At 36.8% G+C, this 144,179-nt stretch overlaps 4 protein-coding genes across 4 annotated transcripts; 1 reads left to right on the forward strand and 3 right to left on the reverse strand.

Annotated features, from left to right (window-relative positions):
- Nucleotides 1–37,563: 37,563 nt before the first annotated feature.
- On the reverse strand, nt 37,564–38,217 carry LOC128862005 (uncharacterized). The gene is made up of 2 exons (XM_054100380.1): nt 38,083–38,217; nt 37,564–38,028 (listed from the first exon to the last, which is right to left on the reverse strand). The coding sequence occupies exons 1-2, from the start codon at nt 38,215–38,217 to the stop codon at nt 37,564–37,566; spliced, it is 600 nt and encodes a 199-aa protein (XP_053956355.1).
- Nucleotides 38,218–39,121: 904 nt separating this feature from the next.
- On the reverse strand, nt 39,122–40,305 carry LOC128862568 (uncharacterized). The gene is made up of 3 exons (XM_054101275.1): nt 40,110–40,305; nt 39,589–39,735; nt 39,122–39,335 (listed from the first exon to the last, which is right to left on the reverse strand). The coding sequence occupies exons 2-3, from the start codon at nt 39,733–39,735 to the stop codon at nt 39,168–39,170; spliced, it is 315 nt and encodes a 104-aa protein (XP_053957250.1). The 5' UTR covers nt 40,110–40,305; the 3' UTR covers nt 39,122–39,167.
- A 4,150-nt stretch (nt 40,306–44,455) lies between these two features.
- On the reverse strand, nt 44,456–101,939 carry LOC128861216 (cubilin homolog). The gene is made up of 22 exons (XM_054099174.1): nt 101,309–101,939; nt 94,412–94,515; nt 93,972–94,353; nt 88,965–89,201; nt 88,156–88,911; nt 87,768–88,091; nt 87,533–87,698; nt 87,224–87,465; nt 86,790–87,151; nt 86,588–86,721; nt 84,727–84,916; nt 76,941–78,456; nt 75,921–76,082; nt 75,386–75,860; nt 57,548–57,699; nt 55,698–57,484; nt 49,040–51,437; nt 48,799–48,972; nt 48,408–48,558; nt 48,173–48,348; nt 47,831–48,119; nt 44,456–44,806 (listed from the first exon to the last, which is right to left on the reverse strand). The coding sequence occupies exons 1-22, from the start codon at nt 101,882–101,884 to the stop codon at nt 44,592–44,594; spliced, it is 10,968 nt and encodes a 3,655-aa protein (XP_053955149.1). The 5' UTR covers nt 101,885–101,939; the 3' UTR covers nt 44,456–44,591.
- LOC128861217 (uncharacterized) lies at nt 61,066–62,575 on the forward strand. The gene is made up of 2 exons (XM_054099175.1): nt 61,066–62,355; nt 62,420–62,575. The coding sequence occupies exon 1, from the start codon at nt 61,247–61,249 to the stop codon at nt 62,213–62,215; it is 969 nt and encodes a 322-aa protein (XP_053955150.1). The 5' UTR covers nt 61,066–61,246; the 3' UTR covers nt 62,216–62,355; nt 62,420–62,575.
- Nucleotides 101,940–144,179: the final 42,240 nt, after the last annotated feature.

The raw sequence follows: 144,179 nt of genomic DNA on the forward strand, positions 1-144,179 counted from the left end.
GGCGACTTATTTGACTGTTGACTTGTTTTTAAGTGCATTTCATTTATCATAAAATTTGTTATAATTTATTGAAAATCGGTCTAGAGACCGATCGCAGCTCAACCTACAGCTCCAATTATGAATCTACACCATAGTTAAGGAAGTGTTCTGTTTCATACACAAGAGCAGAAGAAGTATATATTACAAAAGGACACATAGCTATATACATACAATTATATGTATATATGCATTTATATGAACATATAAATATGTGTACATATACACAGGGTGATCCATATAGTGGTTTCTTTTAAAAGTTGAGGAAAAATTTCAAAAATCATATACATATAATATATTGGCTTATTTGAAAGAGCAAGCATTTCCACTATATGAACCCCCTGTATATGGTATTACCTCTTTATGGCAATAGTATAAAAAAGGGAACTTGTACACAAAAGCTATCATATACTGACTTCAATTTCTTGTCCGGGACGATTAAAGGAAAACAGTAAGCTGAGGATGCACCTTTATTTCTTTTTTTCTACTTCTCTGCCGCTGCTGGATCTCGCAAAGAAACCCTTTACATGCGCAGCCTTCTGAAATTTGATAAGCGGATTAGTCAGGTAGAAGAGCCGCAGCCGCTGTGTGTGGTTTTCTTAGGTGCGCGCGCAAATGCTCAGCTTGGCTTGGGATGCACATGCACTTACACACAAATGCGCACATGCATATCTTTATTTTATTCTACATACATACCGATTTGTATACTGGAATATGCATACACACTCGAATCAAAATGATTCATGCTGAGCAAAAATGTAAAGAATTGATTGTGTGAGTCACCATAGCCTGCTTTTTTCGGACAGGCTGCGAAATATTTCACCAAAGTAACCGACATGCACTAATTCATATCTGTATGTTGTATCAATTGATGTTCGTGAACAGATAACTGTGTTACGCATGCATGCTGACGTAAGAATGCATGTTCAAAGTACATTCCTATCCCTGCAGGAGAAACCTGAACTCATGAAATAAATTTCTGCTTCAAAACTAGTCGGATTTCACAAATTGCGAACGACTTTGCACATTATGAAGGTTACGAGTAACCGCACGTAAAGTTTTAAAAATTGATCCACTTTTGGATAAATTTGTGTATCTCTATAACGACATTTATTGCTCCACAGCTCATTGAGATCCGACTTAAATACAATGTACTGAGGTCGGTCACGCCCGCTTTTTGTATGTTATGATTAATGTTTCGTCCGTAATATTAGAGGACAAGTTATAACTCTAATTTCCTTTGCTAACCCAACTCATGGCGGGAGAGCGTGTGCAAAAGGAGTGGTATGAGATATCACCAGATTTCATTAACAAACTTAAAAATGCCAGATCGTTGTTATGGTAGGGAAATATTTCTTATTTGGACATGAGTATGTAACTATTGAAATTTTTATTTTAAATACTTAGTTTCTAATTTTGCCTTGACTAGACTGGGTATTTTTCAGAGATTTTAATTGGTTCTATTATTGAATTATTCTGGCAAAGAATCTCTCCGAGCCGTTTGATACCAAACGACCTTTCAAGCAAGGTGACTTATTTCGAGGTTGTAAAATACTTCCTTTATCTAGAAACCAGCATTAACACCGATACCAATGTCAGCCTTGAAGTACAAAGACGAACCTCTCTTGCCAACAAGTGCTACTTTGGACTAAGTAGGTAATTTAATAGTAAAATCCTCTCTCGACGAACAAGACTAATACTTTATAAGGCTGTCTCTTGGAGTGTTTGAAAACACCGTCACGTTGGTGACAGCTTTACGATGACATAGACATAGCGCAGCGAATAAAGATCCAGCGGCTACGTTGGCTGGGTCATGCCGACCGAATGGAAACAAACGCTCCTGCTCTGAAAGTATTCGATGCGATACCAGCTGGTGGTAGCAGCTTTGCATTGGAAAGATCATGTGGTGAGGGGCTCGACTTCACTTGGTGTTTCCAACTAGTGGAAAAAATTTGGTAAGCGATTATTGCCCCGACCAAGAAGAAGACATTTTTAATTTTGGCCAATTAATTTGATATTTGAAATCCAAAAAGATGTTCGTGCTGTTTTTATATACTATATATGTATATAAAAAGTGAAAAATTCCCTAATAAATATTTGATGACATCTTCATTCGCGAGGGTACGACGCTGGCAGAGGGGTCTTCAACTTAATTTTCAAAATATTCAATTCGGTACTAAACAATTGCTGTAAAATAGCTACAATATTTATATTATATAAGAAATAAATGGTGGATCTATTTTTTTCAGTCTAGTTTTTGAATTCCTAGTGAAAACACAGAAGGCAGTGCACAAATTTTCAATCAAATTCTTTTTAATATTCCAAAAATAATTTGAAATATAATTGTTAAATGCGTGTTTTTTCATACATATATGTATGTAGTACATATAAAAGTGATTTCTGACCAAAATATCTGCGCATGTTTGTAAAGTCGTAAGTATGGGTCTGGGGCCCCAAATCTCGGGGATAATAGATTTTCTCTATTATACACTACTTCTTTCCATATGTACATATGTTAAGCAAATTAATTCGCTTTCACAACAATACGACAGCAGCTTAGTTGTCCTGGTGAAAAATCGTGAATATGCGAACAAATTTATTGATGCTCGCTTACTTTCTGGTCTGTGTTCAATCACTGCTAACTATCATGATAATCTCAACTGCATTAAGGGCACTGTATATGCCCCTTTCCTCAACAATGTCCCGGAAAATGAAATCATTGATGGCTTAAAAGAATATGGCGTAACAAATGTTTATAAATTTCAACGCTTTATCGAAAGAGTCTCTAAACAGACAGGAGTTATTTTAATTTATTTCGACAACTACTTTCTACCGGACAACGTTGACATTGCAAAAATATGTCAGCTTGCGAAAAATGTATTCTCCCTCCTCATACACCGGCTACATGCACCTCCACCTACTGTAATTTGTGCAGGCGATCATGCTGCTTATTCCACCTTGTGCCAGAAATATCAGTAAGCGAAAGAAATCATGAAAATAAAAATTCAACGAAGCGAACAAATTATACAAAATCCGGAACCCTCTCTCCTTGACTCCACACACATTTGCCAACATCACGAAAGCAAATAGTTCAACCGACAAAAGCATAAGCCAATTATCAAAAGTAACCGATGAAACAATAATAAATTTATCTACAGCAACATCGCCAATCGCCAAATCAGCAGACACAAAAAACAGTTTTTCATCCACCTACTACAATCAACCACAACAAACTGACACAGTAGAACCATCATACTAATTTAGCCAAGTCAAATATTTTACACATATCAACAACATACATATACAAAACATATATCATATACTTATCTTTTAATATAATATTAATATTTATTATTAATTATTATGCTTAAAATTGTTAAGTGGAATATTAGAGCATTTATAAATAATTATAATGATATAGACTTAATTATCCGGGACATTCCTCCCGATATAATATGTCTGCAAGAAACTAAGATTCCTATAAATTTAAAAAATCATATAGTTCCTAAGTCTTTCATCGCTTACTTTACTAACTCTCTACATAACAATAGTTCCAAAGAAGGGGCAGCCATTCTTGTTAATCGTAACATTCCTCACAAGTTTATAACCCAATCCAACACGATCTAATCAATTGCAATTCAAATTAACATACCATCCCATATTACACTCATCAGCACCTACATCCCGCCAGCACAAAACTTTGTAGAAGCTGATATTTTTTCCATACTTCCTCGTTCACATGGACCCTCGATAATTCTGGGGGAAGATCTACGCTCTTACTGGTATCTCCTCACCACCCTTAAAACTTATTCAACTACCAAACTGCTCCCTCACAGCGGTATTAGACAAAGCCAACGCTTTTGGTAATACTTGGTCTAAGTATTCAGAAAACTCAGCTTCCCAACTGACTATACTAACAGAAAAATTTCAATACTATCTTGTCAGTACCAACCATTAAATGTATCAAAGGATACAACTTTTTTGGAAAGCAAATTATCTTACGACGAACTTGAGTCGGCTCTTCAGCATACCAAAGGGAAAATGCTTGGTAGGGATCTTATATCCGACCCTATGTTACGGAATCTTCCAAAATCTGCTAAGAACGCATTACTATCCTTATATAATAAAATACTTAATGATGGCATCTATCCCCATTCCTGGTTATCCGCTTCTGCTCTTCCGATTCCGAAACCAAATAAGCTCCCAGAACTTATTAAGGCCGGCGGGCCAATTAAAAGGTCAAAAAAATCGATTTTTTTTTTTCCTGAGATCAAGAGCTTAGATATTCAAGAACATGAGACACAAATTTTCAGAGTTAAATTCCAAGTATTTGCAGAGCTACAGAACCGAGCGTAGTGCGGCGTCGGCAAAAAAACTAAACGAGCTATCCATTTCATTCAAAATGCGTTATCTTCAGTATTGTTTTCTCTTCTATGTGAACTAAAAAAAACATCCAAAAACTTTTTTTAAGCGACTTTTTTACCCAGTTGAAGAGTTGTTTTTTTCCTTGAAAAACCACTTTTTTTCTACCTTCCCCAAAAATTCGAATTTTACGTGTTTCTCCCAATTTTCGTAGTTCACATCGAAGATAATTACATCAAAATTAATAATCTTTTTTTTTTTGTTTTCAGATGAAAATTGCAAGTTGTATTTTGTACAGAAGTTGGATACTTCAGTGGCAAGGCGCTCTGGGAATCTATTGATAACTCGGCTTACAATATTTTGTTGGAGATTGTACAAATTTTTTTTTTTTAGTTCAAATATATATTAAACTATCCCCAAAACTTCATTTGGCTAATTGTTTTTTTTCTCATCCTACAACGCTTCGCGAAAACTACTGAATTTAGGACATCTAATTGGCCCGCCGGCCTTAATAGCTATAGACCGAGTTCTCTCCTTTCATGTCTTGCAAAAGTACTTGAAAAAATGCAAACACAATGTCTAATGTGGTTTATCTCTAAAACTACCCTTGTTAGCCATAACCTAGTAGCCGTCAAAAGAAAACATGGCGTTCTTGACTGTCTGCTCCCTTTTCAATATTTTATTATATATATATAACTGGCGCGTACACCCTTTTTTGGTGTTTGGCCGAGCTCCTCCTATTTGTGGTGTGTGTCTTGATGTTGTTCCACAAATGGAGGGACCTACAGTTTCCAGCGGACTCCGAACGGTGGATAGTTTTTTATGATGTCTTCTGTCGACAATACTATGCCTTGTTCTCAGCTGAGCCCACTTGCTATTAAAAAATCGATTTTTGCTATATTGACGGAGATAAACTCAATCTCACCACTCCGCGACGGCAACTTACTCGTCCTAACCAGCAACGCTCGAACTGCAGATAAGTTCCTAAAACCCAAATATTTTCCTAACCTATGTCCCATTAATGTTAAATTACATGAGACATTGGATTTAGTGAAAGGTGTAATCTACTCGCCTTGCCTAAAGCACGTTGTGGAAGACGAAATAATCGGAGAAATGAAGGATCAACATGTTAGAGTACCTACAAAATTTGCTCGCCAAATTGAGGCTAAAACCATTTATACTGGACAAATTGTTCTAGCCTTTGATCTTTTTCAGCTTCCTGACTCCGTGGAAGTCGTATGGTATATTATATCCCAAGCCCAATGCGTTACAGAAACTGCCAAAGGTTAGGACATACCCAAAAGAGGTGCAATAATAATTCGACGTGTAATAATTGCAACTATCCACTTGACAATCGCGCTGAATAGCACCCATCTTCGGACAGGAACTGCACCAAATATTTCCAGGCCACGGAAATCCTCAAGATAAAAGCCCTAGAGAAATGCAGTATTGATTGGCCTCGCAATATTCTTTCTTTTGTTTTAGTTTCAGAACGAGTTAAGAAATGACTTCATTCACAAATAATAAATAAAAATAGTTAAGTAAGTTCTAAGAATATTCATGCAGGGCTGAACAAATCCAAAGATATTTTAAGAATACCAAAAGATAAACATTATTAATTAATCTAGAAAACCCATGTTTCTCACATGGTCAATTGTATGTTGCCTGTTTCCGAGTTGGAAAACCATCAGATTTGTTTGTATATTCACCAAGTAATCAAACAAAAAACATTGTATATCATAAAGCACTACAATAAAAATAAAACAGATTTTTGTTAATAATTATGATTCATTATATGAATTACTGTAAATACTTACATACGTTTTATTTCATTATTCTTTATTATATCGGTTATTAACCCTATGTTAATAATAATAATAATAAACTAGTAATAGGACTATGAATAAGTTCGTTACGGTTTTACAACAGATGGCGTAACTTGATTATTATTCCATCGATCCACATTTCCAAACATTCATTGGAGAGCTACTGTCGTAAGGCACAAACGTCAGTATAAGTTTTTTATTTGAAGCGTAAACAACAATATTTTTACCACACTTGAAAATGTCGAATTTTGTGCCAAATAATGTGTTTTTGCGGGGAATTCTTCTTCATTATTTTAATATGAAGAAAAAAGCAGCCGAAAGTCATCGTATCTTGGTGGAAGTTTATGGTGAGCATGCTCTATCTGAGCGAACGTGCCAGAAGTGGTTTGCACGCTTTAAAAGTGGTGATTTTGGCTTGGAAGACGAAGAACGCGAGGGTGCGCCGCCAAAGTTCATGGATACCGAATTGGAGGAATTGCTCGATCAAGATCCGGCTCAAACGCAAGAAGAGGTTGCAAAAACTTTGGGAGTTGATCAATCAACCATTTCCAAACGTTTAAAAGCCATGGGAATGATCCGAAAGGTAGGCCATTGGGTGCCGTATGAATTGAAGCCAAGAGACGTTGAACGCCGTTTTATGGCATGCGAACAACTGCTTCAACGGCACAAAAGAAAGGGTTTTTTGCATCGAATTGTGACTGGCGATGAAAAGTGGGTCCATTACGACAATCCAAAACGTCGGGCAACGTATGGATACCCTGGCCATGCTTCAACATCGACGTCGGCGCAGAATATTCATGGCCTGAAGGTTATGCTGTGTATCTGGTGGGACCAGCTGGGTGTTGTGTATTATGAGCTACTGAAACCGAATGAAACGATTACGGGGGATGTCTACCGACGACAATTGATGCGTTTGAGCCGAGCACTGCGAGAAAAACGGCCGCAATACGCCGATAGACACGACAAAGTTATTTTGCAACATGACAATGCTCGGCCACATGTTGCACAAGTGGTCAAAACATACTTAGAAACGCTCAAATGGGATGTCCTACCCCACCCGCCGTATAGTCCAGACCTTGCGCCATCCGATTACTATCTCTTCCGATCGATGCAACATGGCCTGGCTGACCAGCACTTCCGTAATTACGATGAAGTCAAAAAATGGATCGATTCGTGGATTGCGGCAAAACCGACCGAATTTTTCACAAAGGGAATCCGTGAATTGCCAGAAAGATGGGAAAAAGTAGTAGTAAGCGATGGACAATATTTTGAATATTAAATTTGTAACCATTTTACGTCAATAAAGTTTCAAATTTCGAAAAAAACCGCACGAACTTATTCATAGTCCTATTATGTATATTAACTCCCGAAAATCGGGTGGGCTTTTTTCCCACGGAAAGTAAACAGCATATGTGACACTTTTATATATTAAAAGTTATGATGATTAAAAAAGTGTATATTTTTATTCGTATGTAATATGCAAGAACTTATGCATATAACATTTTTAAAATTTTTTTCAGTTAAATCAGTATTTTTTTTTTAAATTATATTTTATATATATATTATTTATATAATTTTTTTATATTATATTATAAACTACATTCAACGTCAAGTTTTCGTTATTGCCCATTTGAACTCGTATATTTTCCCAGGATCTAACACGGCTTAACGCAACATAAAGTTGGCCGTGAGCAAAGCAATCCTCCTTTAAATGAAGCCCAACCCTTGATAATATTTGCCCCTGGGCCTTATTTATTGTTATGGCGAAGGCTATTCTAATGGGAAATTGATGGCGCTTCAACGTAAAAGGAAGTGTGGTCTCGCTCGGCTGCAAATTTATACGAGGCAATAGAAATCGCCTTCCCTGAGCCTCTCCGCATAACACTTCCGCGTGCAAACAATTCGGATGCATTTGTTTTATGATAAGTCGTGTGCCATTCACCAACACAATTATACAATTTTTTTTTTTGCCATTCGTCAAATTTCTTGGATTTGCAAAAGTAAATATTGTTTTTTACAGATCTTTACGTTTTAAAAATTTTTAAGAAGAATGGTAAAAAAAAATTTCAAAGTTCTTATTCATATATGATTTGATAATGGCTGCATACATAAAAATATACATGTACACACATAGAATACAATACAAAGAAAAAAACAAAACACTTAAAAATGTATATCTGTGTCAAAAAGTTCGTTGATTTGATGGGTAATAGTGTTCTTTTAAATGGCGTTGAGCATCGTCTATTACTATAAAATTTGTCTGAGAATAGCCCAAATACAGTTTACCTTTGAAATAGTATCAAATAATTACTAACTAATTTGTCTCTCTCTCCTCATTTTTTAAAACTATTTAAAATTTTGAATTTTGCAAAATGGATCAAACGCACACAAAATTTTTAAATACATACATACGTTTATACCTATATTGTACAATAGTTCAATTGTCCCATATATGTATGTATGAACGAAAACAAAAGTGGATGATTCTACCAATCATATCCAATACGTGACGTTTCAAACATTTATCACTTACCTGTACTTACCTGCTCTATTCTTCCACTTGAAGTAGGAACTCTTCTACGAACTCTTCTTGGTCGTCCTCTAGACATATTTTAAAATTAAATATGGATGTACTTTTTTCTTAAAATAAATTCTATTTTGCGTCTGTCCAAAACTCTTTCTAATTTGCACTGTTACCGTTGTTTTAAGTGAATTGACAAATTTCAAGTCAATTGTCAATTCATACCAATTATTGCCATCACAACAAAATTTTGAAAAAAATTCGCAGCACCCGTTGGGACTATGTTCATGAATACATATTTATTAGTAAAGAGAACAAAACAAACAAATTATTGAGAATCCAAATGTATACAATGTTGTGCTCATTAGAAAGAGAGCTAAACAAAGCAAACGAACGTACTCATATATATGCGTATATTTATGTGTCATCCCGCTTTGCATAGACATCGCTGTTATCAATATGAAAATTTTCATAACTTTACACGCAAATATTTCATGAACAAATTAACCAATTTTAATTTTTATAATTTTCCGGAAATATGCTCATCAAAACCTTTCTTTTCATATATATTTCATATCTGTACATATTGTAGTTTAGTCAGAATAAGCGCCATGTTTTAAAATAATACTATAGATAGATGTTTTAAAATAATACTATAGATAGATAATTAATTATCTCTATGTTTTGTCATTGAAGCACCCACTTTATAAATACTATATTACCTTTAGGTCCCCACTATCCTTTTAGATTATTTTTCAATCAGGTTTAAACCTTAAGCTCCCCTCTTAGTTTGAAGCCCTCTGGCAAACATCCCAGTCGGGATTTTTAGTGGGTCCCCAAAGGGTGGCAAAAATTCGTGGAAGCGAAGATACTTAGGTCACCCGAGCTGACACTTTTCTTTAATTCTAGTGAACAGAACCGTCACCATGATGATAGGGAGGTGTGTGAGGGTCAGCAGAGTAAAAACGTCTTAAGGTCGAAGTATAAACTGCCACATTCAAAAGCTATTCGACAGAACGAAGTCTGTCGGGTCCGCTAGTTATTAATACAAATTAACCCTAACGAAAAACATAATTTCACCAATCTAACCGCATTACCCACTTCTAGTAGCGACTCTAACGCTGCTCCTACTATTGCTGCTGAAAATTGTTCCTCCCCACAACAAAGCTCAACTTTAATAAATAAATAATACTATCTTAAAGAAACCATCTGTACTAGAAAAGATCTCTCAACAGATAGTTGCTTTGAAGAATTATAAATATTTCAACATTTCTCTCTTCTACAAAGGCAACGTTATAAAATACTGAGAATTTTCCTTTTTTTCATGAACATAAATATTTTACAATGGAATATAAAAGGTTTTTATAACAATTTCTCCGAACTGCAAGTGCTATTTAGCAATTCAACCTAAGCCTTATTTCTATCCAAGAAACCCATTGCTGCCACAATGCTATCCCAGCACTCCTAAACATTTAATCCTCCTAGTTCGTAAATGCTTCATCAAACATCAGGACTAAACAAGGTGTTGGTTTATTAGTAAACAAGCACATTCCAAATAAAAAGATCGACATAAACTCTAACATTGAAGTGGTTATGATTGAAATTGAAATGAGCATCAAATTCACTGTGGTATTGGGCTACATTCTCCCCTGTCAAACATTTACGACCAGAGAGTTAACCGATATTTTCCGATCAGTAAACATACCACTTACAGTAGGTACTTGACGATTTCAATGGGTAGAATAATTTATGGGGCTCCAACTCCAATAACCACCGGGGGCTCATTATCGAAAATGCAATACGACTGTCAAACTTGTGCATTCTGAATGATGGCAGTACGACTCAATTTTCCACCCACTTTTTTCCCATGTTGATATTCGCCTTTGAACACTCGCTGTTTGTTATTGCAAATTACGTTATATACACATAGTAGAAAAAGTCTGCGTTCACCTATGCAAATATTCTTTCCATTAGAAAAAGTTCAAAACAATAAATATTTCAGAAATTTTTTTTAATGAGTTTTATTAAGTTCACTTAAACGTAACAAAATCAAATTTAAAATGAGATCACATAAAATTAAAAAGGCCATTCAAACTAAACGGAAAAAGTTTGCGTTCACTTCAATAATAATAAAATAAAAGGCTTAAGATCATAGAAATGTTTTAAAATTAATAGCTAGTTGGATATCCTCGGCTTTTTATGACTTCTAGGAGGCGTCTTTTCATTGATCCAACTAGGTTGGCTGTTATTTCTGGACTTATGGGTACCCATTCCTCTTTAAGCGCGTTCTTAAGCATTTCCTTGCTAGTTATTGTACGCTCTCGTATTTTTTTTTTCTAGAACGTCCCATAAGTGCTCAATGGGGTTAAGGTCAGGTGATTGTGGGGGTGTGCGAAGTTGTTTTGGAACATTATACAACAACCACAACCTAACAATCTCTGCTGTGTGTTTCGGGTCGTTGTCCTGTTGGAAAACAAATCTTTCACCGAGTCCCAGTTTGATTGCACTTTCTCACAAATTCGTTTTTAAAATATCGAGATAATCATGTCTGTTCATTATCGACTCAAAAAACTGCATATTTCCAACGCCCGAACTAGCCATACACCCCCATATCATGGCACCTCCCCCCCCCATGCTTTACCGTAGGTACCAGATTTTGCTTTCCAAGTGCCGTTCCGTTTTTCCTCCAAATAATTTTAAGACTTTTTATCCCGAAAATGCAAAACTTGCCCTCATCTGAAAAAATCACACTATTCCAAAACTCAGGTGGCTTGTTTACGTATTCCTTGGCGAAAGCCATCCGCTTAAGTCGATTTACTCGCGATATGAAGGGTTTTTTCGGGCCACTCTGCCGTGAAATCCGATTCTTTTTCGAATTTTTCTTACTGTATCTGGATGTACTTTCTTTTGGTATTTTACTTCTATGTCTTTTGAAATTCGGCTTGCTGTTAGTCGTGGATTAGAATTCACAAGAATAGTTATGTTGCATTCTTCTCTTTCCGTCGGTTTTTTTGGACGCCCAGAACGAGGCTTAGACTCCAAACAATTCGTTTGCTTGAAGTTGTTTATCACTCTTTGGACCGAGGAGTATTGCCTCCCAGCAATTTTCGCGATTTCCCGATAGCTCATACTATTTTGCCACAAGCTTACAATGATTTTCCTTTCACCAATATCTATTTCTTTTCGCCTTTGGTCCATAGTAACAAAAAATGTATTTCTAATATCAATTTTTCCCTCTTTAGATTTGTTCTTAACCGCGTCAACTACATGAGTGATTTAAAATTTAATTTAACGTAATTGCCATGCAAATAATCGTCACTATTCGAAATGAACGCACACTTTTTCTGCTTAGCCTATTTAAGTAACTGTACTACAATCCCGTTATCTGAACACGACGCAGCTCAAACTCCAAAAAATTTTGTTCATAACCTCTATGAATAATTTTCTTTGAAATAAGTGAAAAGAAATAACTGAGAGTTTTAAGATAAACACGTTAAATTATTTTAATACTTTATAACAGTGGGTGAACGCAGACTTTTTCTACCATGTGTATATATATATAATTGGAGCGTACATCCTTTTTTGGGTGTTTGGCCGAGCTCCTCCTCCCACTTGTGATGTACGTCTTGATGTTGTTCAACAAATGGAGGAACCTACAGTGTCAAGCCGACTCCGAACGGCAGATATTTTCATGAGGAACTTTTTCATGGCAGAAATACACTTGGAGGTTTGCCATTGCCTGCCGAGGGGCGACCGCTATTAGAAAAATGTTTTTCTTAATTTTGGTGTTTCATCGAGATTCGAACTAACGTTCTCTCTGTGGATTCCGAATGGTAATCACGCACCAACCCATTCGGCTACGGCGGCCGCCTATTTCAAATTACGTTATTGTTGGTAAATTGGAAGACATTCACGATGCTATGCCGAAATATTCAAGAGTCTTTGCATAAAAAAGTAAGCACACAAACAGTTCGTAATTGCCTGTAGCCAGCTGGTTATAATAGTAAGTGGCACACAGCCAGCACTACATTAAAAAAATTAACAGTAAGAATAGGTTGGAGTTCACCAATCGCTATATAAATGAGCCAAATTCTTTTTAGGAAAACGTCATATTCAGTAATGAGTCTAAATTTTATGTTTCCGGATCAGATGGCCCTCTAAATGTTAGGCGAAAAGAAAATACAGAACTGACTGAAAAAATCTTATTTCTACCGTTAAGCATGGAGGAGGAAATGCAATGGTTTGGGGGTGCATAGTTGCAACTGGAGTAGGAATATTGATGATAAAATGGACAAACATCTGTATTTCAACATTTTGAAGAATAATTTGCATGATCGTGCCGTTAAACTTGGACTGAATGCTAAAGGGCTCTTGTTTCAACAAGACAATGACCCAAAACGCTCATCTTATCTGCAAGAATAGCTTATTTACCACTGTAAACAACTTAAAACTCCACCTCAATCACCGGATCTGAACCCAATTGAGCATGTCTGGGAACTCTTATAAAGGACAATCAGAAAGCTCAAAATAACAGCAAAGGCGTCATCAAGCACAGCTTTAAGTGTTGAATGGGAGAAAATTGCAACTAATGGAACCAAGGTATTGGTAAAAAGTATGCATCGATATTTGGAAGAAGTTATTAAAGCTAAAGGCGGCCCAACAAAGTACTGAATACTATTTTTTTCTATTATTTTTTTAATAATACAGTAGACTCGGGGTTGAGAGAACTAATTCGTGCAAGGGCTATTCCCCTCAACCCAGACTTTCCCTTCAATTGAGATTGAAATTATACATGTACAGAAGTGGGCGGATTATAAATATTTTATTAATACTGTTGTATGTAAGGAAGAGGCACATAGTTTGTGCAGTGAGTGTATTTATTTAATATAATAAAAATATATTATTTAAAGAAGTCCAATATAGTACTTCGTTTTTTCTTAGCTTCCAGCGATTTTTTCACTGCAATATCCCTGATATTGTTAAGAAAAATGATGTGTTCGAGCGAGTTGTTTATTTATTTAGCCATGCTCATCCTCATCCTCATCAGATGCCTCAACAGGTTGATTAACATCATCGATAATGCCCTCAGTACTATTAGCGCAATTGTCATCTATTCCTGTCCATATTCTTAGTTCGTTGACACTTAGGTTTGACTGAAATAAAAAAATTATGGCATGTTAAGTGCACGTGTGACTGTAATGATTGTGTTTTTTACCAGTGGAAATGCAGTTTCAGTTTGATTGAGTAATTCTTCAAATTCGGAATGTTGTTGTGCAACTATCTGCTGTCTTAAAACACTGAGAGGCACATCATCCTCGATACACTCATCATTGTCTATCGGATATTTATAGTCAAGTAATGGACACCAGCATGTTTTAATAACGTCGGCATCGACTTGGGTCAAAAGGCAAATGGCATCTTTCAAAGTAATTTTTTTTTTAAAGTCGGCTATTTCGTCTTTACCAATAGCTGATTTTAATAAATTTGTTCTATAGTGCAACTTGGTTAACCTTATTACATTCTGGTCCATTGGCTGGAGAAGGGGTGTTACATTTGGTGGCATATATAAAACGAAAATTGAACCACATTCTGTTTTTAATAACTCTTGTTTTGGATGGCACGGTGCATTATCTAAGATTAAAACAGCTTTGACTGGTAGACCCTCGTGTATTAGGAATGTGGTAACCTAAAAAACAAAAAAAAATTATTTACATAGTTCAATTTATTATTTACCTATGTTATGATTTAATAATTTAATTTACCTCTGGTACAAAGGAATTGTGGAACCATTCTTCGAAAATATCCGCAGTCATCCATGCTCTTTTTGAGCATTTGTAGTTCAACGGAAGCTGAAAATTTCTGAATGATCGTGGTTTTTTGGCTTGACCTATTACTAATGGCTTTAATTTGTGTTTGCCAGTTGCATTAGTGCACACTAAAACTGTGACTCGCGCCTTTTCACTTTTTCTTTCGCACGCATTTTTTTCATTTGAGCTAACGTATGTTTTGTCTGGCAGTAATTTCCAAAATAATCCAGTTTCGTCAGCATTGTAAACCTGGTTTTCATCCAACTGTAAATCATTTTTTAGTCGCCAAAATTTTGCCTTGAATGCTGGCACTGCTTCTTGATCAGAAGACAGTTTTTCACCGCAAATTTTCAATAATCTAATTCCAAATCTAGCCTTGAATCCATTTAGCCAGCCCGAACTTTCGTTAAAGCCACTTCCATTTCCATACATTTTTGCATGCAGTTCTTTAGCTTTTTCTTTAATAAGGTTTCCAGATATTGGAATATATCGACTTCTTTGAGTGATGAACCATTTCTATAGCTTAGTTTTCATATTAGCAAACTCACCCTTCTTCAGAGACTTCCGTTTAATGCTGCACGCTGTCTATGCTTTTAAAATCCTTCTTTGCCATTTTTTATACGTGATTTGGTCGATTTGGTAACACCATATTGATAAGCCAATGATTTTAATGTAAAGCCTTTATCGAGCTTTTGTATAATTTCAGATTTTATTTTGAGGGGTAAAAACCTTTTCGCTTTCATAGTTAACTAGCAAAAGTAAATGTATCTTTTTATCACTATCTTATTTCGCACAATTGCTTCAACGCACTGAACCGAACTAAATAGCTTTACACTGGACAATGTACACAATATACGTATGTATATGTATATGTATATACCAATCATATACGCATTCTAACATAACTGTAAAATAACTGAAATTGCATAAAAATTTTGAGGTTCCTTCTACTCGGTACTTATTAGATTGAAGGTTCCCTCTCAGAGTACTCAATGAAAGAATTTGTGTGGTCCTCTCAACCGAGTAGTTCCCTCAATCCGGGGTTCCCGCGACCGCGAGTCTACTGTACATACTTTTATATGGCTTTGTACGAATGTTAGGTGTATCTGTTTATAAACAGTGAGTATACGAACAAATTTGCGTGACCAAGGTATATGCATTCTTTATTAAGCGATTAGAAGTTTTTCGTTATCCGCTGAGGAGTGCTAATAGAAACAACGCATATTCCGTTTAATGTTTTATTTCTACAGTGAGCAGTGAACCCAGGATCAGCCGAACTGTAGTCACACCCGAGCTCACGCGGCTACAGCAAGCGACTAAAAATAGATATGTTTGAAAAAATATTGATGAATATTGAATATACTGTGATAAGTTAGTGTTCCTGCAACAGCTACGACAAGTTGCTTTAAAGTAGCTATCCTAATGAATGAACATAAAACGCATACATTATTGGCTGCTCATAATGCCACCAACATAAGCAAAATGAACATTGGAAACGAGCAAACACCAGCTTTTCAATGGCGGAATTAAATAAACATTAACATTGTTAACTTATTACCATTTAAAAATCTTTGCAACTAAAATTATATGCTAGCATGCCATTCATATGTACTTGCTTGTGTATACGTGTACGAGTAGTGCAGAAGTACGTTCTTATGCATTCGGTTTTAGGGAGTGACTGCAATTAGTACAGTAATTAGAATGACCTACGGCGTTGTGGAAGTTGTCTGATGATAGCGTTTTAATAGACATAGAGGCTTATTGGCTGTGTGTATCACTCTTCAAGTGGTGGGAATATATTTATTAATTTGCTTCCTCTCACACACCCTCTATTCTAAAAAACCCTAGGTATTATGAATAAAACATCTATGTCGCCATCTTTTGGAACATTTTTGGTTGTAAATAACTTTGTTATACTTTTTAAAGTGCAGGTTGAACTTTTGTGTTAAGCTTGGTAATCTGTCATCGCAACGCTGGTCGTTCACGAAGTGGATATTTTCGAAAAAACAGGTATTCGTGAGCTCAACTCAAGGTTTGAGCCACACAAGCTGATATACGATGATAACTCACCATCGGTCAATAGTTTGGAGTGAATTTCGGAAAAAAGACAAATTATTTCATCATCATCAATTATATCATCTGCCGTTTTCACTCTGGTATCCTGTGACTAATGCGCGAAACTGCAATTTGCAGTGAAAGGAAGCGTTGCGTTTACACCAACCAAACCGCTGTGCATACGTAAACAACATTTTTAAGAAAGAAGTAGATGGCTCGTTTGTCTACTTGGAAAACGTGTAAATGTATGAATCGAAGTAGGCGGCGAATATATCGGTTAATAAAAAATATTTTTTATAAGTACATTGCTCGATGCTATTTGTAAAAAGTTTTTATTTGCATTATTTATAAAATTGCATGGAAATATGTTACCAAACATATTTGATATACGGAGCTTTTCCGGTAGCGCTCGCTCCGTTAACTGACCTGATATCCACCGCATTCGTATTAAAAAAAATGTGTATGTAAACTAATATGCAAATTATTTTAAGAACTAACATGTCTTTTTAGCTATCTAAAAAGATATGATATTCTAAGAATAATGTATTTGAATAGACTCTACAGGTGGTCCAACATAAAGAAACATCGATTCCAAACACTACCTGTACGGTACCTGACATAATTTAAACAAACGGAAAATGCCGAGCGAGCATGTTTCCTTCTATGTATGTGTGCATGACACAAGGTTTTTAATCATTATTTTTAACACACTTTTATTAGGTCGGGTTGTATGTATGTATGTATGTATGTATGTATGCATGTATGTATGTATGTATGTATGTATGTATGTAACGGAATCTTTGAGCTTAATTTTCACTGGCTTCTAAACATCTGATCGACTTGAAATTTTGCACACCTATCAAGGACCGATGACAATGCAATAATTTGATAAAAGTTTTCCATTATCCTTATTGGGATTGCCAGGATTAATATTTTCTGTTTTTACCTGTGGGCAAAAAGTAAGGTGAATTTGGTTGTAAAATGAAAAAAATCTTTTTTTATTCTTGTAAATCAGTTTCTCAGGCTCCCTCCAAGAAGTAAGTTCTTCATCCCGATTACTTCTTTATCACGGCCGATAACTGCATAGCTTTAGACTCACAGTCGATAAGAAAGGAATTAAGGTACTTGACCACCTTGGAAAGCTAAAAAGTACAACATATTCAATAATTTTTTTTTCATGTTCTGTATAATATATTAAAATAAATTTTTTTTTTAATTTTTATTTAGAGCTTATATAATACAAAAAAAAATTGATTTATTAAAATTTCTTTTTTTAACATATATCCAGGAGGCGCCAAAGTCGAGGCCTGAAGAAAATCATGTCTTGCGGCGGACAGTTAATCTTAGAAATGGTAATTCTAAAACAAAAGAGAGAAACAAAATTTTCAAAAGGAAGGTTCCTTGCGTGAGAATTTACCACAAACTGACAAAAAAAAAAAATAATAAAAAAATGGCGGATGTTTGAAAAAAAGTTAAGAAAACACCCCTGTTTTTCACAATGTTATGCTTAAAAAGCAATACTTTATTAACTTTTTTTTTGCAAAATGTGGTAAATTGGCATACAAAACATCTTAACAAATAAAACAAGACCAAAATCATTAAAATCGGCTAAGCAGTTTCGGAGATAAAGTGTCCGCCATTCGAAAAAAAGTAATTTCTGGAAAAACGCGTTTAAAGTTAAAACTTGCTATTTTCTTTCCGCTGAGTCAGCAAGTAATGAGTGCAGGATGCGCCTGCACATTTTCACTGATTTCACTTTGTTAGAATTCGAATTTAAAAAAACAGTTTCAGGTGATGATTTTTAAAAGTATAAGGATTGAAAAAATGTAAAAAAAAAAAATTTAATTTTTTGAAACTTATAAGGTGGTCAAGTACCTTAAATATAACACGAATATATCGAATCATTTATTCACTGACTGCAATGATAAAAATAATTTTCATTCATAATAAACAAAAAATAGTTTAAAGAAACTAAAAAACACGCTTTTTTGCTAATCGAACTAAAAAGTAGAAAATAAAAAATAGTTTAAAAAAACTAAAAAACACGCTTTTATTGCTAATCGAACTAAAAAGTAGAAAATAAATTTTAATGACAAAGAGACCTATAATGAAGTAATAGCAAATCGAACGATCAGTCATAGTCAACTACCTCAGAATAGAATTATGCATTTGGGATGCATTTTGCTTCACTTTCATAACCCTCTGTACATAGGTAGTTGCCAATAGAATGATTGTAATATTTACTATATCAAGCATCCCACGCTTTTAACTCTAATTTGAATTACTCTATTTGTATCTTAATTTTTGTTATAATTCTATTCTGAGGTAGTTGACTATGACTGATCGTTCGATTTGCTATTACTTCATTATAGGTCTCTTTGCCATTAAAATTTATTTTCTACTTTTTAGTTCGATTAGCAATAAAAGCGTGTTTTTTAGTTTTTTTAAACTATTTTTTATTTTCTTTAGTCTGCTTATACGAATCGCCCATGGTACATGTGCTATACCATGCCTGACTTGTGTGACTGGGCTCGTCAACTGGATTTTGATCTGTGCTGGTGAACATGGCAACGTATACCAATCAGGAATACGCCGACGTCCTAATGGTAACGATTAAGTTTTAGACATCATGTCTTATAACCAAATTACCTAAATAACAATGCCATTAAGTATCTAGGACGACTTTCCAGGTAATTGTGCATAAAGGATTACCCTCGTAGCAGAGTCAGAGACTGTGAATGACATATTGGCCAATAGTCCGATGTACGTTGCGTTAGAAGCATTTATTAAACTGTACAAAACAATCAAAAAGATTACACGGCGGCCGTCAATTAAATGATAAACTCGAGCTTCTAAACCTGTTAAGGTTGCACAAATGTAAGTAAAGGGCGTTTTTAAAACCTTAAGGACTATAAGCACAGCAACGTAGAATTTGCCGATGGTCAAAACCATTCTATTGTAATGCAGCACCAGAATCTAGCTCAAAAATGTTCCGAAATAACCTAACTGATGCCTGATCAGAAAACGTGACACCAAATCGTTCGAGTTGAAATTGATGGAGGCAAGGTTTCGGTGTATTAGATGTGCGAATGATCTTCGCAACCATGTCTTGTTGCGACCTGAATTGGCACACCCTTCTGTGCAGCAAAATATATGCATCTAAGTGAATTAAAGCATCTCGACAGCGGCGAAAATGTGCAATCTCAACACAGCCAGTAGGAAACTGCACCGTACAATTACAATTCAAGAAGCGCGAGCAATAAAGAAAAACCAAGACAGCTGAGCTTCTCAAGTATGCTCTCCTCGATATTTTGCTCAATTCATAAGAGAGGCGATACTATAATTTGCGCCAATTATAGCAGAATAAGTCTTCTGAACATTCCATATAAGTCCATCAGACCATCGTCAATGAACTTACTGAGCATATCAGAGTGGCTTCTTACCTCAAAAATCAAACGTCAGCCAGATACTTTATAAGTAGAGTTTCTTTATAGAATTTCTTTATAAATAAAGCTTGCAATATTTAAAAAATTAACTAAAATCATAAATATATTTTCAAATCTAATGAAAAATGTGAAGAGTGTAAAATACTAGGAAGGACACAGAAAGCATTCTATGCCTTAAATAATAAGCTATTTGAAATTTGTTAGCCAACTCTTTTAACTTATTACATTTTATACAATTTCCCCACTGCACCTCAATTATAAAAATATGTGGAAGGTTTGTATCATCTTCAAACTTAAAGATGAACCCATCTAAGACAGTAGCTTATATCATAAACATTTCTAACACGAAGAGGTCTTGCACCAGAACCACAAAGGCGCCTTCGTAATTTGAAAAGCAACCTGGAATGAGCTCAAGCATGCACCATTTAATTTTCCAGAACTCCCCTTTTTGTGTATTTCATTCTAAAGAAGAATATAATTTTTAAAACTGGCATCATAAAGTAAAGTAGATAATGACATGAAGGCATCTCTATGTACAATGTTTGATGTTATATTGCTTTTAATAGCAAAATATTTACATATATATGTTTTCGAAAGATCCCACTCGAGATAAGCAAGTGTGTGCAGTTAAGAAAGGTAGTTCCATATTGTCCAAGCGAAAAGTAACCCTTTCTTAAGTCAACGTCCATCACTGAGATTGCTTGCCTCAACTTAAAGAGAATAGGCAAGTCATTAGGTATCACAGAATACAGGGAATGTGTGCTAGTTGTCCTGGGTTCTTTTATTAAGAACCTTACGCCGTTACGCATATTAGGTGGACTTAAATTTCTTAGAAGTAGGACTTAGGGAATTTTAAATCTCTTTTGTATATATTATTGTTGATCGATCGATACAATTTTTTATGTTTTACTTTTCCAGTAAATTTTTCCAAATTATATAATTTATTTCGATTACTGTCTCGTTTCTTAATGATATTAGCTCCTGAACAAATCCAGTGATGATTTCTTTGTAGAAGAGTTTCTATATTGGTCAAAACATTTCGGATCAACTTGGGGACTTTCGCTCTACATTGTTCTTTGGCTTTACACAGCAATAGTAAGACCAATTCTAACATACGGCGTACTGGTGTGGTGGTCGGCTTTCGATAGGGGGTACATCAAAAATACCATGGATCTAGTACAAAAAATTGCGGAGCGTTTAGAACTACACCTACAGAGCAACCTATCAACCTATCGAGATGTTCGGTAAGAAAGTAGCTACCAAATCAGCTCATTCAGAACGAGTCATAAGTTCCATTCGATCATATTACAGAAATTTCCCTGTATTCCTTGTACTCGTACGACAGACTTTTGAAATATTAGGGAAATTGATATTACATTTCCTTTGAAAGAAGACTGGGATAACAACCTTATTCAAAATAAAAATTAGATAACAAAGTAGGTGGAGGAGTCTACTTCAGATAACATATAGGCTGAAAAGTTCTGGGCCTGAGAAAGAAAACATGTTTTTTTTGTTTTGAAAATCAGCTTTATTCGTCAACGTAATTTCCATCAAGAAAAACGCAATGATTCCAGCGCCGCTCTAACATTTCCATACCACTTTTGTAAAGCGACTTACCTTTTGCCTCAAAATAGGGCTCAGTTTCAGCGATAAGCTCTTCTTTCGAGCGAAATTTCTTACCGGCGATCATTTTTTAGGACCGCTAATTGCCAGTAGCTGCTGGAAGCCAAATCTGGCGAATACGGTGGATGTGGGAGCAATTCGAAGTTCAATTCATTTAGTTTTGCCATTGCTTTGAATCATCAACACATTCGTGTTTTTGGTCAAAAGGGGGCAAACGCGGGTCCCATTTTTAACAGAGCTTTCTCTTAGTAAAATGCTAAAAATGTTAAACAATTCTTATGAAAAAATTTTAAAATTTTTTGTTTGAAATTTGTACAGCCGCAACAAATGAAATGTAAAACTGAAATTAGCTACTTGAAGCCGGCAAAGACCTAGGGTAATAGTGTTTAAAAGGCCCATTAAAGTTAATAGAATACTTTCATCGATATTGAGGAATAAAACAAATTACAAAGAAGATGAAAACCCTATTCAAAAAAAGTCACAACTCATCGTAACTTCTGACACATCGCAGGCGCCACCGCCAGGTACTCTTAGTTGTCGCTTAAGTGGCAGATTGAATTTTATTGTTTAATGCAGCTGCATTCTAAGGCAAAGGCATACACATATAACACGTATGTACATACAATACATAAATTCATATGAAATGTCGAATGAACGATGGCTTTGGCAAATGCATCTTTGTGGATGCAAGTGGCGCTTTCTCTTCATAGGAATTTAATCTCAAGATAAGGTACAGGAAAGAATACTCATAACTTTCTTTATGACATGGTGATCTCGATGACCTGAACCATTTCTTTTCACAGCAGCATTTCTTCTGCATAGAGTTCAAAACTCTCGAGGTTATAAAAGTTAATCGTCATTCTTTGCAGAATCCTCTACTTTTATTTAAGGAGGTCTTATCGAAACACTCTTTATATATTTCTTGGATGTTAGTTTAGTATAGTCTCTAATCCTGGAAGAGATGTTCTATGGTGTTGGACATTAGCCTTATGTGTAAAAGTTTTTGATAAATTGAAGCATTTGTTCGGTCTTCATACTAAATATTTGGACTGACTACAGACCTTGAGTGAATATGGCGGGGTGGGGGCACCAAAACTTTTTCTGTGTTGGATGTGCAGTAAGGCTCCACATGAGCTTGTAGTATGTATGTTTAGGCGGGTCAGTTCGTTCTTCAAAACTATAACCGACTTCGTTGTGGCGACTAAAGAATTCTACACCGAATCTTAAAGGGTGTAAGCACCAATTATTTGTATATTTGTATACATATATATTATAATGTGTGACAAAAAAATATTATAACAAAAAAAACGTCAACTGGGCCCCGAAATTTCCATCAAATTTCCGATTTTAAAATCAAACGCATTTTTGGATGGAGAATTTGCCACATAATAATTGCTGTGAATAGCAACTCAGCTATCTTATCCGTCGTTTTCACTTATTACTATTTCACAGCTGCAAGAAAGGTGTACAAGAAATTGCACTGCTAATTCATTTAAATTTTTTTAGTTACCGATCAGTGTTGATCCATTGAGTAAACATGACTTCTTCAACGTTATTTTCCGTCAATATATTTTGCACTTCATTAATGATCGGGGCCACTCCAGGACATTTTTACATTCCCCAAAATAACAAACTGACGTTGAATTTTTGCACACAGAAGGCTTTATGTAATCGCCCATAGATTCTTTAAAGGCGATCTTACGTTTGCAAAGTTCTTGCTTTATTCCATATATTTTTAGAGCCACATTTTGAAGCAGTTTGCAAACACATACATTGTGCGTCCCGTTTTGGTCTGCAAGAATACATTGACGGCGCCTGAGGTATCGAAATTTTGATAAACCAATCTGAATGTCAGCATACTCTATTTTAAAGTGTTCATATAAATTCACCAAATTGTAAAGTAACAATCTCTTCTGCGGTTTCAATATCTTTCCATTTTCATAAACGGTTACACAATCTTTCATTCCAGGTAACAATCTGCTGGAATAGTCAGATAAATAGAAAGCTTTAACTTTTTCAATAGTTGAGTTCGGAACACGTTTTCCGCGCTTTTATCAGGCACAGACCCAAACCCCCTTTTCTTTTTCAATTGTTTGGCTTTTAATGACGTTTTTTTTCGAAATACTAAATGTTTCACGGATTTGTTTTCATAAACGGTTACACAATCTTTCATTCCAGGTAACAATCTGCTGGAATAGTCTGATAAATAGAAAGCTTTAACTTTTTCAATAGTTGAGTTCGGAATACGTTTTCCGCGCTTTTATCAGGCACAGACCCAAACCCCCTTTTCTTTTTCAATTGTTTGGCTTTTAATGACATTCTTTTCGAAATACTAAATGTTTCACGGATTTGTTTCGATGTTACCTCATCTGGTACCGTTGTTAAAATTTGAATTTTATCATTTGAATTTTTTTTCTCACATAAAGCAGACTTTATATTCTCCACAAATGCTGAATTCAAAATTTTCTTTCCTTGTTGAACATTTACTCTCGCTGTATCTTAATTTTTTTCGTTGATTAGTTCTGCTATTATCTCTTTGACATTCATATCACTTAATTTTGAAAAACGTCGTTTTTTATTGGCGGTTCACCGAATTCCTGAAAAAAATTGTTCACCTTTTCTAATTTCAGGTCATTCTGAATTTCCTGGTTTTCAGAATTAGCTTCACTATCCGAACATTCTTTTGCATCAGAAGAAACTTCAGACTCGTCGTTTTCTGCTCCTTGGTCAGCACTAGAAAAAATTAATCAAAATTTTCTATCACAAATTTTGAGAACTTATTGACTTATTTGCTTAAATAATATATTAACTATTCGATACACAATATATATAGATATACATAAATATCGTATATACGCTGCACTTTCAGTAACACTTTCATCTCTATATATGTACATATCTTCATACGACATGATTTGCAACCGTATTTACCGATATATTGTTTGAATTTTACATCTCAATGAGCGGTTATTTGGAATAAATTATGACGTACGCAATTATGACCTTTTTCCCCCAACGGATTGCAACACTCATAAGGCCGAACCATTTTGATAACAATGCAAAATAATATTTTTTTAACCTCAAAGCATAGACAACATACAGGAATCACAGCACACTGACACTAGAAGTTGCAACGACTGTACGACTCTGCAAAACCATGGTCATACAAGTTTGAACGCGTTCGTTTTCCGAGACCGAGCGCTAGTCCGTTCGATCCTGTGCGTAGTGCATCGACTGACAAAAAATTCGATATCTTCAGAACGGATTGGATGAACAAAGTTTTTTTTACAGATTATTAAAGGTGAGCATTTTGCGCTTAATCTGATTGTAATATTGACCATTTACAGCGCGAAGAACGCAAAAAGAATTGCGATTGTTTATAAAAAAATTGTTGTTAAAAATTATTGTTTCAACAAATCCACAGTGTATGAACATTAAATCGATAGAGTAAACATTTTTCGGTAACCGAAATAAATTTCATCAAATTATCAATTGTAGTTTCTGAGATATTGATTTTACAAGAATATCATGCGAAAAAATTCAATTGTTGATAACATAAACAAAAAGCGAAATAAAAAGAAACTATTCACAGCACTTATTATGTGACAAATTCTCTACCCAAAAATGCGCTTGATTTTAAAATCGGAAATTTGATGGAAATTTCGGGGCCCAGTTGACGTGGTTTGACTCATTAATATACTTTTTCTTAGGCTTAGTCAAGAGGAAAATCTTATCGCTCCGAATTTGGATTGGCCCTCAAGATCTGGGCTAAGGATCGACGATCCAATATCATCCGGTGTCTTGCTAAAGTTAAAATGTTAATAAAACTTAATATGAATTGGTATATATAATATCTTAAATAAAAATATTATTTTTTCATTTTGAATAGAGAGAAAAATAACTATTTTTTTCAGCAGTGTATATCACTACATATTATAAAACAAAGTCGCTTTTATTGTCCCTATGTCCCCGTATACGCTTAAATCTTTAAAACTACGCAACGGATTTTGATGCGGTTTTTTTTAAAGATAGATTGATTGAAGAGGAAGGTTTATATCTATATAATGTGAAGAAATATATAAAGGGGGCGTGGCAATCGGTCAAAATGTGGCAAAAAACATAATTTTTTTGTTTTCACGGCCATAAATCATAAACGAATCAACCAATTAAAATGAAACTTTCTTAGAGTTTAACTTTGAAATATTTACTTTCGTTCTGCATCAAAAAAAAATTGATATATTTGTTATTTAACCAAAATTGTTTAAACAAAAGCAGCTCTTTTTCCAAAAAAAGCTGTTTGTGTATTTGTTCGCTATCAACCGAATGAAGCAACAGGCGTTAAGCGATAATCTCACCACACCTCATTAATGTTGAATTACATCGTATGGTGACGTATGTATGTATGTATTTACGAATCGCTCGCATTATTTCATTTCGGACGTATGTACATATGTATCTATGTATGTACTGAATTCCATGTAATTATATGCACATACAATTTTACAGCGAAATAAAACGCTATTTTCACGTTCTATATTAGTAAATCGCACATACAGTATGCAAAGTTCGTATTAGTACACCCTCTTACAAATGAAAATACCACGTATATTTTCAAATTTACTTTAAAGCAATTGATTTCAATCGTAGTGCGGTATTGTAAAATTCTTAAAAAAATAGAACAATAACAAAAACTCCGAAACATTTGCATAGAATTGAAAAAAATAGCTTTAGTAGCAGTGTAGCTATTTCTACTGCAGGCAAAATTCGTATTAGTACACTTAGTATGCGTTGAATTTGTAAACAATTTGTTGGTATTTACCTTTATTTTCGAAACGATTCAATGTTTAACCTTGGGCAGTTGCGTTTTAGTAGCCAATTGTTCAAGTTCACGGAGTTAGCTTGCAATGTCGCCAAAGTCAAACGAAACTAGGAGATTAATAATAAATATGAACAAAAACGGAAAGTCTTTACGCGAAATTGCGAGAACATTGCAGAAAAGTGTGTCTACAATACAAAACTTAGTCAAAATTTTTAGAGACAGTGGAAGGATTGACAAAAAGCTTCGAAATGTGAACAGGGCAAAGCTTGGGCAGAGGCACAATACTTATTTGAAACGCCTTATGAGAAAAGACCCCACCGTCAGTGGAGTTTCACTAGCTGCAGAACTAGAAAAATACTTTTCTATCAAAGTTACACCTCAAACAGTGCGCAATTATGTAAAAAAATTGGGATTTAGAAGCAGAACTGCGGTTAGAAAACCGTATGTAAGCTCAGTCAATAGAAGAAAGCGTGTTATATTCGCCAGGCAATATTTAAACAAAAATATGCGGTTTTGGAAAAGGGTAATTTTTTCAGACGAGTGTAAATTTAATATAAAAATGTCCGATGGACGCATAAAAATTTGGAGAGAGTGTAATACTGGCCTTCAAAAACGAAATCTGCAGCCTTCTTTCAAGCACGGTGGTGGTTCTCTGATGGTATGGGGATGTTTCGGGGCAAACGGAGTAGGAAAGTTGCACTTTATTGATGGAATTATGAATGCGAGGCAATATATTGATATTTTAAAAAAGAATCCACGCAAAGGTGCCAAAAAATTGGGTTGCAACAAAAAATCTATATTCCAACAAGATAACGACCCTAAGCACACGGCGTTGGATACAAGGTTATGGATGCTTTATAACTGTCCAAATTATCTCAAAACACCACCACAAAGCCCGGATATTAATCCCATAGAAAATGTATGGTCGATTTTCAAAAAGCAGCTGGAACATCATCAAATAAGGAACCGAGAACATTTAAAAAAAGTCCTCAAATCAGAGTGGAAGAAGATTTCTCCAAATCTCACAAAAAAATTGGTGGAATCTATGCCGAAGAGATTGTCTGCTGTTCTAAGGCAACAAGGGTATCCTACAAAATATTAATTTTCTGAACTATTTTTTATTTACTCTTTAAATCATTAAAAATACATGTGTACTAATACGAATTTTGCTTCTGTGAAAAGTGTTCATTTTTTTCTTTCTTATTTTTTTTTTTGCATTTCAATACACTTTGTGAGCGGTTTTTTATTTATTAGGGGGTGTACTAATACGAATTTTGCATACTGTAATTAAAATACAGTTTTTGAATAGTTTTTATTGATTCGGAGCGCGTTTAGTTTGCTATCAATTCCATACAATAACATTTTTTGTCATTTACTTTTTACGACAACTAATAGCTTATTTTCGAAGCGATTTCAACAAATAGGTACAACATTAATCCTTATCCAATTAAATACCTTAAATACATTGTTGTTTTCATATAGATCTATGTATATGGCTCTTTACAGCATATAATTAAAAACAATATTTTTCAAGATATTACAACAGTAGTTAGTAATTGAGATCTACCGGAAAAATTGCGTTAGCTGTTGCGTCATCCGGCATTGCCGCTACTCCTTTGGAAGGAAGCCGAACCGCACACTCTACATTCAAGCCCCCGCTGAAAATCGCAACCGATGATGATAATAGCGTCTGTAGTGTTTCTAGACAGAGCAATACAGGAAAATTGATGCGTGACTGCTCATTAATAGTCTGGGACGAAGCTATCATGTCAAACAAGACGTCTGTGGAAGCATTGGATAGGACAACACGCGATTTGCACAACAAAAATTCACCTATGGGTGGATGTACAATTCTGTTCTCAGGAGATTTCCGTCAAATCCTACCAGTTGTGACTCGAGGAACACGTGCTGACGAAATAAATGCTTCGCTAAAAAGATCCCACCTTTAGTCGTATGTCAATAAATTAGATCTTAAAACTAATATGAGGGTTTCGTCATCTTCACGTGAGAACAGGCTATTTCCAGAGATCCTGCTAAAAGTTGGCAATGGAGAATTAACACAAAGTGAGGGAAGGATTAACCTAGAAAACCTTTGTGTTTTGATAGACAACATCCAAGAGTTAGTCAACAATGTCTATCCTGACATTGATAACATAAGTTATAAGACAATATCTTGGTTTACAGAAAGAGCTATTCTGTCACCAACTAACGAACAAGTAGATAAAGTAAATAACTTGATTATTTCAAAGATTGATGCGCCGACGAAAATATACTACTCGGTCGATACTGTTCTCGATTTGGAAGAAGCTGTTCAATTTCCTACAGAATTTCTAAATTCTTTGAACCCGTCTGGACTCCCTCCTCACAAAATGGAGCTGAAAATAGGTTGTCCTGTTATTTTATTAAGAAACCTAAGTCCACCTAAACTTTGCAATGGCACGCGTTTGCTGGTAAAATCACTGAAAACTTTCATAATAGAGTGCACAATACTCACAGGATGTGGTACCGGAGAAGATGTATTGATTCCCCGAATCCCTCTGATACCATCGGATCTACCACTCCAATTTAAACGCTTACAATTTCCGGTAAGGACATCTTTTGCAATGACCATTAATAAATCTCAGGGTCAAACCTTCAACGTTGCAGGCTTAGATTTGAGTGTTGACTGTTTTTCACATGGCCAACTGTATGTCGCTCTTTCAAGAGTAACCTCTAGAGAAAACATGTTTGTATTGTCTAATGACAAGAAGGCTATGAACGTTGTATATAAAGACATTCTGTAATATAGTAATTGTTGTAAAAATAAAATAAATACATATGTAAAAATGCAAAAAGTGAATATGCAAAAATGTAGGGTATGAATTTAGATATCCCAAAGATAGCAGGAAATCTTCATGCTATAAAGAAAGGGAAATTGTTTTACTCCAAATTTAACGCGTGCGGGCCACGGGCAGTAATGAATAAGCCAAAACTACTGGATCGATTTTAATCATTTTTTCAGTGAGTGACATAGGTATATATTTTATACCCGTGCGAAGCAGGGCGGGTTGCTAGTAGTTATAATATAAGAATAAGCTGACTTTAACCCTGTTAATAACACAGGCCTGCGAAATTTAACTTTTTTCAGTTTCTAGAATGGCTGTACTTGTTTCTTGTAGTTTTTTGTGCGCTGAAAACGAATCTGACCTTCAAAATGCTCCATCACGTCAGGATTTTTGGTAAATGAAGCCTAAAAGGTCAAAAAATTGCCATTTTAGCCATTTTTGATAATTTTTTTTGGGATAGAAAATTTTTTTTTTTCAATTTTCGACGAAAAGGTTGCGTAGTACAACTCTTTAGCTTTAAAACCCATTTTTTAAAATTATTGTACGATTTTAAAAAAAAAAGTTATGACATTTTGAAATTAACAGTTTCAGTTACGTATACCTATAACGTCAGATTCGTTTTCAGCGCATAAAAAACTACAAGAAACAAGTACAGCCATTCTAGAAACTCACCCTCGCAGGACTGTGTAATTAAAAACAAGGAGGCTTGAAATCCTTTTTAGAAGTATGCTTGCTTTTTTGCTCAGAATAGTCAGTAGAATACTTCAGTTTCCGAAAAAAAAGTAGACAAAGACTCAATCCGCCCTAATGTACATATTTATGTATGAATGTATGTAAGGGTTTTCCAATAACAGGTGTTATTTTAAATAGCCCGCTATTTCGGTAGATGTCACTTTTGAAGCTTTCATTTTTTGATATTTGACAAGCAGAAACTACGCTATTTAATAAAAATAGAACGATACACGCTTAAACAACGCATTGAAATTATTAAAATTCACTATAAAAATGGTGAAAATTTGGCAGAGCCGGTTCGTAAAACTCGAACATTTTTGGTCATCGTGAAGCTCCTTGTCGGACCGCAATACAGAAATTGGGGAAAAAATTCGAGCTGTTGGGACAAGTTAGTGATGTTAAGAATAAAACCCGTGCACGTCGCTCAATAACAGCCGAAAATATTGCTGTTGTAGTCGAAAGTGTTGAAGAAAACCCAGGTTTGTCCATTCCTCGTCGTTCTTTGGAATTAGGCATTCCACAAACGTCATTACACCGTATTTTGCATAAAGATTTGGGTATTAAGGCTAATAAAGTCCAGTTAACACAAAAACTCAAGCATCAACAACGTCGTGTCTTTGCTGATTGGGTCGTTGAAATGCATGAAAATTATCCAGAATTCCATCGAACAATCTTCTTCAGTGATGAGGACCATTTCCACCTCGGTGGCTTCGTCAACAAGCAAAATTGTCGGATCTAGGGCTCAGAAAATCCAAGAGTTATTGTTGAAAAGCCTCTCTATCCTCAACGTGTGACTGTTTGGTGCGGTTTATGGTCCGGCGGAGTCATTGCACCTTACTTTTTCGAAAATGAAGCTGGAGCAACAGTTACGGTGAATGGATGATTAACGATTTTTTATGACCGGAATTGGATGACATTAATCTGGACAACGTTTATTTTCAACAAGCATGCGAAACCATTGATATTTTACGGGAATAACACCTCTTATTGGAAAATCCTTTATATATTCCATTTGTTTCTCGTATTCGTATCTTAATATATCTACCACTTAATTGACACCTAAGCGATGTTTAATTGGTAGGCCTATTTGCATAGAAGAGAAGAAAATGAAGCAATCCTATTACAATAATAATAAATTCCAATTTATAGAATTTAACAATATTCCACTTTTGTTCCTTTATCAATCAAAATCTTGCAATATATTGGGTACGGGAATCTATTTCCACCCTTTCTTAGCCAAAGTTACGAATTATTTAAACAATTAAATAATACTTCATGTGAAGTATGTGCCATTGGAAGCTACAACTTTACTCCATCTTTCCGTCAGCATACGGATTCCTCTGACGAAAAATTCGAGTTCTTTTGACTTGATCCATTCATTAAGCCAGTTTGCGATGCTCTTGTAAGAAGTGAACCACTCTCCAATAAGGGCTGACTGCATTGATCGGAACAGATGGTAATCCTAAGGTGCAATGTCTGGGGAATACGGTGTGTGGGACAATATTTCCCAATTTAATCCTTTTAAATATTTCTGGACCAATTTAGCAAAATATTGGCAATACAAAAACACTTATAATTATTATTATGAGGGAATTTAGAACTGCGAACTGAAAGATCTATTTTTTTAGCTCAACTTCCTCAATAAATTTTAATATTTATTCTATTTTATTGGGTTTTTTTTCTCTGGTGAAATATGTTTCCATTAGAGTATAATCCCAGATTAGTAAAATGATGATTTAATCTAAAATGCCTTGCTAGAATTACTGTAACGATTTTAAAACTATTCTTATTTAATTCCATAAAATCATTGATTTTGATTGTGAAAAACTTGTTAGATCGTCTTAGCATGAGCTTCTATGAATGGTTTTAATGAATATCGTATATTATGCACTACGAATTTTTGCCCTAAGATCAGACAGTTAATAATGGATACTATTTGGGCTTTATGAGACGGTTGCGTGAAGCAATTCACCAAAAAAGAAAGGGGTTGTGGGAAAAGAACTCGTAGATTTTGCATCATGATAAAGGCACCATCGCATAGTGTTGTCATTATCCGTGAATTTTTGATCAAGAACGAAACGAATACCACCCACTAGCCATCGAATTCACCTGATATGGTTCCCTGCAATTTTTTTCTGTTTGATTGAGTCAAAACCGTTTGACCACTACCAGGAACGCATTTTAACAGCCGAAAGAAAGTCATGAAAAAATCGAGAACGGCTTTGATGGCGATTCGAAAATAGTGTTTCAGAAATGTTTCGAGAGCTGGACTAAAGGCTGGTATACTCGTAAGTGCGTTGCAGTTGATATGAGTACGTTGAGGGCGATAATATCACTTTTGCGGAATAAACTTATATATTGAATATTTAAAATTGAACACTGGACAAAAACAGAAGTGGTTTTCGCGGCCAAAATACAAACACCGATATAGGCGAAGCTAATATAATACAAAATTTTATTGCACTAGTTTTGAAATATCTTTTAAATTTATGTTTCTTAAAAATGGTTTGGTTTTACCAAAAAATATTTATATACAGGGTGAAGTGTTACCTATTCAAAACACCATATCTGTTTTGTGTAGAACTAGTTTTTAACACACTTTTATTAGGGCGGGTTGTATGTATGTATGTATGTATGTATGTAACGGAATCTTTGAGCTTAATTTTCACTGGCTTCTAAAAATCTGATCGACTTGAAATTTTGCACACCTAATAAGGACCGATGACAATGCAATAATTTGATAAAAATTTTCCATTATCCTTATTGGGATTGCCAGGATTAATATTTTCTTTTTTTACCTGTGGGCAAAAAGTAAGGTGAATTTGGTTGTAAAATGAAAAATCGTCATTTATTCTTATAAATCAATTTCATCCCCTTCAAAATAATGCCCTCTCGATGAAATACACTTATGCCAACGAGTTTTCCAAATAGTCCATTTCCGGTAGTGGTCTCTTGAGTTTTGGGAATAGCCAGAAGTCACACGGAGCCAAATCAGGCGAATGCGGTGGTTGCGGAACGATATGCGTGGAATTTTTGGCGAAATAGTCACGAAGAACGAGTGCAGTGTGAGACATGTGAGATAAATTTTCCATTATCCTTATTAGGATTGCCAGGATTAATATTTTATTTTTTTAACACACTTTTATTAGCTCGGGTTGTATGTATGAATGACTGTAACGGAATTTTTGAGCTTAATTTTCACTGGCTTCTAAAAATCTGATCGACTCGGAACACACAACATAGATGACTAGATGGGAAACTCTTTTTCTCGTGAGAGCGCTGAAAAATGTGCATTTTTTATAACATTTGCCAATATTGCCATACCGGTAGAAACATGAATTGGGTATTTTTTTAAACAAAAATTGGGAATTTTTAGTTTCCACACCACCATTGAGGTTAGTATTTAGTGTGCGGTTGTGTAATAGTATATTACTCGTAAACACCTACATATACTAAAAATAAAAAATAGTTAAAAAAAAAACTAAAAAACACGCTTTTATTGCTAATCGAACTAAAAAGTAGAAAATAAAATATAGTTTAAAAAAACTAAAAAACACGCTTTTATTGCTAATCGAACTAAAAGGTAGAAAATAAATTTTAATGACAAAGGGACCTATAATGAAGTAATAGCAAATCGAAGGATCAGTCATAGTCAACTACCTCAGAACAGAATTATAACAAAAATTAAGATACAAATAGAGTAATTCAAATTAGAGTTAAAAGCGTGGGATGCATTTTGCTTCACTTTCATAACCCTCTGTACATAGGTAGTTGCCAATAGAATGATTGTAATATTTACTAAATCAAGCATCCCACGCTTTTAACTCTAATTTGAATTACTCTATTTGTATCTTAATTTTTGTTATAATTCTGTTCTGAGGTAGTTGACTATGACTGATCCTTCGATTTGCTATTACTTCATTATAGGTCCCTTTGTCATTAAAATTTATTTTCTACCTTTTAGTTCGATTAGCAATAAAAGCGTGTTTTTTAGTTTTTTTAAGCTATATTTTATTATTGATTTCAAAGACAAAATTGTTGCGGTTTTCTTTGGTCCACCTCCATAGCGTTTTGCAATGCTACCAGTGTCATTGTTGACGTTTTATAGTGCGATACACAAACATTTTATTCACTTTGAGGTGACTGAGCTCACGAACAATGGCTGGTTGTGATTTTTCAGCCAAATATAACGCAATCACACTATTACGTTTGAATTCCATGACAGAAAAAAAATTCAACAAAACTGAAACGCAAATGCTTTTGATGGCTTATAAACAATATATTGAACTGTCATTAGAACAATTTTGACGTTGATGTCATGAGCTGTTTTACAGATACAAGCAGTGTGAAGTTGGTAACACTTCATATCGTTCACCTTGTACATACCCTCAAAGGCTAGAAGAGGCTCTAGCTGGTGAGCATGCGGATGAGTGGAAAACCGCAGTTGATAGTGAAATGAACTCTCATTATTTGAATAAAACGTGGTGTTTGAGTGAACTGCCATCTGGTAAGAAAGCCATCAAGTCCAGGTGGGTTTTTAAAACTAAAACAGACGCAAATGGCGCAGTAATACGACGGAAAGCTAGGCTGGTGATCAAAGGGTGTAATCAAACATAAGGTATTGACTACGAGGATACGTTTGCTCCTGTAGTTCGATACACTTCCTTGCGTTTTCGTTTGGCGGTAGCAGCAAAACATGACCTACTTATCCATCAGATGGATGCAGTCACAGCATTTCTCAATGCTGAGATTGACGACGAGATTTACATGGTACAACCTAGTAGATTTGAAGATGGTTCTGGCCGTGTTTGTAAGTTACTGAAATCTTTGTATGGACTTAAGCAGTCAAGCCGACTGTGGAATGAAAAGTTCAACAACGCTTTGCTAAAGTTGGGTCTTACACGTAGCAATGTAGACCAGTGTGTGTATTTCAAAGTACATAACGGCAAGATGCTGTTTGTTGCCGTATATGTCGACGACGTTTTATTGTTTTCAAACGACGAGTGCAGCATGAATATGCTAAAAAAGCAACTTTCATCAGAATTTAGTATGAAGGATCTTGGTGAAGTATCCTTAGTGTTGGGTATGCGTGTCACCAGAGACATTAATGCGGGCACCATCGCGGTCGACCAGTCGCAGTATATCACAGATATGTTGAATCGGTTTGGAATGTTAAATAGCAATCAAGTTGCAACACCAATCGATTTGAATCAGCGTTTGAGCGCCACAATGTGCCCTACTGAGCAGCGTGAGATGAGTAAAATTCCGTATATGCAAGCTGTTGGGTGCTCATTATTTGCAGCACAAGTAACGCGGTCTGACATCAGTTTCGCTGTGAACGTTCTAAGTCGTTTTTCAACAAATCCAGGAAAAGCACACTGGGTTGCAGCAAAGCGCGTGATGCGTTACTTGAAGGGTACCGTAAACAGCGGTCTTGTATTTAGCAGAAAAGCAAGCAATCTTACTGGGTATTGCGACGCAGATTGGGCTAGTGACCTCGATGAAAGGCGATCGACGACGGGCTATATATTCATGTTTCAAGGAGGTCCGATCTCTTGGTGGACTCGACGACAGCGAACTGTTGCTCTGTCATCAACTGAGGCAGAATTTATGGCCATGACATCAGCAATCCAAGAAGCAACGTGGCTAATGCGATTACTACAAGAGCTGATACCAAATATGGCGAATGGGATGGTTCTTTACTGCGACAATAAAAGTGCCATACAAGTGGCTATGAACAATTCATATTCACCTCGCACAAAACACGTTGATATAAAGGGTAAATTTATTCGACAGCACTTAGACAGCGGTAAAATTAAATTAATTTACATACCAACTAACGACATGCTGGCGGACATCCTAACCAAAGGTATATCTAAGGTGAATCATATCAATATTTGCAAGTCACTTTGTCTTATTAAAAAGTAAATAAAATTTGTTTGGTATGCTTTAATTTGAATTGACATATAATGTAATTAACGATAAATTTTTTAAATAATCTAAAAAAAAGGTGTCGTTCAGGAAAAGTATTGAAGTGAAAAATAGAACGACCCTTTACACCCTTAAATGCAACCCTGCTCATACAATGTATCTATAACTTTGATGAATAAACATGTCTTCCCTTCCGGTTTTGAATTTCTACCAAATGTGTTGTGTTTTATTCACTGCGTACAAATTTTCTAGTTTTTCAACAGTTTTCGTATAACATAATTGCTTAGAAAATTTTGCAAAGTTTTCCGGTCCATGACGATAGGTTCATTACAAATTGAAGCTGTGCAATCGAAGAAATTGCGGTGAATTGCCCGTGTTTTGAGTTAGCCATTACCAGCCTAATCAGATCGTAGTCTGGCAGATCCATTAGTTCTTTTAAATTCCCATTTTCTAAAATCCTCGTAATCGTTTAGATTGACGCCGAAATTGTGACTAACCCCAGTTTGGCTTGCGTATCTGCAGGTCAAACGCAGTTGCACCTTTTTGAAATGGCAAAGTTGCCACTTTTTAATGCCCTCCTCATATTTCTCCACTCTCCGAGAATCCTTTGGCAATCTTCGATAGTTTTGAATCCGTACCACCTTATATCGTCTTCTGAACAGGATCACTTTGGCTTTGGAAGAATCAGGTCAGAAGTCACATCCTCCTGTTCATCTTACCAAGTTTTTAAATAAAAATTCCTTTCATATTCCCTGGCGAAGCCTCGAACATAGGGCTGAATTGCTTAAACACTGTGTTTGTTTTCTGCAATGCAAAGGGTGCTGGCACATAGATATGCCCAGTAAGTACTACAAACAATATGTTGGCAGCAGAACAAAGGGAAAGTCATGGCAAACATTCTAGCATTTCACACTTGACTGAGTACTCACGGACATTTTATTATAATACCCATTACCCTGCAAGGATAATCCAAGCTTAGGGAATTGGTTTTAATGGCGCTGTGCGCTGTGTATTTGCATGTATATGTGTGTATGTATGTTATGTTTAGAGGACATGAACTTATCAGGCATGTTCTGAAAATCGCGCGATTTCAATTCGGATCCGAAATGGCAATTCGTACGATTTTGTTTTGGGTGTTCTGTAATTCGTCCGATTTCATTTAAATTCGAATTTAAGTTCGAAACAGCCGAAACAGCGAAAGGAAGTGAAGATAATAAATGTTTGTTGCGCACTACATAACATATGTAGGAGTAATTAAATAGATGACATTGAAACAGAAAGCGTATTAGAAAACAATCCAATTGATGAGGAAATTGCTGAAAATGAGGAAACCAGTAGTTTATATAGTGTTGGCAGAAATATAAGAGACTCTATTGCTAGAAATTTAATATTATGAAACATAAAATTTATTCATATTAAAAGTAAGTATATACATAACAGTTCAATAAGATTCTTTTATATTTATTTTTTAGTCTCTATCTCAAGCATTTTAATTTTAATTTTAACTGTTTCATGTTGCAACTGCTTCATTTTGAGGTAATGTCTTTGCTTTTGCTCTATACTTTGAGTCTTCAAGCGATTCATTTTGTCAGCAATTCATTTTGTTTCTCAACAGCACGACAAAGTCGTCGAATCTCTTCCCTGTCATCTTCCTGCGATTTTGCAATCTTGTGTTGGTTTTCGCAAATGTTATCTAAAGTGGTGGATATTTTCTCCATACAAGTAGATTCCGTTGCCAAACACGTCTGAAGGCTGTCCTGCGTTGACACTCGTGGCCTTTTTGCAGCTCTCGGGGTAGCCACCGCTTCCCTACTTGTTTGGGGACGTTCTTCCTCAGATTCGATAGCGCTATTATTTACTTCTGTCCCAAAGCTTCTAGAATGGTGTATGCCCTCAGCGGCTGCAAAAATTCCACAAGTTCTTGCAACGCATTCTTCGTTGCTCGTCAGTACACGCTTATTAAAGGGTCCACCTCCTGTTGCCCTCGATTCTAGATTGTTATGGGCATCCTTTTTCCGAATGCACCCCTTCCAGTCAGACCATATCTTGAAAAAAGACAACTCAAAAACATTTATTTTAATATTTGACTAAATACTTACTTTTTTCCATCCATTAACATCTTTTATGGGCGGCCCTTCTGCATTTAGCAGCGTCGTTAGCTCTTTCCACTTTTCCTCAACAGCAACTCTGTCGCCCTTCGAAAAATTCTTCGCCAAATCTGGATGAGATTCCATAAACTTGACTAAAATTAGCTCTTGCTTGGAGTTCTTGTGTTTTCCCCTAAAAGTTTTTGAATATGTTTTAAATATTTTAAATAAACACTTTTATTTACATAAATATATGCAGTTATTTTGAGTAAATACTCACATTTTGATAAATTTATTTCAACAAACAGTTCATAAGAATGCCACAAACCGCTAACGTTTAAGTTGCCGAAAATTTAACTGGAAAATTTTAACGATTTCGATTTCCAGAACAGGGTGACAAAACGATTTGCTGATGTTCGAAAAAAAAACGAAAACGGAACGATTTACAGGACATGTCAAACGATTTAAAAACGGAAAATGCGAAAATATTGCCCGAAAACGATTTGCAGAACATGCCTATTAGTAGAAGATCCGGCCATAGAATGACCTTCACCCATCACGTTACGGGATGAAACATATTTTTTTATAACATTTAATATGTCACAAAATATATTTCGCAAAGGTTGCCTAGAAATTCCTGTGTAATGTATAATTAATTAATAATTAAAAAATTAATTTTTTTTAAACTTTGCACCTATTCCGTTACGTATTAAAATGTATACTAGTCGTAAGTATGTAACTTGTGTAACATGCAGCCACCGGGTTGCCTTATTTTTTCTTGTGCAGGTATAAGGTTGCCAGGTGTATACAGGTAAGTCGCAGTAGTAATTTGCACCCATCAAGTTACGCAATGAAATTTATGTCAAATTAAAGTTAATTTTATTTCAAATTTTATGGTATAGGGTTGACTGCGGAAAACTTGTGCAAAGTTCCGGTTGTTATTATTTATGATTTCATTTGTAATAAAATCACACAATGAGTCAAAAGCCAAATTCCTATATGTTTGGCAATTTGAATCGGTACTTCTGTGGTAGACCGTTTTTCTTTCAGCTGATATGCTGCGTAACAAGGCTGATGATAAGCAACAGTTTGCTTGTTTAGTTTTGACAAGATATCGGAATCATCAAGACTCTCTGCCATATCCTTGATTTTTTGTACTGCTTCTCAATTTTTAGCGAATCTGAGCGAAAGTATTTGCGTTCATAATCACAAAACAGACAAGTGGCCCTGCTAGTAGATGAGCCTGATGTTGAGGTTGATGGCTCCTGAAATAATAAAAATTATTTTTAAATAAATATTGAATGAAAAATATTGTTTTGAATATAAAAATAGTTAGGTCAAATCAGTAACAACAAGTGACATATACATAACATATATTATAAATAAAAAATAAATAAAAAGAAACTTATTCTACCATCCTCCAGTAATCAAGTTATTTTTACCACGTAAAATCACCGAAAAATATACATGTTAAAAATTTTTTTTGTAGTTACTATAAATATCAGAACATTTTATTACCTCGTCAAAATCTGTAGAAATATCAATAATAGCATCAGCATTACTCTCTTCATCTTCTGTGACTGCTGTGCGAGATGATTCTTGTGGCGATGGACTAGAATTCATACAATTTGGAGCTGCACCAGCAACAGAAGTACCGACACGCATCTGAAAAATAAATTTTATGATAACATATTTTATAAATAACTTTTATATATTATTTTAATAATGTAGCTTAACAAAAAAAACTTTCATAAATAGTGATACGAATGAACGTATAAATAAAAAAAAAAAAACTTGTGTATGCGGATTTTTGAGATTTATTTTTTCAAGCCATATTAAAAAGCAAATATATGAAGAAAAATCGTTAAACCATAAGCGCTAATTATTCCAGAATTTTCTTTACATTCTATTTCATTGCATAAAAATTTAAAATATTTATATAATATACAAAATCCACATGCTGTATTGCCATTACTCCAATAGAAACGTATAGAAAATTTCTTTACTATGATAAATAAAAGAATAATATTTATACTTACTGTATTCTCTGCAGCAAATTGATTAAATTCATCTTTATATTTATTACTTAATGCAGTTACTTTTTTATAGCACGTGGTGTGGTAACCAACAAAATCTAGGGACGCGTTGATTATATCAATGTCTTTGTATTTAAAGCTTTTTATTTTACGAAAAGCTAATTTTAATGAACAGTTTTTCAAACTGTCATCGTTAAAATCTAACACAGTGTCGGCTGAGTCCCCTAAATCACACAAAAAGCACTTTTTTCCATTTTTTTAACAATATATTGTCACAAAGCGATAACGATATGTAGTAGTACCACGTTTTTTTTCAAAAGTAAATAAATTGTGAGGTTAATTGCACTGCTTAGCATATACTATAGCTCGTCGCTATCTTTCTCAAATTCACGTAAAAAGAGCATGTGCACTCGTTCTAATTCGAAACACGCGAATTTATCGCATACACAGTCACACAAAAATTTAGATTTTTAAAAGTCGACAACCGGAACTTTGCACAAGTTTTCCGCAGTCAACCCTATACCATAAAATTTGAAATAAAATTAACTTTAATTTGACATAAATTTCATTGCGTAACTCGATGGGTGCAAATTACTACTGCGACTTACCTGTAAACACCTGGCAATCTTATACCTGCACAAGAAAAAATAAGGCAACCCGGTGGCTGCATGTTACACAAGTTACATACTTACGACTAGTATACATTTTAATACGTAACGGAATAGGTGCAAAGTTTAAAAAAAATTAATTAATTTTTTAATTATTAATTAATTATACATTACACAGGAATTTCTAGGCAACCTTTGCGAAATATATTTTGTGACATATTAAATGTTATAAAAAAATATGTTTCATCCCGTAATTAATTAATTATACATTACACAGGAATTTCTAGGCAACCTTTGCGAAATATATTTTGTGACATATTAAATGTTATAAAAAAATATGTTTCATCCCGTAATTAATTAATTATACATTACACAGGAATTTCTAGGCAACCTTTGCGAAATATATTTTGTGACATATTAAATGTTATAAAAAAATATGTTTCATCCCGTAACGTGATGGGTGAAGGTCATTCTATGGCCGGATCTTAGACTATATATTCATTTTATTTCACACAGTACTGTAGTCTCCATATTTGCAAGATTAATTATAGTCCAAACAAGTGCAGAGTAAACAGTATAATAAATTTAATAAAAATTTTAATTATGTGCGTGATGGCACATCTTAATTTCATCGGCAATGCTCCTTGACACATTGACATAGTTGCTTTAAATTATATATGTGTATATAGTTATAATTGGCACGTACACTCCTTTGGTTGTGTGGCCGAGCTCCTTCTCCTATTTGTGGTGTGCGTCTTGATGTTGTTCCACAAATGAAGGGACCTACAGTTTCAAGCCGAGTCCGAACGGCAGATATTTGTTATGAGGAGCTTTTTCATGACAGAAATACACTCAAAGGCTTGCCATTGCCTGCCAAGTGGCTACCGCTATTAGAAAAATGTTTTTCTTAATTTCGGTGTTTCACCGAGATTCGAACCAACGTTCTCTCTTTGAATTCCGAATGATAGTCACGCACCAACCCATTCGGCTACGGCGGGTGCCGTTTTCTATTAATTACAACATATACATCTCATTTGCTTTAGGCTGCTACAAACCATAAACGAGTTGTAACACCTTCGCGCTTATGGGTTCAAACAGGTAATGTTATGTAGATATTACTGCAAATACTTTAGGTCCAGAACGCTGTCAAACATATTCAATCATGGATGATACTGCAGAAATTTATTTAATTCCTATTCTTTATTGAATGGATATTCTTAAATTTAAACAAATAAAATTATCTTTGTAACATCATAAAACCTCACAACACAATGAAAATGACACCAAAAAGTCAATTTACAAGCCTTAAAAACCAAATGTAAAAGTGTAAAAAAAGTAAAAAATGCTATTTTTTAATACTTAATACTTTATGTGTATATATGGCTTTAGAATATCATCGACAACTCCTAAAAGAGGACGCGCTACAGCCGAGTAACTCAACCAAAAATTTCTTTTGCCGCTTGCCGCTCCTCTTGGGTCATAGGAATCCTCTTTGCGCAAAGCATAGAACGATTGCATCTGTTATATAAGGTTTTCAAATAAGAGGTGTTATTTTTATATTCAAAGAAAAAAGCTATTTTTTAATATAAATGATCGGATGTTTATTTCATTATAAAGAGGAAGGTATGCCGTTAATTGTGAAAAATAACATCAGCAAATGACCACCGCGACCATGCTTACAGGACAATATCCTTTTAATGAAATTTTCCATAACCGAATTGCAAAGTGGCTGCCCTATGTCCTCGAAAGCCTCGCGAATTCCATCTGTGAAGTCTTGAATCGACCCTGGGCTGTTGGCGTAGATTTTCTATTTCACGTGGTCCCAAAGAAAAGAGTGGCAAGGTGTTAAATCACAAGATCTCGGTAGCCAATTGTGATCACCTCTTCGAGAGATAACACGATCGGGAAACTTTTCCTGTAGCGCCGTCTTCTTGAAAATAAACGTTGTCCAGATCAATACAATCCAATTCCGGCCATAAAAAATCGTTAATCATCTCTCGATAGCGCAATCCATTCACCTGTCACACCTGTTATTGGAAAACTCTTTACTATGAATGCTACGACTAGCAGGCGACTGGCTTATAGAAATTCCAGATTGCTAATCTGCGGCTCATAACATAACGATAACATAAAGTTGCAAAAAATTGCAGTGCAGCTAGAACTTAGTAATATAAAGGCAGAATTTAGAATTGAATAAGCTTCAAAGTTACGAAATTTACCTGTTTTCAGTCAAAATCGCTGTTATTCTGGAACCTCGAAGGTGACTATCAAGGAGTACAGGAATAGTTTTTGAAACTCCTCTGCAGCCAAATGGAAAGGATTGCCCACATCCTCGAGCAAACGTCGACCCACTGTTTGAGGACTTACTACATCCTCACGACGCGATAAGTCATAAACCTAATACTCGATAGACATATTCGCTTTGTTTTAATAAATTCTTGTTAATGTATTTTCAGAGTCTTAACCACAAAAAATTTTGTTGTCGTTTAGTTTGCAATAATCGACGTGTTAACCAAAACAGCCGATTTTGTCTTATCGAGCTTCGTTATGAAATGGGTTACCGAATAGCAAAATCGTGAAATTGTGGTTAAGGAAAGATAACGAATATCGTTAAAATGTGTTAATAAATCGCTCTACAGCAGATCTATAAGCTCAAAAATTCAATTGGGATTATAGGCTGTCATTTACTTTTAGTTTTGTTAAATATGTAGCTACTATCATACTTCTCGAAACGCGACACTGTGCAGCTTTAGTAGAAGTCATTTGAAAGGAAGTAGAGGGCTGAGATAAACTAAAATGGCAGAAATATTTAGTGGCGTATATCTATCTGTCTATGTACGAATATTTAACTAACCCAAAGTTCAAATGAGTTCAGAATTTCCGAGTTTGGTTATCATACGGTTTCAATGTTTGGATAAAGTCTCAGCACAATGATTCAGAAATCTAAAAAAACCTATTGAAAGTATATTGCACTATAAAAATGGGTCCTTCGCACTACAGAATTTGCCTAATTTTTAGAAAATAAAGACATTTCTTTTTATTCGTATTAATAGTATTCATGAAAACATCACCTCACTTCATTTGCATGTTTCTTTAAAATCAAATAAAATGTAACATATTTTTTTTTATGACCTGATAAAAGTTCCCTGACGATATAGAGGCCGATTTTTGAGACTAGATACTAGGGACTGCTTACTGCATACCGGCGTTAAGGTGATCACTCACGTACATCATCATCATCATTGGAACTACAGTCTTGTGCATACCAATGCTTTCACTCACATATGTACATATAGTAAATGTACATAAATATCCCGAAATATTAGACAAAAATCGCAACAAGCGAAATAAAATATATATGCGGATGATACGAAATTTGTTTGCCGTCTTTTATTTTTCTAATTTGGGAAGGGGTTATTTGTGGCTCAGTTGGCGGAGATAAAAGTTCTTGTTGGTTGATTTGCCCGCCATCCAACCATCACAAAACTCAGAGTATGGTTTTCTATTGTTCAAAATATATAGACGAGCAACGCTTTTGTTCAAATCATACAATGCATTGCTCTTTTCAGCTTGCTATTAACAAACCAGTTGGAAAGTGACCCCGGAAACATGGTGTGCTCGAATCAAGTAAATTACATAAAAACGTAGAAACATGTTTGGCTTACATTTGCTTGATGTACAGAAGGAAGATGCGAATTTATGATCGTGTGGAGACAAACAATTTCGCGAAGTTGTATCACAGTGCATCTAAATATTATTCATATATATTTTGTTGTTCTTGCATATATTTTTTATAAAGTTTATTTGAATTAAATATTTCATAAATATCTCTAAGAATATGTTCTTATCTCACAATATTTTTCCACCAATGTCTTTATCAGTAGAATTGTTGAAACTTTAATCTCCAACCATTTCCATTAAAGTTAGGCGATTTTTTGGAAACAATAGCAACTCTGCTGGTTTTCGAGATGAATTCATCAATGGATTGGTCTGCGCAAACATTTTTTGTTACTTTCTCTTCTCCAGACGGCGAGATTTCTATGATGCTCACGTAGTCTAAGTCACAATTCACCTTCGAACCCATATCAAAAGCTAAAAAATAAAATATGGTCAATTTTTGTAAGAAAAGAAGAATTTCTAAATGCTATAACTTCAAACAGATATTAGTATGATTTTAACTAGTTTCTAGCTATGATTTATGTACCTCAAACATATTTATTTCTAACTCTTTTGTTTTAAGACCCATATTCGTTTTTAATTCACATATACTTAGGATGAATGTTCAATTTTTTCTGGTTTAGCCAAATAATAACGTATTTTCCAACGATTTTAAATACACTGAGCCAATTAAAAAAATTTCAAACCTCTGCCCTGCGTAATTTTTATAATAGAAAACCCAGGAAGTGTCCTACCTTTTTTACGCATTTTTTTCGATATTTCAAAGTTTACGGTAGCAAGCATTAATATAAGAAGTTACCGGTATTTTCGCAATGACATTTTCAAGAGTGTTGTGCAACGATCGATCATCGAAAAGCTTTGATAATTTTTTATGATAATTTTTCCCTGACGGTGCATTTTATCGTATAAAATAATGTAATTGGCTATAAAACAGCATACCAAATATTTTCTAGAAATTCTAAGGAAATATTGAAATTTTAAGAAACTTTGTGGTGGTTTTTTTAATTTGTGTACATAATTACAAATTTGTGTTTATATGTTACATAATCACCAAAATTTTTATGAAATATCAATGGACGTTAAAAAAACAAAATAGTCAAAACTGGCAAAAATGTCGAGTTACTAGTTTAATAATGTTACTTATTGACAAGCACTTTTCTATAATTTTTGAATTTGTTTTAAGTTTAAAATTGGATGAAGGAATATGTATATTTTTATTATATTTACATTATGTCAATATGTATATGCATATTATTTGAAAGGTCTCACTGCTTTTGATTTATATTTATGGCCATCGTAAGCATATCTGGGAAACATAACTCGAGAACGTAGATTTAACTGGTAAATAGTAACCCTACTTCTGATTTGGCTCTAGTTCTCGAGTTATTACCGCTTGAAAATCTCATCCGAAAACACCTATTTTTTGTATTTCAATCCTCTATGAAAATTTAATGCCCAAACTGATTTTATAAAATTATACAATAATGACGGGAAGCAAGTTAAAATTAATGCCTTTATTAAAAAAACAACGACTGTGGCTTACGATTTTTGAAGCAGTAAACTCATTTTCGTAAGTCACTGTATTCGTAATTTGAAACATAAATTTTAATACATAAAGATTTACTCCTAGTCTTTCAAACACTTTTTCCCGATTAGGTCTCAAGTCCTGATGATAAAGCTAAAGTAAATTTGAAAGAAGTTCTGAATTTTTATAATGATGGCTTAGAATGAGTTTTTGAGGAAATTCAGATGGAATTGAATATTGGTAAAAATAAAAATATTAAAATAATTTGCAACATGAAGTCTGGAGAAACGGTAGCAACACAAAAATACACTGCCGAGTATATGCAATTTATTAACAATTCTAGCAACTCTAGACCACTGATTACAAAATACTTTATATGTGAGTAAGAAAATGGGGATGGGGAAGAAAATTACAATTTAAAAGACTTGTTGTGCATACTCGGCATTAAATAAAATAACTTTATTTGCAATTTGTGGGACTAGAAGGAGAAAATTGAGGTTAGACTAAGTTAACTATTGAAATATAACCTTGAAATATTGAGCAAAAACTGCTCCAAAATTATTTAAAGTCATTTTAAAAAAGACTGCCCAAGCTATAAAGGTCATCGCCAGCACTGAATGTCGGGGCAAGCGCTCTGTGATAAATTTATTTAATTTGTATACTCTGCCCTATAACTTTAACGAATTTACTGTCATATAGTAAAATGCGTCTATATGCCTAAGATGCTCCCATTCAATCTGGTCACTGAACTTTGAACAACTTTAACAATTCTACCCCGATCTGTGTCTTCAATTATAAATGTCGATTCAGTACAATTTTAATCCTCTACCGATAAAAATGGAAATAGTGATCCAAATGGCACCTTTCGGATTGACGAAGCTAACCCGAAATTCCGGGAAGAAATTCTAATGGCCGACGAGGTTAATTTTACCCTCTTGGGCCACAGATAATCCTTAAATCATTCATTGAAGACGATCGATATCGGAGGTGTGTTTGCGCCGGAAGTTCCCTTCATATGTGGTGTCAGGTTGACTGATCACCAATACCTCCGGATTCAACTCTTCTTTTTATGGAATTTTATGTAGAGTAAAGTTTTTGCTAACAGAGATCTTTAATACTCGTACAACATTTTAGCGTAAATAGCAGCGATATCGCTTAAGTCTCTGACAAATTTGATGGAAAGTACTAAAAAATGAGCTAGTTGTTGCATTACTAATAAATTTGGCCACTTAATTAATATCATTTTTGGAAATTAGACAGTTGCCAGAAACTGTAAAAGAATAAGCTTAATAAAAAATTGAATTTTTCTAAATGTATTTGTATCAGTATTATGGGTACATCGAGAGCGTTCGAGAGAACTTCTTTGGCTAACAAAGTCGCAGTTTTCGAATTTCGCGCGTATACTTTCTGGACATTGAGTGGGTATTCATGCGTTTAGACTGCGATTACTTCGAGTTCTTTCTGCAACAACTGTCTGGAAGATGAGATGGCATCATTTCAACATCATCTTAGCTGCCTCACTTTTTTGCTGCACCTGCGATATATATATCACACACCTGATGAATTTCATCAGTAGTAAGAAGAGGTACACGCAAACGTGAATAGTCATCGTTCGGCCTTCTTCTCCACAACCCCAAAACAAAACTCCCTCTTCCCTAACCTTTATTTAGAGTATTTCTCCATTTAACTCACCCAACGGACGAAATGTTTACACATTCGCATGAACGCTCATCTAATCCAACCTAATCATTGAGATATTCAGTAATTGTTAGCCTATTGACGAAACGCAGATCTTTCTGATCCATCAAGCTATATGTCTACTCCACTTCTATTAACTTTCTTTCTCTTCTCAACTTCAAGTGCATTCCCATTCCTTATACTACTTCGGCTGTATTTAATACAAAAATACGTACTTGTGAAAACTACTTCTATGCGATTTGGTTCTGGCACTGAAATATCCCAACGACATTCTGAAAAATTCCGATGCTCGTAGGAGGGACTCGAAATAACGCCTTGGATTGTATATATCTCACCGCCACATCCTGGCTCTGAAGACCTGTGGCTAGCAAAGTAAAACATTTGGAAATTATCAAGCGATCTGGTATATATATGCGCTGCGCTTATGTTTGTGTGAATATGATCTTCGTAGAAATACGAGATGCAGTGCGACCTCAGATTTTTGTTAATTGTAGTATCGTTTATCTGTTAAAATAAATTATTATTCATATTAGCCAAAACGTTACAAAAATATTTACTTGGAAATTTGGATTAGAGCAATTCCACTCCACATATTCTGACGTGAACATGCGAACATACAAGTTGATTGTGTAATTATCGGGCACTTTAATATCTGCGACACACGTTTGATTGGAAGTTTTTTGCGGCTTGAAGTCAATAAACTCACTGAGCCTCGTATGTGTGCGATTACAAGCTAAAACAATATATATTTTTTAAATTTATTTTATTTTTCTTCACTGCCGAAGTGCTTACGCTGTTGAGTTGAAACTGTTATCTTGAAGCCTTTGTCCTCGACGGAGTCATCACTGTGAAAAGTCAAATCGGTATAATCGTCCCGATGTCCTCTAGGTTTAGTTATGTATTTGGTAAATCCTGTGGAATTACCACAATAATTGTCTGTTCTCTGTGAGGGGATATTATTTAAATTTATTTTTAATAAGGCTGTATGAGGCTGAATTTTCAGTCTTTTATAAGACAGCAGCAGGCATTAAATTTCAAAATAAGAGTTCAAATTATTGTAACATTAATAAGTACTTAAAATTAAGGTAGAAACTTAACATCAAATTATTATATAAACCCAAGAATTTAGTTTCCATTAGCAAAATTAAATATTAACTGAACATTACTTTTTGAACTTTTTTACCTTATCATGTGCTATCCGCAGATAATCAACACACTGACCCGTCTCTGCAGATGGCTTTTGTAAAAGCATGTATTCGAAATGAATTTGAAAGTGTGTTTCCGATTTTATGCGCCATTTGCAATGAGCATTAGGAGGATATACTGCGCCTTCAGGTGGAAATTGGATCGTTATGACCTGTGTGACGAATATTACACATATATTAATAGAAGCGTGCTTGTAAATGATATATTTTCCATCTAACCTTCTCGCTTTGAAGTTCTAGTTCGTTTCGTCTGCCACAAACGGATTTTTCGATTTCTAGAACAATTTCAGGGGTGTAATTCCCTTGTCTTGTAAAGCTAAATTGTAGCAGTGCATGTTCATTGGACGTTATTAACTTTCTTTTCGTTTCATTATTTGTGCAAAATTTGCCCATGGACAAGGTGGTGTCACTCTTGTCCGCCCCTTCTATTACCTCTAAATAGTTGCACTGTGCACATCTTTCATCTGGACATCGTGCTTGATTAATATCCAGATTTCTTATTTGAATTTTGACACGATAACTCTCCGGAGCTGTTACACGGATTTGGCAATGCAATTCCTCAGTTGAGTTCACTGTGTAATTCCGAATCATTATAAGTTGCTGTGCAACTGAGTCATCGTTAGTCAATGCAATGCGTTCATTACAGTTGCGAACAAATAAAATATCAGCTTGAAAGCCCTTTTTCGCATAACTATTATCAGATACAGCCGCAATAACGGCTTGGCTGCCGTCCACTAAAACCAGTGGCGGATTTGCGCTTAAATTACCACATAATTTAATAAGCTCATTCTCTGTCCTCGGTAAGTAAATTGTCACGAAATCAAGTGAGCATTTTTCATTTTTCTCCATATCGAAATATTTAAACCTTACTAATATGGAATGATCCGACGGTGCCATTATATTCCATATGCAGTTCATATTGTCCGCATATAAATAGTCGTTACCACTTTCCACGTTCGTAGCGGACAGAGAACGAATCACTGTCGATTGGGAGATATTTCCGCCACAAGAATTTAATTGATATGCTATTTGAAAGGCTTCGTAGACCGTGATAATGGTTAAACGCAAATAACGGTACTCGAGTATTTCTGTTGCTTCGCAATATTCGCCTGCTTTAATTTCGTTTCCTTCTTCGTCTTTCTTATAGGCTATAAATCCCAATGGGCATGACCTGTTCTTAAAGATTGGCCTACGGACATGTGTATATCCACTATTCTTTATTTGCAACCTAATTGCCTTATCTGAGTTTGATACGAAGGTATATGAACACTGAAACCTGGAATACGGCGTGCTTTCCGCATCAGGAGTTCGTACTACCTGCAATTGATTGGTAACATGGAAAGTGGTGATGCAAGCTGATGATACTCGAAAAGTGAAGCCATCACCTGTTGTTGTATTGTCTGTGCGAAACACTATTAATATACGATGTGACGTGGCATTGTACGTGCTCGGAACTTCTCGACCGCAAAAACGTTCTTTTGGATTCCAAATGTTATTTTCATAAAAATATATTTCCAGGTAGTCCTTAGAACAGTTTTCGGATTTCTCTATAAAAAATCTACCTAAGAAATTTACAATCAAGTAGAGTCCATGACTTGTTTCGAACTCCCAGCTGCATTCCATATTGTTTTTATATGTTTTAGAATCCACTGAAACTGGTGGAGGGCTAATTACAACCATCGTTTTACTGCCACAAGTAATAGACGCTTTAGCAGTTATCTGGAATGATGTACTTGCTCTAGGTTCTTCGGAGTGATATAATATAGTCGTTAAATGCTTTTTTAAATTGATACCAGAAATAAGCTCTGTTGAGTTATGACAAATTTTTGCAATTTGTGGAAGCTCCGGAGTCATACCAGAATATATGCTAATAAATTCTTTACTGCAGTCATCAATTAAGCTGATATTACCAAGCAGCTTATATGGTCGCCTTTCAGAGGCTCCTCTAATCGTCCACGCACATTCTATATGATGTTCATCACCATTATGTACAACATTTTCTGGAGGAAATATAATTTTGAAATCTTTAGCTACGTTGAAGCTTCCTCCACAGGGATGACGATGAAACTCTACTGAAAACCGACTAATTTTAATATCATCATTTTGCAGCATATTGAGCATGCCACCTTTGGATGATAGCGACACCTCTATATCAGTGATATTTGTAAATATCATTTTATATGGCATAAGTAAACTTTCATCTTGGAAACGAATGGCATATGGATTGTGAAATGGATTATTTCTGTAAACCACAATCTCTCCGATCTTAAAAGTTATGGTTTCAAATCCACTTAATATGAATCGTGAGGTACAAAAGAAGTTGGTATTCCAGGGTAATCTGTTTGTGTCGAGTGATCCAGAAATTTGTTTGTTGATATCGGGTGGACAGGGAGACTCCTCGTTCGAACTATAGCGTGCCTGAAGTATGCGTATTGACGACAAGCGGCGATGAATATCGAAGCGTACATACATAAAGTTGTCAGAAGACACTATTTGCTGAGACAAGTTAAAATTGTTTATATCGACCTCGGTAATTTTCGAAAGCATATCGGGATCATTGTAAAATGAAATTTTTTGTATCAGCGCATTTCGATGGAGAGAAGTTTGCAATATAAAACTGTGAAAAGTTGAAAAAATATGCCATTAAAACCGATGTTACGAGCCGAATATATTAAAAAATATGAATAAGTGAATATACAATTAGAGTATTTCAATGAAATAGTGTACATTTTCCCGAGCGTTTAACTTTTTTATTATTATTAAGTATAATATTCATTTTTGCCATTTTCTATAGTTTTGCATGGGACTGACCGTTCTTTGTGCATTGGGCGCACGTTTCCCAATTTAAAAAAATAGCTTAACTTTATCTCCCACTTTTTTATTATATATATGTATATACCTACACCCTTTTTTGGATGCTTGGCCGGGTTTCTCTTCGTATTTGTGCATCTTAACGTTGTTCCACAAATGGACCTACAGTTTTAAGCCGGCTCCCAATGGCAGATAGTTTTTATGAGGAGCTTTTTCACAGCAGAAATACACTCAGAGGTTTGCCATTGTCTGCCGAGCGGCGACCGCTATTAGGCAAAACTTTTTTATTAGTCACTTCAAAAATTATCATTACATTTGGATGGAGGGGGTATTAAACGATTTCACACCAAGCCATCTGTTGCTTAAATGAACGGACTAACATAATTCGCGAAATAGATTCCTCTCATCAGTCGAAACATTTTGGTAATGTATTTACTTTATATGTTAACAATTCACTAGGTTTCATTAGACTGTTGTATCCACCCTCCTGAACAAACACGTTAGTGCAGTAATGCCAGTAAAAGCAACTCTGATATTATCCGCCATAAAAAATGTAATTTGATTGGTGAAATTTGTTTACTTATCTAAAAATGTTTTTTTCATATATGTAGGTGTTTAGTTGAAATTTCCCCATTATTTTCTCAGAGCCCATTCACAAAAGTTCAGTTCACCCAACTCGCTTTTATTACCAAGTTTGTGTTGTTATACCTGCATAAGTTATATTCTTTCAGCGAATTACGTGGAATGCCATAACATGAAATAAACTAATCGAAATATCAAACAAAATATGATTTATAACTGTTTAAAAAGATGATAGTTAAAAAATCCCCCGGTTTTTCAGAATGTAAGAAATATATTGTACAAATATCCAAAGATTCTTCAGAATTAGTCTTTTTTTATTTGTTTTCGCTCACAAATTTCACAAATAGGCCAGCAGATGACCCAGGTGTTTTGAAATAACTATGTATGTAGTATATCTAAATTAAAAGCGATTTCGAACGATCTTTTGCAATTTCAGAAGAATGGTCTGTTGTATTGTTTATTTGACCGAGCTCCTCCTCCATTTTCAGGTGTGCGTGTTGACGCCATCTTACAAATGGAGGAACCAACAGTTTTTTGCCGTCTCCCAACGGCAGATGGATTTTAACGAGAAGCTTTGTATATATAAACCGTAAACCTGTGAATATAACCATAACACCACATTACTGAATTTGTGTTATTCTTCGGTAAGCGATGTGAGAAGAAAACTGCGGCTGAATTAGACGGCGTTGATTGGTAAAACATCGTATCAAAAGAAGAAAGAATTGTAATAATTGCAAGACAGGCTTAGGGCCCCCGCACACGGATCATATCGCCATCGTAGTGTATGCGACAAAATGAACGCGAGGCTACGCTTCGTTATCGCACACTTGTGTTCAAATAGCGAACCGCACACGGCAGCAGAGTCGTGAAATACCCTGTACGCTTGTAGTTTGTTTTTGATTTTCAGTGCTAGTATTTAGTTTTTGAATAGTCGGCTTCAAAATTTCTACAAGCTCCTTAAAAACAGTTTTAGACATTCTGTAAAAGGTCTGACATTTATAATCCTTTGTGTAAGCAAAAGTCAGAAATTTGTAATCATCCTCTTGTAACTCCCTTGTGGCAATGAATAATCTGCTGTTTGAGTTATTCCTTATGTACGGATGCACCCAGTGCCTCCTCTTTCTTTTATTTCTGCTCCGATGGAGAAGATAATACAATAAAATAAATTCCTCTTCATCGCTCGACATATTGACAACTCGTACTTGTAGATAGCTAGTTGCATTGTGTGTGGACAAGCAAGCGTATCGTCATCGTCGCTACATTATAAAATAATTGTTGCAAATGAATGCCTTATCTTACCCCTCTTACTATCCGGACTATCATTTGTTACGATCGAGGGCATATACTCTTGATGCTAGAACTTTCACTCATATAAAAAAGTCAAAAAATGGATCGATTTTTGAATGAATCGCTTACAAATACGAGGAGTTCTCTCGATGCGAATAAGTATGCTGTTCGAAATATGGGGAAAAGTAGTGCCAAATCTCGAACACTACTTCAAGGCGAAAATATGAAACACAGAACAAAGTTGTATATCATAGAAAATACTATTTTTTTATATTGCAACTGAAGATGGGCTATTTCAAAAAGATGAGTAGAAATTTCTGTAGTGTATTCGAAAACTACTAAAAGTGTTATTAACTATGTAATTATCAGAAGTTAGTCTTAAAAAGACAATTTAGTCTAAAGTCTTAAAAAGACTATTTCCATCTTTTACCTCGATCTGCCATTTTATAGAAAAACGAGTGAAAAGATTGGTAATTGAACCCGTATCGGTAAACAAAATGTAGGAGGCGCTTTGAAGTTTTTCTACTGAAACCCACCGTTGAACCTTGTTTTTGGTTTATTGAATTGTTTTTGTTTTTTTTTCTGCACATGTACGAGTATAAGAATATTTAGATAAGTTTTGCTCACCAGATTTTATTTTTTTTATAATTTGGTTATGAATTGAAGTATGTTATAATGGATTAATTTTGGTTGGCTTCATTTAAGTTTTTAAAAAGTAGCACCTATACTAAGCGTTACGAACCTCGAATATAAGAAAAAGTTTTTGCTATTAGCGGTTGCGCCTACATATTGGCACACACCTGAATGTTCTCATAAAAACCATTTATGTATAGCACAACATCAAAACATACACCATAAATTGGAGGACGAATTCGGCCAAACAACTAAACGAGGATGTACAAGCGAATTATATATAAACATAAACACATGTACTATATGAATATGAAAGTTTGCTTGATTGCTAATTTTTTGTGGTTTAAAGAGTTGTTTTAAATAAACGGAGAAGGTTTGCGAGTTTTTAAGACCCGGTAAGTGGCGCTGTGTTCGAGATACTACGAATTTTTTTTTGCTTGATTTGATTTATTTTGGAATACTATAGTATATGCATGTTTCATCTGCCTATAAATAACTGCTTTGGAAAGGAATTGACTGCAGGTAGCGCTGTCATGGAATTATTACAGATTTTCGTACCTATGGATTGTCTGATTTGGTTCATAATCGGGAAACGTTTTAGTTGCTTAAAATAAATGTTTCTGGAAAAGTAGTCTTCCTAGGTGGATATTTCGAACTATCGTTTTTATGGTTGAAAATTATTGAAATCAGCTCCTATAAACAAGAAGAGGAATCAAAATGTATATGCTATTTAGTGAAAGATATTGTTTATGAATATCCAACGGGCGGGAATTGCTGTTACTATAAGCATTCCTTACACATGGTAAAGCTATTTGGGTAGCTGGTGCTGACCTAGTGCTAGAAGAATGGTATTATACGAGAATTACACACAAAAAATTAATTCCATTCAAAAATTCACATTCTTTTATTTTTGCTTTCTTTTTTTACAACCAAAATGTTTATTGATTAAAAATAAATGGCTGAAGAAACTAATGCGAGTTTGTTTGGATACACTAAATGGGGTTGGAGTCGAATTACTATAGAAATCGTATTAAGAGTTCGATTCATCAAAGCTCAATGTTTTTGATTTGTATGTCAACTTTGACGAGATGCATGGTACGTGGCGATCACAAATAGAGAGATCTACAGTTTTAAGCCGACTCCGAACGGCAAACGATTTTTTGTGAGAAATTTTTCATAGCAGAAATATACTCGGAGGTTTGGCATTGCCTGCCAGAGAGCGACAAAAAAGAGTGACATTAGAAAAAAAGTCTTCTATCATTTGGTGTCATGTCAACCTATACGACTGGAACATTTTAGTCAGACAAAAATTTGGTGCGGTCGGGTTGGGTTCACATAAAATTATGAAAAATGCCATGCAGGTGGAGTCGCGGGTAACTTCTAGCACATACTTTTACATACACGTACCATACTCATATGTATATATAAAGTCAAATTTATAAAAATCCGTTATTTTTGTGAGGTCAAATGAGTGGTTCGTTAATGATTTGAACAGACATTTTCTGATTTATTCTTCATTCTGATAACGAATGGATGAAGGGTTTAAAATAAAACCAAATCTTACCGTTCTGTATTATTGACGACACTTTGGGCTTCGAATTTTTGAAACTCGAATGTTACTCGTTGGCCTTTAGGAACTTTGATTTTCCATCTGCAGGATACATAAATGGGTTCCTGATCCAGCGTGCTCAATGACAGTATACCTGAATCATTGTCAACTTCACGGTAACAAAGGCCATATAAACGCTGAAATCTTAACTTAAATCCTCGGTGCAAATAGCTTCCAGGGAATGTTACAAAGCGTAGCGTGACTGCATTTGTATCAATATCTAGAACTGGCATAATCGTAGAGTTCCCATATAAAACTGTTACTGTTTCAGGGTTCTCGCTAAGTGTAACAATTTCAATACGATCAGATCGATTTATGTTACTTCTTTCGTAAGCTAAATCCAGATCACTAAAATTCAAACGCATTCGAGATCTGGTGGGCATTTTAATTGTATAATCACAAACGGCTGGTTTTGGATAAGCGCCTATCTCTGGGTACCCATTTGATGTGATTTCGCCAACTAAGTCTGCATAAGTGCCACCACAGTTGGCAATCGATACATTAGCTTGAAATCCATTCCGTGGCTCGTTTAAATCGGTCAAATAATGTAGTCGAAGAATGTTTCCTGTCGATCGAATTGTATTCGGCTTTGTACAGAAACGTCCAAAACTACGTGCCAATTCGGTGGAGCCATCAAATATTTCGATGAATTCCTTTTTGCAATATCGGGTATTAAAGCTGAAGTGCCCTAAAAATTCAACTTGCAGTGTTTCGCCCACAGGACCAATTATAATCCAATTGCACTCAGTGTGTGGGTTGGGAACGTTGGGATAGTTAGGTGAGCTTATGTTAATTGAACTAAGGTAATGTGTCAGCTGTATTTCGGTATCACACTCTGCAATTGCTTGATATGTCATGTTAAAATCCAAATCTTTTTCAAAAGGATTAGTCCAGTTGAGGTTGTATTTAATTGTTAAACGGTTGGTCGACGATTCCAAATTTTTGACATTTCGACCTTCTTGGTTGCATATGTGTCCAGGGGGTAATATCGGTGCATTGTCATCAAAACCGTCATACACTATTGCATATTGGCGGCAAGTTTTGGCTATAGGCACAATATTTTTCCCAAAATCTAAACGAAGAGCAATCTTCCTTCCGGTCGGGACTTCAATATGCCATATGCAATATGAATTGGGATTCAACGAGCGCATAACATTTGTTCCTAATATTTGCCCTGCTAGAGCGGTCATATTCGATCCGCAAGCAGTCTTTGCTAACGATGTGAAACCGGTGCGATTGAAGCTGAAATCTGTATGAAGCACAAGTTTCAAATATGGTGTTCCTTGTATAACTTTAATCGGAATAATAGAGATATCATTGCTGTCAGAAATATCCAGTTCTTTATGCCAGTCTATCAAATTAGTGGATGTTAAGATCTGCAAATAATCTGACTCGCCGTATGTCTCAAGCTTGACCTCGTATAAGTTCAGCACAATGTGTTCGGTAGAGTCTTCCGGTTTTATTATCCATTCACAGTCCAAATTGTGAGCATAACCATTCGGATAGCCGGGCGAGGAAATATTTAAGCGATTGCTATAATTTATTACGAATGTCCTATTGCAATCATTTCTGGATAGATTAGTTTGCGCACCACTGTTGCTAACAGTTTTCCAACCGATTTTAAAAGCGTCCAATTCATTATTAATACTAACCAAATATAAAACATTGCTACTAGATGTGTATTGCCAAGGAGAATCCGGAATGGGTATTTCCAAAGCTAAGTCATCAAAGCCATCATATAACTGTTGATTAAATTAAAAGTTAGTATAAGCTCATGCAAATTGTGTGCATATAAATTTCCTTACTTTCAAGCCTCTATTATATTCCTTGAAATTGAGAGAAATAAAATTTCCTCTGGGCAATAAAATCCTCCATGTGTATGTTTCTTGATTGAAAATTGAATTCAAAGGCGGCGACTCGATCGAACCTGCAGTACTATGCAGCTCATTGTTGTGTGCTGAAAAGAAATAATTTGTTTTTATGAGGCGCAAAATTATAATAATATATAACAAATTTAGATTGATCTGAAAATGAGACTCTGATGTGGTGTCTTCATCTCATACTCTCATCCAAGCCAAAATTTATTTCGCACAAACTATGGATTTTAAGTTGACTTCATGACGTCGTATAGTGGGTATTGACCCTTGAGAATTTCGATCAATACACCTGGTCTGAAAGAATTAACGTTGAATGTTTTTTTTTGAGGCATAGAAAAGATGAATATAAGACAAACAAATTTTTGTTGTGTTTTGGAAATTAGTATTATCTTTTGAATTTCTTACTACTGGTGATTTTAAAAGATCAGTCGATGTAGACTTTGAAGCCTTTTTAAAGCATTATTCTTAGGCTTTTAATTATGGGGCCCCAAGTAAGTTCTTTGTTAAATGCTCAACAACGATATGGGATGAGTACTTTCTTGAATTTTTACTGAAATATAATGTATCAATAGTAAACCGAGGTAACGAACTGATATTTAGAAATACAATAAGTATGCAATGGGATATATCTACATTCAGCCCATACAAATGTCTTGGACCTGATGGGATATTCCCTTGCTTCTATAAAGGGGCTCCAATACATTGACTCCACTTTTTCCATACTATACGCTATTGCTACCTACGAAATGGGATCAGGTAAAGGTTGTATTTTTTCCAAAGGTAGGAGAAACCCCCGAACAATTGTCTAAGCCATACAGACCAATAGCCTTAGCTCATTTTTTCTCAAATGGAAAATATTTTGGACAACTTAGGTAATATCCCACTGCATCAACTTCAATTTGCCTACCAACTTGGCAAATCTACTAAGACTTCAATAAACAGTCTCGTAACTATTATTGAAAAAGCTATTTAATCAAAACAAATTGCACTTGGCGCTTTTATTGACATACGAGGAGCTTTCGATAATCTATACTATAAAGGTGAATGTCTGTACGTTGTCCGCGCATCACTACGAAACGACAACACCAAATGACGTAAAAATTTTTATACATTCGTATTTTCACCCAATGAAGGTTAAATACATGTTTTTATGATGGAACTCCCTTCCCACAGCCTCCAGGCCGCGCCATCACTCTCATTCGTCACTAATAATCGAATGTTTCCTTAAATTTAATCTAAAAAATCTTAGTTTTTCCTATTTCCCACTATTTATAGCACCCTAGACTTCTTAATCCGCATAAGCTGTTCAACTATGACCCAAATGCAAAGTTCAAAAACGGTTTGTGATAGAAAATTAATAAAAATAATTTTGCTTGATATTTTTCTGATTGGTTGTTTTGATTTTATTCAACGAGGCATACCAACGGATGCCGGGTATTGTAATATTATGGTTATTAATAAAAAAATATTTTCTATGAAATTATTGTTTGTAATTATTTTATATACATATCATAAATCCCTCAAAAGTACTCCTACGCGGGCGGGTTCAAGCTAGTACATCCTATGAGGCAATCAACAATACTCTATCTCAAAAGTACCTACCTAAACCCATCATAAGATGGAATCCAGAACAGTGGGCATCATGGTTACAAGACGTTGCCCGCATGGGAGAGTGCTCTCTCCTTTTCTATGGACACTAGTAATAGATGAACTTCTCCACAAACTGAACAATCTAGGACTCCACACTCAAGGTTATGCAGATGACCTGATGGTATACATAGTAGGCTGCTATGCGAAGACCATTTCTAACCGTATGCAACAAGCCTTCACTATAATAAACTAATGGTACACCGACAAAGGGCTCTCCATTAACCCATGGAAAACTGCACTAGTGCCGATCACTAAGAAAAGAAACATCAACATTAAATATCCTGTCTTAAATTAATCCACTTTCAACTCTCCACAGAAGCGAACTACCTTGATATCAACCTTGACAAAACGTTCGCTTTGGAAGTCTAAGAGCTTCTTTGCCTGCACAAGGCTTTTAGGAAAAACATGGGGACCCACCCCCAGAATGACTTACTGGACATTCATTACAGTTATTAAATTTATAGTCACTTACACTTCCATAGCATGGTGGTCTAAAGTTTAGTGACGAAGGGCGGTAAATGATCTTAACAAATTATACGGCATCATCTGCGTCGGTATAACAGGAGCAATGTGCTTCTATGTACCTATACCACCGCTTTCAATTTCAATAGAAAAAGAAGCGCGTTTTAGAGCCTTACGATTATGATGAAGCGCTTTACGATGGAGATATGAAAGGTCATTTAAATATCTTAGAAGACTTCTGACATACTCCTATTCTTCATAGGGTGGATACATTATCTCACAAAATCGTTCTCTTCAGGAACTTTCAAGTTCTTATTAATGAACGTAAGGTCTGGAAAAAATTTTATCACTATCAAACACGAAATCAGATCGAACAGGGGAGGGAATCAATGGGCCTAAATTAAAAAAAATCTATACTCAACAATCCTCATCATGTTGGTCTCCTTGCCGCGGGGATGAGGCTTAAGTGGTGATTTAACCCTCATAACATGAAGGCTAACTCACCACGAACTAAGAGGGAAGCTCCATATGGGGATTGGATTGCCAGTTCGGCACTGAATGGCTAGCCAATCCCTATGAGGAGATCACCGCACCGACGTTCCCCCCATCGTCCCTAACCCTGGTATCCCATCTTATCCTTTCCCTACTCCCCCCCTAATCCAGGGTGTTATGCGTTACCGTGCCCACTGGATGGTTTGCAGCCAGGGGTATCCGGCTGTATTCTAACGGCGCCCTCCTGATACCGGGTCACCTCAGGAGGTAGAATGACCTTGCCATGGCAGAGGGGACTGCCATGGTCGACGTTTCCCCTTTCCCCCCCTAAAAAGCTTAGTCCGCCACGCTTGCCACGTCGAGCAGCGCGGACGATAATGAAAATGGAAAATGCAAAAAAAAACCGTAGCCTCGGATAAAGGCACACACAAAACGAGACCCAACCCTACAGGAAGGTCAGGTCTTTCGTCAGGAAAGACCACGCATACGAGCGGTGCCAAGCCTGTGGCTAAGCCAGGGCCTGGCTCTCACTCCGTCCCTTCAGGGATCGCCTCCACGGCAGCGAGGCCTATTACTGGTAGCCATCCCAACCCTGTCTCAAGACAAGTTGGTGATGACATCCCATCTACATCTGGGGCCAGGAGCAGACCCCCCCTCGCAACAAAACCTTCGGGAAGCAAGGACGGCCCTGTCCCAAGACAAGCCGAGCTTGCTGTCTCCGTCACTCCAGGCGACACGGGAACTCCAGAAGGAGCGACACCCAAATCAACGTCGGTGGCACCAGACCACATGGCTCAGCCAATGGTTTCTGGAGCTCGCCCTTCTGACACAATCACTGCCCCGGGTAGTACCCACCCCCGGAAGCAAATTAGTGGTTCAGAAAGGTACTACCGTACCAAGCGTTCAGCCTTCAGGATCCTGGAGAGACTGAAGGATACTAAACTAGAGGATCTGACGGAGGAGCAGTCAGACTCCAAAGCGTGGGCTGAAGCCTTCATAGCCGAACACCGGGAGAAGGCTAAAATGGACTCTGCGCAAGGTAAGCGCAAAAGGTCGAGTGAGGGGACATCGGCAGAAGCCAAAAGATCCAAGGTGTCCGCCACTCAAACAACTAATGCTCTCAAAAAATCTTTTGCGGAAGTAGCGAAAGAAAGTCATATAAGGGCGGTGATTGATCGCAGTTCCCATGACGGTGCGATCACGCAAGCAAACTGGGATCTGATAAGCAGGAGTCTGTGGAAAGTCTATAGGGACATCCTGCAAGAAAATCCAGGACCCCCACCCAGCTGCTCAGACGCGGGTTGGTTCCAATCACGCGTCAAATTAACCAGGTGCGCTGATCAACGATCGGTCGATCTGTACACTCTGGCAATTAAACGCATAGGGGAGCCTTGGCCAGGGGCCCGTCTCGACGTGGTCCTCCGTGAAGACATCCCCAATCGGCCAAGATCAAGAGCCTGGATACCACAGTTCCACACCGACCCAGAGGAAGTGTTGGAACTGCTCAAACTAGGCAACCCCGAGCTACCTACCAGCGATTGGAAAGTAGCAAAGATTGGCGAAGTGGATGGCAAGAGGAGACTAGCGGTGATCATCCTAAATGAGGAATCACTGGATCCACTCGCTAACCTGAAATGGAAGGTGAACTACGGCTTCCAATCACTGACACTCCATGTCTACAGACAGGATGTAGCCAGTAAAGGCAGCTCCGCAGTTAACTTGACGTCATCCGCGGAGGAGACGACGGTTGCGTTAGACAACCTAACGGACGACGAGGTGGCATCCAATTCCGGTATGGTAGGCGAACTCTTCCGAAGGGTTACCCTAGAGGATATGGGGGAATATTCCGATCTCTCAGACGCTCTGGAGGACGAGGAATATATTCCCACTTCCTCTGACGAGGAGATCGCTGACCAAACCGTGGTTGGCTGTCATCTAACAACGCACACCAACGATGGTGGGGGTTGTACAGATCAACCTCCACCACAGTAAGGCGGCCTCAGCCGCACTCATCCTCCGTCTCGCTGAAAGAGAAGAGGAAATCGCTCTCATCCAAGAACCATGGGTCATAAAAGATCGGGTTTGCGGGTTGAGTAACAAAGATTTTAAACTGGTCTATGTCACCGACAAAGGTAAACCCAGGTCGTGTATACTAGTGAAAAAACATATTAATGTATTCTTATTGATGCAATTTAGCGATGCGGACAACGCAGTAATATCAGTGGAGTCCTGCGGAAGGACAATATGGCTTGCCTCGTCCTATATGGCACATGACGCGGTACAACCACCACCATCTCCACTCCTAAGAGGTGCAACAGAGGAAGCCGCGAGACGTGGCATACCACTAATCCTGGGCGCAGATGCAAATGCTCACCATCATGTCTGGGGGAGTACAGACACTAACGAACGCGGTGAGTACATTTTTGAATTCATCATGTTTAACTATCTTCATATTAGCAATATAGGCGACTCCCCTACCTTCGTAACAGCTACTAGAAGGGAAGTTCTGGACATTACGTGTGTCAATGAACGGGGGTCACAAATTATAAGAGACTGGAGAGTGTCTAAAGACAACTCCTTCTCAGACCACAGGTACTTAACGTATAGCATTGAATTACCAATTAAACTGTGTAAACCGGTCGTGAACCGCAAACGCACAAACTGGGGTATGTTCGAAAACATTGTAGCCAACAACCTTACGGGCATGACATACCAAATTAACTCCGAGCTACAACTCGACTCTACTGTTGATAAACTGACTTCAGCATTTCAACAGGCTGCGAAAGCAGCCTGTCCTCCGAGGACGAAAAGAGGCAAACCGAAACCTCTATGGTGGTCCACAGACATAGCAGACCTAAGAAGAGAATGCAGAACCAAGTATAACGAAGCGAGAAGAACTAACTTGTGGGATGGATACAAAGACTGTCAACGCAGATTTAAGTATGCCATTAGGGCAGCTAAAACGGCGTCTTGGAGAGATTTCTGTCAAAAGATAGATAGTACCTCTGAGACAAGTAGACTCAGGAAAGTTATATCAATGAACCACAGCAACCCTAGTTACCTCATCAAAGAGGACGGCAATTGGACAACTAATAGTGAAGAAACACTAGAATTACTATTGCAGACACACTTCCCAGGTTGTCTATGCAATGAAGATGGTAGAACTCATCCTACAGTTCTCAATGGGGGTCCTCCAATAGATTTTATTACGGAGGACAACATAAAATCTGCCATTGGCAGTTTCAAACCTTATAAATCGCCGGGACCAGATGGAATTATCCCCGCCGACCTGCAACACACAATTAGTATGATTGCACCTAGACTCGTCTCAATTTTTGAGGCAGTAGTACGACTTAGTTATATCCCCAAGAAATGGGCGGAAGTAAAAGTGGTCTTCATTCCCAAAGCAGGAAAAACCACACATACGAGACCGAAGGACTACAGGCCGATCAGCCTATCATCCTTCCTGTTAAAAACTTTAGAGCGATTGCTAGATGGGCACATCAAGGGGAAGATTGGCAACAAGCTATCACCTTCCCAACATGCATACAGCAAAGGCAAATCAGTAGAGACGGCGCTTCACTCGCTGGTCGACACGATTGAGAAATCACTTCACTATAAGGAATACACCCTTGCTGTCTTTCTAGACATCGAGGGTGCTTTCAATAACATACACCCGGAAGCAATTACCAAATCGCTAACAGAAATGGGAGTAAACAGAGCGCTCGTCTCGCTCATAGAGCGAATGCTAGTCGGGCGGACGATTCGCGCAGATTTGGGTGAAACATCCATCAAGAAATTTCCGATCAGGGGCACACCGCAGGGTGGGGTAATCTCTCCACTTCTATGGAACCTGACCGTCAATAATCTCCTTCAGGAGCTAGAAAAAATGGGAGGTAAGGTAATCTCATACGCAGATGATATTGTAATAGCAATCTCTGGCAAACACCTTCCAACCATGTGTGATCTTCAACAAAGAGCTCTCAACAGACTATCACTATGGTGCAAGAGTCGAGGACTAGAAGTAAATCCGGGAAAAACGGAACTGATACTGTTTAGCAGGAAACACAAAACACCTGCTCTTCAACAAATTCTTTTGGGGGGAAAACCCTTTAAAGTAACAGAAAACGCTAAATACCTAGGACTTGTACTAGATAGGAAGCTAAATTGGGGACTCACAGTCGCAGACAGAGTACGCAAAGCTACGACGGCGCTATACTCCTGTGGAAGGCTCGTTGGGAAAAAATGGGGTTTGAAGCCCAGTATGACACACTGGCTGTACACAGCAGTAATTAGGCCAATTCTCTACTACGGTATTGCAATATGGTGGAATGCCCTGGAGAAGGGCGTGAACATCAAAAGGGTTGACAGGGTCCAAAGACTTGCATCTGTTCTTATCACCGGTGCAATGTCAACCACACCGTCGAAAGCACTAAATGTGATACTAAACTTCCTTCCGGTAGACCTGCAGGCAAAGTACATGGCGCGCAGTGCAGCAATAAGGCTGAGCACTTTAAGTAAGTGGTCAAACACAATTTATGGCCACGGCAAAATCCTGGATGGCACGTTGGGACTTCCCAGACAGGTGGACTACACAATTCCGCCTATACTTGCCACTACAACGTTCGTGACCCTCCTACCCACGAGGGAAGAGTGGGAGCGTGACGTGGTAAGACAGGGCGAGTCCATCCATGTATACACAGATGGCTCAAAGCTCGATGGCAGGGTGGGCGGGGGTGTGTATTCCGAGCATCTGGGGATTTCCTTCAGTTTTCGGCTCCCCAACTACTGTAGTGTCTTTCAGGCTGAACTGATGGCAATAATGAAAGCCGTGACACTGGTACAGTGTGATGCGATATCTGGTGATGATATCTACATTTTCACTGATAGCCAGGCGGCGATAAAATCCCTCACTAAACAGTCGACAACCTCTAAGGTAGCCATGAAATGCCGCAAATCTCTTAACGAGATGGCTGAGTCATTTCACCTAACGATAGCATGGGTTCCTGGCCATTGCGACATAGAGGGGAACTGCAGAGCTGATGAACTCGCGAAAATCGGCACCAAACTGACTAATGAGCACATAGACACTGATATAGGTATACCCTTACAAACATGTAGACTACATATCCATGAGGAAATTGTAAGAATAGCGAATGAAAGATGGCGAAACGAAGCCACTTGCAATATAGCCCGACAGATGTGGCCGACTCTCAATGCTAAACGCACAGAACTTCTACTAAGGAGAGACAAACATAGTCTCAACATACTGACTTCAGTCATAACGGGGCACTGCCTAATTGGTAGGCACGCCCAGAGAATGGGTGTGCAAACACATGACTTCTGCAGAAGTTGTCTAGACGAGGAAGAGGAAGAGACGATTCAGCACCTTCTGTGCCATTGTCCTGCTCTATCCAGACGTAGACTCGCCAATTTGGGCAAACATTTCTTTAATGAATTAGAAGATCTCGGCTCTGTCGAAATTAAGGATCTAGCAAAATTTTTGAATAGTACACTGTGGTTTCAGGAGGGATAAGGGCTAGTTTCCCCATGCGGCATCACAATGGGCTACGAGCCTGAGTGTGTCCACAATGGACAACCGCTTCAACCTAACCTAACCTAACCTACTCAACAATCTTCCAAGCTGAAATACATGCCATTGAGATATGTTTGAGGGAATATCTCCATAGAAAGGTGAGAAGAACACACATTTACATACTTTCAGATAGTCAGGCTATTTTAAAAGCTGGTACATGACTGCCTGAACCTTCCCAACATGTCAGGGAACTTCAGCACAATAGTATTGGGTTGGGTTTGTGGACACGAAGGGGAACGAAATAGCAGACCAACTAGCAAAAAAAGGGGCAAACATGACCGTAATTGGTCCTGAAACTTTCTGTGTACTTACAAAGGGCCCCAACAAATTTCTCAGGAGTTGGGAGGAGAAGAAGTTCGTTGGATACTGGCGGAATTGTATTGGTCAGCGACAACGAAACAATTCCTAACGCCTAACAGAGGAATTTCTGATAAGCTACTTTCACTTAAGACTTCTAACTGGTTACTTTACAGTCCTCTGTAGTCTGAGATACCACTTAAACAAATTTGGTCTCTCTGAGACCTTCACCTACCGATTCTGTGAAATGGACACTGAACATTCAGAACACATCCCTTGTAAATCTCCTGCGCTAGGCAGAAAACGGCTACACCACCTTGGTAGTATTGCCGTGCCTCCATATAAATTATAGAAAAATAAACCCCAAAATGTGCTAACTTTTCTCAAAAGCCTAAAATATAGGGTACCTCAGCAAGTTTTGCACAATACGTCTATTTTGGTCACAATGCCCAGAAGTCTAATAATAAAAATAATATGAATTTCTCGTGCTTCTTCCGATAATTATGGACAACTGTAATTTTCCCATCTATAAAATTACCATGGACGATATTATATCTAAAACATGAATAAAATTAATTAATTATAAATTTGAATTAAAAATAAACCAAAATGTTAACAAATAAATTTCAAATTACTGAATTAATTTTTTCTATTGTATATTTGCGAGAAATAGAATTAACAATGGAAATTATTTGCAGGAGGGAGCTCAATTCCAAAACGATTTGTAAAGCAAAAGTTTAATAAAATCAATTATAACATTTGAAAAATAAGAAAACTAATACTTTTCATAAATTCTTATCATGAAAAATTGTTAAAATTGAAATGAAATGGTTTGCATAGAACCCTAACGCAAATCAATTTAAAAAAGAGAAGAGAATAAAAAAACAGTGAAAATTGATAATCGATAAAAAAGCGTTTTGTACGACAAAATTGAAATACGTTTATCTAAAAAAATATTTGGGCAAACACGTAGCGCGGTAGTCGTAATATGGCCCTGAAATAAGGAAAATAATGAATGTAGGTAGTATTGTATTGTATTTACTAAAAGTAAAGTCTCAATATTTTTTCGTAGCCATGGTATTTACCACCGGAGTTAGCAGTTCAAATATAACTAAATTTATCTGAAAACAATAATTTTTAGCGGTTTAATGCAACTTGTCCTTTTTGCTAAATTCACTATACAGAATTGCAAATGAGCTATTGGGGTAATAAAGCACAAAAACAGACTTCTTTAAATTTATAAAATATTTTAATTATTAATGTAATTTTAATTAAAAATTAATTATTATTTATTATTTAATATTAATTTAAATTTTAATTTATAACACTTTAAACAAAATTATTTATAAAAAATTTACAATAATAAAAAATCAAAAATAATTCAAATTTATCATATTTATTTTTTAACCCTAGAACACACACCCAGAAAATACCACGTAAACACACACCCGGGATACGTTTGTACCCGGGACCTTAGCTTGCGGTTTTTTTAATGCTTATTCAACCGATTTCTATGATTTTTTTTTTAAATGTATATTTTAATATATAATAAGTATTTTGTCTTTTGTTTCATTCGAATATTCCTACTGGTTCCAGCGATATGGGCAAATAAAGTCAGGACATGCAACAGTGGATTTTTGTTTTTGTTGTTGTCCTGATAAATGCAAAACAAAATAATATAATTTATAATAATATACTTGTAGAGTAACAACGAATACACATTTTGGTTTTTATTTCATTGAAATATTCTACCTGGTTCAAAAGATATGTGCAAAAAGGTCGCGAAAGGTATGGGTACGTAGGTAGGAAATACACTGGTATAACTGGTTTTTGTATTTTATATGCAGCTGCAAGGGTTGTTTTCACACGAGGTGTTGTTATAAATGCTGCCTGTTGATATTTTCATTATTGTTTTGGTGCTCAAAAGTGTAAGAAGTGAAAATATAAGTGAAAATAAATATAACTGAAACTATAAATAACTGGATACGAAATAACTTCAAGAAGAAACGAATATTTATCAAGTGCAGCATATAGAAGGTAAAAAATGTAAAATAAGCAGCAATGTAAACATATACTAATTTTTTTTATTATGCAGGCTAACTGAGGAACAGCGAGAATCATATATACAATCTTTATTTGATAAAATTTGTGACGATGACGCTCCCTATGACTTTGACTCAGAAGATGAAGAAGAAATTCGATTCAATGACATTGAAATTGCTGATGACGATGCTGAAGTTTCGCAAAGTGCCGCAGAAGTATTACCTGATTATGCGGACTATGAGGATGATGAAGAAGACGATGAAGAAGAAGAAGTAGAAGAAAATAATGAATTACCTGCTAGTGGCGAAAAATTTGTTGCACGTGATGGTACTGAGTGGATGAAAGAACCAAATGTAAGTCGTCAGGTACTCAGACAAAATATTATAAGAGAACGTTCTGGACCAGCTAGATGCACTGAAATGTTGCCAATAGAGCAAACATTCAAATGTTTCATGAACGTTGAAATGGCTGATATAATTATGCGCCACACAAATAAGTTAGCAAAAGAAACTTATAATGCTTACAACAATGCACATCCAAACACAACTCCTAAGTCATGGACGCCTGTGTCAATAACAGAGCTGTATGCATTTTTTGGCATACTTATTATGACTGGTGCGAACCATAGCAATGGAGAACATATTCGAGATTTATGGAGCGTCAAAAACTATCCTTTATATCGCGCCACAATGGGAGTCAACCGTTTCTGTTCGATATAGCGGTTCCTAAGATTTGACGATAAAAACACTCGTGCAACACGCTTACTAACTGATAAAGCAGCACCGATCAGTGAGTTGTGGACGATGATGAACAATAATCTTGCTGCACGTTACAAGCCCAGCTTATGCTTGACCATTGATGAACAATTATTTCCTTACCGTGGACGCACACGGTTTACGCAGTACATACCGTCAAAACCTGCTAAATATGGTGTCAAGGTTTGGTGGATTTGCGATGCCACAAATGCATATCCACTGCATGAACAAATATATACTGGCCAAGCAGAAACTGGTAGGGAAACGAACCAAGGCGAACGAGTGGTGAAGGATTTGTCTGCCAAATACCAAGGAAGTGGCCGAAACATTACAATGGACAATTTTTTTACGACCTTGCCAGTTGCAGAACTGCTTCTCACCTGGAAACTCACGATCGTTGGAACTTTGCGCAAAAACAAATCATATATTCCTCAAGAAATGAAGCAGAACAAAAACAGGACAATTGGTTCAACGACATTTGGCTTCAAAAATAATGTGACAATGTGCTCTTATGTTCCCAAAAAAAATAAAGCAGTAATTTTGCTTTCGACCATGCATAATGATGCTGAAAAAGCTGACAGTGGGAAACCTGAAATAATTTAATATTATAATCGTACCAAAGGTGGTGTTGATCGAATGGACCAAATGTTTGCGGAATATCCAACACAAAGACAAACAAAGCGATGGCCACTAGCGATGTTCTTCAACATGTTGGACATTACAGCTCTTGCAGCCTACATTGTCTACGATTTGAATAACCCTATGTTGCCTTGGAGAACAAACAACAAGCGTAAGCAGATCCTGCGCAGCTTGGTTGAAGCATTGTGTATGCCCATTATTGAAGCCAGAGCCATAAATCGTCAAGTGACGCGAAATTTTTCCACTAAAATTGCTATTGAAGCATATTTCAACCGACCGCTGGAATCAATGGTGTCAACAGCAGCATCAACATCTGCCGCAGCGCGCACGCCAAAACCTGTGTCCGGATCTTGCTATTTATGTTACGCACAAGAGGAAAAACGCCGTAGAAAAACCAGAAAGCTGTGCACCAAATGTAAGAAGCCAATGTGTCTTGAACATTCGGTCACATCAACAAATTGCTCTATTTGCCATGATTTTCCTTAGATACAAGATGCATTTTTATAATTTTTATAATAAAAGTCAATAATATAATGTGTGAAAAGAATATTTTTAATTTTTCAAATAAAAAAATAATATAAAAAATGTTTTTTTTTTGATTATTATGAGGATTTTTACTATTGGGGTACAAACGTATCCCGGGTGTGTGTTTACGTTTATAATGTGTTTGGAAGGCTGTAGCTCCTGAACCAATGGTCCGATCTGGTTCAAATTTTGAATTTGAACTCAAAACTAAATAATCTTCCTAGATCCGAAGTTAGCGGTATAGAGGTATAGCGGTTCAAAAGTTACAACACTTCAAAGTTGAAGTGGATACATTTGTACCCGGGTGTGTGTTCTAGGGTTAATAGTTTTGATCAAGGAGAATCCTGGTCCAGCTCCTTTCTGTCGCGATAGTGGATGGCACCAGCGCCACGTGAAGCTTATCGCCTGTGCCGATCAGAGATCAACTGATCTTTACAAAATAGCCATTTCAAGGATCGGCGAAGTATGGACTGGGTCTAAACTCGAGGAAATTTCGAGGGATGACATCCCTAGTTTACCAAGAGCTAGGGCATGGTTACCAGCGGAGCCATCAGACCCTCAAACGATCCTTGAAATGCTTCAGGTATGTAATCCGGAGCTTCCAACGTCGTCTTGGAAGGTCACAAAGCTGGACGATCTCAAGGGTGAGTACCGAAGCGTTACTTTCGTAGTATGCAAGGACTCGGTGGACGCACTGGCGAAATCTGACGGTGTAGGAAGCTATGGGTTGAGGTTCCATAATAAGGACAAGACGTCTAATTTAAAAGACCCGGTTGGTGCTGAGATAGGCCTCACGGCGAAATCTGGCTCCGGTCCTAACACTGCTACAGCGCTACGAAAGGCATCTGCTGACGGCAGAATCTCTTCCTTGTTAGATAGAGTACTTGATACTACTCTCTCTGATGAGGAAGAGCTACTGGCGTCAGACTCAGATGATCCTAACAAAACGGTGGTGGAGAGGAAGCCCAGTAACCATGATGTTACGGGTTCTTCAAATTAACCTTCACCACTCAAAGGTTGCGTCCGCCAACCTCATAATCCACCTGGCCAAAGGTGGACATCATATTGTCCTGATTCAAGAACCATGGGTATCACATGGACTTGTGTGCGGACTAAGGACTCAAAAACATAAACTGATGTATGCGCGCAACAAAGGTAATCCTAGAGCGTGCGTAGTAAGGATAAATGCTTTCATGCTCTCAAATTATAGCGACACCGATCAATTGACCATTAGGCTGGAGTCGCGAAATGAATGGATGTGGCTATCTTTCTGTTACCTCGCACATGACCATGAGGAGCTACCGATATTAATATTCAAAGATCTGGTAGCGCAGGCGCAGAAGCTTGGCGTAAAGCTAATTATTGGTGCGGATGTACATGCGCATCACGAGATATGGGGCAGCACTGATACTAACGCTAGAGGTGAGTGTCTCTTTGATTATCTGATAGGAATTAAATTACAGATTTGCAATAAAGGTAATAAACCTACTTTTGTCATTAGTAATAGACAGGAAGTGTTAGACGCTACTTATGCTTTTGACTCAGTTATTAACAGAATTAGGAACTGGAAAGTTTCGGAAGAACATTCCTTCTCTGATCATCTGATCCGAAACCTAAGCCTGGTAGAAATATCAGGAAAACAGACTGGGAAAGGTATGTAGATTACATCGGGGTTACCCTAGGAACATGTCCATCTGTGGTACCACAAAGCATAGAAGGACAACAAAATTTGGTTGAAATGATTACCTACAACTTGAATGCTGCCTTAGCGGAAGCCTGTCCCATAAGAAGACTAGACTAAGCAAGCTTCAAAAAACAAGCAGAAGCGCTTTTAATGAAGCAAAGAAAACACGTCTTGCAGAAGACTGGAAAGGCTATAAAGGTGCTCTGAGAATCTATAATTGCCCAAGGACAATCTTGTAAATCCTTTTGTGAAGAGGGCAACTGAGACCTCAAGACTTCGTAAGATGTTAGCTGGAAGTCCTTAAAATTGGGAACTGCTACAGAAAAGCAATTACTGTAGCACTCACTGATCTTGGGGTAGAACCGGGCTTGGTAGGCTTCATTGGCAAAATGCTAAATAGCAGAATCATTGAAGCGAAACTAGGAGAATCGGTGCTCAGGAGATTGGTAAGTAGAGATACACCGCAAGGTGGAGTCCTCTCACCGTTTTTATGGAACGCAGTTGTAAATAAACTTCTGTTAATACTGGAATCGGTGGGCTGTAAGGTGATAGCTTACGCCGATGATGTTGTTATTGCTGTCTCTGGTAAATTTGTATCTACATTAAGAGACCTAATACAAAATGCTCTAGATATACTTTCTAGGTGAGCAGAAAAGTGTGGTCAAGGAGTCAACCCAGCCAAAACACAACTCATATTGTTCACTAGGAAGCACAGAATCCCTTAACTAAGTCCAATTATGCTCAAGGGGAGAGCTCTTGTGATTTCGGAAGAAGCCAAGTAGTTGTGACTAAACATATGTAGATAGGAAACTGACTTGGAAGTCAAACATCTTAGAAAGAGTCAGGAAAGCGAACCTAGCTTTTTATGCCTGTAAGAGAGCTTTAGGTAAGACCTGGGGAGTTAAACCTAAGGTTTCGCATTGGCTTTACACTGCTGTCGTCAGACCCATTTTCTACATGCAATGTCATCTGGTGGTGTGTATGCAGAAAAAAAACCTATTCTAATATATTGAATAAGGTGCAGAGATCAGCGGAATTAGCAATATGTGGCGTCATGAATACCACGCCATCCATGGCTTTGGATATCATATTACATCTGCCATCCCTAGATCTCTTCTGCAGATACTCAGCGTCCTGCTCCGCTTTAAGGCTCAAAGCGAGCTCACAATGGAGGACTGTCACACATGGACATTCAACCATTTTAGACTCCTACACGGATATACCCAGTGACTGTGATTATCACCATCCCGTTCTTTGCTTCGAAAGGAATTTCCTAATGAAAATCCCTTCTAGACTGGAATTTCTTGAAGAAGATCTACGACCCGTTAAGATGTACACGGGCGGATCTAAAATGGACACCGGTGTAGGATCAGGGTTATTTTGCTATGAGCTTCCTATTAGTGACTCCTTTAAACTACCCGATGGTTAAAGATAAACAGAATATCATCACCAGATATGCATTCTATCAGACAGCCAAGCTGCCCTACGAGCCCTGGATGCATTCCGAACAACATCAAGGAGTGTCTTACGTCGTCGCCAAGCTCTAAATGAGATGATCAAGCAATATCGTATAATCTTATGCTGGGTTCCAGACCACAGAGATATACCAGGGAACTGAAGGACAGACCAACTTGCAAGAGAAGGTACCTGTATGCCAAACATAAATAATTTTATGGAGATACCTCTCGCAACTTGTAAGCTTTTTATTAAGGACGTACTAATCAGTTCTGCAAATCAAAGATGGATTAGCGCTAACACCTGTGAAATTGCTAGGCAAACATTGCCAAGGCTAAATCTACGTCTGTCCAAGAGTATTATAAAATTGAGTAGACTTTAAATCAGGACCTTAGTGGGGGCCCTCACAGGACATTGTCTCATAGGAAATCATGCAAGGAGGTTAGGCGTATACACGCATGATTCTGACGTAGCTGCAGAAATGAGGAGGAGTTGGAAGCAATTGAATATCTTTTTTGCACATGCCCAGCTCTAGCCCGAAGCAGGAACCGATTTTTAAACTCCTACTTCTTAACGAATATAGATAATCTATACACTTTACGTATCAACAACCTTTTACGCTTTGTCAAAAGCTCAGGATGGTTTAATATAGAGAGGGAAATGCAGCCCAGCCCCCGCGGCTCACAACGGACCCATTTCGTGTTCTAAGTCGCATCGTTGTGTCTATGGGCGATGCGGCTGCCAAACCTAACCTAACCTTTGATGAGATCTGATTTTTACTTATAAATATTAATGAATAGTTTTTCCGATAACTAATGACGGAAAATAGGCGACCGCTGCAGCCGAATGAGTATGTGCCTGACTACCACTCGGCAGAAAAAGTTTTTCTAAAGTAGTCACCACCAGGCAGGCAATGCATATATCATAAATATGTATATATACATATAATTATGGAAAATTAAAAAAACGGTAATTAATTATGGAAGGTATTCTGAAAAAAAAACGTTATCGAATTAATAATTATTCTAGGCGCGGTTGAAAACAAATCTTGAATATTCAAAGTTTTTATTTTAATAAGTCGTAACCAGCAGTACCCCTTGTTTATATTTAGATCTAAGCATTTTTCATACATCTCATAAATATTATTAATAATAATTGCACGTTGGCGACGGCGAATTTCGAGGGCGATGGAACAATAAGCGTATAAGCTTTCTGATGACATAAATATAGCGAGGCGATTAAAGAGTAGGTACAAATCTCGGCGAAACACCAAAATTACGAAAAAGTTTTTTCTAATAGCGGTCGCCCCTCGTCAGGCAATGGCAAACCTCCGAGTGTATTTCTGTCATGAAAAAGCTCCTCATAAAAAATATCTCCCGTTCGGAGTCGGCTTGAAACTGAAGGTCCCTCCATTTGTGGAACAACGTCAAGACGCACACCACAAATAGTAGGAGGAGCTCGGCCAAACACCCAGAAAGGATGTACGTGCCAATTATATAATATATACCTATAACTATAGATCCAGCGGCTACGTTGGCTGGGTTATGTTGTCCGAATGGAAACAAACGCACTACCACTAAAAAATTAGTGATAGTGCAATTTAGTTGTATTGCAAAATGCCCAACCCTAAACATAAGTATTGTATATACTTTTTGGTTTCCAAACATTTGGTTCTCGAGTCTTGTCGATAATAATACTCTAAATTTAAACAAATTTCATATTTTTCGCAACGATAGCTTAGAAGCAGATTTTGAGAAAGGTCAGAAAGAATTAAGTGTTTTATCTGCCTTTAATCAAGTAAGAGGGAATGTATTCAAGAGATCCGATGTCACAAGAGCGTTCGAATAGGGCAAAATACCTACATATATATCTATATTCCAATGGTATCTATCATCTATTCCAATGGTGGAAAGAATTTTAGAAAAATTTGCTGAAAACAGGCGACGAGTCTAAATCAAATTGTATTGCTTTTTTTTTAAATGCGACTGAATTTCATTATTTGTTCCATTGTGATTTGGATTGAATTTGTTATCATTAAAAAATGTTTAAATTGAAAGATATAGAATAACTTATAATATGATAATATAAATATGTTATATGCACATAAAATATTTATATATGTATATATATGATCATAGAAAATAAGATTATAAATCCAAACCACTCACCATAATTCCAGGCTAGCTTAAAACCATTTCCTGTACTTCCTTCAACACTTCGAAACTTGATCCATGCATTTTCAAACAAAACTATTTTCTCCGTCACTGTTTCATTTGAGCAATATAATCGAATAATCTGGCCACGTTCATTGGACTGACGTATTTCTAAAAAGTCTTGGTTGCAGTTCTCTGAATTCATTATATCTAATGATTCAACCATCAGCTCAACATGGTTGCCAGCCGCAGCTTTAATCTCCCACATACATTCTACATTAGATGGATAAGATTGCGGATAGAAAGGAGAAGTCAGTATGCCTCTTAATGAGGTGAGTACGCCTCCGCATGAACTTTGTACTATACTATATTTGGCTTTGAATTCTATCTTCGAGGCGTATATGTCCAGAGCATTTGTTGACAGAGCTATATTGGATTGGTGACTATCGCAAAATTTATTCAATTCGTTTTTGCCATTTCCATCTATCAACTTAAAATGTACGTGTGTTAGTTTTTAATAAATTTTCAATAATATTATAGAAAAATTTACTCTCAAGCCATTTGTGCAATTTTCCTGTTTGGAGCAGTCGCATTCCAAATGCAATATATCTAGAAAAATGTATGTGCCTTCGGATTCAATTTTCCACTCGCATTTTTCGTCCAAACGAGATTTTATGTAACCAAAAGAGTCAGTCAGATGTCCTCCGCATGCCTTTTTGAGCAAATCAAAACCAAACAATTTGATAGAAAATTAGAAAATATATATTATTTGATTATTATTATTGTTAAAACTATGAGGAAGAGTGAATCTCACTGATTAATTTTTCGAATACAGAAACGCTTTCATGTAAAATCTTGCAACTCTCAACATCTGTTCCATTCTCGTCACTAATGTGCAAAGGTCCAACAATTTTCCGCAAAATCTCTCTCTCTCTATTGTCCAAACATCCGCACTATGCAGTCAGACGGGCATGAAGTGAGAATTTTGCACTTCGAGGAATTTACATTTCTATGCAGGTTTCTAAGTAAACGAGGAGTAATGTTCAGAATCAACATCATTAGTCATCAATTGTACGCTGCTAAAAAAGTTTTCTTAAGGGACAGCTCGAACAGTGGTGCGTTGGACGTCCGCTTTTGGGTAAATGCGGACATCTCCGCGACTTCAGAAAACTTGGTACATGCACTACTTCCTATCTCATTCATATTCGACATAAATATTACTGACATCGAATAAGAACTGCGCCCTCTTTTTTATATGTTCCGACTAAATTTCGCACTGAAAGACTATTTTTCGGAAACAGCAGAAGGACACCTGGTGTTAAAAGCCATCAATGAGTTTGTTTGATTCTACAAACTAACAGCCTGGTCTAGGCCGAACTTAGTCTTTCTTACTTGTTCTACATATAATATATATGCACATAGGTATGAAATATGTTCGATAGTCAGAACCATCGATAGGTGTGATAGTGGTGTACTACCGATAGTTTGTCACTAATTCCATATATTACAATGAATGCGTATTGTATTTAATTCCTACGGTAATGTATAAATATTAGTAAAGGTAACTCACCTTTTTGAATTTAAATGAAAATTGTGCCGACCCACTTGCGTTCACTTTGTACACAACCTTCATTCGATTGCTTTGAATCAATCTACTTGCGGGCACTGTATCTCCACAAGTTTTTTCTAAAAGTGCTTCCGAACTAACATCTACTTTCCATAAACCCAAAAATGTATCATTACAGCTAATATTAAAATGATCGAAAATAAGATTTATTCCGTAACTATTCTCAACTGTGATCAGCCATACACATTCTTTAGTGATACCAGACAAACCACCTGGGGTCGGGTAGGTTATTTGCCCGTTATTGCCCTGGAAAATACCACCACAAGATGAGTCTCGCGCAGTATAACTTGCCGAAATATACTTCTTTGTTCGAATGCTGCTTGTGTAAAAATGAATATATAAATGATTTGCTTGTGATGTTATTGTTACCGGCCCTTGATCTATCCGGCATTCCTTTAAGAGCATATTAGTAGAATTTTTTTCCTCTGAAACAATAATACCATCATCACTGCAGTCATCCCGTTCAGTTTCGATATGGATTTCATCAAAGTTGAGAACAATTTTTTTCCCTGCTGCAACCTCGATGTACCAATCGCAGCTAATTCCGGTGCTGTAAGGAGCGTGAGGAGATTTTATAATTCCATAATTTTCCGACAAATATTCCCCACAGCCAATCCTCTTATATTCGAGCCTGAAACCCTTCGCTGGCTCAGAGTAATCAGTAACAAATCTTATTTGGAATCGATTTCCTTCTGTGGTTATAGCTTTGCGAGGATTTGAACATAAATACTGTTTGGAGAGCACATCGTCGTTGTGTAAATCAAAAAAAATTATATAATCGAAATCGCATGACTCATCCCGAATTTCAATGTCTAAATGCGAAAACATCAGTTGAAATTTATTGTTTTTTCCACTTTGTATGTCCCAAAAGCAGTTAAGATTTGGTGGATAAATATCAGGAAAATTAGGTGACTCAATTACACCGTTTAAGTTGTCAAGCTCGACATTACAGTTGGTCTCATACTCGATGAAGAACTGCAAGCCATCTTCAACGTCACTGTCAGCAAAATTATAAATTATTAAAGCCTGATTTGACGAAGTTTTCAATTGAAGAGCATTTCCCTTGTTCCCGCATGCGAATATAATTCGTGGACTATTAACACTTAGTCCGTCGTATGCTGTTAGTAAATTTTGCTTGCATAAGACGGAGTCATCTCCGAAGCTCGTAATATATATCATAATTGTGGATCCTCTCGAAACTGTTATTTGCCAATCACAAGAGACTGTTCCAGTATTAACATAAACGTTGTGGGGAGAATGTATTGAACCCTTGTACGAGTTGAGTTTACCACCACAACCCGTCTCCGTCTGTTGCCATGTAATATAAAATCCAGTGTCGGAGATGTACGAGTCGGAAACGAAGTGTAGATAAAGGTAATTTGTAAAGGATGGTATGCGTACTGGAATACTGCTGCCACAATATTTACCAATCAAAGGGGATGTGCTACTTTTACCATTTCTGTTATTAAAAAAAGACAAGGATTAATTCATGTGCAATAAATATATTTTCACTACATAGGGATGGTGTATAATATATACATACATATATATATTAGGGTGGTCCAAAAAAAATTTGTATGCTGCCGCCCCCCAAAATAGTAAAGAATGAAAAATAAAAAGACCCGTATTTTTTTTTTTTAATCAGACCATATTTAATGGTGCCGCCGGGGCTTTGAAATATCCCATGTATTTTGCATGGGAAAAAATACTTTTTCGTAGATTTCATGTAAAAACCTGGAAAATGAATATATTTTAACCGGATAACTCAGTTTCTCTTCATAATTGGTCAGGGAATAAATAAATATATATATATATAGGTCGAAGTTGAAAAGGTCGTGACGAAAAAATATGACCATTGGATCTTAATATGTCTACTACAGAGTTTCATATGTATATAGGTACGATTCAAGGCTTTACCATCAACTCCGATAACTATCTTTCACATTCATGATTCGCACAGCCTTCCATGTGAGAAGGGAACTCGATGTCGAAGAACTGTAACTGCAGAAGAAATCCACAGGGATTCGCCACTGGGCCTTAACATTTGTTTTCAAAGATCTTGCAATAGCTACCATTATAGGATCAACGAGCCCAGATCACAAAGCTTTGGAACTTTTAAACATTAAGTTAAGTCTTAATCCGACCTAAGATGCTGACCGATAGGGAAAACACTCGAACATTCGAGCAAGATATTTTTCGGCTTACAGATGATTTCAATATACTAAGGACGGCTACCAGTTAATGTCGAATTCGCCTAGCAGTTTGGCAGTTCACTCTATCATCTGACTTCTGTAGAAAAGATGCTTAAGTCACAGTACTAAGTCGATCTGGTGCCATCTTTTGTAAGAGCACACAACTTATGCGGATGCCAATGATATTGATAATACTAATCTGAAGAATGGCGCCATTGTTTCTAATTTTCCAAACTGGAAAAAGGAACAAAACTAATTAGTCTGGTGGTGAACGAAGGCAAGACGAATTATAGGCAGCGAACTCGACTTTGGACAGCCACGTCCCAGTTAACAGTTATAATTTAAAAATAGTTGATAATTCAGTTTTAACAACGTCAAAAATGCCCCTCCCGACGAACAAAAACCACATCTTATGACTCCCACGACGTATGATGATAAAGCTAATACCCTCCAACTTCATGCTCGACTCTCTAATGTCTCTGTGCCGTTCTACCAGTAGTGTGTATGGCATGCTTTCTGGTTCCTCTTTTCTTTCTTTGCACCTGCAGCAAAGAAGATGTTGCGATAATATTTTACCGTCTTATGCCGTCGTGAGCACATGACTCGAGCGTCTGTGATTTGTAGTCAGTGGATTGTCTACCACCTCATATCGAGGGCTGATTTGTTTTTCTCAGCTTTTTACGCTGCCAATTCGCGCGTTGCAGGTGCGGCATTATCCTCTTTGCAAAACTGTTAACTGCGTTAGAACAGTCATTTGATGCACGCATTTTATTGATTAAGTTGTCTGAGCTCAGTTATTCTCCCAAGACTAACTCAGGCGTTCGGCATTTTTCGTTGAAACGATCACAGAAGGAGAACACTTACTCCGCGCTTTCTATTGCATTGTTACAGCTTGGACAGAACGGAGTATCCTCCATGTGAAAGCGATGGAGGTACTCCAAGAAACATCCGTGACCGCTCAATATTTGGGTTAAGTGGTCTACGTCTCCGTGTCTTCTGGTCACCTATTGGCTAATTTTGGGGATAAGTCTACAGGTCCAACATTCGTTAACAGATGAGTCCCATCTGCTTTGTTACTTTTCTAACGAATGCAGACATTCTGCAGCCTTTGCTCCACTTGTCGACGTTACTCATTTTCTGTCACAATTTATTCGTACACTCACAGCCACGAACAAAATTTTCATACATTCGTAAAGAATAACATATTTTTTCAATATATAAGAAACGAAAACTTTGAGTTTCATATCTGGAATTAGAAGGTAATAACGAAAGAAGGCACAATTTTATGCAAAAATATTATTCGTACATAGCCATATAAGGAATATTTTATTAAAAACATAATGAAAAAAAACTAGTATTTAGTATGTACTTTGTTGGGCCGCCTTTAGATTTAATAACTGCTTCCAAACGTCTTTGCATACTTTTTACCAATACCTTGGTTTCATTAGCTGTAATTTTCTCCCACTCACTTTAGAACGCCTTTGATGTTATTATGAGCTTTCTGATTCTCCTTTCTAAGAGCTCCTAGATATGCTCAATTTGGTTCAGATCCGGTGATTGAGATGAATATTTAAGCTGCTTATAGTGGTAAATAAGTCAATCTTTTACACTAGATAAGTTGAGTGTTTTGGGTCATAGTCTTGTTGGAAAAAGAACCCTCTAGTACTCAGTCGAAGTTTAACGGCGGTATCATGCAAATTATTCTTCAAAATGTTTAAATACAGATGTTTGTCCATTTTATGATCAATAAAAATCATTTGTCCTACTCCAGATGCAACTATGCACCCCCAAACCTCCATGCTTAACGATAGGAATACGATTTTTTTCATTATGTGCTGTATTTTCTTTTCGCCAAACTTTTAGAGGCCAATCTGATCCGGTAACATTAAATTTCGACTCACCACTGAATATGCCGTTTTCCCAAAAAGAATATAGCTCATTTACATATATAGCGTTTGGCGAACTCCAATCTCTTCTTTTTGTTAATATATGAAATGTAGGGCTTGCGGCGTGCCTCTCTGATATGATAACGAGCATTATGCAGGCAATTACGGACTGTTTGTGGGCTTACTTTTTTATGTAAAGACTTTTGAATATTTCGGCATAGACTGATGCTACTATGTTGCTATAACACTATGTACCGTAGAATGCAATTTACCAATTGTTTTGCCGATTTCGTACAGAGACTTGTTTTCCAAGTACAATTTAATAACAATTTTACGCATTTCTTATAGTAAATCTGAACTTGGTTCCATTTTGCCATTTTCAATCGAGATATTACGCGCAACTGAAACTGAATCGGCGATAAAAACTAACCAATCTTATTTCGTTTTCAGCAATATTAGTAAAAACATAAACGATTTTTAGTGTTACTTTTGTAGCAATAATATCATGAACTGAAAGTGTACGAATAAATGTTTTGAAGCATGTTGCTACGGCTGAATGCTTTCCTTGGAACCCTCAGTGTGAGTTGAAATAACGGGAGTTTTGTTTTCGGCAATTCATCAGGAATGTAACATTCTTACACTGGGCCAAAACAAATAAATTATCGCAGCAAATATTTCGTGCAAAGCTAAAGTTTTTTACGTACTACGCAGGGTGTACGAATAAATTGTGTGACCACTGTATCTATTGGGAGCTTTCCAGCGATGACGCAAACCATGACGTCTGATGCGGTCCTGTATGCACACGCGGCTCTTACTGCATTTCGTCAGTGCACTTGAGCTACGGGTTTAACATTCGATTGCTTAGCTCCTGCCCGTACAGGAGTAGTATATAAGATGATTGAATCCACCACCCTTTCCAGGAGGTGCCTTCTGGCGCCTTGCGCTCCGCCTATGTTTGGAAGAATTCTTGTAAGGGCACCGTTGACTGCCGTTGCTTTGGAACCCACAGTTGCTAAGTGTTACTTAAAGCAGAGCCGTGCATCGATCATTACACCTACATAGATACTTTATTGCCTCTTGCGACAGTATTTCATGGCCACCTATCCGCTGTTTCATTACACTCAGGTTTCTATATATAAGTATGTTGTAAAGGAATTAATTATTAATAGCTCCACTTAAAGTCTTGAAAATAGTAGACCTTCCTAAATCGGTTTCGTAGAAGTGTGAATTTTTATTTAAATCCCCATATACTGTTCAACTGTCTAACATTAAATGTTTCGCAACCGGCCTCGCCTTTTCGGAGCCCGATTTAGTGCAATTATTTCTGATTATTCTTGTGAACATTTACGTGAAAGTTGGACTTGTTAATTAAAAATTGTGCTTGAACAGTTCAGAGCGAAGCAAACAATTAGAAACCTTTGATAATTGTTAATCGCAAAACGTAATTTGTTAAACGAGTATAATTAATATACACTTCACACAAAAATTAAGGGAGCAGTAAAATCTCCTAAATTTCTTAGTGATTTTTGAAAAGCTGTATCTCGGTGAAAAATGGGCGCACGGAGTTCCGACAAAAATCATTTAGAAGCTTTAAACTTCTAGTTTTAAGATCTTTAAGCAACATTTTTTTATTTAACGGTTATTTTGTAATCGTGAGTTAAAGGGCGACACAAAAATTTTCGAAATTTTTTCCTTTTTTTTTTTTGATTCCACGGGCTTGGACAAATTCGTCCGACTAAAACTAGCCATACAGTCAACTAGCTTGATTATTTAATTTAATTTTTTGAGAAAACAATTTTTTTTACCCTTAACGTTGGTTTGAAGTGAACACAAAAAACTTCTTTGCACTGTTTTTCAGAAAATCTATCGCTTACTTACAAATATTAATGCGGGAACTCATGTTTCCAGGGATTTTTACAGTTTAATATTCCACTAATAACCCAGTAAATTTTTAAATCGATCCATCAAGGCGTTTTTTCGGACCGATTGATCAAAATTTTACACAAGGATTATAGGAACAAGCGCATTGTTTTTAAACATTGGCTAAACATTATTGCATAAAATTTAAAAAACATTTTAAATCAAAACAAAAAAAAAAACAAAAAAAAAATTTCAATTTTTTTTCAAAAAAATTTTGAATAATTTTATCTTGATAAAAGATTAGTTTTGACAAAAATTGTTGCTTGCACGTATATTTAGTCAGTAGGAAATTTAATATGTAAATTTATTCCACGAATTCCGTAGATCGAGTACTGAATAATGTCTTGGGGGTATCAATTTAAAAAAATAAACATTAGTAAAATTAGTGCTCAGTATTGTTGCTGAACACAATTTTTTTGCAAATACAAAAAAAATTTGGAAATTTTTGAAAAAACATTTGAAAATTTTTTCCAAAAAAATTTGAATTTTGTTTTTTTGTTTTTTTTAATTTAATAAGATACTAAGATACCCTTTTGTAAAAGTTTGATCAATCGGTCCGGAAAAACAGCTTGATGGATCGATTTAAAAGTTTACAGGGTTATTAGTGGAACATGCGCCCATTTTTCGTCGAGATACAGCTTTTCAAAAGTCGCTTAGAAATTTAGGAAACTTTACTGCTCCCTTAATTTTTTTGTGAAGTGTACTTAAAAAGGGTTTTCCAATAACAGGTGTGATGTTGAAATGTATTGCGCTATCGAGAGATTATTGGCGATTTTTTATGGCCGGAGTTGGATGGTATTGATCTGCACAAAGTTTATTTTCAAGAAGACGGCGCTACGTGTCACACAAGCAACGAAACCATTGATCATTTACGGGAAAAGTTTCCGGACCATGTTATCTCTCGAAGAAGTGATCACAATTAGCCATCGAGATCTTGTGATTTAACACCTTGCCACTCTTTTCTTTGGGACCACGTGAAATAGAAAATCTACGCCAACAGCCCAGGGTCGATTCAAGACTTCACAGATGGAATTCGCGAGGCTTTCGAGGACATAGGGCAGCTACTTTGCAATTAGGTTATGGAAAATTTCATGAAAAGGATATTGTCCTGTAAGCATGGTCATGGCGGTCATTTACCTGATGTTATTGTTCACTATTAACGGCATACCTTCCTCTTTATAATGAAATAAACATCCGATCATTTATATTTAAAAATATCATTTTTCTTTGAACATCAAAATAACACTTCTTACTGAAAAACCCTTTATATACCTTCCTCTTTGTAATGGAATAAACATCCGATCGTTTATATTTAAAAATATCCTTTTTCTTTGAACATCAAAATAACACTTCTTACTGGAAAACCCATTATATCCAGTCGATGCGATTTAATCTTATATCTTAAAATTAACTCTACCTACACACTACCATCGGGAATATAAATTACTGAGTTAAAATATTGCTGGGATTTAAGCGCTCACAAAGCCCACTCAAAAGGATTTCAACAGTAATGGTGGAGAAAAAAGTTAGGCATCCAAACAAAGAACATAAAATAATAAGAAAGTCGTGTTATGTTTTTTTGCTTGAATCGTACACAACTATTGATAGGAAAAGCATTTATTATATGATAAAAAAAAGTAACTAGATGTACACCACCTAAGAATGTTGAATTATTTCATTATATTTAAAGTTATTTTGAAATTTGGCATTCATTTTAAAATATTTTATTACCTGATTTCTAGATAGTCATCGTTGCAATTTTTGGAAGTAGTTTCGACACTGAAATTTTGTATAGACAGTTCAATTTTGTGGCCAATAGGAGCGCTAATTATCCATTCACAATCCATTGAGTCCTCGTAGGGTCTTGGCCAGGAAGGAGTTTTGATAACTCCATAACGTGCAGTAAAATTTCCGCCACAAGCTAATTATCCAAAAGAATGTTTAGTTACATATATTTTAAATATTTTTATTTTGTAAAATATAGCCAAACAAAAAGTAGTACTTCCTCATAGTTAAGGAGAGTAACACAGTGCACTACGAAATAGATCTTAATGGGATGCTACCGTAGGAACCACACGGACCCGACCGGTGTTAAACGACGAGAGACCTTTTGCCTTCATTCTCGCCCCACTTATCGCACTCTACGAAAGGCTTTACCTACCTTGCGAAACTGCACCGGCACAATTACGCAAGTTAAATTTCTACATATTCAGAATCGATCCCGATATACTCAACATATGCCAATGAACGCCAGGAGACACTAACCATCCTTTTCGCTATAAACCAACTCATCTAACACACCATTCTCCTTCGTCTGGGATGTTTAATAAGTTCGGCATAACTCTCCTAAGGTTTTCTGGCCTATATTATTGTTGGAGGGATTTCCCTAAATGTAAGCTAACACTATATGAGATGCACAGTTACATCCTTTATGCGTTACCCTCAAGGGATCGTGTTTGGGTCAATGTCAACTGATATAATACGTTGCTCATCTTGCATTACACAGGATGGAAAAATTAAAAATGAAGTGAATCCCGAAAAGTGGAAATAAATTATTCACTATACACGCAAAGCAAAGCAGGCGTAGTTTTTACTAGTATGAAATACTTGATCAGAGTGCCCGATGGCAGAATCGGGAACCCAAAATTAATTAAAAAGCATTGCATAGTTTACAGTTTATGTCAATAACCTTTACAAAGAAAACGAGTGCGGATTTTATTTATTTGCTAATTATTATATTAAATATTGACCGTTACGTCGGATATAATCATGGAAGCTGGCATTCACTGGAGAAGTGATGTCAGCATGTCATTAACCTCTGGAACGATATTTTTTTCATTTCATGGAAATAAGCTTCATTATTCCAAAAGATAGTATTTACTGAACGAAATTGCCTCCACTTTGTCTCACAGAAATTTTTGCGGAAATAGTAGTCATGCACAATAGTTTTTGGAAGTTCCAGGGCAGCCTCTCCCTGGCGCACGGTCAGACGCGCATATTCGTGCAAACTTGTAGCAACGAGTTCAGTATTTTCATTCGTTCTCAATGCGCGGGAATGGCCGAGCCGTAAGCTGTTTGCTACCGAACTTGTTGCTCGGAACATCCAATATTATAACGTGAAAAAAATCTACGACGAGAGTTGCACACGAATCATGGCCCTTAAAATACGCTTTGATTATGAACGCGCGTTGTTCACCCACCCACGAAGCTGATGCGGTTCGCTCTCCGCTCATACGCTTAGCGGTTAGGCAGAAATTTCCCCAAAAACCTAATTTTCCAACCTGACATCCTTATTATATTATACGATTGTACGATCCCATCTATGGTATTCAAGATTTTGTGATAGATCTCAGCCTAATAACCTTAAAATTGAGGGTCCTAATAGACGGATCTTACTAATTTCGGTATAAGACTCTCCTGATGTTTTTGTAATGGCATTAACGTTCCCCACACATATTGTGCGAACGACTCTCCTCTTCCGGTTTGCATGGGGTAGTCATGGTAGTATCAAAATTAATGCCCTGGTTATTTTCATAAAGGGTACAATATTTCTGTGTTGTCAGTCACTCAATCATTGCTCAAATTTTCTCACCTTCTCTGTCATCCACTAGTTTATAATTAGCATTCATTTCCAATATACTATTAAGATTCCGCTTAATATGTAAGATTATTGTCACAGTGTTTACATGCAAGATTTCATTGATTTCTTTCATTTTACCAGAAAGGCTGAAAATGAATTTTTGTAATAAATATTGAACCTTTCTTAATTATCTTACGTACTCGTATAAACTTACCTCATCAAAAGCTTCCCTTCAGCAGAGGTGTCATTGGTATATATGTCCACGACCACATCTCCTGAATTACGTTCGACAATAGACCATAAGCGTAACTCCAATTGAATGTGTCTTCCCTTTGGGGCTTCGATAACCCATTCACAATTCTGTTCCGTTACAGCTGCGTGAGAAAAGTTACCCTTTTCTTCCGTTAAAACACCTCCACACTTGATTTCTTCAAAATGGTATTCAACTCGTATTCCACGACCGTTTTGTTTATTGGTGCCACCATGAAATACGACATCCATCACATTTTTCTCTGATACCAAGTGGAGGAATGTGGCTTCATAATAACGGCGTTTATTATTCTTCGATAAATAAACCTATAAATTATTGAACCATTAATGTATATACAAACAATTATTTTCTAGAAATTGTATGTTAGTCCAAATTACATCAACAAAAGTGCGGTCATCACTCAAGGTTGTACTATCATTCAATGGGGATGGAGAAATGCTTCCTAACTCAGAATGTGCCTTATTTGAGCTAATTGAAAAATCAGTAAAATTTATGTGTACAACGGAGTTCACTGGGCCGCGTATGGTGAAGGCGCATTCCATATGTTCAAAATATGAATTGGGATAGTTTGGTGTTGTGAAAACTCCATCATCAGTATTTATAAACTCCCCGCCGCAAACTTGAAAGCGAAACACAACGGGTGAGTCTACATAGATCTAATTTGAGATGTGCAACTAATATCTTACCTCTTGAATATTTCACTTCAAACTTTTTGGGCAGCCTAAATGATGGCAGAACATATTCGTAGCGCATAAGAATAACGTTGCTGCTGGAAATTATGGGTTCGAGCTCCCTTTGATTGCCACAAAGACGAATTAAAAGATTGCTTTCATCAGAAGCTCCATCAAAAACCTTTCACCGAAATACACAAAATGCAATAGCGTGTTAGCATTCTGTAAATAATAACGTAGCATCACTTACTTCGACTTTTTGTAAAAAACAACTTTCCGATTTAAGTAATTCGAGTTCTGTAAACTCCAGCTTAATTTTGGTATCGATTGGTTGACGTATAACATACGAGCAGATGCGCCCGTTAATGTAGCCAGTAATGATTCCAGATGGTTCTGTAAAGACACCCCCACAATTTGGTGCACTCGGCACAACTTCATAATGTAATTGAAATGAGCTATCTGTCCCGAAATCATCTGTGTGGAGACGTAAGCGTATGATGTTTGAAGAAGAATGTAACGGCTCGATCAATGAAGGTTCACAAACTGATTTTAATACGAGATCAGAATCATATATCTGCAATCGAAAGCAATTTTATTATTTAAGTACATAATATTTATTAAACATAATATGGACATACCCGTAATGTATCGCGAGTACAGTTATTGGCTCTTGTACTTCCCAAGTTAATTTCGAAAAATCGTAACAAAAATCGCTGACCGAAAGGAGCAATCAAACGCCATTCACATTCCCGATTTGGTGGTGTTTTTCCTGGATAACCTGGAGATCGTATTATACCATTTGACTCAGCGTTTAAATATAAAACTTCTCCACAAATATACTCCATCGAATTCCAGGTTATATTAACTCCTCCACCATTTGTCTCATTGTCTGAACGAAACCAGAAAAATACAGCATTTTGCGATGTCTGTATATTTCCGCCCAGCGGCAAAGAATTACCACAAAAGCGACCAATTAACCGAGAAGCCAACGAGCGACCATCATGCAGCTGAAGCCAATCTTTGTTGCAGTCAGCTGCTGCTTCCAAATCAAACTTAGCAAAGGTTATATTCAAAATAAGCGTATCAGCAGTGCGAATGATCCATGCACATCGTTCGTTCGGCAAATAATTACCGCCATCCGGAGGATATGACAAAGAACCTGAGCGATCCCGTATGATGGATCCACAAATATCTCGAACGATTTCGCAGTTTGAACCAGTTGTCCCGCGAGGGCATGCACATCGATATTTATTGCTTGTTAGAAGAGTACAAGTACCACCATTGAGGCACGGCTTGGAGTGGCAGGCATCAGCTTGGTCACAAGTGGGACCCATAAACCCACGTGTGCAAATGCAACGAGTACCTCTTCCCAACATTTCACATGTAGCGTTATTCTATAAGTCATATGATTAGCAGAGGTATCATTGAATATTAATAAAAATACTACCTGACAAGTATGATTTGTACAAGGGTGTGCTGATGGCAGCACACTGCAACCGTCGACACCAAAACCATGACCGTACATATCGGGCGGGCAGGAGCACACAACTGTGTTTGATATATAATCGCATTTCGCTTTGAAGTAACATATATTCTTTGATTCGCAACTTTCTGGAGCAGTGCTCTCACAAATTTTTCCATCACCTTCCCAGCCGGTGGGGCAGCTGCCGCAATGATATGATCCCTACGAAAATATGTTGGTCACGACAGGTTCGAAAAGAAATAAAAAAAATACAAGTCTAACGGTTAGACGCGAAAGAAGTGAAACCTTCCGCAAAACAAACTGAGAGAGAATGAGACGAAAGCAGCATTAGGAGCGGGATAATTATAGGTTCATTATAATATTGCTATAAAGTTCATATTTTATTTTCTTCATTTTATTATTATTCATCCTCAATGTTTTCAATTTCAACAAATGATGCGAGTGGCTTATGATAGCTAAAATATGATACAAATGCTTTGGTTTCGATGTTGTCAACATATCTTTGAAATACCTCAATACCGTCAATTGTTGTTTTTGATCGTGTTGTCGATTCAGTGCGATTGTTACACATTTTTAAATTGAATGTTGTATTGAGAAAGTCAATTAAAGGAACCGCTGTGTCCAATGCAAAATTTACGTTAAAATCGCCACTTAAAATCATTCGAACTTTATCGTAATCTTTTCTAAGTATCCGCGATACTTCTGGTGTATACTTTATTAAATTTTCGTGAATGAATTCCGTGATGCTATTTATTGATTGATTCGGTCAAATATAAATTGCCACAATTAAAACTGTTTTTCCATTGCTCAATCTGGTTTCGCATGCACATATTTCTCCCACTTTAGAGAACTAAACAGACAGTGATTCTAGTTGCTGTGCATTCAGATCTATCTGTGGAGTTACAATATAAGCACCGTCATTTTGATTGTGGTATATTGCAACACCGCCTGCAATTGCGGTAAATATTTAAAAATGAAAATATTTACGAATATAAAAATACGGACGCAATACAGCACACGCGGTTGCTATTATGAGCGTCGTAACGCGTATATTACACAGACGTACTAACATACACACAAACATTCGTAGGACGCTTGGTCTAAGCAAGTATTAGGTAGAGTAGTATAGGTATACATAATGCCTTCTCGCTCACCGTGACTCCTTAATACGCAGGCGCGCACACATACGTACTAGCATACATACAAACATACATACGTATGACGCTTGAACTAAACACCAAAGCAAGTAATAGGCAGTGTAGTATACATACTACAATACTCACTATACTAGCGTGGCTCAGCAGTACGCAGCCACACACATATACGTATATCAACATATAACGCTTCGTAGTGTCGCTTTTTCGTTTCATCGAGTCTCAAATCACTCCCAACGATTCTAAAGAAGTTTTCACTTCAAAAACTTCCATCCTAACTTTTTGGGATATTTTCAATCCAATTACGGAAATGTTGTATGCTATACAAGATTAGTTACATAAGTTATCTGTAAGATTTCAGATATTTGTAAATAAATCTATTTTCACTTAGATAAGCTAAGTCAAACCTTGTGAAAATTTGGTAAAGGATATAATCATCGAAAATGAACTTGCGGGCACATTGCATTTTTTCGTTCTCACTTCAAATCGTAAGTTCCTATTTTGAAAATAGCTGAGTTAAAGCTTTACTACCATCTACCGTTGGCTGCAGTGAGTTGGCAGAAATCAGAAAATTAATAAAATAACCAATTAATAAAATCTCAGTGCTACAAATAAGAATGAAGTAGAAGACTTAAGCAGAGGCACTTAATTTCATGCTCTACCTGTTACCAATATACTTACAATTCAACTAAAAGCAACGAACACCGCCTTCAGGATAAAAGATGGTGTTTGGAATGCTTGGACGTTTGGTAGTTATCTTAAACAGTCAAAGGTTTACTAGCAGCTCATTAGATTTTACCACCGCTACTCCAGACTTCAGATTAGAGTTTAAGGTAAAGTTCCCCATGCAAAAAGAAGGATTTGAGGATACAACTGCGCTTTACACTGACGGATCCAAGATGGATTGTGACGTCGGCGCCGGTGCATATTCGAAATAACACGAAAGTTCCAAATTCTTTCGCCTGGGGGATTGGAATAATATTTTTCAAGCAGAAGTTCTCGGGATAAGAGAAGCAGGATAATTAAATACCATCCGCAACAACTATCGGAAGTATGCATTTTTTCAGAGAGTTAAGCAGCCGTCTTAGCTTTAAAGTCACTTACAACCAATTCAAAACTCCTCAGACAATACAAAGAAGAACTTAATACTTTAACGCGCGCGACAGACAGCACTCTCATCTGGGTACCTGGAAAATAGAAGACAGGCAAGACAGGGGCCATCCTATAACGAGTCCGAAGCTGTAGATATAGGCTGCCCTCAAGGCGTGCACAAAAGGGAGATCTTGCCACGCCGTTGACAAATGGACTAACACGGATACCTGCAAAATAACTAAACAAACGTGGTGCAAGTTCCAGAACAGACGAGTGTGTATGTATATTCTGGTAAAATTTTTTTTTTACTGGAATGTTGGTACAACTGTCCTCTATAGTGTCGCAGAGTTTGAGCGTGATCTGTCAATTAGGTTGTTTTTGGCATTTAATTATATAAGTCAACAGCAAGTGTGCTCTGCGATTTTCACTCTGGATAAAAATATCGAACAAAAAATTTCCCTTAAATTTTGTATTTTAAACGGGATTTCGTGTACTGAATCGTTGAAAATGTGTGCTTTATCACATATGCGGGTCTACGAGTGGTATAAGTCTTTTACAGAGGGTCGAGAAGTCGTGTAAAATTTGCGATCAGATCGCCCATCAATGTCTTCAACTGATGGAAACGTCGAAAAAGTCAAAGATATGGTGCTGAATACAGATGATGGTTCATCTTTTAAGTTTGGGAGGGGTAGCTCGTGACCTTAACTTGTCTCACGAATCAATTCGCAACATTTTACACCATTAATTGGGCATGAGACGCGTGGCTGCTCGACTCGTTCCAAGAGAGTTGAATTTCTTTCAAAACATTCATCGGAAGAAGGTGGCTGAAGGCGTTTATCCAGCGTATCATAACAGGTAATGAGACGTGTGTGTATGAGTTTGATATGCAAACCAGTCAACAGGCGGCTGAATGGGGCATCCACATGAGCCGAAACCCATAAAACCAAGTCAAAGTCGGTCAAAAGTAAAAGTCATGCTAGTCGTTTTCCTTGATTATCATGGTGTTGTGCACTCAGAACTCGTTCTAAATTGTTCTATGGTAAATAAAGAATATTGTTTGGAAGTTCTGTGACGTTTGAGAGAGAATATGCGTAGGAAACGGCCCAGTCTCAAGAAAACTCATGAATCTTGCACCATGATAACGCACCGTCTCACAAGTCTCACAAGTCTCATATTGTGAATTTTGTGTATTTTGACCAAAAACTCGACAAATATCATCGAACAACCACCGTATTAATCGGATTTAGCCCCCTGTGACTTTATCCTTTTCCCAAAACTTAAATTTTCACTCCGCGGACGCCGCTTTGAGTCGACAGAGCCTATTAAGGGGTATTCGCTGAAGGAGCTGAAGAAGATCTCTTCAAACGCGTTTAAAAAGTGCTTTGATGACGGGACTAATCGTTGGCACATGTGTATTGCATCGAATGGAGCCTATTTTGAAGGCGCCAACATAAATTTTGATGATTAAACAATTACCTTGCGTTTTATTGAACAATTCCGGGTACTTTTTTAACAGAATGTATGTTTATGTAAACTTAAGGCAAGAGTGCAAATACGTTTTCTTTTTAATTTCTTTAGCCTTTCTTCGACTTTCTCTATTTTGTAAAGAAATTATACCAGTTTTGAATTGATACAAAACGAGTTAAACCGAATCGGTTAAAAACTGGCTATTTTATAAACTTTTCACGAAAACAAAATTTGTTAACATTTTTGCAACTCAAAAATGCGTGTATAGCGGGGAGCCCAGAGAGAATGCACACGCATGCATAAGGATGTGTAAGAATATCCGATAGTTGTTTTACTAGACAAAACCTACAAAAAATTAATATCGCTTCCCCGGTATTTTTGATTACTGCACCTGTTTGACAGTTATCGCAATGAGTTAAAATGAAAATGGTTAAGTCAGTTTCTTTTCTTCATCAGTCCATTAATATTGTATGTACAGGGTTTGATTGAAAAGTAATGAGCCTTATTTTTTTTAAGCAGTTTTATTAAACCTTTTGGCTTATACAACTAATATTCTTCAAAATAGGGACCTTGAGCGTCAATGCACCGCTGGTGGCGGTCATTCCACTGCAGGAAACATTTTTTAAACTCATCCGCCGGAATCGCGTTCAATTCGGCTGTCACAGTTTTTTGGATCGCCTGGATGGAGTCGAAACGCCTCCCCTTCAGCTTTCTTTTCAGGCGCGGGAACAAGAAGAAATCCGGAGGGGACAGGTCTGGGCTGTAGGGAGGGTGGGGAAGCACCGGAACCCCCATCTTGGCCAATGCAGAGGTGCAGAGGAAGACGGTGTGCGCCGGCGCATTGTCGTGATGAAGGGTCCAATTGTTGACGAGGTCGGGCCGAACCCGGGCGACGCGGTTTTTCAGCCGAAGGAGCATTTCTTTGTAAAATGCCGCGTTTACAGTGCTTCCTGGTGGTACAAACTGTTTAGCTTTACGCAAAATTTTATCGAATAACGTTGCTTCAACGATCGCTGCATTTTCGTCGCTGCAAAATCCTAACACACTTTTAAAACAGCTTTCACGCGCGGAGCGATGTTGGCTGCACCGCTGTTGCCAGCGGACTGGGACCAGTTTCTGGTGGAAAGGGAAGGTCCAACGATCATTTTCCCCCACCAGCCGATACGGTTGATCGCTTGGCAGACACTCCACTCCACTCGCTTGGCAGACACACTCATTACTTTTCAATCAAACCCTGTATGTATGTAAAAGCACTTACCTCGGTGTTAATACATGAGACTTTGGGTTGTGTGCTGCAGCCACCGTTATTAGTGGCGCATTCATCAATGTCCGAGCAAAAAATTCCATTGCCAGTATAACCAGTGGGGCATGGATTACATTTAAAGCTGCCCGGCAAGTTGATGCATTCACTGTGGCAGGGCTTAGTAGCTTCATCACACTCGTTTATATCAATGTTGCATGCCGCTTCTGGAACTACTTGATTTTTAGTCCATCCTTGATCGCAAATGCAAGTGTATCCGGCATCATTATTTGCATGGACGCAGGTTCCATGGACACACAACTCTCTATTTCCCTCCTCCTCGCAAATGGCTTTACGCATTCGGCAGTGAGAGCCATAAAATCCGTTACGACAGGAGCAGCTAAAATATCGTATTTCCAATTAAATAGATATTATAGACAAGAATGTGTGAGGTTTACCTGTAACTTCCGAGAGTATTAATACAGTCTCCATTATTTTGGCATCCCAAATCTGTGCCTGTTAATATATAACATTCGTCTACATCTTCTTCACAGGTTTTTCCCTGTAGGTATTATAAAGTAATATACAAAATTAGACAAAGCTTTAAGTTGAATACTTTGATTAATTAATTTTTGTAAATAAAGGAAAGAACTGTAGAAGGAAACATTTTGTAAGGAAAACTATCATTATATCAAAATATATCAGATGTACTCATACGAAAAAATCTATAAGTGTATTCATCAAAATAGATAAATACATATGTAGTTGCTTATATTTATCTATTCAAGCGCCCTTTATAAGAAAAAAAATATGACAAAAAAATAAAATTTATTAAAATATGGGAAGAAACTCTAAAAACTTAACCACTGATGTTGGAAATGTTTGGAAAAAATTAAGGTAACTCCTTTCCGTTCAGTTAAGATTTTAAATAAAAATATTATACCACAATATGCTCGAAGACCGGCATAAAAAGAAGAGGAAATTATAGACGAATTAATGGCGACTTCTACATAAGTAAGATACAGATGCCCGTTTCTTCACTATTTTGTCAAATTTAGAATTTAAAAATTGGCAGTCTCTTATATCCCAAAAAATTAGACGTTATGGTTGAAATAGGGTGTAAGCGCCAATTACACACTTAGCCTTCCCATAAATTCCATGACAAATTTTACAATGTGAAAACCAATTCGCAGAAAAAAGTTATTGTTCCAAGGCTCCTCTGTAATGGCTCCGTCAAGGCTCTCTTGTAAAGGCGTTGCATCTCTTCATTTCTGCGAAAAAGGGGTTAAGACCGGGCAAAAGCGGACCAGGAGGATGTGTTAGAAGGCGTGATGAAGCAGTTGAGTAGTACTTTCTTCAATGGAGAGCGTTCGATCTTCCAGCAAGATTCCACTCCAGCCCATAAGGCAAAAATCACCCACCAATGGCTAAAAAACAATATTCCTGGGTTCATAGCCGCGGAAGATTGGCCGTCTGGAAGTTCAGAACTGAACCCATTGAACTACAGTTTGTGGTCAGAATTCGAAAACATGGCCTGTCGAAGGCCTGACAGAAATTTAGAGAGCAGCGACGTCAATATCCATGGAAATCGTGCGTGCTGCAATAGCTGAATGGCATACTCGTTTGAAGGCTTGTGTGAACACATGGTGATCATTTCGAATAAATATTTAATTTTTTTAATTATTACTTAATAACATAATACTTTTTTTAATTAATATCTACTTAATATAAAACTAACTTCATTCAAAAAAAGTATTATAATTTCATATCTATAACGGACTTAGCTTGTAACAGAACTTATGGCAGGACAAAGCATATATAACCAGCATTAACATCGACAGCAATGCCGGGCTAGAAATCCAACGAAGAACCTCTCTTGCCCACAAGTGTTACTTTGGACTAAGTAGGCAATTGAGTAGTAAAGTCCTCTCTCGACGAACAAAACTAACACTTTACAAGGCTCTTATCATGCCCGTCACATCCTATAGCAGAGAAGCTTGGACGATGACAATATCCGATGAAGCGTCGCTCGGAGTGTTTGAAAGAAAGATTCTGCGGGAGATTTTTGGACCTTTGTTCGTTTGCGACGGCGAATACCGTAAGGGATGTAACGATGAGCTTTCTGACGACATAGAGCGCGGCGAATAAAGATTCAGCGGCTACGTTGGTTGGGTTATGTCATCCGAAGCAAATACTCAGGATCTGAAAGTATTCGATGCGGTTCCAACTGGTGGTAGCAGAGAAAAAGGAAGGCCTCCTCTGCGTTGGAAAGATCAGGTGGAGAAGGACGTGGCTTCACTTGGTGTGTCCAACTGGCGCCAGTTAGCACGAGAAAGAAATGACTCGCGCTTTATTCAACTTGACTAAAATTGCGTAAGCGGTAATCGCGTCAATAAATAAGAAGAAATATTTATAAATATCTAATATTACAGTAATATTCTAGCAATTGCTATGGCGTAAGCAAATTCATTTATTAAAAAAATAAATAAACTGCATATTTTACTGCTTGGAAGTCAGAAGCTTTAGTATACATATGAACATATGCATATGTTTTAATTATTAGGAAAAATGATTTGAAATGCAAACCAATTTTCTGAAACTTTAGTTTCATAAACAACAGCCGTCCCTAATGGCAACCAGGCGAGAGCCTATCTTCAGAGCTTTTTTTACTGCAGCGGGGATAGTGCAGAGCCTGCAAATCAGTTAAAGCGTTAGAGGGATTGATCCTCTTTTGTTTTGCTTGCCGAGTCTTTTGAAAATAAAAAAAACTTTTGTTATAATTCAATCTCTGTTTAATTATGAATCTTATCTTTTTTAACACACTTTTATTAGCTCGGGTTGTATGTATCTATGTATGTATGTAACGGAATCTTTGAGCTTAATTTTCACTGGCTTCTAAAAATCTGATCGACTTGGAATTTTGCACACCTATCAAGGACCGATGACAATGCAATAATTTGATAAAAGTTTTCCATTATCCTTATTAGGATTGCCAGGATGAATATTTTCTTTTTTTACTATAGATCTTCTGTAGAAGAGTAAGAAAGACAGAGCTAACGCGCGGTCTGCGTATGCCTGCACTCTCCGAGTTACTCTTACTGATTTCGGGAGTCTACGACTTGCTCTTTCGAATTCGAACTTGCTCGGGCACACGGCACTGCAGCACGAATAGAAGGCTAAATGTTTTCAGGGTAGTTGCATTCTCACTTTGTATAGTCTTTAACACATGCGTAGATACTACAAGTCTCATACACGCAAATTTACTCTATTCAATGTTCATATAAGATGAAATAATTTTCATATAAGATGTAAAACATAAATTTTGAAATTATTTTACGGAACAAAATTTTGGCAAATAAAGAAGGAATTTATCATTACCATAATTTCATTTATAAAATTTTATCGATTAAAGTACAATTCACAACAAAAATGAACTAAAAAAACCCAAACTGAAACTTTACATCTCGTTTTGATTGTGTCAATATAATCCACGGTCTCCTTTTTCTGTGCTGAGAGTATCTATTCTGTGTCAAGGCCAATGCTGGCCTTTCTTTGGACATATAGTCGGTAAAGAAGAAATTAAATATAATACAATTAAATCGGACTATAAATCACTGACTAAATGAAAACAATAATTTTCATTCAGAAAAACAAGGCTCGACCTTCAATCAATGATCTATATGGGAAAAAGTATGTAACATATTGATTACGTCTGTATATTTTGTTGATACCTCTCCGTTTCAGGAGTGGGGTAGCCGTTTCTCAGGCTCCCTCCACGAAATAAGTTCTTCATCCCGATTACTTCTTTATCACGGCCGATAACTGCATAGCTTTAGACTCACAGTCGATAAGAAAGGAATTAAATATAACACGAATATATCGAATCATTAATTCACTGACTGCAATGATAATAATAATTTTCATTCATAATAAAAAATTGTTTAAAAAAAAAAAACTAAAAAACACGCTTTTTTGCTAATCGAACTAAAAATTAGAACATAAAAAATTGTTTAAAAAAACTAAAAAACACGCTTTTATTGCTAATCGAACTAAAAAGTAGAAAATAAATTTTAATGACAAAGAGACCTATAATGAAGTAATAGCAAATCGAACTATCAGTCATAGTCAACTACCTCAGAACAGAATTATAACAAAAATTAAGATACAAATCGAATAATTCAAATTAGAGTTAAAAGCGTGGGATGCATTTTGCTTCACTTTCATAACCTTCTGTACATACATAGGTAGTTGCCAATAGAATGATTGTAATATTTACTATATCAAGCATCCCACGCTTTTAACTCTAATTTGAATTATTGTATTTGTATCTTAATTGTTGTTATAATTCTGAGGTAGTTGACTATGACTGATCCTTCGATTTGCTATTACTTCATTATAGGTCTCTTTGTCATTAAAATTTATTTTCTACTTTTTAGTTCGATTAGCAATAAAAGCGTGTTTTTTAGTTTTTTTAAACTATTTTTTATTCATTTTGCAGTTCAATGTGAATTTTGCCCAGGAAATATATCCGCTGAGAGCTCGGCAGCGTTGTATTCATTGCAATGTAAATTTATGCATATGTACGTTTACATACTGAAATCTCAACGTAAACTTATCGCATTCGTGTAAATGAATTTTCATAGAAAATTTTACAGTTTGTTTATAAGAACATAAACTTTTCCAGGTTGTAACATTTACATGGCTTATACACGTTTTGATGGATACTCTTTATGATATATAAAAGGGTACCTTTTTATTTTTATTCTCACTAGTGCACAAGGACATCATAACGGTAGATTACGCTAACGGAGTTAATATAGATATAGGCATACTTTTGCAGGTGTATACCAAAATACTTAGAATGACTGTCTGTTTATCTGAGCACACGATAACTTGAGCAAACGCTGAAATTAACATGCATATGTAATATATGACCTAAGGTATGTTGCCTTGAATCGGAAAAACAAGGCCGTCTTCCATTAACTGCCTTTTTAAGACACAATTTTCTGTGGCTTATTATCGAAGAAAGAAATAACTTATTTAAAGCATCCCTTATAATCCTGTATTCTCAAATTCTCTGCCAAAGTTAGTATACCTATATTACATATTGCACTTATAGTTTAAGGAAATGGAGCAGCAAGCAAGCGATTTCGAATGGTTCAGAAATGATGGTCAAAACCAGTACAACCGTGTTATTTTGAAAGAGTTGTTTAGCTGGCAATAGCGCTAGCTGAGTAAATAACACAGGCTTCAACTATTACGTGAGGCGCCATTTTGAAACGGTTTCTACTAGAAACTACGATATCGACCTATTGCCTTTCTTTCTTCCAGACTTTGTCTTGAGAAGCTCTCTGGCATCTCGTGTCCACTATGCACAAAGGCTGGACACTCGCAACCTAACAACACAACAAAAAAAAAACGAGGCGCAAATGAGTTGTTTTCGAGCGTCACCTGCCGGTTTTTCCTGGTACTTTCTGATCAAGGTGCTATAACACCACTAATATAGCAGTCCGCGATAGTTTTTTCACCCTAATTAAGTTTAATGAATAACAAGCCAAATAAAAAGGCCAAGCAAAAATTATCACAGTGAATTCATACCATATTTATTGAATATTTGCAGTAAGCCGTGACCATTAGAATATTTTAAAAAATTTTCTTATATTGTTCAAGGTTGGTGGTGAGTTGGTTGAAGTGGTGATTCATCCAGATGGATGCTTCTGCACCATTTTGTTGCCACCTCCTCGTTACCGATTTGTTTAATGTTATTTATATTGTAATATGACCATATCCAGTCTGCGCGGCTTAAGAACTTTATTATGTTGCTGGAATCTGAGCCAGACAGCTGTTCGAGACTATCGAACAGCGGTTTGCCCAGAGTTGACATTCTATCCTTCCATAGGGCACGGCATTCAAAGAGAAAATGGAAAATTGTTTCCTTTTTCTTTGGTGGTTTATGATAGTGACAGTGTGTTTTGTGAGGAATGCCCATTTTGGCTCCTCGTTTTCCGGCACACCAATGGCCAGTTATGACCGCCTGAGTCTCCAGGCATCCCGTCGTTTCATCTTTATCAATGTTGACGTTTGCTTGAAGTTGTAGGGCGGCATATATATGTATATATATATATATATAATTGGCGCGTACACCCTTTTTGGGTGTTTGGCCGAGCTCCTCCTCCTATTTGTGGTGTGCGTCTTGATGTTGTTTCACAAATGGAGGGACCTACAGTTTCAAGCCGACTCCGAACGGCAGATATTTTTATGAGTAGCTTTTTCATGGCAGAAATACACTCGAAGATTTACCGTTGCCTGCCGAGGGGCGACCGTTATTAGAAAAATGTTTTTCTTAATTTTGGTGTTTCACCGAGATTTGAACCTACGTTCTCTCTGAGAACTCCGAGCATACGTGTACAAGTAGAGTAAAAGCCTTAATACCTAAATGCAAAAATCCAGGCTAACTGCTTTACAGAAGAATAGCGTTAGCAACCTGATGGAATTGTGCGCAGAGATGGGTCTATAATTTTCAGCGAAAAGGCGAAATTTAAAGTATGTGCAGGTGCGCCAAGAACGAGTGCCATTCGCAAAAAAAGGGGTCCTAATTATCATGAGTTTTATCATAAAAATTGTTATTCAATCATTGTTTTGAGATTTAAAATTTCCGATCAGAAATAATAACAAATTCCTTAATTTCAAAGTCTTGTTCTGAAAATATGTATTTATGTATATTCACATATCGAGTTTAATTTTTTTAACGAAATTAAAATAAATTTCTGGAGCATTATTTTTTCTCTGTGTAGTGATTTTTCGGTTTTCATGGTATCATCATTTTTCATCTAAACCCACCTTAACTCACCTCATCTCATGAAATTTTGTCTTAAAATAGCATAAGATAACATAATACAACGGGTTGGGCGGGGTTTCGTCAAACCTTTTAGTAGGCTTCAAAGTTTATTGCGATTTATTAAAAGTGTGTGGCTCAAATATGGATAAACCGAGTTTTACGCATGTTCAGCTATATTTTTCTGTTCACAAATGGGGCTGCTGAAGAAATTTTTTATTATTGCACAGGATAGTTAAGTAAAAAAACGAGCCGAGTTCCGACAGCTAAAAATGCTATAACGGCCTAGTCAAAAATAACCTATCAACCTATCTTTGTAACTCATATTCTCTTCAGGCCATTACAAAACGTTAGATCGATGGTGCTACATAGTACATAGTATATTATGCATAGTTATGTGTACAAAAGCCATAGATATTAAATTAGGACAGCTTTCCAAACACCGTGTCAACTTGAATTGTTTTTATCTACGATACATTTTTGTGCTTTTTTTCGGCAACAGTGTTGAGTGCCCACTTACCGTCCATCCGTTTACACATTCACAGTGAAAATCTTTATAGCCGTCATGACAGATACCACTATTCTTGCAACGAGTACCATTTCCGCCTACTTCCTGACACTCATTTATCATCAGATTGTTTTCGATTTGCGTTGCTCGGCTGAGTGATCGCCGTATCCGCCCCAAACTGCGACGTATATTTAACGTCTGTCCACTCCTAGTCCGATTTTGTAAAATGGCGAATCGTGCACCCAGAGTATGCAAATCATCCTTGAAAGTTTCCAATAGCGCTTGCAGACTTTGTGAAGTCAGCACTTCTTCCTGGTGAACCGGACGTAATTGCATATTTTTCTTTTTCACAGCATTGAGTACATTCACTGAGTTAACAAAGATTCCTCCCTCACCTTTGACGCGAAATGTTACATTTCGAAATGGCACAGAACGAATTATTAATTCTCCATTATATGAGTGTATTTGTGGTTGTTGATTGAAATCATCAGCAAAGGTGCTAATTACATTCACAATTGTCAGTAGGACTATGGTATTTAGAATCTTATAAAATTCCCTCATATTGAAGCACACACGGACCATAACCATATATACATATGTATATATTTATGTTTCAAATAATGGATAAAACACGAAAATGTAATCAACACCGAATTATATACAGAAATTTCACACCAAATACTGAATAAAGTTATGCTTAGCCGCTGTATTTATACCGGATGCACGACTAGAATCCATACACAATTTTATTTAACAAAAAATAGGGGCGTTACCATAAAATAATTCTAGTTATCAGATATACATACTTATACGTAAATATACATTTGTACATTAGAGAGGGGGGATTTTTGGAATATATAAAATTTTAATATTATTCTAAAGCTTATTTTTGGGAAATTGTAAAAAAATTAACAAAGGAGGCAAACAAACTAAAAAATTAGTACGAATAAAAGGGAACCTTGATCCACGTGGGATCAAACAAGCCTAGGTGAGTAGATATGATTTGTCGACAGTCACTTCAACCTTATCTAACCCAAACTTGTGCATTGCCTTAGTTCTCGGAATTAACTTACTCAAAACTTAATTTGGCTTGATATTAATCTAAGGAATATAAAGAGTTCTGCTGCCCGCCAGCCGAAAGTTTTTAAGTTTCAAGCAATTTTGTTTCTAGCCTCTTAGCTCACAAGCTGCATGCTTTGGCCAATACTCCCGAAAACAGTAGTGATATTTTACAGGTTATGCTTATCTTTACTTAAACGTATATATGTAGCTCATTTATAACACTCTAGATGCATTTCTCTCGTTTGCTCTCTCCTTTGATCGCAACAAATTAAAATTAAAAGTGGGGAATTTCCTTTTTTTTCACTACGCGTTAGCTGATGGGTAAATCAAAAGCAGCTAATGTGTCCTAAAAATGTCGCAGTCTCTATTAAAAACTACTTTTTACTTTTTTTGTTTTTCTTATATTAAACAATCCAAAGAAAAGATAAGCTCGCACTTTTACTTCCGATGGCAACTTTGAAAAGTATCTTTCCCACAATTGATGATACCAATTTCTCATTCCTTTCTGCCTCTGAGATTTCCATACTTGAGGAAATTTAAACATATTTTTATTTACGGTTTTGACAATTATTTTCTCAGTCCAGGAACTTACAGGATGACTTATCCTAAAAAAAATATCAGTTAGGAAATGTATGGGTTAAATATTTACTCACACTCACTCATCTGGAAACAAACAAAATCCATTCATCTCTAAGAGCCACTGCTGTTCGGCAATATTTAGATCTAAATTCATGACTGATTTATGAGTGTATTTCTTTCAATATCAGTAAGTGTGAAATATGTAGGTGTATGTACGAACACCGGCTTAGTGGCTTATCACCACCAATTCTGCCTTATTAAGAATGTGCAATTAGAATCAGTCCAATTTTTTAACGGAGGATCAGGGGCGACATCAACAGCAGATGTTTTGTTTTAGAGTATTTATAATTTGTGCATAAATATGTACTTATGTATTTTATGTCCCACTTACCTTCTACATATTAATATTTATTGTATTATGTTTTAGAATATTTGTATGTATTTTCTCTTTGATTTTTATATTATTGTGCATACGTACAAAAATATATATACATGCATATTCGCCAACCGTAGCAGGAACCACCATGCAGACATTTTCTGGAAGTTGGGCCACCTCCTAGGCACGTCAGGAGGCATAATGGATCCAATAAAATGCGCCCTTCTTCGGCAAATAAAATCTATTTCGCTTGAACCGATACTATTGAATATCGAAAGCGCTCTAAATTTGGCACTATTGAAAGAAGTTTATAAAATTTCGGTTTTAACTTATTTCATACCATCCATTAAGATTGCTTACAGGTTTATTCACTACGTTTCCAACCGCCCCAATTGAGCCAGTCTACTGAGAATGTCGACTAAGTCTGGAGGACAATGAGATGTACACCTGCTGGCGTTGGCTGATGTCGCCCATATTAATTTCATTAGTCTTATATAAACTGGAAAGACTCCAGTTGCAAATTCTTAAAAAGGTTGGATTGATGGTGACAGCAAGCCACCAAGCTGGCATTCGTACGTATGACAGGATCTAAATTACTAGATACTTTTTAAGAAATCTATAGCTGATCCTATGACGGCTCGGCAATGTACGAGAGCGGTTCAATAAGTACCCTTGATTGATGACAGAGGGTGTTCCTGGGGCGTTAGCATGGTGCTGCCATCTATCAAACGACGGGAAAACAAATTTCAGACTGATTGACAGGTTAGTTAGGATTTGGCAGCTGTTCGAGTATGACTTGTTTCGTGATTTTCGGTAAGATGGCAAAAGAGCAGTATCGATCGGTAATTCGCTTTAATTCGGAGATAAAAGCAATGGTAATTCGGAGATAAAAGCAATGGCTACAGTTAGATATTGGTTCAATGAATTTAAACGTGGCCGGAAAGGTCATAGCGATGATTTTTTGGGATGGGAACGGTGTCATCCTCATGGATTCACAAAAATTGAAGGAGACACAGCCGCATTTGGCGAAAAGAAGGTGATGTTTCACCACAATTACGCACCAGCACATTCATCCGGAGTTGTCGCCGCATGAATTGCGTTATGAATTGCTGCCGCACCCCATGTATTCGCCTGATCTGGCTCCCTGCGACTTTTTCTTGTTCCCTAACATGAAGAAATAGCTCGTGGAAAAAAAAAATAGTTCAAACGATTAAGTCATCGCCGAAACAGAAGCGTATTTTGGAGAGTTTGACAAACCCTTTTTTTGGAGGGGTTAGAAGAGGCCGGAGCGTTGGGAGAAGTATATCTTTCTAAAAGAGAACAACATATGTTGAAAAATAATTTTTTTTTTAGTGTCTTTATTTCTAACACGCTTACTTCTTGAATGTTATAAAGAAGAAAAAATTACCAAATTTGTATGGTAACCCTCTTATTTTAACCTTCTTTTTGAAAACATCCTTGAACGTATATTAAATCACGCTTTCTCCTGTGTTCAATTTGGCACACTTCAGGAATAAAACTCGTGTGTTTCTACCTGTGTCATACTATATGTCAGCTGTGTTTTTTACGCGATTCCATTTCGTGCAATATAATATAATATATTTCTTCTGATGTAACTAATTCATATATATTCTGAATATATGTAGATCGGACCATAAATTGGAATCTAATAATATTGATTATATTTCAAAAGTGTCGAGAACTCACAACTCAGAGCAGGGTGAGCTGTAAAGCTCGTGAATCCATTCCTAGAGTTACGGGAACAACAGCGTCTAGAGACACATCTGTTGAATAATATTTCTCCTTACCGCGATTTCGATGCAAATTTGACGAACTAGCTGTTAAACCCTGACATCCGAAATCTCTTACTTGATATCGTAACCGATTTCCGGTACAGCGATTAACTCTGCTTCAAATGCTTCAAATTTGTTTGTTTTGATATACTTATATAATATTTGCATTTTGAAAACAATTATATGGTGGTCCATATAGTGTTTTTTGTTTTATAATTGCATTCGTTACCATCTCCAAGGTCTTGGATAACTGGGTTAATGGGATGCGTCACTGCGAATCCAGCCAAGATAGCCACAGGAATGAAATGGTTTTCCTTACATAATGGATATGTTTCTTCTTCTAGATTGGCGCTATAACCGCTTACGCGATGTTGGTCGAGCTTAACAAAGCGCGCCAGTCGTTTCTTTCTCGTGCTAACCAGTACCAGTTGGAAACACCAAGTCCATCTCCACCTGATCTTTCCAATGTAGAGGACGTCATCCTCTTCCTCTGCTATCACCAGCTGGTACCGCATCGAATACTTTTAGAGCCGGAGCGTTTTATCCCTTCGAACGACATGACCAGCCAATGTATCCGCGGGCATGATGAGAGCGTTGTAGAGTGTTACTTTTGTTCGTCGAGAGAGGACTTTGCTATTCAATTGCCCACTTAGCAAGAGAATGGATATGTTTGCTCTTTCGAATAAATCAATAATTATAGCGAACAAAATTGATTTTTGTTAATTTTTTTAATTAAAATTAAAACTCAAAAGTAAACCACTATTTGGCCCAACCTGTATTTTGCAGTAATGCACAAAAAATTCAATAACTACAAATTTTATTGGGTTGCCAACTAAGTAATTGCGGATTGCACTCATAGGTGGCTTCAGCTGAATTTTCAGGTTTGCAGACGTAGTACAAATGTAAAACACATTTTGTTATTTGATATTTGGCAATTCAGCTGTCAATCAGTAAAAAAAGTTTTTTGATCGGTTGCGTAGTTTTCGTTTGGCGTTCGTTGAAAAATGGAAAATCAAAATTAACATTTTCGTCATATTTTGCTTTTTTATTTCGACAAAGGAAAAACCGCCTCACAAGCTCATAAAAAGTTATATGCTGTTAATGGTGACGAAGCCTTAAAAGAACGGCAGTGTCAAAATTGGTTTGCCAAATATCGTTCTGGTGAAGTTGATAACGCCCTAATCAAAACAATAATCGATTCGGATCGTCACAGTGCAACACGTGAGATTGCAGAGAAGCTTCATGTATCACATACAATACATGCATTGAAAATCACAACATACATGCATTGAAAATCAGACAACTTGACTATGTTCAAAAACTCAACACATGGGTTCCTTACGAACTGAAAGAAACGCATTTAACGAAACGCATTAACAGCTGCGATTTGCTAAAGAAACGTAATGAAAATGATCCATTTTTAAAACGACTAATAACTGGCGATGAAAAATGGGTTGTTTACAATAATATTATATTAAGGGGAAAAGATGGTGGAGTAGGCCAGGTGAACCAACACAAACAACATCAAAATCAGATATCCATCAAAAGAAAATGTTGTTATCAGATTGATGGGATTACAAAGGAATTGTCTTATTTGAACTCTTACCACCGAACCGAACGATTAATTCTGATGCCTACATTGAACAACTAGCGAAATTCAACAATGCAGTTGAAGAAAAGCGGCCCTAATTGACAAATCGAAAAGGTATTGTATTCCATCATCCACACACATCTCTGCCCACTCGGCAAAAATTATTGGAGCTTGGTTGGGATATTTTGCCACATCCACCATATAGTCCTGACCTTGCACCATCCGATTACTTTACGTTTTGATCTTTCCAAAACTCCTTGAATGGTAAAAATTTCAATAATGATGATGATGTCAAATCGTACCTGATTCAGTTTTTTGCTAATAAAAACCAACAGTTTCATGAGCGTGGGATTATGATGCTGACTGAAAGATGGCAAAAGGTCATTGATCAATATAAGCTATACATTACAGATTAAAGTTATTTAGTTTCATGAAAAAATTATCTTTGATTTTCTAAAAAAAACTCCGCAATTACTTAGTTGCCAACCCAATACATTTTCCCTATTATTTCAATTTATTAATATTTCTGTATTCTTACTATATTATTTATATATTTATTTCTAGATATTAACATAAATGGTATGTATTTCTATATTCGGAAACCAATACTTTTGCCCTAACTTTTCTAATATTCTTTAACAAAAAATGCAAAACAAACCAATTAGTATTTCTGCGCTTGTTGGTGTTTGATAAAATAACAATTTTATATTTAATTGCATAAAACCATAAGCAACACAGCAAAAACGAAAGTAATAGCTGCACATGCATGTATGCCTGTGCATGTACTTGTACGAGTATATCTATGCATGCACATGGGTTAAAGGCTGGTGGGAAACTGTTGATTTATTGCTTGAACGCGATATTTCCAATGTAAATCCTTCGCCAGTGCCTTTTGTTTAGGTGCGCCAGATTCAGTGAAGCTGAAAACATTTTGATTATTTATTTTTTTACTGTCGACAGTCAGTCTGCTGTTGCGATTTATTTCCACACCGTTTTGAATTTTGTAGGTGTTTTTTTATTTATCTTATTTTGTTACAAAGCAAATCAGCAACATCCAATCCAGTTGCAGAGTAACTGAAATGTGGTTAAAGGAGGACTGCAATGTATCATTGCTACTACCTCGTTCAAGGTACCTGGTGCACTTTATTCAACAAAAATTTGTATCTTCTACCCAGTCGGCTATGAAAGTAGTATAGGATAGATAAGTATGCATGTATATGTGTACATATGAAGGTACTAGCTTGCATACTTCCGAAATGTCGGAAAAAACTTACCTGTCTTTAGATGCTTTGATTGTGGAAGTTAACATTTTTGTTTTCCATTAAAATATTTAATATTTTCAGTTAACTTTGAGACTGGTGTTTAAAGTTATAACTGTAATAAGGAGTGGCGAATAAATGTGTAAATATCCACATTAATTAGGTAATCTATTATGTTTGTTTAAAGCCCTTTTACGCTTCTAAGAATACACCAAGTTTTGAAAGAATGATTGATATATACATACATACATACATACACACATATGATAAGCATTTGTATGAGCAATTTATATGAAACTGGAACTGAGATGACTGATTATTTAAGGCCCAGTGAAAATCAACCAGATTAAGCCATGAGAAAAGCAAAATGAAGATATCTTGCTTATACAATGTACACCAATACCTCGCCTTGCGTCGTTTCGTTTTGCGTTTTTTTCGAAGTTGCGACGCTGCTTAATTAGTACTAATTTTCATTGTGTGTCGTTAGATTTTCGAGGTTGCGTCGTTTTGGGTTCGAGTCTTGAATTTTTTTTTTTTGAAATTTTCTTTTTTTTTCTAAACGATGGCAACACTTCTGATTGCGCCATGCCATCAAAACTCCGAGATTCCCTTTCTAAAGACCAATATTTTTCAAAAATCAACGCAATAGTTTTATTTTCACTTTGTTTTGCTACAATAATTTTAGCCGTTTCAATTGCGTAGTGTGTTGTGCTTTTTTAAAAAGAGAATAATAAATTTATATAAAATTTTACGTGTTGTTTCTGGTTACAAAAAAGGCTAACATTTTTACAATTTATTTATTGGCAGAGTTATATATATATTTTTTAAATACACCTGTAAGTTTTTTAGCCAAATGAGGAGAAAGGGCGCTGCTGGTAGAATTACTAAATATAAAAAAATAAAACTATTATTTAAATGTATGTATTTAGAAGTTATTACCTTCGACGAACATTTAAACTTCATTTAAGTGAGACTGGCGGACAAGATAAGCCTGCCATGCTAGAGTTTTCGAAAAAGTTCAACATTATGAAAGCCATAGAAATTATTTCCGATTCGTGGGAGGAGATTAAACCTTCTTGCATAAATAGTGTTTGGCGCAAAATATGGCCTGAATGTGTTCAGCGAACATGTGCCTCAGAAGTTGATGGTACACCAGATGTTCGTCATGAAATTTCTAATTTAGTTAGAGAGCCTAATTTTAAAGGTATGGAGGAGACTGACATAAATGAATTGCTAACCTCCCACAACCCAGAATTCTCTAATGAACAACTATTGCAACTGGAATTGCAATTTGCTAATGAAGAAGATTACAGTGACCATTCAAAAGAAATCTCCAAAGAACAAAATTCAACCTCCAAACAAATTTCCAAAGCAAGGTGTTTGATTGACGAAACTATGGAGATTTATTTTTAAAAACGATCCTGACAGCGGAAGGAGTTTTAAAGTTCCCCAGGCGGTAGCTACGAATATCAGTTGCTGCAAGAAAATTTATTTAATGTTAAAAAAGCTGTTCAGCAAATATTGGACCAATTTTTTGTGAAAGGAGGCCGACTTACGACAGCAGCCACTATGGACTCATCAGGCAGTGATAAATTCTAATTTTGTTTTCATAAATGAATTGAATATTTTATTTTGTTTTAATTGAATACGGTTTTTTTTGTTTTATGTATGTAATAAAATTTATATTATTTTTAAATGTTTACTTTGTTCAATTTTCTTTTTAAAAAGTAGTATTTTCGTAACTCTAGAACCTATCTTTGATCTTTACATGGTTTGCTATAAAAAAAAATAAAATAAATAATTGGCGCGTACACTTCTGTTAGGTGTTTGGCCGAGCTCCTCCTCCTATTTGTGGTGTGCGTCTTGATGTTGTTCCACAAATGGAGGGACCTACAGTTTCAAGCCGACTCCGAACGGCAGATATTTTTATGAGGAGCTTTTTCATGGCAGAAATACACTCGGAGGTTTGCTATTGCCTGCCGAGGGGCGACCGCTATTAGAAAAATGTTTTTATTAATTTTGCTTTCACCGAGATTCGAACCAACGACCTCTCTGTGAATTCCGAATGGTAATCACGCACCAACCCATTCGGCTACGGCGGCCGCTTTGGTTTGCTATAGAATATCTTAATTCACTTTGAGTCGTTTCAATTTGCGTTGTGTTTTCTTGGAACGTAACCACGACGCAAAGTGAGGTATTGGTGTATATTTATATATATATGGGGCATTCTTTCTGAACGTGAGACCCCCTGCCCCCAGAATAGATTTTGACGAAAAGAGGTCTATGAGGGCTTAAAATGTAGGTAATTATGTTTACTTTCGAAAGCAAAGTGGCACTTCTTGAAATTCAAAATGGCGGATCCTCCCTTCCTTATACTCCACAAGCTTGCTCACAAGAAAATTTTGCTTGCGCAATTTAAGGAAGATCGTGTTCTACGACTTATACAACCTTTAGAGCCAATTTAAAGACTTAATTAAATGACTTTTCAATTATTGACAGCAATAGTGACACCTGTCATTTAATTAAGTCTTTAAATTGGCTCTAAAGGTTGTATAAGTCGTAGAACACGATCTTCCTTAAATTGCGCAAGCAAAATTTTCTTGTGAGCAAGCTTGTGGAGTATAAGGAAGGAAGGATCCGCCATTTTGAATTTCAAGAAGTGCCACTTTGCTTTCGAAAGTAAACATAATTACCTACATTTTAAGCCCTCATAGACCTCTTTTCGTCAAAATCTATTATGGGGGCAGGGGGTCTCACGTTCAGAAAGAATGCCCCATATATATAATATATAATTGGCACTTACAGCCTTTTTGGGTGTTTGGTACTTCTTCTTCAATTCTTCGAGGAGAAGCTCTTACAAAAACCTAGAAAAATAAGTACGCGGCTCAAATATGTAGTAATAACGAAGATCCAAAAACGGTAACCAAAGGAGTGCACGTCTGAGGAAGAATGCGTTAGTTATTTTCGTTGAAAACATTCATTGTAACCGCTGCGATTCGAGTCCCTATAGAGTACGTACCTATGTATGTATAGTACTTCAAAATATATACGCACATGTATGGCTTCCTGAGTTTACACAAAGAGAAATACCTGAGAAGACGCTCGAAATTTTCTGTAACTTCTTGTCGGCAAACCAGGTAATAAGTAATACAAATTATGAAGTGTAAACGAATCGCTTAAGGCGTGGGATATTTATGTAATAAATTCTGCCAAGCAATGCGGCTTTCGAAATCGTCCAGCATCATAAATCTCAAAGTTGCTTAACGCATTCGTTTGGGTGTTAAATTAAAGTGTTTAGTGCATTCACTTCCTGTTCCGCGCACATTGAACTGACATATACGTAGGCTTCAGCAGCTTCTAAAAATAATGCTAAATACATACATATGATGATTTATGCTCGGCGCTTACTTTTACTCGTGTTTGCTTTAGAAATATAGGTATTTATATGTACTTTGCAGTAATGGGATGTCAACTCCCGTCGTGCTCACATTATTTGGTTAGAATGGATTACAATTACAATAAATGTATGCAGCTAATACTTGATAAATGGTATTCACGTGCTCACACATCTAATTATACACAACGAACCATCGGATACATGTACTTTTCTTGATTGGATTTACAGCCACCTAACCAATTCCGAAGTTTCACAGTATCTTGGTATTACATGCGCTAAAATTGTTGAACTGCCTAAATTAAATTCTTCAGATGATATGAGAATTGACTACCGCCAGTTAACTCAGACGATTTTTTTTTATTTATACTATATACAATATTAATTTCTCATTTCAGTACTCTTCTTCTTCTTCTTAATTGGCGTGATAACCGCTTACGCGATTTTGGCCGAGTTTAACAAAGCCCGCCAGTCGTTTCTTTCTCGTGCTAACCGGCGCCAATTGGATACACCAAGTGAAGCCAAGTCCTTCTCCACATGATCTTTCCTCTTCCTCTGCTACCACCAGCTAGTACCGCACCGAATACTTTCAAAGCCGGAGCGTTTGTACCCATTCGGACGACATGACCCAGCCAACGTAGCCGCTGGATCTTTATTCGCTGCACTATGTCTATGCCGTCGTAAAGCTCATACAGCTCATCGTTCCATCGTCTGCGATATTCGCCATTGCCAACGTGCAAAGGTCCAAAAATCTTCCGCAGAATCTTTCTCTCGAACACTCCAAGCGTCGCTTCATCGGATGTTGTCATCGTCCAAGCTTCTGCCCCATACGTTAGGACGGGCATGATGAAACTCTTGTAGAGTGTTAGTTTTGTTCGTCGAGAGAGGACTTTACTGCTCAGTTGCCTACTTAGTCTAAAGTAGCACTTGTTGGTAAGGGAGATTCTACGTTGGATTTCAAGGCTGACATTGTTATCGGTGTTAATGCTGGTCCCTAAATAAACGAAGTCTCCGATACGCGAGTGCGCCGACTGTTTGTTTGAAGACAGGAGGTACTTCGTTTTGTCCTCGTTCACCACCAAACCCATTCGCTTTGCCTCTTTATCCAATTTGGAGAAGGCAGAACTAACAGCGCGGTTGTCAACACCGATGATATCGATATCATCGGCATACGCCGACCGTACAATTGTCGCTCTTATAAAATATTGTTTCAGTACTCGTATATATGCAATATGTTGATCCATGAGATTAAAGTTAAACATTAAGGCAACGCAAAAATTTACATTAACAAATAATGTTTAGAAACTTAATAAAAGCTTTTTAGCAAATGCAAAATCAATTGCTAGCTTTTAAATGCGAGTTATATTAAACTCACACATAGATCTGGCTAAGGAAGTTTTAATATAAACCCCTATTTTAACATTTGCCCAATATAAGATAAAATATGAGGATCTTGCGCTTTAGAGCAAGAATAAGGGCAATCGGTTCGCCCTTAGGAGTTGTAAAGCTCAGAAATATTATAACAAATTTAATAAAATCAAATAAAAGAGTTGGTATTATGTGGGAAAAAACGTTCATAAATTATTCGACTGCCAAATCTGTATGTATATGTGTTCAAAATTCCACGTAATTATCGAAATTTATAAATATATGACAAAAAGGTTATTTGCAGCTACATCCGAACCAGCCATTATCGATCGTTATATTTAAAACATGACTTTTTCGCTCAATATCATAATACTGCTGCGATCCTCTGGATACAAAATGCAATTCCGCGAGCTTCCACGTTAATAGCCTTCTCAGTTCGTCGGAGTGCTTGCACAATGGACAAATCAATGTAATATTTTATTTAAGTGACAAAGCGCAGGAAAACACTTCGCTAAGATCGAGATCGATCATGTTGTTGAACCGATTTCTAAAAATTCTAAAGAGGCGCTTGACTGTGAGTTGCATTTCAAGCAAAATTTCATTCGTTTAGCCTCAGGCGCATATTCGGTTCGCCATAGCAAAGTTTAGATTCGTTAGGTGAGTCATACTCACAAGCTCGAAGTCGATTTCAAAACCTAGAAAGAAAACTCGTACGTAATCCTGAGCTCAAGGCAAAATATTGTGCATTCATGAAAGAGTATCGTGACCTCAATCACATGTCGTTAGTTCCAAATTCTGCTATCCATGAGTGCAAATACTTCCTGTCACATCATTGCGTCATTAAAGACGAAAGTACTACAACAAAATTAAGAGTTGTGTTTGACGGTTCTGCAGCTACAACCTCAGGTGTATCACTTAATGATTTACTCATGACTGACAACAATTCAGCCCAAACTTTTCAATATTCTAATTCATTTTCGTACGTTTCCGATTGCACTCACTGGAGACATCTGCAAAATGTATAGATGCGTCCGGATCTACCCACCGGATAGCATGCTCCAGTGATGACTTAAATATCTACAAATTAGACACCGTAACATATGGAACTAAATCTGCAGCGTTCTTAGCGATCCGTTCAATGCACCAACATGCGGCGGATGAATCTTCAGCTTATCCACTTGGTTCGCAAACCATCATTCGAGAATTCTACGTGGACGACTTGATAAGTGGTGGCGATACTTTGGGAAGAAGTAGAAGAAATCAAACGACAAACAACGAATATTCTCGCTCGAGGTGACTTCCAGCTAAGGAAATGGTGTTCCAATAGTCCAGATGTTCTTCGTAATATTCCTGATACTGATAAACAAGACTTGCTTAAGTTTAATGACGGCAGCGACATCACCAAGGCATTGGGTTTGATCTGGAAGTCGTTTGATGACAATCTGCTATTTTCGTTTACGTCGCAACCTGAATTTTGCAAGAACTCCAAGCGATCAGCGTTATCTACGCTAGCTCGTTGTTATGATCCGCTTGGACTCATTGGCTCCACTTTGACCAGAGGAAAAATTCTTTTACAGGGGCATGTGGAGGAATAAGCTGGAGTGGGATGAGAGCTTACCGCACTCACTGAACACTGCTTGGTCTACATTTCGCAACGAGCTCGTCGAAATGCAGCATTTATCATTCCCTCGGTATGTCCTGCAGCCTGGAGCCACCGTCGAGATTCATGTACTTTGTGATGCAAGTATCGGAGCATACGGTGCCTGTATCTACATTCGTTCGATAACGAATGAACGCGCACAAGTGCATCTACTATGGTCCAAAGCTCGCTTCGCTCCATTGAAACTGGAACTCTGCGCTCCTGCTTTGCTTGCGGAATTAGTAAATGGGATATTCAAAATGGAACTTTTCGCCGGCCGCTTTCACTGTTGGTCGGATTCATCAATTGTGCTTTCATGGCTGCGTGAAGAGCCATCTAAATTTAATGTGTTTGTTGCTAACCGGGTAAGCGCGATATAACAACTTACAGAGGGTATACAATGGCATTACATTCCTACAGAATTAAACCCTGCTGACATTTTGTCGAAGGGAACCTCACCAACGACATTTTCACAATCACCAATTTGGATGCACGGGCCTTCGTTTTTGCGAGAGGTTGACCACAATTGGCCCCAATTTTGCGCACCTGAAACTAAAATTATAGAACTTCGAACCGAAAAGGTGTTGCTTTTGTCAAATGATCGAGCCGACTTAACTCTATCCTTTAAATATATAAATTCGTTTGGCAAGATGCAATGTATTTTTGGATATGTAAACAAGTTTATAACAAACAGAATCTCACCAAGAACTTCGCAACTCACGTTTGAGGGCATTAACCGGGGTACTCAATTGTTGATTCACATCGTTCAAAGAGCGCAGTTGTGGTCCGAATTTGTGGCTTTGAAAAACAATAAGTTTGTTCACGCCTCAAGTCCCATCGCTTCGCTATTGCCATTTTTAGATGACTTTGGCCTTATTCGAGTTGGTGGCATACTAAGACATTCAACACTCAGCTTCGAAGCACGTCATCCATGCATCCTTCCAAGGAATCACCTACTGACATTCGCCATAATAACATATTATCACCGTAAGTACCACCATGCAGGTCCGCAGTCTTTGCTTGCTTCTCTTCGCATGCAGTTTTGGCCTATAGGAGGAAGGAAAACTACTGCGCGAGCTATACGAAGGTGTATCATATGTTGTAGATCAAGACCGAGACTTCTCGAACAATATACATGTGTGTGCATATATTCGCGAATTGTCATTAGCAGTTCAACTTTTGTAAACACGGCCACGCATTCGAAAATTAAATATAAATTGTAAAATATAAAGTGTTAAAAATCCTAGTTTTTCTTACTATTGCGGAACATATAGCTACCAAATAACTTTATTTGTGTTATTTGATTGAATAACTCAGCAATAGTGCTGTGCTTCCAATAGGCCTATAGTTACAGACGTCATTCCGGTCACCTGATTTACAGACTGGTTCAATCCAGCAAAGTTTCCATTAATCCATAAAAGTTTCACTGTTTCAACACATTTTGAATATTAATAAAAGAGGGCAAGCTAGTAAATCGGCGCACATTTTAAAAATATGTGGTGAGAATCCCTCACTATCTGACCTAGCGCTGGGCTTAAGTTTAGAAATCGCCAGAAGCACATCATCGTTACTAATCTCAAAGGAGCTAATAGTTTGCAAAGGTTAAGCTAGTAGGGTAGGAAATAACGTGGAGTTATATATATCATACACTTTCTGAAAAAATTGAGCAAATAAGTCACATGACCTTTGGGTATTATTAGAAACCTTTCCATCACACAATGGAGGGACCTACAGTTTCAAGCCGACTCTGAACGGCATATATTTTTCTGAGGAGCTTTTCCATGGCAGAAATACACTCGGAGGTTTGAGGTTTGCCATTGCCTGCCGAGGATCGACCGCTATTAGTAAAATGTTTTCCTTAATTTTGGTGTTTCACCGAGATTCGAACCTACGTTCTCTCTGTGAATTCCGAATGGTAGTCAGGTACCAACGCATTCGGCAACGCCGGTGAGTTCGTTTACGGTTCTATTTATTTGGGTTTGATAGCTCGCAAGGTTTGTTAACGCCCACAAATTTGCTTTTATTTATTAATTGAGCATAGTGGCTGGAGGGTCTCTTGCAATGAGACGTGCTCCTACGAGAAGAACTTGATGGAAGGCATGACTCTAGTCAGCTTGAATGTACGGTTTCAATTTACCTTTTCATTTGAGAGAAACAACGATGTTCTTGGCAAATGAAATGTTAAAAAGAAAAAGCACAAATTGGTGAGAAGAAAATTTAAAGCAACTCGCTAAACCCTTTTTCAAATGTTCCAATGCCAGCTGAATATTGTGCGAGAAATAATAAGTTGCTTAAGTTATACACAATACTGTATATTCGAATTTTGATTTATCTCTTAACCGCCAGCCTTGAAGTAATATGATTTTGTTGAATCAATAAAAAATGCGAGAATTCAACAAAAAATAATTCAGCAAGTGTATCTAATCAATGTACTGCAAAATTGTATGTGAAGATCTAAAATTAAGCATATTCATATAGATTTTGTATAAGCCACTTCAAAGCGGCAAAACATTGAAGACAAATGAAGCGGAAGAAATTCGAATAACCTCTTTGCCTCTGAGGGATGGTGGTGTGCAAACGTATCACATTGGCCGTTTGTAGTTCGAATTTTTTGGATGAACGGAATGAACACAAACGTATGTAACTGCATATTTGTATGTACATATATATTATTATTTTTAGATAACGCAGAAATGTATGCTCCCGTTCCGTAAAGTTTTACTCACACATATTTACGTACATGCACATGCGAAATAGAAAGAATCTTGTGTGGGAAATATAAATTAGTAAACAAATTTACTACTTTTGTTAAATGCAAAGTAGTCGCATAGACACCAGGACACAATTAATCCCATAACACTCAAAATCAGTGTTGCCACTGAAATCCAAAATACATATCGTAAAGATTCAGGTGCAATTTTGTACAATGGTAGTCAGTTTCACAATAAATTTTCATAACTTTCAATTCGAAAGAAAATTGGAACATATTGAGGAAAAATTTTAACATTTAATAATTTTATTTCTGAATAATTGTGATAGTTCTTTAAAATATATGGTAGCTGTGGGAGAAGTGAAAAATTAATAATTGTAAAATTACCGAAAATGTGGGAAATTTTGTATCTGTGTGTGCCCAACGCCCGACACTTCGACCTAAAGGTTCTTTTGTGGTAGATCTACTAAGTGTTATTTTGACGCACAAATTATCAAAAAAGGCACTGCGCAAACTGCAATGTTCTTTTTTGGGGGTTTAGAAAATTTGTTGAATAGCGAGAGGACAAATTTTACCGTTTTTTACAAAACTAAAGTTTAAAATTTGTTTCATGATTACTTAGTTAAAGGTTGGGCTACGCTTTCGGTGATAAATATATTTATTTAAATTAATTTATCTAACACAATTTATTAGTACAATAAATAATGAGTTGAACTTTCAGGTGGGCCGATTTTGTGAAACATAATTTCTTATAAGGACATAGATATAGATAAAGATCCAACATTAAAGGGAATTGAAAAGCACAGTAAATCTTCTAAGACTGGATTAAATCATTGGAAAACCTAATTTTCACCAAAGAAATTTTTCATATTAAAAATAAGTCACCTTTGCATGTGAAAGCAACAACAAAGTTATCGAGTAGGACTCGCCATTAGTTATGATGGTTGGTTGGTATGGTTATACCTCATAAAACTGATATATCAAACTCTCTTTCAAGCGTTTTTCCCATACAGGAGACTTTAATTCCTCGAACTTTTCAAATTCTCTTTTATTGTTGCGCGTCCTGTGCACACACGACAACTCCGTCGTCTGCAATTGTTTAGTTTTTGGCCTATAGTCAACAACAATATTGATGCATAATATCAACGTACGTCTTCTATGTTTCGTGTAATATTTACGGTCGATTAGGCAAATTGCAAAAAGCCGAACAGACAAAATACGTTTCTTTACGACTTTATGTTAAGTTTTTTAAGTAGCGGACTTGTCTAAGCATGCCGTAACGCTTTATTTTGTTTTAATATAATAGTTTTTACTTAGTTTAATTAAGCAAGTTTAGTTTCAGCAACGAACGTCTGACGACGCAGAATTACCAGCATTTCGGCTCAACGTTGTTTGTAAACCTCCTCGGATGTGTTCGGCTCTCTTCTTTTCAATTGGCGCGATAACCGCTTACGCGATTTTGGCCGCGCTAACCGGCGCCAATTGGACACACCAAGTGAAGCCAAGTCCTTCTCCACCTGATCTTTCCAATGGAGAGGAGGTCTTGTTCTTCCTCTGCTACAACCAGCTGGTACCGCATCGAATACTTTTAAAGCCGGAGTTTTTGTATACATTCAGACGACATAACCCAGCCAACGTACGTCGGATGTTGTCATCGTCCACGCTTCTGCGCCATACGTTAGGACGGGCATGATGAGAGTCTTGTAAAGTGTTAGTTTAGTTCGTCGAGAGAGGACTTTACTGCTCAGTTGCCTACTTAGTCCAAAGTAGCACTTGTTGGCAAGAGAGATTCTACGATGGATTTCAAGGCTGACATTGTTAATGCTGGTTCCTAAGTATACGAAGTCTTTTATGCCCTCGAAATCATAGCTGTCAACAGTGACACGGGTGCCGATACCCGAGTGCGCCGACCGTTTGTTTGTTGACAGGAGGTACTTCGCTTTGTCCTCGTTCACCACCAGACCCATTCGTTTTGCTTCTTTATCCAGTTTGGAGAAGGCAGAACTAACAGCGCGGTTGTTAAGGCCGATGATGTCGATATCATTGGTATACGCCAACAATTGTACGCTCTTATAAAAAAATGTGCCCGAGCGCTTAAGTTCTGCGGCTCGTACGATCCTCTCCAACATCAGGTTAAACAAGTCACACGACAGCGAGTCATCCTGTCTGAAACTTCGTTTGGTATCAAGCGGCTCGGAGGGGTCCTTCCCAATTCTAACGGCACTGCTGGTGTTGAGCAACATCATCTTGCATAGCCGCATTAGTTTTTCCGGGATACCACATTTAGACATCGCGGCGTACAAGTAACTCCTTTCCGTACTGTCGAATACAGCTTTGAAATCGACGAAAGATGGTGAGTCTCCATCCTCCTTTCATGGGTCCATACCAAGATTTGGTCGATTTTAGATTTTCCAGGTCTAAAGCCCCACTGATAAGGTCCAATAAGTTGGTTGACGGTGACACAATACACTCGCTAGAACCTTATAGGCGATACTTTGAAAACTAATCCCGCGGTAATTGGCACAGATTGCAGGATCTCCCTTCTTATGGATTGGGCAGAGCACACTCGCCGCCATATTTGAATAGCTCAGCCGGCAGTCCGTCGGCGCCCGCGGCTGTGTTGTTCGTTAGCTGCGTTATCGCTATTCTTACCTCGTCAAGGTCGGGTAGCGGAACGATAATTCCGTCGTCGACGATTGGGGTATCGGGATCTTCACATTCTCTGTGACATGCGCAGCTGTCACTTTTTAATAGGTTTGAGAAGTGTTCCCTCCATAATTTAAGATTGCTCTGGATGTCGGTCACCAGATCTCCGTCTTTGTTCTTACGGGAGAACGCCCTGGTCTTGAAACCTTCTGTAAGCCGCCGAAATTTCTGGTAGAATTTTCGGGCGTTGTTCCTATTGGCCAGCATCTCAAGCTCCTCGCACTCACGTATTTCGACCTCTCGTTTCTTCTGTCGGATAATACGTCTCTCTTCCTTTCTTAGCTCTCTGTAGCGATCCCACATGGCTCGCGTTGCGCCCGATAGCAGCGTGGCTCTATAGGCAGCATCTTTCCTTTCTGCGGCAGCATGACATTCCTCGTCGTACCAACTGTTTTTTCGGGGTGGTACGTAAGGAACGAAAAATGCTGCTCCATTGCTCGTGAACGCGGGTTTGTTGGGCACTGCTCTCTAAGAGCAGGAGTGAGAGTCGAGTGGCGAATCTTCTGGCTGCCTGTTGTGATTGCAGCTTTTCGATGTTGAACATTCTTTAAGTAGGTATATGTACGTGTTTTGCTGACGTCATCGTCATTACGTCATCAGTAAAGGTAGTTCTCATCCGAGGCTTTGTAATTCTTTTCATTGGGGGGGATTTTTAAGTGGCGGGTCCCAAACCCAGCGCACAACCAGCTATCCTGGAATGTTTCGCCTTCTCACCTTAACTCACCTCACAGAGGATGCGTGGGCTTATCCCAGACGTTGTGAGCTGCTTGAACTATATGCAGAACAATCGTACTGGCCACTCCCAAGGGAATGGCGATCAGTAACTTCCCCACTTGCGTGGACTTCTCTACATGGAACCATCCTCTGTGACATCATTAATGTGTTGGTGTTGGCACAAAAGCAACGATGTGTGAGCAGTGGCGTTATCGTGATGCAAGGGCCAATTTTTGCTCTTCCACAAATCCGGGCATTTCTGGCGGATTACGAGCTGCAAATTGCTCATAACTTGCAGGTAATATTCCTTACTGACCGTTTTACCCTGTGGTAAGAACTCATGATGCACAACGCTCCTGCAATCGAAGAAAAGGGTAAGCAAAACTTTTACTTTCGACCGAACTTGTCGCGCTGCATTCGGTCTTGGTTCGTGCGGCAGCTTCCATTGAGATGATTGAGCTTTGGTTTGAACCTCATAACCATTAACCTACGATTCGTCACCAGTTAGGACCCTCTGGAGCAAATTTGGGTCGTCGCGGACAGAGTCCAACATCTCATTAGTAATGTTCATGCTATGCTGCTTTTGGTCGAAATTGAGCAGTTTTGGTAAAAATTTTGCGGCGACCCGTCCCATGCCCAAATCATTGAAAAAAATCGAATGACATGAGCCAATCGATATGTCTAGGTCCTCAGCAACTTCTCTAACGATGATTCGATGATTGGCCAATACGATTGCCTTCACTTCATCAATTTTTTCGCCTATTGTTGAAGTGCTCGGGCGTCCAGCACGGTTTTCGTCGTTCACATCTTCTCGGCCATTTTGTACCACCGATAAACGTTGCTTTGATCCAAAGTAGCTTCACCGTATGGCACAGTTAACTTTCGGAATGCATCCGCACACTTAATTTCGTTTTTCGCACAAAATTTGATACAGGTTCTTTGATCCATCTTTTTCAATAGGTAAATATCAAAGACGTGCCGAAACACGTGTAAACAAATCAGCTGTCAACAATTAACTGAACATTCAAAATGGCCGAACTCGTCAGAATGAGAGACATGAGTACCAACATATCGCCACAGAAAAATCGAAATTCGTATATGCGTAACTAGCGAAAACTTAAAATTCGCGATACTTTTTGAACACACCTCGTATGCCCATCATCTTGAAGTTGGTTCACAAATTGAGATACCTACAGTACCGATCGCGAATATTTTCGCGACACTCTGAGCCTTGTCGTGGCGAACGGTATTAGAAAAGAAACATTTATGTTTCATATATGGAGCGGGACTCGAACTCGCACTCACCGAATGATAGCCACACACAGATCTATTTGCATTCGACGGACGCGAATAATCAGGTATGCACACTTACATATATGTAAATAGAGTTATGGTAAAAGCATCCGTAAATTAAAATGGTAACTGCCAACAACGAAAACATTTCTATAAATCGAAAATTGCATTTCCTGCAGTAAGCAATACCCAAGTGGAAGGTTTGTGTGTTATTTATATTTCAATTATCAATTTAAAACTCACAAATAAAATGAGGAGCAAAGAAGCTTCCGATGGACTAAATTTTTACGAGTATGTCATGTTTAAGGCAACTGATAAATATCCATTTAGCTGAGCGTCTCGTGCAAACTGGATCCACTAGAAATGTTGCAAGAACGAAAATATTGGAGGATGGTTCCATACCTAGAAGTCCACACAAGTGTGGAAAGTTATTGATCGCCATTCATTTGGGAGTGGCCAGGACGACTCTTCTGCATATGTTTCAAGCAGCTCACAACTCCCGCGATCAGCCCGGTATCCTCTGGGTAAATTGCGAACACCCGTTCGGGAGTGAGCTAACGTGAGAAGGCGAAACATTCCAGGATAGCTGGTTGTGCGCTGGGTTTAGGACCCGCCACTTAAAAATCACCCCAATGAAAAGACACACAAATCCTTGTATGAGAACATCCAACACTGAGACGACCCCTGCAAACGAACTAAGGACTATGATTTGAAGGCATGCACCTGGAATGTCCGGTCCCTTAATGAGGAAGGTGCCTCTGCCCGGCTGGTTGATGCCCTCTTGAGAGTAAAGGCTGACATCACTGCCATCCAAGAGATGTGATAGACGCGGCAAGGCAAGAAAACCATAGGACCTTGCGACGTCTACTACAGCTGCCATGTAAAGGAGTGCAAATCCGGTGTCGGATTTGTTGTGAGAGAGAGACTTCGTCGCCAAGTACTGTCGTTCACTCTGGTGGACGAGCGTCTCGCAATAATCCGCATCAAAGCGCGATTTTTTAACATCTCGCTAATTTGCGCTCACGCCCTGACGTAAGAGAAGGACGAGGCGACCAAAGATTCCTTCTATGAGCGCTTGGAACGTTCCTATGAGCGCTGGCCCCGCCACGACATAAACATCGTACTTGGCGACTTCAACGCCAGGGTGGGCAAGGAGGAAATTTTTGGTCCCACAGTCGGAAAAATCAGCCTGCACAACGAAACATCCGGTAACGGACAGAGGCTGATCGACTTCGCCGGGGCCCGAAATATGGTAGTCTGCAGCACCAAATTCTAGCATCAAAAGATCCACCAAGCTACCTGACTGTCCCCTGATCGAAAAACGCGAAACCAGATCGATCATGTTGTGATAGATGGAAGACACGCTTCTAGTGTATTAGATGTACGTACGATCCGAAGACCTAACATCGACTCGGATCACTACCTTGTTGCAGCCAAACTGCGCACACGCCTCTGTGCAGCAAAAAACGTGCATCTGCCTACGCAAAGAATGTTCGACATCGAAAAGCTGCAATCACAACAGACAGCCAGAAGATTCGCCACTCGAATCTCACTCCTGCTCTTAGAGAGCACTGCCCAACAAACCCGCGTTCACGAGCAATGGAGCAACATTTTTCGTTCCTTACGTACCACCGCCGAAGAAGAAATCGGATTCCGGCGAGCCCGAAAAAACAGTTGGTACGACGAGGAATGTCATGCTGCCGCAGAAAGAAAAGATGCCTCCCATAGAGCCACGCTGTGATCTGACGCAACGCGAAAGAAGCAACAAGAGGCCGGAATACGTGAGTGCGAGGAGCTTGAGATGCTGGTCAACAAGAATTACGCCCGAAAATTCCACCAGAAAGTTCGGCGGCTTACAGAAGGTTTTAAGGCCGGGGTATTTTCCTGTAAGAACAAAGACGGCGAACTGGTGACCGACATCCAGAGCAATCTTAAATTATGGAGGGAACACTTCTTAAACCTATTAAACAGTGATAGCTGCGCATGTCACAGAGAATGTGAAGATCCCGATACCCCAATCGTAGACGACAGAATTGTCGTTCCGCTACCCGACCTTGACGAGGTAAGAATAGCGATAACGCGGCTAACGAACAACAAAGCCGCAGGCGCCGACGGACTGCCCGCTGAGCTATTCAAAAATGGCGGCGAGGAGCTGGTAAAGTGCATGCATCAGGTTCTATGCAAAATATGGTGGGATGAAAGCATGCCCACCTATTGGAATTTAAGTGTGCTCAGTCCAATCCATAAGAAGGGCGCGGGACTAGTCTTCTAAATATAGCCTATAAGCTTCTAGCGAGCGTATTGTGTGAAAGGCTGAAGCCCACCGTCAACCAACTGATTGGACTTTATCAGTGTGTCTTTGGACCTGGAAAGTCTACCATCGACCAAATATTTACGATACGCCAAATCTTGGAAAAGACCCACGAAAGGAGAATCGACACACACCATCTTTTCGTCGATTTCAAAGCGGTATTTGACTGTACGGAAAGGAGTTACTTGTATGCCGCGATGTCTAAATTTGGTATCCCCACAAAACTAATACGGCTATGCAAGATGACGTTGCTCAACACCAGTAGTGCCGTCAGAATTGAGAAGGACCTCTCCGAGCTGTTTGATACCAAACGAGGTTTCAGACAGGATGACTCTCTGTCGTGTGTCGTATGCCGATTATATCCATATCATCGGCCTTAACAACCGCGCTGTTAGTTCTGCCTTCTCCAAACTGGATAAAGAGGCAAAGCGAATGGGTTTGGTGGTGAGGACAAAACGAAGTGCCTCCTGTCTTCAAACAAACAGTCGGCACACTCGCGTATCGGCCCCTACGTCACTGTAGACAGTTATAATTTCGTTTATTTGGGAACCATCATTAACACCGATAACAATGGTAGCTTTGAAATCCAACGTAGACTCTCTCTTGCCAACAAGTGCTACTTTTGACTAAGTAGGCAACTGAGCAGCAAAGTCCTCTCTCGACGAACAAAACTAACACTCTACAAGAGTTTCATCATGGCCGTCCTAACGTATGGCGCAGAAGCTTGGACGATGACAACATCCGATAAAGCGACGCTTGGAGTGTTTCAGAGAAAGATTCTGCGCCATACGTTAGAACGGGCATGATGAGAGCCTTATTTGTATAATAATATGGAGTAAAACTAGGAAATACGGCTGATGCTTCAACTCGTGTGTAGATAATTTATGTACTTATACAGTCTGTCTAAGGAAGTGTGACATAATTTGGAAACTATTTGACCAATATTTTTAGTAAAATGTATAGTAACCATCATTAGCTATAATGCCTTAAGATCTACTTTTTTGCGTTAATTTCTGCGCAAGTTGTGGAAGTAATCGGCTCCAAACCAGACGAATTTTCCTTCGTAACTGTTTAACCGTCCATATTTACTTCTTTGAGCTATTGTCCAAACGTTTTCAATAGGCTTCGCATCAGGCGACTGTGAAGGTCATCTATACATCTTTGCAGCTGACTATAATAGTGCTTTTTGTAAATACAAATAAACAGCTGAATCCTTTGTTAGAAAAGCAGCCCCAAATATGCTCGGATACTGACGTATTAATAATTATGTTAGCCAATATGGGTAATATTGCAGAAGATATCCAAATTTGTATGGAAGTCGGCGTCCGAAAAAATCACAGATTTATCAACATAACAGAATTACATAAGGCATTAGGAGTAAATTTAAGTGCAGCGCTTCTTGCATTTCACGCATTCACAGGATGCGATTACAACCCGGCCTTTTTTAAGAAGGGCAAAAACCGCCCATTTTCAATAATGTCAAAATCTGAAGAATTCACTGAATGTTTCATCCAATTGTCACAACCATCTGAGAAGAGACTTGACTTTTTTCACAAAATACAAGAGTTTGTATGTAATGTATATGGTTTGAAACGATTAAAGTTTATAAATGAGGCGGGAGTAGCATTGTTTCAAAAGACATACAAATTTCTTGATAATGACAATTCGTTTCGATTACCTAAGAAAGGTATTGATGGCTCATCTCTTCCGCCGTGCAAAACGGAATTATATAATCATTCTCTAAGGACGTGTTATATTTCGGAAATTTGGTCTCAAGCACACCTGAAAGTACCAACTGTTAATGAGCCTTCTGACTATGGCTGGATAGAAATAAATAACAGATATGTATTCATGTGGTTTTCTGGTACTCAGTTACCAACATCCATTGATCAAATAACTCAATCAGAAGAAGGTAAAGATTTTTTTATAATTTTATTTTTTTTTAAACATGTACCCAAAATTATTTTTTGTATTTTTAAACAGATGACGATAATGAAGAAATGTTGGAAAACAGCTCTGAAAGCGACTCTGACAGTGAGTCAGAAAGAGAAGAAAGTGAGATGAGCAGAAACGAAAATGAAAATGATTAAATTACCAAACATAATTAAATAACTTTTTGTATTAAATCTTAAACATTATTAATTTAAGTACTGAAAAATTATAAATTAGTTGATTTGCTTAACAAAATATTTATTTATTTCTATTCTTAAGAATCGGAAAGTTCCCATAAAAAATTTGATTTAATCGAAACATTGCCATAAAATTATACATTTCAGTTTGCACATTAAATGTAATGCTGAATAACTTCAAGTACGTCATTTCCTCCCGAAAAAAAATGTTTGTGCGGATTGTTGAAATGATCCTGTAAGTAATAAAACAAATCAGCTGGCAGTATGTTGGGGGAAAACTCGTCTGCTGACACATTTACTTAGGCTATAAATGTTTCCGACTAGGACCTACGTTACACCTTCAGGGCATCAGCTGACGCACATTCCACCTACATATAGCCAGCTGACTTATTTATTTATTAAAAACAATACATAAACTATCATCTGATAAATTTTCGTTTGGGAGGAAATCACTGAAAAAATATTTTTTTTTTTCATATTTGTGTGACCAGCTGTCGTATAATCCACCACTTTATAATCAGCTGACAATTTTATTTCTTCAAAATATTAGTCTAACTTTAATTTGATCAATGTTTTAATCGGGAGGAAATGACTAAAAATAATTTTTTTTTTTACGTGCGAGGGTGGCTATAACTGCTCAACCCACCCTCGGAGCCGCAGCTGACGTTCACAACGCTTCATAATGCAACTATCTGAGGCATTTTACGAACTATCGACTGAGAGGAAATAACTGACAAAAATTAGCACCTGGCTCACGGACTATATTGGCTTGACCTTAGACAGACTGCTGAGTAGGTAGTTCTGTCAAAACTTCAAGTGAATGGGATTGTTATTGCATAAGAATACAGTCCAGACGAAAATTCAGAGGTGTGTTTCCCCAGTGTAAATCCTTTATTCAAAAAAAGCCATTGTGAATCTTTTGAAGAGCATTCCTATTATTTACTTTTATTATTTTTTGCATGACAATAAAAATATCAAAATTAGTACTTGTATAAAATGAAGCGTTTACTCGTATAAACCGCTCAGCCGTTTGAATCCCTGAGTTTGTCAAACGTAAAAAGTTAAAATTTTAAGCAGTGTCGAAAAATTAATTTGATAATTTTGATGATTGTCATGGGTTGGCTAACGAGCCCTAACTCTAAGTTCATCGAAGAAAATTTTCGAATCTGAATGCTAGTAATGAGCACCAAGTTTTGTGACGGTGCGGCCAAAACTAGTAAATTAAAAAAATAAATTAATGAATTTAATAGTATTTTGATACCAGCAGTTAATAAATGATATACATAAATAAAAACACAAAAGTAGTAAGTTTCGTGAAGTTAAAATTTCTACCGCTACATGTCTTTTATTTATTTGGTCGATTTCAATTATATATTCTTGCACATCTCTTCATATATTTTGATTTCCATTACTGTTAATCTTATTATCTTACATTTACAGTATCGGGTGCCGTTACTTTTTGTAAAAAGCTCTCAGATCTAACAAAGTAAAAGCAAAGCAAGCGCCAACATAAAATTTGATCAATTAAAAGAAAAATTCACATTTATCCGCAGTAAAATAAGAATAATAAGAGAGAACTATAAAGCATACTGTCTAAGCAAATAAAATTGGTTGTGCTAATGTCTGTTAAATTTTGTGATAGCGGAGCCTGCAGTAAAAATTGTTGATTCGTTTAATACTCTGCATCAAATAGAGTAAGTTCAATGCTCTAAAAAACTTGGTTGAAACTAAATCCAATAAAGTTCGCTTACTTCATTAAAAGTTAAGTATCATATATAAATTCAAACTTGAAACCGAAACAAGCTACTCAACTGTCCTCAAAGTAGAAGTAAGCGGCGAAAGCAGGAAAACTTCAATTATTGGTAGCTATCGAGTTCAGTGTTACCACTTTCGTAGATTTGAGAAGTCCAGTCAAAGCTATCAAATAAACTCAAAAAGTAGAGACCGTGCTTTATCGGGTTAATTTAAACACAGGTTTTATGGGAGAGGAATTAAAGCCATATATTCTCTTGACGATGCCGTCATATGGCCCTCTACGAGGTAGATTATGCTAACTTCGTATTGGCTTATTGGCACTTCCGTCAAAAGTATAGGAATTGGTTACAATAAATACTGCGAAAGCAGTAGGGATGAAAATTTATAAGAGATAGTCGATAACCATCTATGGTATAATTAACTTTATTATGGAAGCGAAAAAACACTATGGGACCGTTTGCAACTCTTCACAGGATTTGTCTAAACACACCAACGTGATTCTTACAGTGTTTTCGTGTACAAATGTTCAGCATTGCACTCACGCTGTAAAAAATTATAAAAAGGCATGTTTTTTCCTACAAAGAAAAGAGCACAAATCCCTATGTGTATTTATCTATCGTAATCTCGCACAAGCATTGATATTAAGTAGTCAGCAGATTTTCAGTGCAACCAGCTACCCCGAAAAGCTTCTCAATTTGAAAAAATGTGACTCCTTTGCCTTCGCCGAGTGTGGAATTTTAATAATCGAACATGAAAAAGCAGATGCCAATGAAAAGCAAAATTTTTTAGGAGAAACAAAATCGCCAGTAATTACTACTTGTGCGTCAAGTTTTTTGCCTTGCGAAAATGTAACCTGCAACGAAAACAGGGTAGGGATAAGCTCCTAAATTTATGATACATAAATCAATCAACTGGTATAACATATACTCGTATGTATACAGATTTCTTTCATAGTGAATGGTTTCAAATTGGGCATTTGTGTTACAAGATGAAATGATTATTTATGTAAGTCAAAAGGCCCTAGCACACAAACATACAGATACAGTATACATTTACGGGCAGCACTATAAAGATTTCATAAAATTTGGGTGTTTCGAATATCTTAATAAAGTTCATGCGTATATATGTTAGCACATATTTAATTGTATGTGTAATAAAACAATCATACGCATTTACATAATTTAGAATATATTAATTAATTTTAAGGTTAAGCTCTGTTTGCTTACAACGATACTGATGTTAAGAAAGCATTTGATTTCTTCCTTTGAATCTAAATTTACTAAACCATCTTATCTCCACTTATGGAAGCTTACCAAATATTGGCAGCTACAACTGCCAGGCCACTTATCTGTAATACTTGTATTTGTACATAAGTATCTACACATAAATGTATATCAATTTCTCATCCAGAAATGGTGTTGCAATGCACATCTTGTCAACTTTTCGTATCCGTTGAATAGAGTTACAGCTTTTTCAACTATGCGCGTAATTAGATACGATTTCAGCCTTTCGGCTTAGTGAGCGATGAATCAGCGCATCATTTGCGGAAGAAGCAATCGGCATAAATCTTCTATCCCTTAATCCTTAACTGTCACGCTCTGCCGTCTGCATTTTTTGCACTAATATGCGTAAAGCATATAACATTTGTCATGAAGATTCGTTTAAATTTCCGGTCACGTGGTGCCACCACTTTTCCGGTAGCTTTGCATTACCCCGTAAAAACCATCTTCTGTCGAGTTTCAAATTTGGAAATCAAATCGATGTTTTTTGAACTTATAATAATAGTTTCTCTATATTCACATACATATACTTATTATTCGTATGTATTACACAATGCATTATCATAGAGCGGTACGACGCACACTGGGGATTTTTGTACTGAGATGCGGAAAAAAGTATACATACCAAAAAATATTTACATTTTTACTACTAACGAAGTTGTATATATTTGTGTATGAAAAGAACATGTTTAAAAACATTATTTTTTAAAACTATTTTTTAAAAAATTTTAAAAAATAATGTTTTTTAAAATTCATAAATTTTATTTTTAAAAATATATGGAAAGAACATGATTTAAAACAATGTTTAAAAACTGTTTTAAAAAAATGTTGAAAATCAATGTTTTTTCCATATAGAAATATATACTACTGCGTTATTTGTAAAAATATGAAAATTTTTATATGGACTGCCGACAAGTGAATAAATAATGAACAAATATTTATTTTTAATGATATCATACATACACAAATTATACACATTACATATTCATATAAAACATATTTTTTTGCAAATTTTATTCTTGTAAAAGCGCAATTACTTCCTTGCTTAAATCACTGTGCTTTTTCTTATTGAAAGAAGGTGTCAAATGTGATATCAACGGGTCTGATGTCACCATCATTCGGTGCATGATGTCTTGATCCGTGGCAATTCTGCTGCATTTTCTGGAGTGTCTGAGTCTATACTTTTTGTAGTCTTTGTTTCGACATTCCTGAGCCTCTTCAGACAATATACCCACAGGGAAAATACAATTTTCCATTATATCCTTACCGTGTATGAGAATTTTATGGAGAGTAGTTGGCATATTGTACCATTCATACAAAGTAACAAACTTTTTTGCTGTCTCCATACAAAAATCTCCAAATTTTGTTGGGTTCACTGGCTCACGTATGGTTATGGCTTCAAGAATAACAGCAAATCTTTTAATTAAATCTTCGTCCAAACCTGTTATTTCAGAAACTAAGGTTGGATTAGCAAAGAATGTTCGTGACGTGTTTCCGGAATTTGTTGTGCCGGATCCTTGCTTGACAGTATCAACCTGTATCCCAATTTTATCTTTTAGCTCTCGTTTTATCAATTGTTTTCTGGCTTCTTTTATTGGGCGAGTATGTGAGTCGACTCGTCCTCGTTTAAATTCCATATTATAGGCTACATGCAGAAGACACTCCATCAGCTTGATACGAGCATGGAGAGGTGACATGCCGAATTTCAGTGCTTCTTCATTTACGGGCCTGGATTGAACTTCTTCAATTTTATTCATTTTTGAGGTTGTTGCTCCACAAATAAAACAAGAAGATGCTGCTAATAAATATTCTCAAATTTGAAATTTCGAGACAACAATTTCTTTAAAACTGAAAAATGACACTAAGTGATAACTTCTGAGTCTAACAGCAGAAAGTGTTTTACCTAAATATGCAAACAGATAACGAAACCGTAGTTAAGTTTAATCATATTAGTGCAACTGTAGGAGGGCACTTTAAATTTGTTTAGTAATTTTTAATTTTGCGTTTATCTCAAGAACCAGAGTAAATTCAAAAAATGTAATTTCATACTCAATATATATAATGATGCTAATAGTGCTAATGAAAACCATTAACAAAATTATTGCCGCAGATTTTTTTTTTTTTTTGTTGCCCTGTGTTATCATTGCCAAAAAAAAAGGCAGTGGCGCCTGGTGGCACCTGCAATTGATTAAAACTGAAAGAGACGCTATTAAGGAACACGTTGATACTAGTTTCTGACCGTAGGTAAATGTAGCTCAACTTGCAGATCCAAGAATATGAAGGAATATGATTTTTTTTTTGTTTTTGTAAAATTAATTATAAATAGATAATCAAATGCTTCACAACCTTTGTTCTTCCGGCTAAAATATATAAAAATATCGTACCCTAAATGAAAAATAAAAAATTCGAAGTCAGCTCAAGCAAAAGGAAAAAAAACCACCTTGGGCTTTGAAGTTTTTTCTTAGTCAGTTCAATACTATAAAACAATTATACTTTTCACATATCTATAAAAAAAAAACTGTAAGTCGGAATTTAGTAATTCTTTTTGATTTTATTGTTGGTTCTATTCTGGAATTTAGAAATACCATTAAACATTGCGTAGGTGGTATGTTGGAAATTTGACTTTTTTCCGCAAAATCCCCAGTGTGCGACGTGGAAGCTGTGTGATAATGAATATGTATAAGGATCTTTTTGTATATGTAAGTATATATACAGAAAGATACATATGGACAGAGAAATAGCGCACCTCCCACAAACTTGTAATGATTATTTTTACTTGATGTATTTACTAGTTATTATACAATAGTATTATTTCATTTCAGTATTATCACACAAAAAATGCAAATAAATAACAATTTAGTATGTAAAATTATAATCAGTTCGAAAAATTGGAGTTTGTCACATTTTGAACAGGACAGTGAAATAACGCACTTTTTTTATCAATCTGCAAATAAAACACATATTAGTTATTTCAAGGTAGGTTTACAATTTGATCACCATTGCAGAAGCGGATCTTTCAGAAAAGCAGAGCTTTATCTGTAAATGTCAGTTTTTGGCAGCTAGACGATTAAAATCACTTGGTGGTCCTTTCGACAACCTGGGGCAGTGCGCCAACCTAAATTACAGCAACCTTTTCCGCTACATCAACAGCTCTGGTTGGCTGTAATTATCTGCCCGTTGGACACCTCATAATGATATCAAACGGCTCTTTAGTGCTGCTTGGGGAGTACTAGTCTGGCACTTCAACCATATCACCTACCTACCTATTTCAAATTGGTTAAATTTGTTTATTTAATTACTTACCGCGGCCGCTGTAGCCGAATGGGTTGGTGCGTGAATACCATTCGGGAATGCGTATCTTCGAATCTCCGTGCAAGAGCATTAAATAATAGGAAACGTTTTTTCTAAAGCAGTATTTCTGCCATGAAAAAGCTCCTCATAAAAACAATCTTCTGATTGGAGCCGGCTTAAAACTGTAGATATCTCCATTTGTGAAACAACATCAAGACGCACATCACAAATAGGAGAAGGAGCTCGGCCAAACACCTAACAGAAGTACACGCGCCTATTATTTATTTTTTATTTATTTTAATTACTTCCCTGATTAATATTTTGTTTAATACCCATTATTTTTAAAAACTGTTTCACATCGGCGAAGTAAACTTTCTATTAGTTCTTGACATCTCTCTAAAGGAATAGATTTCCATGCTTTCTATACTCCTTGGCCTAGTTAACTGGCATTTGGAATTTTTTTTTATCAAAGTTAGCCTTAATATCGTTCCACAGATTTTCAAAGGGGTTAAGGTCAGGGCTTTGTGTTCGACAATCCAGAACTGGAATTCCCATAAATTAACGAATCTTCCGAATTGATGTGAAATTGTGTTATTAAATCAATGTGTACTTTCCATGAATGTTTTCTTTTCATCACACCAAAAAGAAGGATTGGAGATAATAAGCGTGATAATCAGTAATTATAGCCTTCTTTAATATTGGAATCTCAGCTGTGTTGTGTTCGAGAGCGAGATTTCTTATAAAATTCTATTGAAAGGAATTTGAACAAAATTTCACAATCCTATATGCAAGTGAAATTGGGTCCGGAATTGTGTAGCGCCCCCTTATATCCGCTATCATAAATATTTATGATAATGAAATAGAAATTTGTTAATTACTTTTCTATTTCATCATCATAAATATTTAGAATAGCGGATATAAGGGGGCGCTACACAGTTCCCGGACCCAGTTCGGGGTTTAAATTTGAAGATTCTTAATGGGAAAAAACTGTTTTCCTAGGAAAATACGGTACAATTTTTATGAATTTTTTTGAGTATCCCTTGGAAGTTTATATGTTATATACACATATAAGTTATGGAAGAAATAATATTAACTCTCAAATTCATTAACTTTAATTTTCATAACTCTCAAATAAGGAGGACTAAATTCGAACCGGACCAAACTTTATAAACCCACGTATATTTTAGTAAAATTCCGTCAGCCCATCTGATGGTACAAGCTGTAACTTTCATTGTCTATGAGTTTATTTGATTCCAAAAATTAACAATTTTCCTTGAATTCAAATTGAGATTAAATTTAAAATGTTTTCCTTTAGGGGACAGATACAGAAGTCAATAAATTTTTTTTTTTTAAATTGACATACAGTTTATTTATACATTAAAATAATATAAATTTTTTTTTATTTTAATCATTTAAAATGGCGGATGTACACTCAATTCTTGCAGGAAGGTCGCTGCGGGGCTTCTCAATCGGCGGGCATTGTAGCATCGGCGTCAAAGACCTGAATACAAAAAACCCAAAATTTTTTTGTTTATTAATGTCATAATTTCTATATAAATTAAACAAAAATGGGGACAAAAATTCGCGGAATAAAATGCTTAAAAAATGAATTTTAGGGCGAATTTTCTTACTATTTTTGCTTCCAAAAATTATTTTTTCGAAAGATTTTGAATTTTGATTTGATTTTGAAGAATTGTAAATTCAAATAAAGTAATATCATAAAAAAGATATGTACAAAATTTCAGGGAGATCGGTCAATAACTTTCGAGTTAGCGTGTACGGCAATTCAAAAAATATAGTTTTGAGAAAAACGCGTCTTAAGTTTGAATACAACGTAACTATACCTCCCCCAGCGCTCGAACGCAAAGAATAGAGTCGTCACGGTTGATGATTTAAAATATAATACCCGTGAATTTGCGGAAAAGCTCGGGCTAACCCCCTGCCTAGAAAAGAATAATACATTCATATATTTTCGAGCATATACACTAGTGTGGCCGTTATTATTAAAATTATTGATATCTTTCGGGACACCCTCTACAAATGTAAAAACACCTAAAAAACTACCAAATATTAAATTCCAATCCGAGTTGATTTAGAGGTTCCGACTTGAGCGTCGATTTTCAAAAAGTACGATCACATAATGTAAAAAAGTTAGTTATAATTTTTTTTTTTCTCATTCCAACCATCATTGCAATCATTCGATTAGATTTAAGTGTTTCGATCGCTTGATCGCTTGATCATAATCGCTTGAAAATAATTATTTGATCACAGTATTGTGAAGACTGGCGGCCGCCGTGGCCGAATGGGTTGGTGCGTGACTACCATTCGGAGTTCACAGAGAGAACGTAGCTTCGATTCTCGGTGAAATACTAAAATTAAGAAAAACATTTTTCTAATAGCGGTCGCCCCTCTGCAGCAATGGCAAACCTCCGAGTGTATTTCTGCCATGGAAAAGCTCCTCATAAAATATCTGCCGTTCGGAGTCGGCTTGAAACTGTAGGCCCCCCCATTTGTGCAACAACATCAAGACGCACACCACAAATAGGAGGAGGAGCTCGGCCAAATACCCAATAAGGATGTACGCGCCAATTATATATACATTGTAAAGGTTACATTTAAAGAAATTAAGCAAAGACGAGCTAAACTTTAATTCTCTAAAAATCAGTATCTTACAATAATTTAGTTTTTGTATCAATAATTTAGTTTTCTGATATTGTTTGGCTCTAACTAGGTTTTCCATCTATAATTTTTTTTGCAAAGTGCACGTGCGCACTTATAAAAGATCTTATTATTGTAATTGTTCATCAAAAAATTAAGTTCAAAACAAATTGTTTTTTGTTTTTGGAACTTTCTTAGTATTTAGTGTTGTAATTTCTTTCTATTGCTGTACGCTGTTATTATTTTAAGTTAATTTCTTAATGAATGTTCGATTTTGATTATACTGTCAGGATTTTTGTGGTTGTAGTTTTTGGGTATCGTCTGCAAACATAATATTTATAATATTGAGTTCCGTGTTTTCACGTTCGCGGAATCCACTGTTCTTGCGTCTCAAAACCTCTACTCGACCTTTTCCACTGATTGATTGAATTTAGTGCCCGCATGTGACCGTCAAACTATGAGTTTTTAAAGGGCAATTTACGTGTTAATGTTTTTTGTGTTCCACTTAAAGCGGAAAATATAGGTAATTATTAAATGGCGAAGTTATGTTCTACTTCGGAAATTTATTTATTCGGATCCGAGACTCCACAAATACTTAGCAAAATACCATCAAAAAAACAAACATTGCCCGTTTTTTTCTTCAATCATCGTACTGTAAAATTAACTATTCGCGCAAGTGCAACGTTAGCTATAAAACAAATGCGCATATTTTGGGAAAGAGCACACATTCCAGTTCGAGAAGAACAACATTGTATACACAAAGTGGAAAAGCTTTATCAAGAATATCAAAACCTTCAAAAGAATAAAAATAAAAATTTGGAGGTTTTTCGTACAAGAGAGATGGAGTTTGTTAATGAACTGGATGATCTTTTCGATATCGCACACATTGATGCTCCATCTATGATGAAGGATGAAACTGATAAATCTTTTCTTCTTTCACAACGTGAGAAAGGGCGTCTAGGATGTATGCTTGGAATTAATGAAACAGAAATTCTAAATGATAAACAAAAATTAGATGCAGAAGAAAAAACCGAAAGCGAAAGCATATTGATGAAGGTAATAAGTCAATAGGAATCAGTTTTCAAGGTATGAACAATGAGTATTTAATTTAATGTTTAATTAATTTAATTCGCTCAAGTTAATGTTATAAATAAATTTTGATTATATCAAGAATTTTTTTTTCTTCCGAAAGCGATATCGAAACACAAGATGATCCGAAACCTGAAATGATGTACACGGAAGTACTGGGGCCATTGAGAAGAGGAAAAAATAAATTCCTTACGCCGAGACTTCTCAGATCTTTGGTCAAGTGAAAAATTTCTGATATGTTGGCTATTCATTTAATTATTGCAGTCGCAGAACCACTTGGACATCCCGTTGATACATTTGAAATAAATCGCGCAACATTACAGGAGGAACGTAAGAAACGCCGATTGAAAATACCTACATGTGTTAAAAATAATTTCAAGGTATGGAAAAATTGAATTTTTAAATTGTTGTTATTTTGTATTATTTAATATATAAAAATTGTTTATTTTTTTTAGGTTGCAGCCGGAGTAGTACACTGGGATGGAAAAATTCTTCCTGAATTAACAGGACTAGAGAAAGTATGATAGATCGTTTACCAGTCATTATCTCTCATGCAAATGGTGAACAACTATTGAAAGTTCTAAAATTTACTATGCTACTTCAACTGGCCTAGAAATTGCTGAAGCTGTTCACCAGCCATAATATTTGTTTACTTTTTTAATATTTAGATTACTATAAAATCATTATTTTTTAGAAACAACCATAGTTTTAAGTACACAGTATTCTAATTCTACAACTTCAATATTTCGAATAGTAAACATGCATAAACTATTTTTATTTTACTTAAGTTGAGATTAATTTAAAAAAATACCCATTTTTCTTTATTTTGCAACTTAACGCTCTAGTCGGGACCTCTAAATTTTTTCGGATTGGCTTAAAATTTCATAATTTGCAGTTTTTTAGGTAACCTTACTTTTCTAGAGGGTGTCCTGCAAAAAATAAAGGTGTTTTATTTCTTCCACATGAATAACGTCCACCCTAATACCCACATATATGTACAGTAGCGTGGCAGTTATTTGACCTGTTTTTTTATATACAATATTTTTTCGCGGGCTACCCTCCAGTTTGGTTCCATTCTATATAAAAATAGCCTCTGTGAAATTTGGTGCCAATCGTATAGGGGAAAGGTGTGCCCCCGAGCCTTTCAATATGCAAAATTTTCCCCAAAATGACAAAAAATTTTAATTTCATAAAAGAATGTGTGTTTTTATTTTACATGAGTATATATACAGCGTAAATAAGTAGTGAAAGAATTTAATTGGTAAAGTATATTAAATTATACATATATAAATTGAAGAAGGAAATTATTATCCATACAGTATTTAGCATATATAGTTCCATATGACGCTTACTTCATTGCAATTTAGTTTAATAACAACATATAAAAAAAAGAAATAACTCATTGAAGAAAATAAAATAAAAATGATTTAAAAATCTTTATTTTTAGATATAGTTTGTTTATTGCTGTCTGGGGACTTCTGTCGATAGTCACTTACAACTTGGAGCACGTACTGCATTTGTCGCTCGTTTTTTGTATATAACTTATTAAAATCCTCTACTAGTTGAACACCTCTCTCCGCCGTATCATTTGTTACTTTAAGTTTATTAACTACTTTTAAAGCTTGGACGAAATCTTCATGTTTGTGCCACCGGGCAGGATCTGTGCATAGGAATTCGTCATTTATGTTAAATCTTGCATTGAATCGTTTTGTTTTGTTGAAGGCAAATTGTTTGGTTTAATAATTCAGGAACTTTGCTTGTTTCCACGGTTATCCTTTTAATACTTTTGTCACATTCAGCATCAGTTTCATGATTCAACGCCTTTACCATTTTAATTTTTGATTCTGCCGTCACATTTGGGTCAAAGAAGGCCAAGGCGATGGATTCAGGTGATAAATACCACAAATGATTTTTGATTTTTTGTAAAGCCACACGAGAGATGTCTTCGTCAACTGTCCGGTATTTATAAAATTTGGAAAGAACACTGAAATCCAAAAATGGTGCTTTGGCTGCAGAAGGTGCACAAAACCACACTTCGATATATATACTGATAAGGAAAATGCAAATATCACAAATTTCATTTCCATCACGCGGTGATAATTTAAATTCATCGCGAAACATGAATATTTTAAAGCAATAAATAGCCTTAGCCATCCACCTTGCATGATGGATAGCTCCTGGAGCACGGAAGGATACTCCACGAGATGGTATTTCGCCAAGAAAAATAGCAGCCGATTGTAAAAATTCTCGATAATCCTCTTCCGGTTTTAAAATTATTTACATTTATTTTAGGCCAAGCAGTTTGGAACTTTTTTAAGATTGGTACGGTTGGGCCGGTAGTTTCACCCATCTTCTCCTTGAAAACGGCTTTTAAAATGATTTCGTATATGTGATGGCGGCAAGGCAAATATAAGAGATCTTTTTCTAGAAAGCTTTCAATCAAAATACACGCACCATTAAAAGCGCCCGTATTGGAGACAGTAGTGTCAAAAACCAATACTTTTACGTAGTCCTGAAGGCCCCATTCCGCAAGAGTTTCGCAAACAGCTGTTGCCTGTTCTTTTCCACTCCCTGATTGCAATGCAGGTACACCAAGAAGTTGATCAGCACCGCAATTTGAAAGAATAACAGGAAGTCGGTCTACTGTCTCTTTACCTGTTAGTGATGGCAGTAATTTACTATCCCAATGTATCGTAGCGGCAGGCAATTCCTTATCCTTAAAGATATTTTTGATTTCGGTAATAGACCACCTGTTGATCGCAAAAGTCTCCACATCTTGACCAAGGGCTTCAAGTGTAGCTATAAGAATATGAACTGCATTCCTGTCACTGATCTTGTACTTATCCAAAGCAGCAGCAAGCTTAGGAGTTATTATTATTTGTCGTTTTCTTTTTTGTTTTGCTGGTACAGACAAATGTTTTGATCATTGCGGAATTTCCTCTGAGGCACGCGCTTCTAAATCTTCTCCGCTGCTTGAACTCGACGTCATCAGTATATCAGATTGAGCTAGAAATAGTATTAACAATATAAGTACGATTTAGTTCGATATACATAAATATTCATGTTAAATAGGTAGCTAGAGAAGATGAAGATAAATACTTACTCAATTGAAGAACTTCATTATTGCTTCGTTCTTTTCTCTTCTCCTCTCGTAATTTTCGCTCAGAAACTCGAGTCTCTTTCGCACTTAGCTGGTAATCAATTCCATACATAAACCCCGGGCGTCGTTTCATCCGCTGATTGTTTAAGAACTGCTTATCTTCTTCAATGGATATGATATATATACAATGCATTGGCGTGTGCAATATCGAAGAGATCCTCGAGTTTTTCAACGAAATCTTTTTCTTTTTTCTTATGATCCATCGACGTTCTTGCAGCATGCTTTTGAAGTTGCCGCCACTGCTGACAGAGACCTTCTAACTTTGGTATACAGTTCTTTAGTTCTTGCGTCGGCAATTCGGGCTTTCTCCCAATATATCATCACTTCCCGCACAGCTAGTGAAGCACTGCCTCGTATTATTAACTTACACACCCGTAAATTGAAAAAAAAAAAAAAACGTGTAGCGTTTGTTTTTCAGATGGAAGTTTGTTTCCAAAAATTTCATTTGAATAATACCCGAGCAGATAAACTTTTTCTCGTAATAGAGGTCGCGACATAGTACTACCGAATGTCTTCACTTCAAATGTTGTAACAACTAATGATTTTTCTAAAAAACTTGAATACAAAACTTTTTTAGCCATAAAAATTTGAATTACCGTTGTTATTTCCGAAACGAAATGCTCGCCTACTTTATTTGATACTAGTACTAGTTTTTGATATTGATATTATCTAAGACACGATGTGTACGTTGGTCAAAACGCGAACCCAATTTTTTATGCGCGGAAATCTGTTTGAAGAAATCTATTTTCATTTCGAAGTTCAAAATGTGATCAGTTGATAAGTTATCTCACATATTTTAACTTCCGTTTTGTTTTTGTAATTCAGAAATTGAAGAAAAATGGAAAATTTTTGACAGAGTTGTCAAAAAGCAAGGGTCGAACGATTTGGTAGATTCTGCATTGAATATATTTTTCTTAAGCGTAATAATTTGAATTATCTTCAATCTATTTACTTCAAACTTTTTTTCCACCATTTTTATATAGAAAGGAACCAATCTGGGGGGTAGCACCAATAAAAAAATAATCTTGCAAAAAAACTGCCACCCTAATGTACAGGGTGAACGATATGAAGTGTTACCAACTTCACACTGCTTGTATCAGTAAAACAGCTCATGACATCAACGTCAAAATTGTTCTAATGACACTTCAATATATTGTTCATAAGCCATCAAAAACATTTGCGTCTCAGTTTTGTTGAATTTTTTTTCTGTGACTGGAAAATCACAACCAGCCATTGTGCGTGAGGTCAGTCACCTCAAAGTGAATGAAATGTTTGTGTATCGCACTATAAAACGTTACAATGATACTGGTAGCATTGCAAAACGCTATGGAGGTGGACCAAAAAAAAAACCGCAACAACGCCAGAAATGGTTCGGAAAGTGAAGGCTCGACTTGAACGAAATCCACGTCGAAGTGGAAGAAAAATGGCCAAAGAACTGAAAATATTGCAAGACAGCATTCGACGCATATTGAAAAATGAGCTCAAGGTCAAGGCTTACAAGTTCCAAAAAGCACACGATCTTTCACCCCAAGAAAAAAAAGTTCGGTGCGAAAGAGCAAAGGAGTTGTTGCGCTTGCACGAACGTGGCGACATTGTGTTTTCTGATGAAAGAAATTTCCCAATTGTTTATGAACACTCAAAACGATCGTGTTTACTTGACCGAACGCTCATACGAGAATTTGAGCCTACGTATGGACACTCGAAGCAATTTCCCATCGTAAGTAATGGTTTGGGCCCCAGTGACCACTGATGGACGCTCTCCAATCGTTTTTATCGAGCCTGGTGTCAAAGTGAATGCGACTTATTATCGGCAAAATGTTTTAGAAGCTGCTTAAGAGCCGTGGACACGCAAACATTTCGTTCGTAGACCATGGACGTCCCAACAGGGCTCGGAACCGTCTCATAAAGCTCGTGTGAACCAAGAATGGTTAAAAAATCATGTTCCACACTTCATTTCGTCCACACAGTGGCTTTCGAATTCGCCATCCATCTGGTCCATTTTGGAGAGCAAGGTGAGGACTAAAAAATATGCCAGTATGGATACGCTGACAAAAGCGATTATACGAGAATGGGCCAAAATACCTCAAAATCACATTCGTGCAGCATGCAACTCACTTTTTGACCGTTTGAGGGCTATAGTCAAGACAAAGGGTGGTCATATCGAGCTAAAGTGAATATATAATATGTTAAAATTGTAATCATTTTTGAACAATTTTGTCTTTGAAATCAATACAAACTAATTTCACACAAAAAAGTTATGGTGTTTTGAATAGATAACACTTCATATCGTTCACCCTACTTACATATATACACGTAGGTAATAATATTTAGATACCTTAACAGGAGTCTATTAAGGTATACAAAATTGTTTATGCATAGAAACTCTTTAAAAAAAGACGCAATAAGCAAAAATAATCATCAAAGGGTGCACAGACTGGAAACAGATTATCAGTGTGTTGTCGCCATGTGTCACACGGTTGGGGGCTATGTTAAGGAGGACGAAGGGTCGAGGAAACAAGTTGAGCGATTAAACGGCAAAGCGATTGAACAGCAGAGTTTTTCCGCTGCTGACTTCGCCTTTGAAATGTTGCCAAAAAGTGTTGCATGCTAACGTTCAATCAGCTTATGCTGATGAGAGCACTGGCCTGTGCAAAACAATGACTATCGACGCGCTTCAGTTCGCACGAACCACAAAACCAGAGTAATTTGCCATCGACGTTATATTGTTGCTTGCTTGGCGACGCCCGGCACATTTCCTTCTTGTGGGGTTTATTAGGGAGAATGGCACAAAAATGAAAACGAGGAGGAGCTGCATCTCAGCAAATAATCGAGAACATGAAAGTTCGTTTTTGTTGGACAAACTGGTTTGAGTGCAAAGCAAATTAACACATTTAAAATGTATGTACATACATATGCATGTACGTACTATTAAGAGGAGAAGTCAAGTGACCTCTTTTTGACCTTTTATAAATCTAAAATGAAAATAGTTTCCCCTAGACTCATAGAAATAGTCTTGATAAGTTTTGATATTTATTTCATGAAATTTTAGCAAATAGTCGTTATAAACAATTTTTGAGACTAAAATAAATAGAATTGAGGTGATCTAAATCATTAATGATTCCATTAGATTTGATTGACATTAAGTCTACAGAAAATGATATGAGTTCTTTCATTCAAGATAAAAGCTAAATAATGCGCTTTGAAATTTTATATCGTCTACTTAGACCTTAATATCTACTACGCAAAATCGATTTGAGAACGATTATAGCGATTGAAATTAGACGTATGTATATCACGTATCAAGTTTTTTCATAAATTCTTTATAATGACTATTGCTAAGAAGAGCCCTGCAGAATCCCGCGTCATTCTACTTCCCTTCAACTGGCAAATTTACCATTAAAATATCCTAAGAGGAAGTCAATTGGCTCCTATCTGCATTACCACTCGTCAGTCACCACGCTAGTACTGATAATCCAACTATTACATTACAGGGTCCGGCACTCGAAGTGTAACCAATTAAAAAGGCCATAAATTTAGTTTGGAAAATAATTAATTAATTATATTCAATTCAGAGTAAAAAATGTTTGAAAATAATACAAATTATAAACCAGTTTACTTTTGCTCGATATGACTTTTGTCTTGACTATGGCCTTGAGACGGTCCAGAAACGAATCGCAAGCTGCCCGAATGTTACTTGCCGGTATTTTGCCCACTCGCGGACAATGGCTTTTTTCGGCGCCTCAAGACCGGTGCATCTTTTAGTTCGGAACATGCTCTCCAAAATGGCTCAAAGAGAATAATGCATCGGATTCGTGTCTGGTGAATTTGAGAGCCATTGTGTGGACGTAATAAAGTTCGGAACGTTGTTTTTTAGCCATTCTTGGTTCACTCGAGCTTTGTGGGACGATGCCGAGTACTGTTGAAACGTCTATGGTCTGACACCGAAATCTGCGGTTACAGCGGCCCAAACCATTAACTGTGGCAGGAGCTGCCTCCTGACACAAATTCTCGTATGAACGGTCGGTCAAATAAACCCTATCGTTTTGAGAGTTTACGAATTGCTCAATTTGAGAAATTTTGTCGTCAGAAAACACAATGTTCAGAAATTGACCGCTTTCGGCCAAGCGAAGCAATTCGTTCTCTCAAGTCTGACTGTTGCTGCTTTAGTGTGAGATATTTTCAACTCTTTCGCCATTTGATTGGCACTTCGTCGGGGATTTCGTTAAAGTCGCTTCTTCACTTTTTGAACCATTTCACGTGACGTTTCAGTCTTTTGATGACCATCTCCATGACGTTTCGCGATGCTACCAGTATCATTGTAACGAGTAATGACGCGATAAAAAAAAGCTTTATTTACTTTATGGTGCTCGAGCTCACGAGCAATCGCTAGTTGTGATTTTCCAGCCAAATATAATGCAATAACACTATTAAGTTTAAAATCCATTACTGATTTTCTTTCTTCGCGTTTAATCTCGGCAAAATGCTTCCGCGCGCTTGTTAACAATACTCTGGACCGTCATTTAGCCAACTAATAAACTGGCATACTACCAACCTCACTAGAGCCATTGCGCTATTCACTTTACTAAATCTAATAAACCAACTACCTACGCCATTTGTATATTTTAAATGTATTTCATTCAAAGACTTCCAAAAGGTTGACAGTTTTTAGGAGAAACATGATCAAAACGCACTTTGATGCTTGAAACGGATGTAAACGGCATAAAAC

This window comes from Anastrepha ludens, chromosome 4 (assembly GCF_028408465.1).
Source record: "Anastrepha ludens isolate Willacy chromosome 4, idAnaLude1.1, whole genome shotgun sequence".
Lineage (NCBI taxonomy): Eukaryota > Metazoa > Arthropoda > Insecta > Diptera > Tephritidae > Anastrepha > Anastrepha ludens.

What these genes read in the sequence shown, in the direction of transcription:
- LOC128861217 (XM_054099175.1), top strand. Translation starts at nt 61,247, where the DNA reads ATGGACTCTGCGCAAGGTAAGCGCAAAAGGTCGAGTGAGGGGACATCG.
- LOC128862568 (XM_054101275.1), bottom strand. Translation starts at nt 39,735, where the DNA reads ATGCGTGTCGGTACTTCTGTTGCTGGTGCAGCTCCAAATTGTATGAAT. An exon ending in TTTCTACAGATTTTGACGAG is followed by an intron (nt 39,336 to 39,588) that starts GTAATAAAATGT and finishes TTATTATTTCAG; the next exon opens with GAGCCATCAACCTCAACATC.
- LOC128861216 (XM_054099174.1), bottom strand. Translation starts at nt 101,884, where the DNA reads ATGGTTATGGTCCGTGTGTGCTTCAATATGAGGGAATTTTATAAGATT. An exon ending in GTCGTCAATAATACAGAACG is followed by an intron (nt 51,438 to 55,697) that starts GTAAGATTTGGT and finishes AACTTTTCACAG; the next exon opens with TTTTATATTGCAAACTTCTC. An exon ending in GCTCTAATCCAAATTTCCAA is followed by an intron (nt 48,120 to 48,172) that starts GTAAATATTTTT and finishes TTATTTTAACAG; the next exon opens with ATAAACGATACTACAATTAA.
- LOC128862005 (XM_054100380.1), bottom strand. Translation starts at nt 38,217, where the DNA reads ATGGAATCTCATCCAGATTTGGCGAAGAATTTTTCGAAGGGCGACAGA. An exon ending in ATGTTAATGGATGGAAAAAA is followed by an intron (nt 38,029 to 38,082) that starts GTAAGTATTTAG and finishes TCTTTTTTCAAG; the next exon opens with ATATGGTCTGACTGGAAGGG.